At 46.2% G+C, this 144179-nt stretch overlaps 2 protein-coding genes across 7 annotated transcripts; both read left to right on the top strand.

Annotated features, from left to right (window-relative positions):
- The first annotated feature begins 64502 nt into the window (after nucleotides 1–64502).
- Nucleotides 64503–118562, top strand: LOC138675688 (mitochondrial fission factor-like). 6 transcript variants are annotated; one of them, XM_069764123.1, is made up of 8 exons: nucleotides 64503–64573; nucleotides 94484–94701; nucleotides 95223–95395; nucleotides 96442–96530; nucleotides 112414–112572; nucleotides 112734–112796; nucleotides 114386–114470; nucleotides 116258–118562. In XM_069764123.1, the coding sequence occupies exons 2-8, from the start codon at nucleotides 94485–94487 to the stop codon at nucleotides 116387–116389; spliced, it is 918 nt and encodes a 305-aa protein (XP_069620224.1). In that variant the 5' UTR covers nucleotides 64503–64573; nucleotide 94484; the 3' UTR covers nucleotides 116390–118562. The 6 variants fall into 6 exon arrangements, with proteins under 6 accessions (XP_069620224.1, XP_069620222.1, XP_069620227.1 ...); XM_069764121.1 differs by lacking the exon at nucleotides 64503–64573 and adding an exon at nucleotides 87252–87367; XM_069764122.1 differs by lacking the exon at nucleotides 64503–64573 and adding an exon at nucleotides 87301–87371.
- Nucleotides 118563–128611: 10049 nt separating this feature from the next.
- Nucleotides 128612–143396, top strand: LOC138675687 (large ribosomal subunit protein mL44-like). Its single transcript, XM_069764120.1, has 4 exons — nucleotides 128612–129023; nucleotides 134214–134682; nucleotides 134767–134945; nucleotides 143006–143396. The coding sequence occupies exons 1-4, from the start codon at nucleotides 128875–128877 to the stop codon at nucleotides 143175–143177; spliced, it is 969 nt and encodes a 322-aa protein (XP_069620221.1). The 5' UTR covers nucleotides 128612–128874; the 3' UTR covers nucleotides 143178–143396.
- The last annotated feature ends 783 nt before the right edge of the window (nucleotides 143397–144179 follow it).

Here is a 144179-nt window from a genome sequence, read left to right as displayed (position 1 = left end):
CGAAGTCTCCCTAAGCTAGAAGATCGTTGGGTACAGCCGGGACCAGCTGCTTCGAAAGCATCACCAAACCAGGGATTCAAGCTTCAGGAGGCTAATTTGCATATTCCAGGTGCCTTCTGGGAGAAGCGAAGTCTCCCTAAGCTAGAAGATCGTTGGGTACAGCCGGGACCAGCTGCTTCGAAAGCATCACCAAACCAGGGATTCAAGCTTCAGGAGGCTAATTTGCATATTCCAGGTGCCTTCTGGGAGAAGCGAAGTCTCCCTAAGCTAGAAGATCGTTGGGTACAGCCGGGACCAGCTGCTTCGAAAGCATCACCAAACCAGGGATTCAAGCTTCAGGAGGCTAATTTGCATATTCCAGGTGCCTTCTGGGAGAAGCGAAGTCTCCCTAAGCTAGAAGATCGTTGGGTACAGCCGGGACCAGCTGCTTCGAAAGCATCACCAAACCAGGGATTCAAGCTTCAGGAGGCTAATTTGCATATTCCAGGTGCCTTCTGGGAGAAGCGAAGTCTCCCTAAGCTAGAAGATCGTTGGGTACAGCCGGGACCAGCTGCTTCGAAAGCATCACCAAACCAGGGATTCAAGCTTCAGGAGGCTAATTTGCATATTCCAGGTGCCTTCTGGGAGAAGCGAAGTCTCCCTAAGCTAGAAGATCGTTGGGTACAGCCGGGACCAGCTGCTTCGAAAGCATCACCAAACCAGGGATTCAAGCTTCAGGAGGCTAATTTGCATATTCCAGGTGCCTTCTGGGAGAAGCGAAGTCTCCCTAAGCTAGAAGATCGTTGGGTACAGCCGGGACCAGCTGCTTCGAAAGCATCACCAAACCAGGGATTCAAGCTTCAGGAGGCTAATTTGCATATTCCAGGTGCCTTCTGGGAGAAGCGAAGTCTCCCTAAGCTAGAAGATCGTTGGGTACAGCCGGGACCAGCTGCTTCGAAAGCATCACCAAACCAGGGATTCAAGCTTCAGGAGGCTAATTTGCATATTCCAGGTGCCTTCTGGGAGAAGCGAAGTCTCCCTAAGCTAGAAGATCGTTGGGTACAGCCGGGACCAGCTGCTTCGAAAGCATCACCAAACCAGGGATTCAAGCTTCAGGAGGCTAATTTGCATATTCCAGGTGCCTTCTGGGAGAAGCGAAGTCTCCCTAAGCTAGAAGATCGTTGGGTACAGCCGGGACCAGCTGCTTCGAAAGCATCACCAAACCAGGGATTCAAGCTTCAGGAGGCTAATTTGCATATTCCAGGTGCCTTCTGGGAGAAGCGAAGTCTCCCTAAGCTAGAAGATCGTTGGGTACAGCCGGGACCAGCTGCTTCGAAAGCATCACCAAACCAGGGATTCAAGCTTCAGGAGGCTAATTTGCATATTCCAGGTGCCTTCTGGGAGAAGCGAAGTCTCCCTAAGCTAGAAGATCGTTGGGTACAGCCGGGACCAGCTGCTTCGAAAGCATCACCAAACCAGGGATTCAAGCTTCAGGAGGCTAATTTGCATATTCCAGGTGCCTTCTGGGAGAAGCGAAGTCTCCCTAAGCTAGAAGATCGTTGGGTACAGCCGGGACCAGCTGCTTCGAAAGCATCACCAAACCAGGGATTCAAGCTTCAGGAGGCTAATTTGCATATTCCAGGTGCCTTCTGGGAGAAGCGAAGTCTCCCTAAGCTAGAAGATCGTTGGGTACAGCCGGGACCAGCTGCTTCGAAAGCATCACCAAACCAGGGATTCAAGCTTCAGGAGGCTAATTTGCATATTCCAGGTGCCTTCTGGGAGAAGCGAAGTCTCCCTAAGCTAGAAGATCGTTGGGTACAGCCGGGACCAGCTGCTTCGAAAGCATCACCAAACCAGGGATTCAAGCTTCAGGAGGCTAATTTGCATATTCCAGGTGCCTTCTGGGAGAAGCGAAGTCTCCCTAAGCTAGAAGATCGTTGGGTACAGCCGGGACCAGCTGCTTCGAAAGCATCACCAAACCAGGGATTCAAGCTTCAGGAGGCTAATTTGCATATTCCAGGTGCCTTCTGGGAGAAGCGAAGTCTCCCTAAGCTAGAAGATCGTTGGGTACAGCCGGGACCAGCTGCTTCGAAAGCATCACCAAACCAGGGATTCAAGCTTCAGGAGGCTAATTTGCATATTCCAGGTGCCTTCTGGGAGAAGCGAAGTCTCCCTAAGCTAGAAGATCGTTGGGTACAGCCGGGACCAGCTGCTTCGAAAGCATCACCAAACCAGGGATTCAAGCTTCAGGAGGCTAATTTGCATATTCCAGGTGCCTTCTGGGAGAAGCGAAGTCTCCCTAAGCTAGAAGATCGTTGGGTACAGCCGGGACCAGCTGCTTCGAAAGCATCACCAAACCAGGGATTCAAGCTTCAGGAGGCTAATTTGCATATTCCAGGTGCCTTCTGGGAGAAGCGAAGTCTCCCTAAGCTAGAAGATCGTTGGGTACAGCCGGGACCAGCTGCTTCGAAAGCATCACCAAACCAGGGATTCAAGCTTCAGGAGGCTAATTTGCATATTCCAGGTGCCTTCTGGGAGAAGCGAAGTCTCCCTAAGCTAGAAGATCGTTGGGTACAGCCGGGACCAGCTGCTTCGAAAGCATCACCAAACCAGGGATTCAAGCTTCAGGAGGCTAATTTGCATATTCCAGGTGCCTTCTGGGAGAAGCGAAGTCTCCCTAAGCTAGAAGATCGTTGGGTACAGCCGGGACCAGCTGCTTCGAAAGCATCACCAAACCAGGGATTCAAGCTTCAGGAGGCTAATTTGCATATTCCAGGTGCCTTCTGGGAGAAGCGAAGTCTCCCTAAGCTAGAAGATCGTTGGGTACAGCCGGGACCAGCTGCTTCGAAAGCATCACCAAACCAGGGATTCAAGCTTCAGGAGGCTAATTTGCATATTCCAGGTGCCTTCTGGGAGAAGCGAAGTCTCCCTAAGCTAGAAGATCGTTGGGTACAGCCGGGACCAGCTGCTTCGAAAGCATCACCAAACCAGGGATTCAAGCTTCAGGAGGCTAATTTGCATATTCCAGGTGCCTTCTGGGAGAAGCGAAGTCTCCCTAAGCTAGAAGATCGTTGGGTACAGCCGGGACCAGCTGCTTCGAAAGCATCACCAAACCAGGGATTCAAGCTTCAGGAGGCTAATTTGCATATTCCAGGTGCCTTCTGGGAGAAGCGAAGTCTCCCTAAGCTAGAAGATCGTTGGGTACAGCCGGGACCAGCTGCTTCGAAAGCATCACCAAACCAGGGATTCAAGCTTCAGGAGGCTAATTTGCATATTCCAGGTGCCTTCTGGGAGAAGCGAAGTCTCCCTAAGCTAGAAGATCGTTGGGTACAGCCGGGACCAGCTGCTTCGAAAGCATCACCAAACCAGGGATTCAAGCTTCAGGAGGCTAATTTGCATATTCCAGGTGCCTTCTGGGAGAAGCGAAGTCTCCCTAAGCTAGAAGATCGTTGGGTACAGCCGGGACCAGCTGCTTCGAAAGCATCACCAAACCAGGGATTCAAGCTTCAGGAGGCTAATTTGCATATTCCAGGTGCCTTCTGGGAGAAGCGAAGTCTCCCTAAGCTAGAAGATCGTTGGGTACAGCCGGGACCAGCTGCTTCGAAAGCATCACCAAACCGCGCGCCTTACGGCGCGCGAATTTTTGCCTGTAGGACATTATTGCAAGAGAGCTTGGCTGAGTAGATTACACAAGAAGGAAAACACACAGCAAGTCAGCAGGATCTAGGAGCAACATGGCAGATGTGACAACCTACATGGTGAGCTGCAGCATGTGCTACATGTTCACAGATCGACCAGAAGAAGAATCCAATTTCACCTGTCAGAAGTGTAGACTAGTGGCCCTTTTAGAAGAAAAGGTGCGGGGTCTGGAAGAAAGAATAGCAACTTTGAAACTCAAAGAGAATGAAGACTTTCTAGACAGAACAGAAGCATCTCTACTGGTCACAGAAGGTGCAAAAAGTTTCAGAGAACCTCCAAAAGCAGATGAGTGGAAGCATGTGACCAAAAGAAGCAAGAAGACCATGGAGAAATCACCAACCACACAACTGAAGAACCGATATCAAATCTTTGTAGAGGATGAAGATGGCACACCTAAGAATGAAGCAATACCAGCAAGCAAAAAAGAAAAGGGCACACAGCAACAAGTAACAGCAAAAAGTACAGCCAAGAAGCAACGAAGAGTGGTGGTGGTGGGAGACTCACTACTGAGAGGCACCGAAGCAGCCATCTGCAGACCGGACATAACTGCAAGAGAAGTATGCTGCCTTCCAGGTGCGATGATCAAGGATGTGACCGATAGGATACCAAAGCTCTTCAGCTCCAAGGACGTCCACCCATTTCTTCTGATACATGTTGGCACCAATGACACGGCAAGGAAGGACCTACCGACAATCTGCAAGGACTTTGAAGAGTTGGGGAAGAAAGTAAAGGAACTGGATGCACAGGTAGTTTTTTCTTCTATCCTTCCAGTAGACGGGCATGGCACCAGGAGATGGAACAGGATCCTTGATGCAAACAACTGGCTAAGACGATGGTGCAGACAACAAGGATTTGGATTCCTGGACCACGGTGTGAATTACTGGTATGATGGACTCCTCGCCAGAGACGGACTACACCTCAACAAACCTGGGAAACACACATTCGCCAGAAGACTCGCTACACTCATCAGGAGGGCGTTAAACTAGAAGAAGAGGGGACGGGAAGAAAAACATTAGACTCGAACAAAGACGACCCAGGAAAACATACTCAGAAGGGAGGTAAGAACATTTCTAAAACAATCCACAGTGAGGAGATTGGAACAAAACAAAATCCTCTAAACTGCATGCTCGCAAACGCCAGAAGCCTGACAAACAAGATGGAAGAACTAGAAGCAGAAATATCTACAGGTAACTTTGACATAGTGGGAATAACCGAGACATGGTTAGATGAAAGCTATGACTGGGCAGTTAACTTACAGGGTTACAGTCTGTTTAGAAAGGATCGTAAAAATCGGAGAGGAGGAGGGGTTTGTCTCTATGTAAAGTCTTGTCTAAAGTCCACTTTAAGGGAGGATATTAGCGAAGGGAATGAGGATGTCGAGTCCATATGGGTCGAAATTCATGGAGGGAAAAATGGTAACAAAATTCTCATTGGGGTCTGTTACAAACCCCCAAATATAACAGAAACCATGGAAAGTCTACTTCTAAAGCAGATAGATGAAGCTGCAACCCATAATGAGGTCCTGGTTATGGGGGACTTTAACTACCCGGATATTAACTGGGAAACAGAAACCTGTGAAACCCATAAAGGCAACAGGTTTCTGCTAATAACCAAGAAAAATTATCTTTCACAATTGGTGCAGAATCCAACCAGAGGAGCAGCACTTTTAGACCTAATACTATCTAATAGACCTGACAGAATAACAAATCTGCAGGTGGTTGGGCATTTAGGAAATAGCGACCACAATATTGTGCAGTTTCACCTGTCTTTCACTAGGGGGACTTGTCAGGGAGTCACAAAAACATTGAACTTTAGGAAGGCAAAGTTTGAACAGCTTAGAGATGCCCTTAATCTGGTAGACTGGGACAATATCCTCAGAAATGAGAATACAGATAATAAATGGGAAATGTTTAAGAACATCCTAAATAGGCAGTGTAAGCGGTTTATACCTTGTGGGAATAAAAGGACTAGAAATAGGAAAAACCCAATGTGGCTAAACAAAGAAGTAAGACAGGCAATTAACAGTAAAAAGAAAGCATTTGCACTACTAAAGCAGGATGGCACCATTGAAGCTCTAAAAAAACTATAGGGAGAAAAATACTTTATCTAAAAAACTAATTAAAGCTGCCAAAAAGGAAACAGAGAAGCACATTGCTAAGGAGAGTAAAACTAATCCCAAACTGTTCTTCAACTATATCAATAGTAAAAGAATAAAAACTGAAAATGTAGGCCCCTTAAAAAATAGTGAGGAAAGAATGGTTGTAGATGACGAGGAAAAAGCTAACATATTAAACACCTTCTTCTCCACGGTATTCACGGTGGAAAATGAAATGCTAGGTGAAATCCCAAGAAACAATGAAAACCCTATATTAAGGGTCACCAATCTAACCCAAGAAGAGGTGCGAAACCGGCTAAATAAGATTAAAATAGATAAATCTCCGGGTCCGGATGGCATACACCCACGAGTACTAAGAGAACTAAGTAATGTAATAGATAAACCATTATTTCTTATTTTTAGTGACTCTATAGCGACAGGGTCTGTTCCGCAGGACTGGCGCATAGCAAATGTGGTGCCAATATTCAAAAAGGGCTCTAAAAGTGAACCTGGAAATTATAGGCCAGTAAGTCTAACCTCTATTGTTGGTAAAATATTTGAAGGGTTTCTGAGGGATGTTATTCTGGATTATCTCAATGAGAATAACTGTTTAACTCCATATCAGCATGGGTTTATGAGAAATCGCTCCTGTCAAACCAATCTACCGTATATACTCGAGTATAAGCCGACCCGAGTATAAGCCGACCCCCCTAATTTTGCCACAAAAAACTGGGAAAACTTATTGACTCGAGTATAAGCCTAGGGTGGAAATGCAGCATTTACCGGTGAATTTCAAAAATAAAAATAGATCATTATTTCCCCATAGCTGTGCCATATAGTGCTCTGCACCATTCATTATTTCCCCATAGGTGTGAACCATATAGTGCTCTGCACCGTTCATTGTGCCCCCTAGCTGTGCCATATACGGTGCTCTGCACCGTTCATTGTGCCCCCTAGCTGTGCCATATACGGTGCTCTGCACCGTTCACTGTGCCCCATAGATGTGCCATATACGGTGCTCTGCACCGTTCACTGTGCCCCATAGCTGTGCTGTGCCATATACGGTGCTCTGCACCGTTCACTGTGCCCCATAGCTGTGCCATATACGGTGCTCTGCACTGTTCACTGTGCCCCATAGCTGTGCCATATACGGTGCTCTGCACTGTTCACTGTGCCCCATAGCTGTGCTGTGCCATATACGGTGCTCTGCACCGTTCACTGTGCCCCATACATAGCTGTGCTGTGCCATATACGGTGCTCTGCACCGTTCACTGTGCCCCATAGCTGTGCTGTGCCATATACGGTGCTCTGCACCGTTCACTGTGCCCCATAGCTGTGCCATATACGGTGCTCTGCACTGTTCACTGTGCCCCATAGCTGTGCTGTGCCATATACGGTGCTCTGCACCGTTCACTGTGCCCCATAGCTGTGCTGTGCCATATACGGTGCTCTGCACCGTTCACTGTGCCCCATAGCTGTGCTGTGCCATATCCGGTGCTCTGCACCGTTCACTGTGCCCCATAGCTGTGCCATATACGGTGCTCTGCACTGTTCACTGTGCCCCATAGCTGTGCTGTGCCATATACGGTGCTCTGCACCGTTCACTGTGCCCCATAGCTGTGCTGTGCCATATCCGGTGCTCTGCACCGTTCACTGTGCCCCATAGCTGTGCCATATACGGTGCTCTGCACCGTTCACTGTGCCCCATAGCTGTGCTGTGCCATATACGGTGCTCTGCACCGTTCACTGTGCCCCATAGCTGTGCTGTGCCATATACGGTGCTCTGCACCGTTCACTGTGCCCCATAGCTGTGCTGTGCCATATACGGTGCTCTGCACCGTTCACTGTGCCCCATAGCTGTGCCATATACGGTGCTCTGCACTGTTCACTGTGCCCCATAGCTGTGCTGTGCCATATACGGTGCTCTGCACCGTTCACTGTGCCCCATAGCTGTGCTGTGCCATATACGGTGCTCTGCACCGTTCACTGTGCCCCATAGATGTTCCACATAAATTTGTGCCGCCGCTGCCGCAATAAAGAAAAAAAAACACATACTCACCTCCCTTGATTGCAGCTCCCGGCGTCTCGTTCCGGCGCCTCCATCTTCCCGGCGTCTCTGCTCTGACTGATCAGGCAGAGGGCGCCGCGCACACTGTATGCGTCATCGCGCCCTCTGCCTGAACAGTCAGAGAGCAGAGACGCCGGGAAGATGGAGGCGCCGGCCGGGAAGATGGAGCGGCGCCCGGCGGCTGGAACGAGGACAGGTGAATATGCTATACTCACCTAGTCCTGGCGATCCTCGCGCTGTCCCCTCCTGTCTTCGGTGCCGCAGCTTCTTTCTCTATCAGCGGTCACCGGCACCGCTGATTAGAGAAATGAATAAGCGGCTCCGCCCCTATGGGAGGTGGAGCCGCTTATTCATGTCTGTAATGAGCGGTCCCACGTGACCGCTGAAGAGAGGAAGAAACTGCAGCGCCGAAGCCCGTGGGACGGCAGGGACAGCGCGAGGATCGCTGGGACTAGGTAAGTATACCTCAGCGCCCTCACCCCCTCACCCGCCGACCCCACCGCTACCGTGACTCGAGTATAAGCCGAGGGGGGCACTTTCAGCCCAAAAATTTGGGCTGAAAATCTCGGCTTATACTCGAGTATATACGGTAATCAGTTTTTATGAAGAGGTAAGCTATAGACTGGACCACGGTGATTCATTGGACGTGGTATATCTCGATTTTTCCAAAGCGTTTGATACCGTGCCGCACAAGAGGTTGGTACACAAAATGAGAATGCTTGGTCTGGGGGAAAATGTGTGTAAATGGGTTAGTAACTGGCTTAGTGATAGAAAGCAGAGGGTGGTTATAAATGGTATAGTCTCTAACTGGGTCGCTGTGACCAGTGGGGTACCGCAGGGGTCAGTATTGGGACCTGTTCTCTTCAACATATTCATTAATGATCTGGTAGAAGGTTTACACAGTAAAATATTGATATTTGCAGATGATACAAAACTATGTAAAGCAGTTAATACAAGAGAAGATAGTATTCTGCTACAGATGGATCTGGATAAGTTGGAAACTTGGGCTGAAAGGTGGCAGATGAGGTTTAACAATGATAAATGTAAGGTTATACACATGGGAAGAGGGAATCAATATCACCATTACACACTGAACGGGAAACCACTGGGTAAATCTGACAGGGAGAAGGACTTGGGGATCCTAGTTAATGATAAACTTACCTGGAGCAGCCAGTGCCAGGCAGCAGCTGCCAAGGCAAACAGGATCATGGGGTGCATTAAAAGAGGTCTGGATACACATGATGAGAGCATTATACTGCCTCTGTACAAATCCCTAGTTAGACCGCACATGGAGTACTGTGTCCAGTTTTGGGCACCGGTGCTCAGGAAGGATATAATGGAACTAGAGAGAGTACAAAGGAGGGCAACAAAATTAATAAAGGGGATGGGAGAACTACAATACCCAGATAGATTAGCGAAATTAGGATTATTTAGTCTAGAAAAAAGACGACTGAGGGGCGATCTAATAACCATGTATAAGTATATAAGGGGACAATACAAATATCTCGCTGAGGATCTGTTTATACCAAGGAAGGTGACGGGCACAAGGGGGCATTCTTTGCGTCTGGAGGAGAGAAGGTTTTTCCACCAACATAGAAGAGGATTCTTTACTGTTAGGGCAGTGAGAATCTGGAATTGCTTGCCTGAGGAGGTGGTGATGGCGAACTCAGTCGAGGGGTTCAAGAGAGGCCTGGATGTCTTCCTGGAGCAGAACAATATTGTATCATACAATTATTAGGTTCTGTAGAAGGACGTAGATCTGGGTATTTATTATGATGGAATATAGGCTGAACTGGATGGACAAATGTCTTTTTTCGGCCTTACTAACTATGTTACTATGTTACTATATTACCTCCACATCATGACCAGACCACATATTACCAACAATGACTGAATACTACAATACTGATCAGTAATACAAAAAAAACCCACAATACTATCACCATCAGTGCCATTATGCACAGGAGATCTGTAATTAGTAAGCAGTGTCTGTGTACAGGTAATACAGTGATCACTGGTGACATTACACACAGGAGCTCTGTATATAATGTATAGATAATACAGTGATCACTGGTGACATTGTACACAGGACCTCTGTATATAGTATACAGTGTATAGTGTAAGTGTATAGGTAACACTGACTCACCAGTGACGTCTCTAGGTGAAGTCCTTCATCTTTCATCCAGCACAGACCGCCATCACTTTATCCAGCCAGGACTCGTCTCTGCAGGAAATAAAACAGTTATCTCGAGTTCCGCTTGTAGAACACATTACTTAATTTTCCCAACTTCTACATTACACCACATGAAGAAGGCAACATAGTATCACTCTACACAGTAACAGGACCGCCCCCCCCATTTAAAACAGTATACTCAAAAAATAAAATAAATACATCACTGCAATAATAATATCCCTTAATTAGCCCCTATGGTAATATTCGCCATCCTGGCCACCGTGTGTCTCATTTCAGGCTCCAGCCATATGTTCTCTCATCCTGCCCTCATGAGTATCCATTCTACCCCATATGATCTCCCCATCCTGCCCCATCTGTCTCCATCGTATCCATCCTGCCCCATCTGTTTCCAATCCTGCACCATCTCTGTCCAGCACTCTGCCCCATCTCTGTCCAGCACTCTGCCCCATCTCTGTCCAGCACTCTGCCCCATCTCTGTCCAGCACTCTGCCCAGCACTCTGCCCCATCTCTGTCCAGCACTCTGCCCAGCACTCTGCCCCATCTCTGTCCAGCACTCTGCCCCATCTCTGTCCAGCACTCTGCCCCATCTCTGTCCAGCACTCTGCCCCATCTCTGTCCAGCACTCTGCCCCATCTCTGTCCAGCACTCTGCCCCATCTCTGTCCAGCACTCTGCCCCATCTCTGTCCAGCACTCTGCCCCGTGTCCAGCTTTCTGCCCCCCCCCGTGTCCAGCCTTCTGCCCCCCGTGTCCAGCCTTCTGCCCCCCGTGTCCAGCTTTACTGCCCTTCTGTGTCCAGCGGCCTTCTGCCCCCCCCCCCCGTGTCCAGCTTTACTGCCCCCGTGTCCAGCGGCCTTCTGCCCCCTCTGTGTCCAGCTGCCTTCTGCCCCCTCTGTGTCCAGCTGCCTTCTGCCCCATCTGTGTCCAGCTGCCTTCTGCCCCCCTGTGTCCAGCTGCCTTCTGCCCCCTCTGTGTCCAGCTGCCTTCTGCCCCCCTGTGTCCAGCTGCCTTCTGCCCCCTCTGTGTCCAGCTGCCTTCTGCCCCCGTGTCCAGCTTTACTGCCCCCCTGTGTCCAGCTGCCTTCTGCCCCCTCTGTGTCCAGCTGCCTTCTGCCCCATCTGTGTCCAGCTGCCTTCTGCCCCCCTGTGTCCAGCTGCCTTCTGCCCCCTCTGTGTCCAGCTGCCTTCTGCCCCCCTGTGTCCAGCTGCCTTCTGCCCCCTCTGTGTCCAGCTGCCTTCTGCCCCCGTGTCCAGCTTTACTGCCCCCCTGTGTCCAGCTGCCTTCTGCCCCCTCTGTGTCCAGCTGCCTTCTGCCCCCCTGTGTCCAGCTGCCTTCTGCCCCCGTGTCCAGCTGCCTTCTGCCCCCTCTGTGTCCAGCTGCCTTCTGCCCCCTCTGTGTCCAGCTGCCTTCTGCCCCATCTGTGTCCAGCTGCCTTCTGCCCCCTCTGTGTCCAGCTGCCTTCTGCCCCCCTGTGTCCAGCTGCCTTCTGCCCCCTCTGTGTCCAGCTGCCTTCTGCCCCCCTGTGTCCAGCTTTACTGCCCCCCTGTGTCCAGCTGCCTTCTGCCCCCGTGTCCAGCTGCCTTCTGCCCCCGTGTCCAGCTGCCTTCTGCCCCCTCTGTGTCCAGCTTTACTGCCCCCTGTGTCCAGCTGCCTTCTGCCCCCTCTGTGTCCAGCTGCCTTCTGCCCCCCTGTGTCCAGCTGCCTTCTGCCCCCCTGTGTCCAGCTGCCTTCTGCCCCCTCTGTGTCCAGCTGCCTTCTGCCCCCCTGTGTCCAGCTGCCTTCTGCCCCCTCTGTGTCCAGCTGCCTTCTGCCCCGTGTCCAGCTGCCTTCTGCCCCCTCTGTGTCCAGCTGCCTTCTGCCCCCCTGTGTCCAGCTGCCTTCTGCCCCCTCTGTGTCCAGCTGCCTTCTGCCCCCCTGTGTCCAGCTTTACTGCCCCCCTGTGTCCAGCTGCCTTCTGCCCCCGTGTCCAGCTGCCTTCTGCCCCCCTGTGTCCAGCGGCCTTCTGCCCCCTCTGTGTCCAGCGGCCTTCTGCCCCCCTGTGTCCAGCTGCCTTCTGCCCCCCTGTGTCCAGCGGCCTTCTGCCCCCTCTGTGTCCAGCGGCCTTCTGCCCCCTCTGTGTCCAGCCTTCTGCCCAAACCCCCCCCCCCCCCCCCGATTGCCGCTCTCCGCTCTTCGCTCTTAATAGAAAAAAAAAAAAGTTCTACTTACCTGCCGCGCTCCTCTCTCCACGTAGCTGCACTGTGCACTCGCCGGCGACTGACAATGACGTCAGACGCCGGCGACCTGCACGCTGCGGCTGGCGGCTGTTAACTATTGACGTGCGGGCGCGGGCCGATGCGGGCCCCCTCTGCTCACCGGGCCCCTTACGCCAGTCACGGCTGTAATGCCCTGATGGCGGCCCTGGCCATACATGTAAGGCGGATGTTGTGAAGGGGTCAAATATCTGAGGGCGCCTTCCCCACTGTGTCACCTAATTTTCTGTGTGCCCCTTTCTCCACAGCGTCACCTAATTTCCTGAGTGCCCCCGGGCCCTTCCCCACTGTTTCATCTAATTTCATGAGGGCCCCCTTCCCCAGAGGTGAAATGGTGGGAGAGGTGATCCACAATAAATTAGGAGACAGTGGGGAAGGGGGAGGGGACCACAGGAAATTAGAAATTTTCTATGGGGGACCCCCACCTTGTTGTGTCACCTTCAGATTGCAGGGGGGCCTCCCATAACTGTCTCAGTGTCTCAAACTATGCTGCAGGCTGCCTGCAGGCATATTTTACTTACACCTTACTGACTGGCTGCGATCATCCAAAAAAATGTGACGTCCCTCAGCTCCAGGCAGCCTCCAATCATAGTATTGCAGACAGTGCGCGCGCCTGTGTGCCTGACCTGTGGTGTGCTGCTTGGGCAGGAGGACAGATGACCAATCACAGCACAGCTCATTGAGGTGTGCTGTGACCTGTGAGGTCACACAAAGAAAACTAATGCTGATTGGCTGCTCCTGCCTGCATCTGTCAGCCAATCAGCATTAGAATACATCCTTAGTCCAGACTCCAGTCAGACCACAGAGTTTTATTGATGAAGAGGCGGAGTCGAGGGCGGGCAAAGTAACAATAAACAGGTCGGTGATGATGAACAGTGCAGACAGTGTGTCGTGCGGGTGCGTGTGTCCCTCCCCGTCTTCTCCTCTCTGACTCTGAGTCACACAGTCAGCTGTTTCCTCGGAGTGTGCTGGCTGAAGTCAGTGAGGTCGGCACTCGCACTACGCTGCACACGGGCCGCTCTTATCAAGAGCCTCTGAGCACAGACTCGGCGTCGCCGTCGCAGGCCAGTGCGAGATGAGTGTGTGTGATCATTTCAGATGTGAAGGAGCGAGCAGCTGCCGCGCGGCTGCTTGCACAGCACTTCACATTCTTCAGTACAGCATGTGCGCCGACCGCCGGCTATAATAATAAACTGTGCACCGCCGCATGCAGGGCAGGGACAAATGAAGGAGGCAGGGGCTGGGGGATTCTCCGGTGTCCCGGTGCCCCAGTCCGAGCCTGCATACGGGGGAAGGTGGATGGAGAGGTGGCGACCCCTGTGTTTTGGTCGTTCGACCCCCCTCGGGGTCGCGACCCCCAGGTTGAGAACCGCTGCTTTAGAGCATGGGTGAGCCTTAAGAATTCATATTGGCCTATTGGTTCGGCTGTTGTGGAGGGCCGAACCAATAGGCCAATATGAATTCTTATCAATATTAATATCAATATATTTTAGTTATTATATTATTGGTAATTACATTAATATTAACCCCTTCACGACATGCGCCGTACTAGTACTGCGCATGTCTCCCCCTTTGATGTGGGCTCCGGCAGTGATCCCACATCAAAGTCGTGACATGTCAGTTGTTTTGTACAGCTGACATGTGCGCGCAATAGCGGTGGGTGAAATCGCGATTCACCCACTGCTGTTAACCTGTTAAATGCTGCTGTCAAACGCTGACAGCGGCATTTAACTACCGCTTCCAGCCGCAAATGAGCGCATCGCCGACCCCCGTCACATGATCGGGGTTCGGCGATGCGTCAGGATGGTAACCATAGAGGTCCTTGAGACCTCTATGGTTACTGATGCCGGGCTGCTGTGAGCGCCCCGTGTGGTCGGCGCTCATAGCACAAATGCATTTCTGCTGCATAGCAGCGATCTGATGATCACTGCTATGTAGCTGAGCCGATCGAGTTGTGCCAGCTTCTAGCCTCCCATGGAAGCTATTGAAGCATGGCAAAAGTTAAAAAAAAGTATGTTTTTAAAAATATGAAAAGAATAAAAAAAAAATATAAAAGTTTAAATCACCCCCCTTTCGCCCCATCCAAAATAAAAAAAAAAAAAAAAGAAAAATCAAACCTACACATATTTGGTATCGCCGTGTTCAGAATCGCCCGATCTATCAATAAAAAAAGCATTAACCTGATGCTAAACAGCGTAGCGAAAAAAAATTAGAAACGCCAGAATTACGTTGTTTTGGTCGCCATGACATTGCATTAAAATGCAGTAACGGGCAATCAAAAGAACGTATCTGCACAAATCATTAAAATATCATCATTATGATACGGTATCATTAAAAACGTCAGCTCGGCACGCAAAAAATAAGCCCTCACCCGACCCCAGATCACAAAAAATGGAGACGCTACGGGTATCGGAAAACGGCGCTTTTTTTTTTTTTTTTTTTTTTTTTTAGCAAAGTTTTGAATTTTTTTTTCACCACTTAGATAAAAAAATAACCTAGACATGTAATTACCTGGAGAATCATAATATAAGGTCAATCTTACCATTTAGTGAACCTAGCAAAAAAGCCAAACAAAAAACAAGTGTGGGATTGCACTTTTTTTGCAATTTCACCACACTTGGAATTTTTTTCCCATTTTGTGGTACAAGACATGGTAAAACCAATGGTGTCTTTCAAAAGTACAACTCGTCCCGCAAAAAATAAGCCCTCACATGGCCATATTGACGGAAAAATAAAAAAGTTATGGCTCTGGGAAGGAGGGGAGTGAAAAACGAGGCCTGGCGGGCTCGACCAATCAGAGAGGCGGGATTTCCAGGACAGACAGACAGACAGACAGAAAAACCCTTAGACAATTATATATGTAGCATGAGCTCTAAACAGCCTCCCCTGTATGCAGCATGAGCCCCACACAGCGTCCCTATATGCAGCATAACCCCCAGAGCCTCCCCATATACAGCACGAGCCCTAAAAAGCCTCCGTATACACTGCATGAGCCCCACACAGCCTCCCTATATACACTACATGAGCCCCACACAGCCTCAATATAAATGTGAGCAGGTTTCGGGATGCAGTGATGGACAGGAGACAGAGCAAGGGTTAACAATTTTAATGCACACTGGGATAATCCATGCAGGGACGTTAGAGGTTAACTCAGGGGGTTGGGTAGGCAGTTCAAAAATATGGATAAGATGCTAAGGTTAAGAAACAGTGCAAAAAGGTATTAACAGTTCTTGGTGTGTTAACTTATCCTGTCAGATGTTTTCAAGACGTGGTCGTCCCGGAATAGGTGATGGCGCCAACAACGGCTGACGCAGCGCTTATCCAATATGGTCCTGGAAGTAATGTTGATCCGTCTTCTGGTGGCAGCGGTTGGTCTCTGGTACCCAGGGACGCTGCTTCCATTAGGCGATTTGAGCCCTTTGGCTCAGGCGGCAGAAGAGAGGGGGTGGTAGATTCCGTAGTAACTGGATTTGCGCTGCTAGGTTTTTTGTTTTTTTTATAAAACTCCGGGGTCAAGTGCCCGCCCCCCCTCCTCCCTCCCTCCTTCCCGCCCCCCTTCCCCCCGCCCCCCCCCCTCCCTGAAGACGTAATACTCACCTTCCTCCAGCGGTGGCTGCACTGTGTCTCAGCGCCGCCAGCGCGACCTGTCTTCAGCGGTCACATGGTACCGCTCATTTAAGGTCGTGAATATGCGCATATTCATGACCTTTTAGCGCTATCATGTGACCGCTGAAGACAGGAAGGAAGACGCTGCAGAAGAGATGCCAGGAAGTTCTGTTCTGTGCCGCGCGGTGAGAGGTGAGTATGACAGGGAAAAAGGATGGGGAGCCATGCACGCAGGGTGGGAGGATAGGGGAGGCATGCACGCAGGGAAGAAGGATGGGGGAGGCATGCATGCAGGGAAGAAGGATAGGGGAGCCAAGCACACAGGGGAGGATGGGGGAGCAATGAACGCAGGGGAGAAGGATGGGGAGCCGCGAACGCAGGGGAGAAGGATGGGGAGCCGCGAACGCAGGGGAGAAGGATGGGGAGCCGCGAACGCAGGGGAGAAGGATGGGGGAGCCGTGAACGCAGGGGAGAAGGATGGGGGAGCCGTGAACGCAGGGGAGAAGGATGGGGGAGCCGTGAACGCAGGGGAGAAGGATGGGGGAGCCGTGAACGCAGGGGAGAAGGATGGGGGACCCATGCACGCAGGGGAGAAGGATGGGGGAGCTGTGAACGCAGGGGAGAAGGATAGGGGAGCCGTGAGCGCAGGGGAGAAGGATGGGGGAGCCGTGAATGCAGGGGAGAAGGATAGGGGAGCCGTGAACGCAGGGGAGAAGGATGGGGGAGCCATGAATGCAGGGTAGAAGGATGGGGGAGCTGTAACGCAGGGGAGAAGGATGGGGGAGCCGTGAACGCAGGGGAGAAGGATGGGGGAGCCGTGAACGCAGGGGAGAAGGATGGGGGAGCCATGAACGCAGGGGAGAAGGATGGGGGAGTCATGCACGCAGGGTGGGAGGATAGAGGAGCCATGCACGCAGGGGAGAAGGATGAGGGAGCCATGCACACAGGGTGGGAGGATGGAGTATAAATATGGAGTATAAATACTAGGCCCTATAGGGGGGACACAGTGTGAGAAGACAGTGTGAAGAGGGGGCCGGTATAGAAAGGAGAGGTCAGTGTGAAGAGCATGTACCAGAAGAGGGACAGTGTGGGGGTCATATTTTGTGCAGACAATATAGTGAGGGGCAATTTTTTATTGCGGAGCATTATAATGACACTTGTATCTTTAAGGGCGTCTTGTAGAGATTTTCTGCAAAAGAGCGGAAAAGATGGAAGTCTGCAGAGACGGCTGTGGCTGAGGAAACTCATCATGGGGCCTGGACAAGATGAAGAAAAGAAGAACGGCTCCAGAGTCAACACCATCTATAAGGTACCTGGATGTAAATGTTATTTGTGATACTAACTAATTCTCATGTTTTTATTTATGTTAGGAGCTTTAAAGGGGTTGTCCAGGTCTGTAATGAGTCTGCAGTCATTCTTTGTGACTGCAGACTTCTGACTTCTCACAGTGCGAACTGCACGCTGTCAGGATTCTCTTGTGCTGGTGATTTACATACACGCGGTCACGTGCTGACTAGACATGTGTAGCCTCCGTCATTGAAAATGAACTAAGCGAGGCCGGGCACGTCTAGTCAGAATGTGGTCAGAAGTATACAAATCACATGCTTGTGCTGACATGACCGTCCACCGGCAAGGGAGAATCCTTGTAGTGTGCAGTGCATGCGTTGTGAGAATTCAGAAGCTGCGATGTCAGGATTCAGCTCTGCAGGTTCCAGTAGTCGTCACATGGACACTTCACTCATATGCGATTTTCATACTTATGGTCCTGTGACAACGAGCTTCTCTTCTGCTTCTCTCAGTTTTTCACTGAACATTGAGAGCATTAGGGAATTAGGGAGAGGAGCTCGTGGGTACATGACTAAGTGTGCAAATCGCATATGTCCTTGCTGGAGGGGGGGCACCAAAATGAATTCTTGTCCCTGGTGCCAGAAACCCTAGATACACCTCTGCCGGTATGCCACTGCGAGCGTCGATTCCCGGGTCCGGTGGAGGGATGTGTGTGCACAGGCAGTGAGGCAGGGACTGTGGGGGGGGGGGGGCGGGGCGCCATTTTTCCGTTCGCCTCAGGCAGCAGAGAGGCTAGGTTCACCCCTGCTGGTACCTGTAATGTATAAGAATTAGATCTGTCTCTTTAAGAAAGCATGTAAATGTATAATAATAAAAAAAGCGAGGGCGGGAATTGAGAGGAGTTTCAGTTTCAGTTCTGGCCTGAGGAGGAAATCTTATGCTGCTGTATGTTGTGTGCTGGAGGAAGAAGAGGAGAATAAAATACAGTTAAAGCTTACTCTCTCTTAAATTCCTTACACCGTGTGGACATTACAACTGGCGACGAGGATGGGATTGAATCACCTGCTACTGTGAGTACTGACCCCTGCTTTACTGCTTCACACGCCAGCGCCACTGAGAGACTCCATCATGGCTGAATACTTGCACATGTTCCCACAGTTTGATATGACTGATGTCACTAATCTCTCTCATAACTGAAGAAAATGGTTAAATCGATTTGAGAATTTCCTGGAAGCAATAGATATGAGAGGAGAACAGAAAAAAAGCCGTGCTCCTGCATTGTGCTGGCACAGGAGTCTATGACATATACAGCACATTACCAGCAGCGGAGACAGACACGTACAGCAAATGCTCCAAAGCTCTCACTGACTACTTCAACCCTAAACAAAACATCAGATATGAAAGATACAAGTTCAGGATTGCTAAGCAGCTTCCAGAAGAATCCATAGACACCTATGTCACCTGGCTAAAAGAACTAGCACATGGGTGTGCATTTACTGACGTAGATGATGAAATCCTAACTCAAGTAATTGTCACCTGCTCGTCTAATACCATAAGGCGTAAAGCTCTGCAGCAGGATCTCTCTCTGCATGATTTACTCAAGATGGCCCGTGCTATAGAGATAGCAGATCATCAGGCAACTGCAATGGAGAGTGGGGATAATTTACATGTGCATAATCTCAAACATAACAGTGCACAAGGCAAGCAGGCCCCGCAACAGAAGAAATGTTATAGATGTGGACAAGATTTCCCTCACCACATGAACAAATGTCCAGCTATAGGACAAACTTGCAGTAAATGTGGAAAAGGGAACAATTTTGCAGTTGTCTGCAAATCAGCACCCAACAAGTCTCCTCTGCCAATGACAAAGCCTGCAAATATAAAAATGGTAAATCAGGATATAGGAGAAGTGTCTGTGGCTGAGAACTATGTGTTCACGACGTCTGCCACTGGCTCAGTGCAATCTCCATGTATTACACTCACCATCTGCAACACGGATATCACCTTTACAATAGATACAGGAGCTTCGGTGGATATCATAGACAGCAATACTTATGAACAATTGAAAACAAAGCCAGTCTTACAGGAAGTGCATACTAAAATCTTCCCATATGGATCTAAAACACCTCTAGTTACAATGGGACAATTTGATGCTGAACTTAGCTATAAAGAAAATAGGCAGAAAACCACGTTTCACACATTACAAGGATCCGGAGGCTGTCTTCTCAGCTATCACACTGCCTTGAAGCTAGGACTCATCCAGATTGTTCATACCATAACCGACCCTGCGGACCTGGATGTACAAGCCATGGTGAACAGTTTTCCCTCCCTATTTAGTGGATTAGGAAAATTAAAGGACTCTCAAGTGCATCTTCATGTGGATGACAGTGTCCGTCCAGTAGCCCAGGCTCACAGGCGTATTCCATTTCACCTGAGAAAGAAGGTAGAAAAGGAACTCCAATTACTCATGGATGATGATGTCATTGAAACTGTTTCTGGTCCCACTCCGTGGGTCTCTCCACTTGTGGTAGTTCCAAAACCAAAGACTCCAGAGCAGGTAAGACTGTGTGTTGACATGCGCCTGCCCAACACTGCTATTCAAAGGGAAAGACACATCTCACCCACAATTGATGACATTATCAATTTATTAAATGGAGCAACTGTTTTTTCAAAGCTCGACCTCAATAAGGGCTATCATCAATTAGAATTGAGTCCAGAATCCAGATACTTAACAACATTTTCCACCCATGTGGGTCTCAGAAGATACAAAAGATTGACGTTTGGGGTCTGCTCAGCAGCAAAAATTTTTCAAGATACGATAAGGAGCGTCATTCAACATATTCCAAATGCCTTTAATTACAGTGATGACATACTGGTTTTTGGGAAAACTCAAGCTGAACATAATCGTGCTCTATATGCTATCTTTGAATGTCTGCTCTCTGCTGGACTCACTTTAAACAAAGAAAAATGCGAATTTGATAAAAATTCATTGGAGTTCTATGGTCACATTTTCTCGGCGGAAGGAGTACGACCTGATCCCAAGAAAGTGGAATCCATCAGAGCAGCTTCAATTCCACAGGAAGCCAGTGAAGTGCGCTCTTTTCTTGGAATGGCAAGTTACTGTGCTAGATATATTCCAAATTTTTCGACAATCAGCACTCCATTAAGGGAACTTACAAAACAAAATTGCGTTTTTCAATGGTCCCAAGACTGTCAGGCCTCTTTTGAAACAATCAAAAACGAACTCTGCTCAACAACCACTATGGCCTATTTTGATCCAGCTCTTCGAACCGAACTGATTGTGGATGCTAGTCCCGTGGGACTGGGTGCAATTTTAGCACAATACAAGGATGACAATCAAAGTCCCCACATCATTTCCTATGCAAGTAAAAGCTTAACAAGCACTGAAAGAAAGTATTCACAACCTGAAAAAGAAAGCTTGGCAGTCGTCTGGGGATGTGAACACTTTCACTTATTTCTCTATGGCGCTCCCTTCACTATTGTCACAGATCATCAAGCTCTCCTTACAATTTTTGGAAATCCCCGAGCTAAAATGCCAGCACGGATTGAACGATGGGGTCTACGTCTACAGGACTATAATTACAAAATTGTTCACAAACCTGGAAAATACAGCAATCCGGCTGATTATCTCTCAAGACATCCCACGAATGATGATTTACCTGTGCATTCCTCCATTGAAGAATACATCCACTTTGTTGCAGCTCACGCTGTGCCAAAAGCACTTTCTGTTGATCAGTTTGTGAATACAACAACAAGTGACAAGACACTCTGTGCCTTAATACAAATTATCCAAAATAGAAGGTGGCATGAAATTCAAAAGAAAAAATTTCCTGAAGATGGGATTGATCTGAAAGAGTTAAAATTATTTTCAAATGTACGTGAGGAATTATCAGTCACTGAAGATCAACTCATCCTTCGTGGTACCAAACTGGTTGTACCTAAGGCCTTGCGCAACCTAGACATACAGATAGCACACGAAGGTCATCTAGGAATTGTTGGCACAAAAAAGTTACTCAGAGAAAAAGTGTGGTTCCCAAATATGGATAAATTGGTGGAAGAGAAGATTGGACATTGCTCCACTTGTCAATTAATTACTCCATCATCAACTCCAGAGCCATTACAAATGTCTCCGTTACCCACTGCTGTATGGGAGGAAGTGGCAGTCGACATATATGGACCATTACCAAATGGCCAATACATTCTAGTAACAATTGATGAATATTCTAGATACCCTGTAATTTCATTCATCTCTTCAACGTCTGCTAATAGTGTCATACCAGAACTGGACGACATATTCTCTGCATATGGCATTCCAAGAGTGGTCAAAACAGATAATGGACCTCCATTCAATGGACATGTGTTTGCACAGTTTTCTGAATACTTGGGGTTCAGCCACAGAAAAATCACACCTTGCTGGCCGCAAGCCAATGGAATCGTAGAACGTTTCATGCGCACCATGGGGAAACGAATCAAGGCAGCTAGCCTGGAGCACACCCCACTGAAACAGTCACTATACAAATTCCTGCGCAATTACCGCAACACGCCACATTCCACCACTAATGCTGCGCCATCTCATCTAATGTTCAGCATAACTCTTCGTACACGGATCCCTGATGTGACCAGTCATCCCTTACCAAATGACTCTTCAGTGCGATCAACGGATTTCTTTAACAAACAAGCCATGAAACATTATGCAGACAGAAGGCGACGGGCACAGCCATGTGCCATCAAAAGAGGTGATATGGTTGTTGTGCGTCAAAAATCAACCAACAAAACCTCACCTGTATATAGTCCTGCAAAATATAATGTTACTGAGAGAAAAGGCAGTATGGTCACGGCTGAGCGAGACGGACACTCCATCACTCGAAATTCCTCACATTTTAAAATCATACCGCAGAACAATGATAATGAACTCCCACCAGTGGAAGATTTGATACCCGACGGTGGAGAGGACCAACAAGAGGTGACTGATCCGTCAGCACTGGACACCCCCAATGAACCCAGACATTACCCTACACGGGAAAGAAGGGCTCCATCAAGACTTATTGAAGAGATATAGTTTAAAAAAAAAGGGGGAATAAGACAATACAGACATATGGTTTTTCTTGGACATTTTTGTATTGTTACATTGTCAATATTTGTTTTAGGTTAGCATATATATATATAAAAAAAAACAAAACAAAAAAAAAAACGGGATGATGTAATGTATAAGAATTAGATCTGTCTCTTTAAGAAAGCGAGGGCGGGAGTTGAGAGGAGTTTCAGTTTCAGTTCTGGCCTGAGGAGGAAATCTTATGCTGCTGTATGTTGTGTGCTGGAGGAAGAAGAGGAGAATAAAATACAGTTAAAGCTTACTCTCTCTTAAATTCCTTACACAGTGTGGACATTACAGTACCTTCTGCTGAGCCCCTAGTCCATGTACTGATATGGCCGGAGGAGCATGGGCCACGGCACTGTCTGAGGCCGACGGGATCCAGCAGACATACATTGGTGAATTAGGGCAAAGATGACAGTCCTCCACCCGATCTCTCTCTGGCAGCACGCGCGCAGTAATCACTAGCCCGGAACGCCCAATACCGCGCTTTGTGGTCATTAACGGGTACACTGCATGTCCCTCCTCACAGTCTCTGTCAGCAGTGGCGGGGAAGCTCGAACACGGGCCTGCGCTATACTGATACTCAAGGGCCGGAGCACTCACGTCCCCCTGCTGGACGCTGTCTCTTCCTGCTAAGTTTCCGCGCGCGCTGGGTCTGTACACCCTTAGTCACACACCCTGTTTCTGCCTGCAAAGATTATTCTGGTCTCTTAAACTTTCCCCCGGATAACAGAGGAGACAGCCCTAACAGTTCCAAAGCCGGTACAAAAAAGGTACTGGTGGCACGGTCCCTCTTCTTACATATACACTGCATGAGCCCCACACAGCCTCCCTATATACACTGCATGATGCATAACCAGCACCATGTGCCGCATGTCACCCCCATATGTAGCACCATGTGCCGCATGTCACCCCCATATACAGGTCCATGTGCAGCATGTCACCCCCATATGCAGCACCATGTGAAGAATGTCACCCCCATATGCAGCACCATGTGCAGCATGTCACCCCCATATGCAGCACCATGTGCAGCATGTCACCCCCATATGCAGCACCATGTGTAGCATGTTACCCCATATAATAATAATAATTTTATTTATATAGCGTCAACATATTCCGCAGCGCTTTACAAATTATAGAGGGGACTTGTACAGACAATAGACATTACAGCATAACAGAAATCACAGTTCAAAACAGATACCAGGAAGAGTGAGGGCCCTGCTCACAAGCGTACAGACTATGAGGAAAAGGGGAGACACGAGAGGTGGATGGTAACAATTGCTTTAATTATTCGGACCAGCCATAGTGTAAAGCTCAGGTGTTCATGTAATGCTGCATGAACCAGTTAACTGCCTAAGTATGTATATACAACAAACAGGAAACTCAGTAGGAATTAACCGCTGAGCCCAAAGAAGAGAACCAAGAGTTATCAAAAATATAACTTATTTTATTGAAAAAATAAAAGAAAAAAGGTACGGTACATAAAATACAAAAAATACCCAGGGGAGACACAGAGTTAATACCCTAATTCACATTGCTTAAGTATACAAGCAAGAAGAAGCTAAGGGCGAAACGCGCGTCGGGGCAAAAGGGGAGCACAAAATCACCCTACACCATCTAATTTATTGCCTACATACCGGCGATTCACTGCTGCCAGGTAATACCTTCTGATATTTTTTCTTTATATGAGGATTGTCCATGATGTACGCCCTGTCAGGGCACTACTAAATGTTTAAATTCTACTGCATATACTGGGCATATACAGCAATGCCTTGATAGCACTTAGTTACATAGTTACATAGTTACATAGTTATTAAGGTTGAAGGAAGACTTTAAGTCCATCTAGTTCAACCCATAGCCTAACCTAACTTGCCCTAACATGTTGATCCAGAGGAAGGCAAAAAAACCCATGTGGCAAAGAGTAAGCTCCACCTTGGGGAAAAAAATTCCTTCCCGACTCCACATACGGCAATCAGACTAGTTCCCTGGATCAACGCCCTTTCAAGGAATCTAGTGTATATACCCTGTAACATTATACTTTTCCAGAAATGTATCCAGTCCCCTCTTAAATTTAAGTAATGAATCACTCATTACAACATCATACGGCAGAGAGTTCCATAGTCTCACTGCTCTTACAGTAAAGAATCTGCGTCTGTTATTATGCTTAAACCTTTTTTCCTCCAAACGTAGAGGATGCCCCCTTGTCCCTGTTTCAGGTCTATGATTAAAAAGATCATCAGAAAGGTCTTTGTACTGTCCCCTCATATATTTATACATTAACATAAGATCACCCCTTAGTCTTCGTTTTTCCAAACTAAATAGCCCCAAGTGTAATAACCTATCTTGGTATTGCAGATCCCCCAGTCCTCTAATAACCTTTGTCGCTCTTCTCTGCACCCGCTCCAGTTCAGCTATGTCTTTCTTATACACCGGAGACCAGAACTGTGCACAGTATTCTAAGTGTGGTCGAACAAGTGACTTGTATAGAGGTAAAATTATGTTCTCCTCATGAGCATCTATGCCTCTTTTAATGCATTCCATTATTTTATTTGCCTTTGTAGCAGCTGCCTGACACTGGCCACTAAATATGAGTTTGTCATCCACCCATACACCCAGGTCTTTTTCATTGACGGTTTTGCCCAGAGTTTTAGAATTAAGCACATAATTATACATCTTATTACTTCTACCCAAGTGCATGACCTTACATTTATCCCCATTTAAGCTCATTTGCCATTTATCAGCCCAAGCTTCTAGTTTACATAAATCATCCTGTAATATAAAATTGTCCTCCTCTGTATTGATTACCCTGCAGAGTTTAGTGTCATCTGCAAATATTGAAATTCTACTCTGAATGCCCCCTACAAGGTCATTAATAAATATGTTAAAAAGAAGAGGGCCCAATACTGACCCCTGTGGTACCCCACTGCTAACCGCTACCCAGTCCGAGTGTGCTCCATTAATAACCACCCTTTGTTTCCTATCCCTGAGCCAGCTCTCAACCCACTTACACATATTTTCCCCTATCCCCATTATTCTCATTTTATGTATCAACCTTTTGTGTGGCACCGTATCAAAAGCTTTTGAAAAGTCCATATACACTACATCTACTGGGTTCCTTTGGTCCAGTCCGGAACTTACCTCTTCATAGAAACTGATCAAATTAGTCTGACATGAACGGTCCCTAGTAAACCCGTGCTGATACTGGGTCATGAGGTTATTCCTCTTCAGATACTCCAGTATATCATCCCTTCGAATGTCCTCAAGGATTTTACCCACAGTAGAGGTTAAGCTTACTGGCCTATAGTTTCCGAGTTCAGTTTTTGTTCCCTTTTTGAATATTGGCACCACATTTGCTATACGCCAGTCCTGTGGTACAGACCCTGTTATTATGGAGTCTTTAAAGATTAAAAATAATGGTCTATCAATGACTGTACTTAATTCCTGCAGTACTCGAGGGTGTATCCCATCCGGGCCCGGAGATTTGTCAATTTTAGTGATTTTTAGCACTTCCTGCTGGGTTAAGCAGGTGACATTTAATGGGGAATTTTTATCACTAGTCATTTTGTCTGCCATGGGATTTTCTTGTGTAAATACTGATGAAAAAAAGTCATTTAGCATATTGGCTTTTTCCTCATCCTCATCCACCATTTCACCCAGACTATTTTTAAGGGGGCCAACACTATCATTTTTTAGTTTCTTTCTATTTATGTAGTTGAAGAATATTTTGGGATTATTTTTACTCTCTCTGGCAATGAGTCTCTCTGTCTCAATCTTTGCTGCCTTGATTTGCTTTTTACAGAATTTATTTAATTTTTTGTATTTATTTAATGCCTCCTCACTACCTACTTCCTTTAATTCTCTAAATGCTTTATTTTTGTCACTTATTGCGCCCCTTACAGCTCTATTTAGCCATATTGGTTTCCTCCTATTTCTAGTATGTTTATTCCCATACGGTATATACTGTGCACAGGTCCTATCCAGGATGCTAATAAATGTCTCCCATTTTCTTTGTGTATTTTTGTGTCTCAGGATATCGTCCCATTTAATTGCACCAAGATCCTCTCTCATCCGTTGGAAATTTGCTCTCCTGAAGTTTAGTGTCCTTGTAACCCCTCTATTACACATCTTTTTAAAGGATAGATGAAAGCTTATTATTTTGTGATCGCTATTTCCCAAGTAACCCCCAACCCTAATATTTGCTATGCGGTCTGGCCTGTTGGTTAATATTAGGTCTAGCAGTGCCCCCCTTCTTGTTGGGTCCTCAACCAGCTGTGAAAGGTAATTGTCTCTCACAGTTGTCAAAAACCGATTACCTTTGCTGGAACTGCAGGTTTCTGTTCCCCAATCTATTTCAGGGTAGTTGAAGTCCCCCATAATAATGACTTCTCCTTGAGTCGCAGCTTCATCTATTTGCTTTACGAGGATATTTTCCATTGCTTCCATTATTTTTGGAGATTTATAACAAACCCCTATCAGTAATTTATTATTTTTTCCCCCTCCCCTTATCTCCACCCACAGGGATTCTACATGTTCATTAAATTCACCTATATTATCACGCCGGATGGGTTTTAAGGACGATTTTACATATAGACACACCCCTCCCCCTCGCTTATCTGTACGGTCATTTCTGAACAGACTATAGCCCTGCAAGTTAACAGCCCAGTCATGGCTCTCATCCAGCCACGTTTCAGATATCCCCACCATGTCATAATTATGCTCCAACAACATTAGTTCTAATTCGTCCATTTTGTTGGCGAGGCTTCTGGCATTAGTATACATGCACTTGATGTTCCTCTCTGTACCTCTACTCTTTCTAAAATTATTAACTGTTCTAACCCCACCCCCCATGCCACCGCCACCCCCAACTTCCTTATTTGTGCCCAGGTCTCTGTCTGCACTATCTTCCCCTCCTATAAATTGAATACCCTCCCCCCAATCCCTAGTTTAAACAATCCTCCAACCTTCTAGCCATTTTCTCCCCAGCACAGCTGCACCTTCCCCATTGAGGTGCAGTCCATCCCTAGCGTAGAGCCTGTAGCCAACTGAGAAGTCGGCCCAGTTCTGCAGGAACCCAAACCCCTCCTTCCTACACCAATTCTTGAGCCACTTATTAACCTCCCTAATCTCCCGTTGCCTCTCTGGCGTGGCACGTGGTACAGGGAGTATTTCAGAGAATACCACGTTGGAGGACCTTGCTTTCAGCTTGCAGCCTAATTCCCTGAAATCATCTTTAAGGACCTTCCACCTACCTCTAACTTTGTCATTTGTGCCAATGTGCACCATGACCGCTGGGTCCTGACCAGCCCCTCCCAGTAATCTGTCCACCCGATCAGCGATGTGTCGGACTCGAGCGCCAGGTAGGCAGCACACCGTTCGACGATCCCTGTCTTCGTGACAGATTGCCCTATCTGTTCCCCTAATAATTGAGTCCCCCACTACCAGCACCTGTCTGGCCTGCCCTGCTCTCCTATTTCCCTCCTTACTGGAGCAGTCACTCCCCCGGCTTTCAGAGGACATGCCTGGCTGCAGCAGTGCTACCCCTGTACTGGCACCCCCCTCATCTGCCAACTTAGCAAACTTATTGGGGTGTTCCAGATCAGGACTAGCCTCCCTGGCACTCTTCCCTCTACCCCGCTTCCTAACTGTCACCCAGCTTGCTACTTCACCATCCTGCAGCTCCATTCTACCATCCCCCACCTCATCTGTCCCATTGAGCATCTGCTCCGTGAGCAGAAGACTCCTCTCCATATTGTCAATGGATCTCAGTGTTACCAGCTGCACATTTAGAGTCAGAATCTGGGTTTCCAAATGCACAACGTGCTCACATCTCGCACAGCAGTATGCACCCTCGATCGGCTGCTCAAGGACTGCATACATGTGGCAAGATGTGCACTGGATGGCATTAACAATAGTGGAGCACATTTCCTAATGGGGATTGCACCAGACAGAAAAGTTAAATAATAAAAAAATAAATAAATAAATACAAAGTATTAATACAAAAAAGACAGCAATTCAGTAATTCCTCCCCTGGAAACTCCCTGAATCCAAAGTCACTGAATCACAAGTCACACTTACCGCCGTCCACACTTACGCTCTGGTCACACTCAGCTCGCTCACACTCGCTATGCTGAAGATTTATAGATTTTTTTTTCTAGTTCTCCTCAACAGCAATCCACCTTGCTGTTCAAATGCACTTCCAAAAAGCATTACGCTCTTATTGTTGCGTTTTTTGGCATATACCTAAGCTGTCAGGTAATACCTCTTGAGCCTGGTGTTGTATATGAGAATAGTCCATGAAGTACGCCCTGTTCAGGGCACCATTTGAATATTTGCATATTTAATCTCAGTATACAATCCGCATACATGGCAGTGTTATGATAGCACAAGTTAATTTTTAATGGACATCATTCTCTTTTCTACGCCGTGTTTTGTGGCATATACATAAGCAATGTGAATTAGGGTATTAACTCTGTGTCTCCCCTGGGTATTTTTTGTATTTTATGTACCGTACCTTTTTTCTTTTACTTTTTCAATAAAATAAGTTTTATTTTTGATAACTCTTGGTTCTCTTCTTTGGGCTCAGGGGTTAATTCCTACTGAGTTTCCTGTTTGTTGTATATATGTTGTGAAGTTCCAAACCAATTTTGTAGGACATTTGTTGAGTAATTGCAGTATGTAGCAGTATAGACACAGACAGCTATTAACTGCATAAAGTGTATGAGAACATGATGCGAGGAACCCAAATATGATTTTTTTTTTAATGGGCCACACAGGGATAGTTAGGTTAATGCATTGAGGCGGTAGGCCAATCTGAACAAATGAGTTTTTAGGGCACGCTTAAAACTGTGGGGATTGGGGATTAATCGTATTAACCTAGGTATTGCATTCCAAAGAATCGGCGCAGCACGTGTAAAGTCTTGGAGACGGGAGTGGGAGGTTCTGATTATTGAGGATGCTAACCTGAGGTCATTAGCGGAGCGGAGGGCACGGGTAGGGTGGGAGACTGAGACCAGAGAGGAGATGTAGGGTGGTGCTGAGCCATGGAGTGCTTTGTGGATGAGGGTAGTAGTTCTGTACTGGATTCTTGAGTGGATGGGTAACCGGTGTAATGACTGGCACAAGGTAGAGGCATCGGTGTAATGGTTGATGAGGAATATGATCCTGGCTGCAGCATTCAGGACAGATTGGAGCAGGGAGAGTTTGGTAAGAGGGAGGCCGATTAGTAGAGAGTTACAATAGTCCAGACGAGAATGAATAAGTGAAACAGTGAGAGTTTTTGCAGAGTCGAAAGTAAGAAAAGGGCGAATTCTACAAATGTTTTTGAGATGCAGATAAGAAGAGCGAGTCAGTGATCGAATGTGGGGGGTGAATGAGAGCGCGGAATCAAGTATGACCCCAAGGCAGTGGGCATGTTGCTTTGGAGTAATGGTGGAACCGCACACGGAGATGGCAATGTCAGGCAAAGGTAGGTTAATAGAGGGAGAAAACACGAGGAGTTCAGTTTTTGACAGGTTCAGTTTCAGATAGAGGGAGGACATGATGTTAGAGACAGTGGTAAGACAATCACTGGTGTTTACTAAAAAGGTTGGCGTGATAACAGGAGAAGTGTATAATTGGGTGTCGTCAGCATACAGATGGTACTGGAAACCAAATCTACTGAAACCAATCTTGCCTTGTGCAGGCATGTACTACGGAGGACATAGAATGAACTTCAATCCAATATTGCGGCCAGCATGCAGCCAGAGGGTAAGGAAAGGGTGAATCAAACACCCGAAAACTCCGCCCATATGACCGAAAACCGGTCCCGCCAAATTCAGGTGACAGGTTCCCTTTAAATGAAAAAACACAAAAAGAATTGTCCTAAAGCCAAATTGGATATAATCCCACACCAAACATAAAAAAGGGGGTGGACAAAAGTATTGGCACTGTTGGAAAAATCATGTGATGCTTCTCTAATTTGTGTAATTAACAGCACCTGTAACTTACCTGTGGCACCTAACAGGTGTTGGCAATAACTAAATCACACTTGCAGCCAGTTGACATGGATTAAAGTTGACTCAACCTCTGTCCTGTGTCCTTGTGTGTACCACATTGAGCATGGAGAAAAGAAAGAAGACCAAAGAACTGTCTGAGGACTTGAGAAACCAAATTGTGAGGAAGCATGAGCAATCTCAAGGCTACAAGTCTATCTCCAAAGACCTGAATATTCCTGTGTTTACTGTGCGCAGTGTCATCAAGAAGTTTAAAGCCCATATCACTGTGGCTAACCTCCCTAGATGTGGACGGAAAAGAAAAATTGACAAGAGATTTCAGCGCAAGATTGTGCGGATGTTGGATAAAGAACCTCGACTAACATCCAAACAAGTTCAAGCTGCCCTGCAGTCCGAGGGTACAACAGTGTCAACCCGTACTATCCGTTGGCGTCTGAATGAAAAGGGACTGTATGGTAGGAGACCCAGGAAGACCCCACTTCTTACCCCGAGAAATAAAAAAGCCAGGCTGGAGTTTGCCAAAACTTACCTAAAAAAGCCTAAAACATTTTGGAAGAATGTTCTCTGGTCAGATGAGACAAAAGTAGAGCTTTTTGGGCAAAGGCATCAACATAGAGTTTACAGGAGAGGCATTCAAAGGAAAGAACACGGTTCCTACAGTCAAACATGGCGGAGGTTCCCTGATGTTTTGGAGTTGCTTTGCTGCCTCTGGCACTGGACTGCTTGACCGTGTGCATGGCATTATGAAGTCTGAAGACTACTAACAAATTTTGCAGCATAATGTAGGGCCCAGTGTGAGAAAGCTGGGTCTCCCTCAGAGGTCATGGGTCTTCCAGCAGGACAATGACCCAAAACACACTTCAAAAAGCACTAGAAAATGGTTTGAGAGAAAGCACTGGAGACTTATAAGGTGGCCAGCAATGAGTCCAGACATGAATCCCATAGAACACCTGTGGAGAGATCTAAAAATGGCAGTTTGGAGAAGGCACCCTTCAAATATCAGGGACCTGGAGCAGTTTGCCAAAGAAGAATGGTCTAAAATTCCAGCAGAGCATTGTAAGAAACTCATTGATGGTTACCGGATGCGGATGGTCGCAGTTATTTTGGCTAAAGGTTGTGCAACCAAGTATTAGGCTGAGGGTGCCAATACTTTTGTCTGGCCCATTTTTGGAGTTTTGTGTGAAATGATCAATATTTTGCTTTTTGCTTCATTCTCTTTTGTGTTTTTTCATTTAAGACAAATTAAATGAAGATAATAATACCAAAGAATTTGTGATTGCAATCATTTTCAGGAAGAAACTGAGTATTATCTGACAGAATTGCAGGGGTGTCAATACTTTTGGCCACAACTGTACTCACCTCGGTTCCTGTTCCCCGGCGCTCTGCTTCTCTCTCTGCCGTACACAGCTGACGCGATGAAATGATGTCATCGCGTCAGCTATTTCACACGCTGATTGGTGGAGGAAGTGGCCAGAGGCCCCTCCTCCACCAGAGAAGTCAGCACAGATGGAGACAGCGATTGGGTGGATGGGCATGGTGCGGCCCATGGACCTCTGGTTTCCAGTCCCATGGCTTGACCAAACAAGCACTTCTGTGTATGGGAGAGCCGGCTAAGTTGGCTGAACAATCATTCAGCTGACAGCCATCTAATGTTTACGACAACCCTTACACCCATTTTTAAGACCTAGTCCTGTGTTACTTCCGCATCCTGTGCTACCATTTCCAGTACTGGGTATAGAATGATTGCATTTACTGACTCTTGCTGTTGATGCTGTACTCACCATGTCTGGTTTGCTAAATATAACTTCAAAGAAATGCAAATCCTAGGCACAATGTGAAAAGAACAAACAGTCCACACAGTCATCTTTACCAATCGACAATATGGCCTTGATTCATCAAAGCAATTTTTCCAGAATTCTGGTATAAATTGCAACTTGGAATTGCACAAAATATTTGTGATTTTTTTGGCTTTTTCATGGCAAAATGGGCAGAACTGGTCCGGGATGGTGATACAGGATGTTACAGCTTATCTAATTCATGACAAACTGGTGCTTTCTGCTCATCAGAAATCTCATTTCAGTCCTTGAATGGAGTAAGATTTCTGCTGTGGTGAATTGAGACTCCTGCCACTAGCCAGAAGCCCCAGATTCATGAAGAGGCGTTTGAGTTCACCATGTCCCCTCATCAAGATCGTCGAGAAAATCAAAGGTTGTGATTAATTGGGCCTCAGCCTTTCAATTAGAGGAGCTAATCCCTGCTTGATATTTATTTTTTTTAACTCAATCTCCCTAAGGGATTGAAGCCTGCGATCACTAGATTCCTATGAAGGCCAGTCACAGGCATTGCAGTTCACTATCGAGATGTTACGGGCTCCTCTGGTGAGGTGGATTCGCTAAGCCATAGGTTAGGGTTAGCAACTCGGAACGAAAGTGGTGGCACAGGAGACAAGACTTACCAGGTAACACATGGATCCCCAAGGTCCAGGTCAGCAGAATATGCAGGATAGCAGGAAGACATGTGGAATAAAAAACACAAGTAGACTCAAAGCCAGGAGTTTATACATACAGAGGAACTGTAGATGTTTAGTCAGTTCCAGAATGCAGCAAATAAATTTGTGAAACATGAAGTTGTATGCAATCAGCAGGAACAAACACAAAAGAGATTAACAGCCAAACTGAACATTTGCTTATAAAGAAGATAAACTCCGTTACAGCAACGTTTGTAGTGTGAACAACACCTGAGAAGAGTTCAATATGTTTACAGCAGACAAACAGCTAATCAGCAGGTCTGAGCAAGGAAGTTCTTACAGATAATAGGAAAACAAACAGGGATTTGCTGGAGAAAAGATCGCCAGCTGGGTGAAATGCATGGTTAGACAAAGTCCAAAACACATGGTAAGTGAATACAAAACTTACTGAATACTCAGACGAACACAACTGTCTGAGTCGGCCTTACAAAGTCTAGGGTGATGATGTTACAGGAATTTGCCAGGCAGCTTTAGAATCCCAGAGTGGACCACAGCAAAAGGTGGCAGCTGTAGGAGAAGGGAGCAGGGTCCGGCACGGACCCGGGACCTAAGAATTAAAAGCTATTAAAAAGTATACATACACCTTAGGCCTATATGTCGTATAAAACACATTCATGTGACTTGCACAGAATGACAGTGACCTGAACTCCAGTTTCTGAACTATACATTTTTTATAGTGGCTTGGAGTTCATTGTCCTGGCACCATGAAAAGTCTGAGATAATATCATTTAGGACAGTGAGTTCAGAGCACATGACTTTCACACATATTGACTCGATTTCATCAACTGACACATATACATTTTTCTATAAAATTGATGTTCACAAATGTTCCCAATTGTATTTTTCCAAACATTTTTTCTCTAAAGACAACTCCCAGACAGCAGGATTAGATGGAAGTTGTAGTATAAAAGCCAAGAGGAGAGCTACAGGTGGCAGCAGTATGTTCTCTGTATTTTTGCATGGTTCTTGAGCCCTAACATTTAAGCCATGTAGACACAGGACGTCTGGCTGACTCTGATCAGAGACGAACAAGCTTGAAGCCAGGCCAGCTGTTGTGCAATGCTTCATCACAGCCGAAACATTTTTAGATTTTGCACTGATTAATCAAATATGTGACAGTCTGCAACAAGGCAAAATGGTTTATTTTTCACTGCAGTGTTAGAAAGAAAAAAAATCCGCATAGCTAAAATCCCCAAAATACAATGAATTATGTGTGTCTTCCTTTTAGTTATTTTCTGGCATTTCTGTGTATTGTTTTGTGCACATTTATTACAATATAAAGCACGCCTATCGCTTGAAGTGACTTTATGGAATAAGCTGTTATGTGTCTACAAGAGGAATAACACCATTCCTGGCCATTATACGACTTGTATCCTGCATTTTTCATCAGGTTTTTCCTCTGAAAGCTGTCTCTAGCTATATTTGTCTCTGAAGGATTCCAGCTCTTGTGTCTCCATGTAACACATTTTCAGTAGCAGCATGGACGACATTATACAGCAGTACTGGGCAATGAAGCTGTGAATACAACACTACTGTGAGAAAGACACTAGAAGGAAGCAGCTTATTTGTCTCATCCCTTCTCCTCTACCCTCCATAGACCAGTAGGCAGCTGTCATGTAACTGCAAGGCAGTTGCACACAACCTCCACCAGGGGGCGCAGGTAAGGGGAACAAAGTAGACCTCACTGTGTAGCACCACAGTGCAAAGCACGGAGCACCACTAGGAGGCGGCAGAGTAGTCAAACAGGCGGTTAGCAACAAACAGGAAGACGAGGTACCAGAGGTCACAGCAATGCACGTGGTCAGAGACAAGCCAGAAATCGGAACCAGACGGGAGTGCGGGATCCAAACCGTGAGACAGAAGACGTAGTCAGAGTACGAGCCAGAGAGTCAAAGCCAGACGGGAAACACAGAGACAGAAAGCAAGAGGCAGGGTTCAGAATTCAAGCCGAGTCATACACTGTAGGAAGCCACCAAACACACACTAAGTCAGGGATAGGGAACGGGGCAGGCTCAAGTACAGGTAGTCAGAGGCAGAAGCAGGGCCGTATTTGCCACTAGGCACTTGAGGGCACGTGCCTAGGGCGGCGGGATGCGGGGGGGCGCCCTTGAGCTAGGTTTTTTCTTTTTTTTTTTTTTTTTTATAAAACTCCGGGGTCAAGTTCCCTCCCTCCCTGAAGACGTAATACTCACCTTCCTCCAGCGGTGGCTGCAACTGCGTCTCAGCGCCGTCCTGTCTTCAGCGGTCACATGGTACTTGGAGCACTATGGAACGCACGCTCCATCTGCAACAAACTGCCATTTATCCATGACCTCTTCATCACCAACAAACTCTCCTTCCTCGGCCTCACTGAAACCTGGCTCACCCCCTCTGACTCGGCCTCTCCAGCTGCGCTCTCCTATGGCGGATTCCACCTCTCTCACACCCCTCGCCCCAGCAACAAACGCGGTGGAGGAGTTGGCTTGCTCCTGTCCGACACCTGCTCCTTTACTCCAATCCCGCTACCACCCTCCGCTACTCTTCCCTCGTTTGAGGTGCACTCTGTCCGCATCTATACCCCCTCCAACCTCCAGCTGGCTGTCATCTACCGCCCCCCAGAACTAGTTATCTCCACCTTTCTCGACCACTTCACCACCTGGCTACTTCATTTCCTCTCTGTTGACATCCCCACTATCATCATGGGTGATTTCAATGTCCCCATTGACACTTTCACCTCAGCTACCTCTAAACTTTTATCACTGACTGCCTCCTTTGGCCTCACTCAATGGTCCTCTGAGGCCACTCACAAAGATGGCCACACGCTGGACCTCATCTTCACCCGCCTCTGCTCCCTTACTAACCTCACTAACACACCCCTCCCCCTGTCTGACCACAACCTACTGACATTCTCGTCCCTCTCCTCTCCTAGTGTGCAACCCCCACTCCACAAACTCACTCACCCTCGCCGAAATCTCAAACATCTCAACTTACAATCACTCTCTGAGTCCCTTCTCCCTCTCACAGACATAGCTTCCCTTCATGACACAGATGCTGCTGCCACTTTTTATAACACCACAATAACAACAACACTCGATTCGGCCGCCCCACTCATGCATAGTAAAACTCGTACAATTAACAGGCAGCCCTGGCTGACCAGCCTGACCAAAGAATTGAGACGGGCTTCCAGGATTGCTGAGCGGAGATGGAAGCGATCCCACTCTGCCGACCACTTCACTGCATACAAGCAGTCCCTCGCCAGCTTCAAGTCTGCGCTCACTGCCGCAAAACAAACTTACTTCTCATCCCTCATATCCTCCCTGTCCCACAACCCTAAACAGCTTTTCAACACTTTCAATTCTCTACTCCGTCCCCCCGCACCTCCTCCTTCCCTCCTCATTTCTGCTGATGACTTCGCCTCTTTCTTTAAACAGAAGATCGATACGATCAGAGAAAGCTTTGGCCCACAGCGCCCACTGCCCCTCTTAGCTGCTCAACCCTGCTCCTCCAAAACCAGCTTCTCCACCATGACAGAAGATCAGCTCTCCACCCTCCTGTCAAGATCACACCTCACCACCTGCACGCTTGACCCGCTCCCATCCCACCTCATCCCTAACCTTTCCACGGTCTTCATCCCAACCCTAACGCACCTCTTCAACCTCTCACTCACAACAGGTGTCTTTCCCTCATCCTTCAAGCATGCCAAGATCACACCCATCCTCAAAAAGCCCTCCCTCGACCCATCCTCTGTGTCTAGCTATCGCCCGATATCTCTTCTCCCTTATGCCTCCAAATTGCTGGAGCAACACGTCCATCTTGAACTGTCCTCCCACTTCTCCTCCTGCTCCCTCTTTGATCGGTTACAATCAGGCTTCCGTTCCCATCACTCAACTGAAACTGCCCTAACTAAAGTCACCAATGACCTACTAACTGCCAGGAGCAAGCGACACTACTCTGTCCTCCTTCTCCTGGACTTGTCTTCTGCCTTTGACACTGTAGACCACTCCCTTTTGCTACAAATCCTCTCATCCCTTGGCATCACAGACTTGGCCCTTTCCTGGATCTCGTCATATCTGACAGACCGAACATTCAGTGTCTCCCTCCCCCACACCACCTCCTCACTTCGCCCCTTGTCAGTCGGTGTTCCTCAAGGCTCTGTTCTAGGACCCCTACTCTTCTCCATCTACACTTTCGGCCTGGGACAGCTCATAGAATCCCACGGTATGCAGTACCATCTCTACGCTGACGACACGCAGATCTACCTCTCCGGACCTGACCTCTCCTCCTTGCTTACCAAAATCCCGCACTGTCTGTCTGCCATTTCAGCCTTCTTTTCTGCTCGCTTTCTACAACTGAACATGGACAAAACAGAATTCATCATCTTTCCCCCATCTCACTCTACCCCTCCACCAGACCTATCCATCAATGTCAATGGCTGCTCACTATCCCCAGTCCCACACGCCCGGTGCCTCGGGGTGATCCTCGACTCTGCCCTCTCTTTCAAGCCACATATCCAAGCCCTTGCCTCCTCCTGTCGTCTCAAACTCAAAAATATTTCCCGGATCCGTGCTTTCCTTGACCGCAACACTGCAAAAACGCTAGTGCATGCCCTTATCATCTCCCGCCTCGACTACTGCAACCTCCTACTCTCTGGACTCCCCTCTAGCACTCTGGCACCACTCCAATCCATCCTACACTCTGCTGCCCGACTAATCCACCTGTCCCCCCGCTATTCCCCAGCCTCTCCCCTATGTCAAGCCCTTCACTGGCTTCCTATCGCCCAGAGACTCCAGTTCAAAACCCTCACACTGACATACAAAGCCATCCACAACCTGTCTCCTCCATACATCTGTGACATGGTCTCCCGGTACCTACCTACACGCGACCTCCGGTCCTCCCAAGACCTCCTTCTCTACTCCCCTCTCATCTCTTCTTCCCATAACCGCATCCAAGACTTCTCCCGTGCTTCCCCCATACTCTGGAACTCTCTACCCCAACACATCAGACTTGCGCCTACCATAGAAACCTTCAAAAAGAACCTGAAGACTCATCTCTTCCAACAAGCCTACAGCCTGCAGTGATCCTCAACCTACTGAACAGCCGCACAGCCAGCTCTTCCCTCTCCTAGTGTATCCTCACCCACCCCCTGCAGACTGTGAGCCCTCGCGGGCAGGGTCCTCCCTCCTTATGTACTCGTGTGCCTTGTTATCTGCTCATGTTTAATGTATTTGTCTATATTTGCCCCGTATTCACATGTAAAGCGCCATGGAATAAATGGCGCTATAAAAATGTATAATAATAATAATAATAATAAATTAAGGGTGATGAATATGCGCATATTCATCACCCTTAATTAGTGCTACCATGTGACCGCTGAAGACAGGAAGGAAGACGCTGAGATGCCAGGAAGTTCTGTGCTGCGCGCCGGTGAGAGGTAAGTATGACAGGGAAAAAAAGTGGGGTGCCGTGCACACAGGGGAGAAGGATGGGGAGCCGTGCATACAGGGGAGAAGGATGGGGAGCCGTGCATACAGGGGAGAAGGATGGGGAGCCGTGCATACAGGGGAGAAGGATGGGGAGCCGTGCATACAGGGGAGAAGGATGGGGAGCCGTGCACACAGGGGAGAAGGATGGGGAGCCGTGCATACAGGGGAGAAGGATGGGGAGCCGTGCATACAGGGGAGAAGGATGGGGAGCCGTGCATACAGGGGAGAAGGATGGGGAGCCGTGCACACAGGGGAGAAGGATGGGGAGCCGTGCATACAGGGGAGAAGGATGGGGGAGCCATGAACGCAGGGGAGAAGGATGGGGGAGCCATGAACGCAGGGGAGAAGGATGGGGGAGGCATGAACGCAGTGTGGGAGGATGGAGTATAAATATGGAGTATAAATACTGGGCCCTATAAGGGGGACACAGTGTGAGAGGACAGTGAAGAGGGGACCGGTATAGAAAGGAGAGGACAGTGTGAAGAGCATGTACCATAAGAGGGACAGTGTGTGGGTCATACTTTGTGCAGACAATATAGTGAGGGGCAATTTTTTATTTGGGAGCATTATAATGACACTTGTATCTTTAAGGGCGTCATGTGGAGACTTTCTGCAAAAGAGCGGCGAAGATGGAAGTCTGCAGAGATGGCTGTGGATGAGAAAAAACTCATCATGGGATCTGGACAAGATGAAGAAAAGGAGAACGGCTCCAGAGGCGACGTCATCTATCAGGTGCCTGGATGTAAATGTTATTTGTGATGCTAACTCTCATGTTTTTATATATGTTAGGAGATTTAAAGGGACACTGTCACCTGAATTTGGAGGGAACAATTTTCAGCCATAGGGGTGGGGTTTTCGGGTGTTTGATTCACCCTTTCCTTACCCGCTGGCTGCATGCTGGCTGCAATATTGGATTGAAGCTCATTCTCTGTCCTCCGTAGTACATACTGTACCTGCACAATCTGCAATCTTGCCTTGCGCAGGCGTGTACTATGGAGGACAGAGAATGAGCTTCAATCCAATATTGCAGCCAGCATGCAGCCAGCGGGTAAGGAAAGGGTGAATCAAACACCCGAAAACCCCGCCCCTATGGCTGAAAATTGTTCCCTCCAAATTCAGGTGACAGAGTCCCTTTTAAAGGGGATGTCCAGGCTTGTGATGAGTCTGCAGCCATTCTTTGTGACTGCAGACTTCTGAATTCTCACAGTGCACACTGCACGCTGTCAGGATTCTCTCATGCTGGGGATTTACATTAATGCGATCACGTGCTGACTAGACATGCGTGACCTCCGTCAATGAAAATGAACTGAGCGAGGCCGGGCACATCTAGTCGGAATGTGGTCAGAAGTATACAAATCACATACTTGTGCTGACATGACCGTCCACCGGCAAGGGAGAATCCTAAAAGTGTGCAGTACATGCGTTGTGAGAATTCAGAAGCTGCGATGTCAGGATTCAGCTCTGCAAGTTCCAGTAGTCGTCACATGGACACGTCACTCATATGCGATTTTTCAGACTTAGGGTATGTGTCCACGTTCAGGATTGCATCAGGATTTGGTCAGTATTTTACATCAGTATTTGTAGCCAAAACCAGGAGTAGGTGATAAATACAGAAGTGGTGCATATGTTTCTATTATAGTTTTCCTCTAATTGTTCCACTCCTGGTTTTGGCTTACAAATACTGATGAAAAATCCTGACCAAATCCTGATGCAATCCTGAACGTGGACACATACTCTTATGGTCCTGCGACAACGAGCTTCTCTTCTGCTTCTCTTAGTTTTTCACTGAACATTGAGAGCATTAGGGAGAGGAGCTCGTGGGCACATGACTGAGTGTGCAAATCACATATGTCCTTGGCGGAGGGGGGGCACCAAAATGAATTCTTTCCCCGGGTGCCAGAAACCCTAGATACACCTCTGCCGGTATGCTACTGCGAGCGGCGATTACCGGGTCCGGTGGAGGGAGGTCTGTGCACAGGCAGTGAGGCAGGGACTGAGGGTGTGCACAGAGAGGATGGAGACCCGGACACTGCCCGTCCCAGTCTACGCCGTAGCCTAGAGCCCTCATTATCATAGGAATATGTCAGTTAATAAATTGCTTTTCTGAAGCTTTATAGTGTAGTTATAGGTCAGGGAGGGTTGGATAGGGATGAGCTAGCAAGGTGCAGGGACAGGTAGTGATGGCTACTTGCGAACATGTGCGGCAATTGCGGTTTTGCACTTACGATGATACATAAAACACTGCTAGTAGTGTTTTTTCTCATTGCTGCAAGTACCGCATTTGCCGAATGGCGGCAAAACCGCAAGTGCCGCACATGTCTGTAAGTCCCATAGGGAATGAATGAGGCTGAACGCAGTGTTGCCCTAAGTGATCCATTACGCGGCAGATGCGGAAAAACTGTCGGATCTGCTGCAAAAGGCGACTTTCATATCAGCGATTTTTGCCAAAGTCACTGCCGATAGTGTCATACTCACCAAAGGGGGAGGCAGCACTAAAAGTGCCTAGGGCAGCAGAAACTCTAAATACGGCCCTGGGCAGAAGGATCACTAGGGAATAAGAGTCAGCTGCTCAAGCCAGAGACTGGAAATATCACTGACAAATGCTACCAGGAATGGCACCAATAAATAGCCACCCACGAACAAAAGAGAGGCAGGAAGTTAACCCCACCATAACCTGGCCGGGGAAAGAAAAGAAGTAAACCCCGACCTGGATCATAAAAGCAGCTGTATTTTGATTCCTAGGTGAGTTGGCAGTCCTTTTCTTGAGCATAACAGTTTTTCAGAGCGAGTGATGAGTTCAGGAGACAGGAGAAATGGCTCATATGTGGAGAAAAAACATATTGCTTTGATTAGATATATTACAAAGTTTCTTATATTTGCTTGTACTCCTAATTCATGTAATATTTGTTAAAATGACAGTGACCATTCAAGAATTACTCGTCACCTGCATTCTGCATTATATCACAGTGAACAGAGTATGAATGCATTTGTAGTCTGTGACCACAGAGATGCTTACAGTGAACCATACATGGCTGGCATCATACAGTCAGTACCCGATACTTGCTGCCCACAGATTGGTCAGCGTGCATCAGCTTACAGGTTCACTTTAAGACTGTATGAGACCTGTAGACACACAAAAAAACAACATATTGGATTTTTTTAATTGTAATTTTTATTGAAATACATCTTTCAATTTTTGCAGAAAAAGAAAAAAAATTTAGCCATTTAATTTTTTTCATTATCATTTATAGGCTGTCAACCAATCTTATTCTATAATAATACTTTAAAAATCAAAAACAAGTGTAAAAGGGAACCTGTCAGCAGGATTGTGTACAGTAACCTATAGAGAGTGTCAGATCGGCACCGTTATACTGATTAAAATGATACCAGGGGATGAAATCCATCTTGTGGTTGTTGTTTAATCTTTTCAGTTTTGAGTTAATGATATGCTCGTGCTTTGCCGTTGCCTGTGTGGGGTCCTCATGTGGTGCTCTGATTAGGTATTCATCAGTATGGCTTCATGATCATGATTAAAACTAAAGGTACCGTCATGTTAACCCCTTCCCGACCCATGACGCCACGTAGGCGTCATGAAAGTCGGTGCCAATCCGACCCATGACGCCTATGTGGCGTCATGGAAAGATCGCGTCCCTGCAGATCGGGTGAAAGGGTTAACTCCAAGTTCACCCGATCTGCAGAGACAGGGGAAGTGGTAGTTTAGCCCAGGGGGGGTGGCTTCACCCGCCCGTGGCTACGATCGCTCTGATTGGCTGTTGAAAGTGAAACTGCCAATCAGAGCGATTTGTAATATTTCACCTATTAAAACTGGTGAAATATTACAATCCAGCCATGGCCGATGCTGCAATATCATCGGCCATGGCTAGAAACACTGGTCTGCACCCCCCCCGCCACCGATCTCTCCCCCCCCCAGTCCTCTGATCAGTCCTGTACACAGCTCCGCTCCCCTCCGTCCTCCTGTCCGCTCCCCCCGTGCTCTTGTCCGCTCCCCCCGTGCACCAATCCCACCCCCGTGCTCCAATCCACCCCCCCCCTGCACTCCGATCCTCCCCCCCGGTGCTCTAATCCACCCCCCGTGCTCCAATCCACCCCCCGTGCTCCGATCCACCCCCGTGCTCCAATCCACCCCCCCGCGCTCCGATCCATTCCCCCATGCTCCGATCCACCCCCCGTGCTCCCTGTTATAACCTGGTGGTCAGGACAATAATGGACCTGGTGGTTAAGAGCACACGGAGTGACCTGATAGTTACTGATAATAAGGACGAGCTCTGGGACGTGGGAACTCTGCTGACCGCAATCCCTAAACCTATCAAACACACTAGAAATAGCCGTGGATTGCGCCTAACGCTCCCTATGCAACTCGGCACAGCCTAAGAAACTAGCTAGCCCTGAAGATAGAAAAATAAAGCCTACCTTGCCTCAGAGAAATTCCCCAAAGGAAAAGGCAGCCCCCCACATATAATGACTGTGAGTAAAGATGAAAATACAAACACAGAGATGAAATAGATTTAGCAAAGTGAGGCCCGACTTACTGAACAGACCGAGGATAGGAAAGGTTACTTTGCGGTCAGCACAAAAACCTACAAAAAGACCACGCAGAGGGCGCAAAAAGACCCTCCGCACCGACTCACGGTGCGGAGGTGCTCCCTCTGCGTCCCAGAGCTTCCAGCATGCAAGTCAACAAATTAAATAGCAAGCTGAACAGAAAAATAGCAAACCAAAGAAATACAAGCTGGAACTTAGCTTCTGATGGAAGACAGGTCACAAGAACGATCCAGGAGTGAACTAGACCAATACTGGAACATTGACAGGTGGCATAGAGCAAAGATCTAAGTGGAGTTAAATAGAGCAGCAGCTAACAAATTAAGCTCGTCACCTGTGAAACTCAGAAACACCCACCAGAGGAAGTCCATGGACAGAACCAGCCGAAGTACCATTCATGACCACAGGAGGGAGCCCGACAACCGAATTCACAACAGTACCCCCCCTTGAGAAGGGGTCACCGAACCCTCACCAGAGCCCCCAGGCCGACCAGGATGAGCCAAATGAAAGGCACGAACCAGATCGGCAGCATGAACATCAGAGGCAAAAACCCAGGAATTATCTTCCTGACCATAACCCTTCCACTTGACCAGGTACTGGAGTTTCCGTCTCGAAACACGAGAATCCAAAATCTTCTCCACCACATACTCCAACTCCCCCTCAACTAATACCGGGGCAGGAGGATCAACGGATGGAACCACAGGCGCCACGTATCTCCGCAATAACGACCTATGGATCACATTATGGATGGCAAAAGAAGCAGGAAGGGCCAAACGAAATGACACAGGATTGATAACCTCATAAATCTTATACGAACCAATGAAATGAGGTTTAAACTTAGGAGAGGAAACCTTCATAGGAACATAACGAGACGACAACCAAACCAAATCCCCAACACGAAGTCGGGGACCCACACAGCGCCGGCGGTTAGCGAAACGTTGAGCCTTCTCCTGGGACAATGTCAAATTGTCCACCACATGAGTCCAAATCTGCTGCAACCTATCCACCACAGTATCTACACCAGGACAGTCCGAAGACTCAACCTGCCCTGAAGAGAAACGAGGATGGAAACCAGAATTGCAGAAAAACGGCGAAACCAAAGTAGCCGAGCTGGCCCGATTATTAAGGGCGAACTCAGCCAACGGCAAAAAGGACACCCAATCATCCTGATCAGCAGAAACAAAGCATCTCAGATATGTTTCCAAAGTTTGATTAGTTCGTTCGGTTTGGCCATTTGTCTGAGGATGGAAAGCCGAGGAAAAAGACAAATCAATGCCCATCCTAGCACAAAAGGATCGCCAAAACCTTGAAACAAACTGGGAACCTCTGTCAGAAACGATGTTCTCCGGGATACCATGTAAACGAACCACATGCTGGAAAAATAATGGCACCAAATCAGAGGAGGAAGGCAATTTAGACAAAGGTACCAAATGGACCATCTTAGAAAAGCGATCACAAACCACCCAAATGACCGACATCTTTTGAGAGACGGGGAGATCCGAAATAAAATCCATAGAAATATGCGTCCAGGGCCTCTTTGGGACCGGCAAGGGCAAAAGCAACCCACTGGCATGAGAACAGCAGGGCTTAGCCCGAGCACAAGTCCCACAGGACTGCACAAAAGAACGCACATCCCGCGACAAAGACGGCCACCAGAAGGATCTAGCCACCAAATCTCTGGTACCAAAGATTCCAGGATGCCCAGCCAACACTGAACAATGAATCTCAGAAATAACTCTACTAGTCCATCTATCAGGGACAAACAGTTTTTCCGCTGGGCAACGGTCAGGTCTATCAGCCTGAAACTTTTGCAGCACCCGCCGCAAATCAGGGGAGATGGCAGACAAAATTACCCCCTCTTTGAGAATACCCGCCGGATCAGGAACACCCGGAGAGTCAGGCACAAAACTCCTTGACAGGGCATCAGCCTTCACATTCTTAGAGCCCGGAAGGTACGAGACCACAAAATCAAAACGGGAGAAAAATAACAACCATCGAGCCTGTCTCGGATTCAACTGTTTGGCAGACTCAAGATAAGTCAAATTCTTGTGATCTGTCAAGACCACCACGTGATGCTTGGCTCCTTCCAGCCAATGACGCCACTCCTCGAATGCCCACTTCATGGCCAACAATTCACGATTACCAACATCATAGTTACGCTCAGCAGGCGAAAATTTTCTAGAAAAGAAAGCACATGGCTTCATCACCGAGCCATCAGAACTTCTCTGCGACAAAACAGCCCCTGCTCCAATCTCAGAAGCATCAACCTCAACCAGAAACGGAAGCGAAACATCTGGCTGGCACAACACAGGGACAGAAGAAAAACGACGCTTCAACTCCTGAAAAGCCTCTACAGCCGCAGAAGACCAATTGACCACATCAGCACCCTTCTTGGTCAAATCAGTCAATGGTTTAGCAACAGTAGAAAAATTAGCGATGAAGCGCCGATAAAAATTAGCAAAGCCCAGGAACTTTTGCAGGCTCTTCACAGATGTTGGCTGAGTCCAATCGTAAATGGCCTGGACTTTAACAGGGTCCATCTCGATAGTAGAAGGGGAAAAAATGAACCCCAAAAATGAAACCTTCTGAACTCCAAAGAGACACTTTGACCCCTTCACAAACAAGGAATTCGCACGAAGGACCTGGAACACCATTCTGACCTGCTTCACATGAGACTCCCAATCATCCGAAAAGACCAAAATATCATCCAAATACACAATCAGGAATTTATCCAGGTACTCTCGGAAGATGTCATGCATAAAGGACTGAAATACTGATGGAGCATTGGAAAGCCCGGATGGCATAACCAGGTACTCAAAATGGCCCTCGGGCGTATTAAATGCTGTTTTCCATTCATCGCCTTGTTTAATACGCACAAGATTATACGCCCCTCAAAGATCTATCTTGGTGAACCAACTAGCCCCTTTAATACGAGCAAACAAATCAGACAGCAACGGCAAAGGATACTGAAATTTGACAGTAATTTTATTAAGAAGGCGGTAATCAATACAAGGTCTCAAAGAACCATCCTTCTTGGCCACAAAAAAGAACCCTGCTCCTAACGGTGATGACGACGGGCGAATATGGCCTTTCTCCAAGGATTCCTTTATATAACTCCGCATAGCGGCGTGTTCTGGCACAGATAAATTGAACAATCGGCCCATAGGAAACTTACTACCAGGAATCAAATTAATTGCACAATCGCAATCCCTATGAGGAGGTAGGGCACTGGCTTTGGGCTCATCAAATACATCCCGATAATCCGACAAAAACTCTGGAACTTCAGAAGGAGTGGAAGACGAAATAGACAAAAATGGAACATCACCATGTACCCCCTGGCAACCCCAGCTGGACACAGACATAGATTTCCAGTCCAATACTGGATTATGAACCTGTAGCCATGGCAACCCCAAAACGACCACATCATGCAGATTATGCAACACCAGAAAGCGGATATCCTCCTGATGTGCAGGAGCCATGCACATAGTCAATTGGGTCCAATACTGAGGCTTATTCTTGGCCAAAGGCGTAGCATCAATTCCTCTCAATGGAATAGGATACTGCAAGGGTTCCAAGAAAAAACCACAGCGCCTAGCATACTCCAAGTCCATCAAATTCAGGGCAGCGCCTGAATCCACAAATGCCATAACAGAATAGGATGACAAAGAGCAAATCAGAGTAACAGACAATAGAAATTTAGACTGTACCGTACCAATGGTGGCAGACCTAGCGAACCGCTTAGTGCGCTTAGGACAATCGGAGATAGCATGAGTGGAATCACCACAGTAAAAACATAGCCCATTCCGACGTCTGTGTTCTTGCCGTTCAGCTCTGGTCAAAGTCCTATCACATTGCATAGGCTCAGGCCCATGCTCAGATAGTACCGCCAAATGGTGCACAGCTTTACGCTCACGCAAGCGTCGATCGATCTGAATGGCCAAGGACATAGACTCATTCAGACCAGCAGGCATGGGAAACCCCACCATGACATCCTTAAGGGCTTCAGAGAGACCCTTTCTGAAGATTGCTGCCAGGGCACATTAATTCCACTGAGTGAGCACAGACCACTTTCTAAACTTCTGACAATATATCTCCGCTTCATCCTGACCCTGACACAGAGCCAGCAAGATTTTCTCTGCCTGATCCACTGAATTAGGTTCGTCATAAAGCAATCCAAGCACCAGGAAAAACGCATCAACATCACGCAATGCCGGATCTCCTGGCGCAAGGGAAAATGCCCAGTCTTGAGGGTCACCACGTAACAAAGAAATAATGATCTTTACTTGTTGAACAGGGTCACCTGAGGAGCTAGGTTTCAAGGCAAGAAACAATTTACAATTATTTTTGAAATTCAAGAACTTAGATCTATCACCAAAAAACAAATCAGGAATTGGAATCCTAGGCTCTGACATCGGATTCTGAACCACAAAATCTTGAATGTTTTGTATCCTTGTAGTGAGATTATCCATCCAAGAGGACAGACCTTGAATGTCCATGTTTACACCAGTGTCCTGAACCACCCAGAGGTAAAGGGGAAAATAGAGACAAAACACACTGCAAAGAAAAAAAAATGGTCTCAGAACTTCTCTTATCCCTCTATTGAGATGCATTAGTACTTTGGGCCACCTGTACTGTTATGACCTGGTGGTCAGGACAATAATGGACCTGGTGGTTAAGGGCACACGGAGTGACCTGATAGTTACTGATAATAAGGACGAGCTCTGGGACGTGGGAACTCTGCTGACCGCAATCCCTAAACCTATCAAACACACTAGAAATAGCCGTGGATTGCGCCTAACGCTCCCTATGCAACTCGGCACAGCCTAAGAAACTAGCTAGCCCTGAAGATAGAAAAATAAAGCCTACCTTGCCTCAGAGAAATTCCCCAAAGGAAAAGGCAGCCCCCCACATATAATGACTGTGAGTAAAGATGAAAATACAAACACAGAGATGAAATAGATTTAGCAAAGTGAGGCCCGACTTACTGAACAGACCGAGGATAGGAAAGGTTACTTTGCGGTCAGCACAAAAACCTACAAAAAGACCACGCAGAGGGCGCAAAAAGACCCTCCGCACTGACTCACGGTGCGGATGCGCTCCCTCTGCATCCCAGAGCTTCCAGCAAGCAAGACAACAAATTAAATAGCAAGCTGGACAGAAAAATAGCAAACCAAAGAAATACAAGCTGGAACTTAGCTTCTGATGGGAAGACAGGTCACAAGAACGATCCAGGAGTGAACAGACCAATACTGGAACATTGACAGGTGGCATGGAGCAAAGATCTAAGTGGAGTTAAATAGAGCAGCAGCTAACGAATTAACCTCGTCACCTGTGAAACTCAGAAACACCCACCAGAGGAAGTCCATGGACAGAACCAGCCGAAGTACCATTCATGACCACAGGAGGGAGCCCGACAACCGAATTCACAACAGCTCCCCCCCCATCATACTTACCGAGCCTCCCGGGGTCCGTCCGTCTTCTCCATGGGCGCCGCCATCTTCCAAAATGGCGGGCGCATGCGCAGTGCGCCCGCCGAATCTGCCGGCCGGCAGATTCGTTTCAAGTGCATTTTGATCACTGTGATAAAACCTATCACAGTGATCAAAATAAAAAAATACTAAATGACCCCCCCCCCCTTTGTCACCCCCATAGGTAGGGACAATAATAAAATAAAGACATTTTTTTTTTCTTCCACTAAGGTTGGGGTAAGAACTAGGGTTAGGGTTAGGGTATGTGCACACGTATTCTGGTCCTCTGTGGATTTTTCCGCAGCGGATTTGATAAATCCGCAGTGCTAAACCGCTGCGCATTTATAGCGGATTTACTGCGGTTTTTCTGCGCATTTCGCTGTGGTTTTACAACTGCAGTTTACTATTGGAGCAGTTGTAAAACCGCTGCAGAATCCGCAGAAAGAAGTGACAAGCTGCGTAATGTAAACCCCTGCGTTTCCGTGCAGTTTTTCCGCAGCATGTGTACAGCGATTTTTGTTTCCCATAGGTTTACATTGAACTGTAAACTCATGGGAAACTGCTGCGGATCCGCAGCGTTTTCCGCAGTGTGTGCACATACCTTTAGAATTAGGCTATGTGCACACTGTGCGGATTTGGCTGCGGATCCGCAGCGGATTGGCCGCTGCGGATTCGCAGCAGTGTTCCATCAGGTTTACAGTACCAAGTAAACCTATGGAAAACCAAATCCGCTGTGCCCATGGTGCGGAAACGCTGCGTTGTATTTTTCGCAGCATGTCAATTCTTTGTGCGGATTCCGCAGTGTTGTACACCTGTTCCTCAATAGGAATCCGCAGGTGAAATCCGCACAAAAAACACTGGAAATCCGCGGTAAATCCGCAGGTAAAATGCAGTGCCTTTTACCCACAGATTTTTCAAAAATGGTGCTGAAAAATCTCACACGAATCCGCAACGTGGGCACATAGCCTTAGGGTTAGGGTTGGGGTTAGGGTTGTGGTTAGGGGTGTGTTGGGGTTAGGGTTGTGATTAGGGTTATGGCTACAGTTGGAATTAGAGTTAGGGGTTTGTTGGGGTTAGTGTTGGAGGTAGAATTGAGGGGTTTCCACTGTTTAGGCACATCAGGGGTCTCCAAACGCAACATGGCGCCACCATTGATTCCAGCCAATCTTCTATTCAAAAAGTCAAATGGTGCTCCCTCCCTTCCGAGCCCCGACGTGCGCCCAAACAGTGGTTTACCCCTACATATGGGGTACCAGCATACTCAGGACAAACAGTGCAACAATTATTGGGGTCCAATTTCTCCAGTTACCCTTGTGAAAATAAAAAATTGCTTGCTAAAACATCATTTTTGAGGAATGAAAAATGATTTTTTATTTTCACGGCTCTGCGTTGTAAACGTCTGTGAAGCACTTGGGGGTTCAAAGTGCTCACCACATATCTAGATAAGTTCCTTGGGGGGTCTTGTTTCCAAAATGGGGTCACTTGTGGGGAGTTTCTACTGTTTAGGCACATCAGGGGCTCTGCAAACGCAACGTGATGCCCGCAGAGCATTCCATCAAAGTCTGCATTTCAAAACATCACTACTTCCCTTCCAAACCCCGACGTGTGCCCAAACAGTGGTTTACCCCCACATATGGGGTATCAGCGTACTCAGGAGAAACTGGACAACAACTTTTGGGGTCAAATTTCTCCTGTTACTCTTGGGAAAATAAAAAATTGCGGGCCAAAAAATCATTTTTGAGAAAATAATTTTTTTTTTTTCATGGCTCTGCGTTATAAACTTCTGTGAAGCACTTGGGGGTTCAATGTGCTCATGACATATCTAGATTAGTTCCTTTTGGGGTCTAGTTTCTAAAATGGGGTCAATTGTGGGGGGTTTCTACTGTTTAGGCACACAGGGGCTCTCCAAACGCAACATGTTGTCCGCTAATGGAGCTAATTTTCCATTTAAAAAGCCAAATGGCGTGCCTTCCCTTCCGAGCCCTGCCGTGCGCCCAAACAGTGGTTTACCCCCACATATCAGCGTACTCAGGACAAACTGGACAACAACATTTGGGGTCCAATTTCTCCTATTACCCTTGGCAAAATAGGAAATTCCAGGCTAAAATATAATTTTTTAGGAAAGAAAAATTATTTTTTATTTTCATGGCTCTGCGTTATAAACTTCTGTGAAGCACCTGGGGGTTTAAAGTGCTCAATATGCATCTAGATAAGTTCCTTGGGGGTCTAGTTTCCAAAATGGGGTCACTTGTGGGGAGCTCCAATGTTTAGGCACACAGGGGCTCTCAAAACGCGACATGGTGTCCGCTAACAATGGAGATAATTTTTCATTCAAAAAGTCAAATGGCGCTCCTTCCCTTCCGAGGCTTACCATGTGCCCAAACAGTGGTTTACCCCCACATGTGAGGTATCGGTGTACTCAGGAGAAATTGCCCAACAAATTTTTAGATCCATTTTATCCTGTTGCCCATGAGAAAATGAAAAAATTGAGGCTTTTTCATTTTTACGGATCAATTTGTGAAGCACCTGAGGGTTTAAAGTGCTCACTATGCATCTAGATAAGTTCCTTGGGGCGTCTAGTTTTCAAAATGGGGTCACTTGTGGGGGAGCTCCAATTTTTAGGTGCACGGGGGCTCTCCAAACGCGACATGGTGTCCGCTAAAGAGTGGAGCCAATTTTTCATTCAAAAAGTCAAATGGCGCTCCTTCCCTTCCAAGCCCTGCCATGCGCCCAAACAGTGGTTTACCCCTACATATGAGGTATCAGCCTGCTCAGGACAAACTGGACAGCAACTTTCAAGGTTCAGTTTCTCCTTTTACCATTGGGAAAATAAAAAAATTGTTGCTGAAAGATCATTTTTGTGACTAAAAAGTTAAATGTTCATTTTTTCCTTCCATGTTGCTTCTGCTGCTGTGAAGCACCTGAAGGGTTAATAAACTTCTTGAATGTGGTTTTGTGCACCTTAAGGGGTGCAGTTTTTAGAATGGTGTCACTTTTGGGTATTTTCAGCCATATAGACCCCTCAAACTGACTTCAAATGTGAGGTGGTCCCTAAAAAAAATGGTTTTGTAAATTTCGTTGTAAAAATGAGAAATCGCTGGTCAAATTTTAACCCTTATAACTTCCTAGCAAAAAAAAATTTTGTTTCCAAAATTGTGCTGATGTAAAGTAGACATGTGGGAAATGTTATTTATTAACTATTTTGTGTCACATAACTCTGGTTTAACAGAATAAAAATTCAAAATGTGAAAATTGCGAAATTTTCAAAATTTTCGCCAAATTTCCATTTTTATCACAAATAAACGCAGAATTTATTGACCTAAATTTACCACTAACATGAAGCCCAAAATGTCACGAAAAAACAATCTCAGAACCGCTAGGATCCGTTGAAGCGTTCCTGAGTTATTACCTCATAAAGGGACACTGGTCAGAATTGCAAAAAACGGCCAGGTCATTAAGGTCAAAATAGGCTGGGTCATGAAGGGGTTAAGCGACGCTGCAGCGATAAAGGCAACGATGCCGATCGCTGCAGCATCGCTGTTTCGTCGCTGTGTGGTCGCTGGAGAGCTGTCACACAGACAGCTCTCCAGCGACCAACGATGCCGAAGTCCCCTGGTAACCAGGGTAAACATCGGGTTACTAAGCACAGGGCCGCGCTTAGTAACCCGATGTTTACCCTGGTTACCAGTGTAAATGTAAAAAAAAACAAATTGTACATACTTACATTCCGGTGTCTGTCCCCTCGCCGTCAGCTTCCTGCAGTGTCAGCGCCGGACGGCCGTAAAGCAGAGCGGTGACGTCACCGTTGCGCTTTACGGCCGGCTGGCCGGCGCTCACAGTCAGTGCGGGAAGCTGACTGCGAGGGGACAGACACCGGAATGTAAGTATGTAGTGTTTGGTTTTTTTTTACACTTACAATGGTAACCAGGGTAAATATCGGGTTACTAAGCGCGGCCCTGCGCTTAGTAACCCGATGTTTACCCTGGTTACTAGTGAAGACATCGCTGGATTGGTGTCACACACGCCGATTCAGCGATGTCTGCGGGAGATCCAGCGTCGAAATAAAGTTCTGGCCTTTCTGCTCCGACCAACAATGTCACAGCAGGATCCAGATCGCTGCTGCGTGTCAAACACAACGATATCACTATCCAGGATGCTGCAACGTCACGGATCGCTAGCGATATCGTTGTTAAGTTGTTCAGTGTGAAGGTACCTTTAGGCTGAAAAGCGTCGATCTTCCTCACTGGTGTGCCAGTGCCTGACATCATGTTTTTGTACATATATTTTTTAAGGTTGGTGATTTAAATAAAGATATATTTTTTTAGCCACCTCCGCTTCCAGCTGGATATTTTTTTCTCTTCCTTATTTTTATATTGCCCACACTTGTTACTTGCCACAGGTGAGTTTGAACGAACATCACATGCTTGAAACAAAGTTGTTTACCCACAATTTTGGAAAGGTGCCAACAATTATGTCTGGCCCATTTTCCTCATTTTTTGTATTGTTCCAATATACACAAAAGAAATAAACACGTGTATAACAAAATGAGTAATTGCAATAATTTTGGGGGAGAAATACTTTATTTTCTGGAACAATTTCAAGGGTTCCAATACTTTCGACCATGACTGTATTTCTTGGCCCAGTCCTGAATTTTCACGTTCTGTGTTTTGTTCAGTGGTGGTCGGGTTTCAGTTTTCATGTCTCTGAGCACTGAACACTTTGTACTTCTGGCCACACTAGAGCGGTTGCAGATCTGGAATATGGCAGCACTGGAGGATAATGGCTTCCTGATTGCTTCACAATTGATTCTTCTCAAATTTTTGGCAGATAATGTGCGTCTTTTTTTCCTCAACACATTTTTTTGCAACCCCGTTGACTATTTGCAACAATTTTTGACTTTTCAGAATCAGTTATCTTTTTTTTTGTTCCAAATTGCTGGACAAAAACAAGCTGCTTAATAATTCTGCACACCCCCACCTTGATAAAGGGCGTTGTATCCTTAGGCCTCACCCTCCTCATTATACAAATACACATCACCTGATCTGCTACATCCAATATGTAATCAAGTTTATACGGTTTGGAGTTGGAAAATCTACATAAAATACTCACTTACCTAAGTGTGCACACAGCGTGCAATAGCTGCAGCCAGAAGTGAAAAGATATATCAACCTACAAATGACCAGACAAAATATCTTGTGACCCAAATGAGCTGCTTAATATTGAATTGTTATAAATTGCAACAGAGTGTTTTATAATAAGTGATTTTATTCATGCACCTGTCTACAAAAATCATTTCGCTGAGCTCTAATTTAGTGCTAATTATGGTCCTACAGACACATTTTGCCTTGCTGAATATGTAAACCACAATATGACCTAACATGCCCCTGCTTGTAAGCACAAGACCAGGCTTGTCATTACTGCTGCACTATTACTACTCAGCAGTGCAGAAACATCATCCACCATATTGCTTCTTATAAAGAGTTTATAATACATACTCGGAGTGACACATTTCCCAAGTTTTATAACAAGCAGTAAATAAATGTAGTTAACTATGAAATAGAGAAGAAGAATAAAATAAGTTCTGGCAGAAAAACCACAATGAATACAAATGAAGAGAAATGCACATTGTCAAAGCGGTGGCTCTCCAGGAGCTCGGAGCAAGTAGCAATGCAAGTTTTGTTGGCCAATATGATATGTGGAATGACAAATGAAGCAAAAAACATTTCTGTGTTAGGATCCAAACTTGTTCTGAAAAGATAAAAGAGAACATAGAAGTAAATTCAGACATGAGCAGTGAGGATTAGTAACACAGATATAATGTTGGAAATATATTTTTACTCATTTCCCTTACCTTGTGTAAAGATGGAGAAACAATTCTTCAGTTGAAGACAAAGGCAGATCTTAACCCCTTAGTGACAGAGCCGATTTGCAGCTTAATGACCGGGCCGATTTTTCCAATTCTGACACTGTCCCTTTATGAAGTTATAACTCTAGAACGCTTTAACGGATCCCACTGATTCGGACACTGTTTTTTTCGTGACATATTGTACTTCATGTTACTGGTAAAAAAATATTTCGATATGACTTGCATTTATTTATGAAAGAAAAAGGAAATATGATGAAAATTCTTTTAATTTCACACTTTTCAAACTTTTTACCGTATATACTCGAATATAAGCTGAGAATTTCAGCCCATTTTCTTTAGGCTGAAATTGCCCCTCTGGGCTTATACTCGAGTCATTCCCAGGGGTCGGTGGAGGGGGGGGAGGGGAGCAGCAGCTGTCTAATAATTATCACCTGCTCCTAGCACGGTCCCTGGTACTCCGGGTGCCGACAGCTTCTTCCTGTATTGAGCGGTCACATGGTACCGCTCATTACAGTAATGAATATGTACCCGACTCCACTCCCATAGGGTGGAGCCGCATATTCATTACTGTAATGAGCGTTACCATGTGACCGTTTCAATACAGGAAGAAGCTGTCAGCGCCCGGAGAACCAGGGACCTGCAGGGACCGCACCAGGAGCAGGTGAGTTTAACGGGGGCATATTCACCTGTCCCACCGTCGGCGCCGCTCTGTCTTCCGCGTCCTTTGCAGTGACGCTCAGGTCAGAGGGCGCAATGACGCGATTAGTGTGTTAGGTGTCGAGTTCCCGCCTCTGCAGAGGGGGAATCTCGAACCATCTCTGCTGCAGTCTCCCATTCTTCTCCAGCCGCAGTGGAGTCTGCTCAGTGGAGACGTCATTCCCAGCGTCTTGCTCAGTCTCACTCTGTGCATAGGATTACTGCTGCTTTGCCTGCTTCTGCCATTGAAGCCAGTGCTGGGCAGCGGCGAGCAGACGCTTTTGGGATCTAAGTCCTGCTTTTTCCCTTCTGAGCATGCCCAGGGTGAGATCTCCCATTGGAGATCGAGGGTCACATGCTCAGATGCTGCAGCGGTTCCCATTGGTCCTTTATTGGAAGGTCCTGAACGAGCTGCAGCTTTAAAAGCTGCGCATGACCGCACGGCCATGCGCTAGTGTACATTTGTAAATGTGTGTGTGTTGTGAGTGAAAGTCGTTCATTAAAATCCCCTCACTATTGGATGACTGTTCGCGGAAGGTGGGTGATTGCTATCTAGCGCCCGACTTAGCTACCAGCAAGTTACACACCTTATAGTACAGCGTCTAATTGCTGTGACCGCCAGTGCGGCGCCGTGCGCTTCCACAGCGCTTTCCTGACCCAAGCCTGGGTGGTTAGTGGCGTCCGCCAGTGCGGCACCGCATGCACTCTCGTGCATCTTTTATTATTACTTTGGTTACGCTGACACCCCATTAGCAGTGTCGAGCGCAAGTAGTCTAGTCGGACTCGGATCCCAAGTCTTGGGACTGAGCTTGGTGACTCCTTGCTTGCGCTCTTGTGTGCGGTACCGCGGCCCTGTGACTTAACAGGGTTCGCTTCCTTCACACAGGGTGAAGTTAACCCGTGTGTGTATTCACATTGTACCGCCATATAGTCCGTCATTACTTGGCAGCAGGTTCCATCTCTGCACGGTGGACCCCGGGCTGCGAACGCACCTTAATCTATCTTATTATTTGGTGCGTTCCGCTAGCCCTAACATTACACTAGCGCCAGGGTCTGGCTAATAATGATGGACATACAGGTCCTTCTCAAAAAATTAGCATATAGTGTTAAATTTCATTATTTACCATAATGTAATGATTACAATTAAACTTTCATATATTATAGATTCATTATCCACCAACTGAAATTTGTCAGGTCTTTTATTGTTTTAATACTGATGATTTTGGCATACAACTCCTGATAACCCAAAAAACCTGTCTCAATAAATTAGCATATTTCACCCATCCAATCAAATAAAAGTGTTTTTTAATAACAAACAAAAAAAACAACAAATAATAATGTTCAGTTATGCACTCAATACTTGGTCGGGAATCCTTTGGCAGAAATTACTGCTTCAATGCGGCGTGGCATGGAGGCAATCAGCCTGTGACACTGCTGAGATGTTATGGAGGCCCAGGATGCTTCAATAGCGGCCTTAAGCTCATCCAGAGTGTTGGGTCTTGCGTCTCTCAACTTTCTCTTCACAATATCCCACAGATTCTCTATGGGGTTCAGGTCAGGAGAGTTGGCAGGCCAATTGAGCACAGTAATACCATGGTCAGTAAACCATTTACCAGTGGTTTTGGCACTGTGAGCAGGTGCCAGGTCGTGCTGAAAAATGAAATCTTCATCTCCATAAAGCATTTCAGCCGATGGAAGCATGAAGTGCTCCAAAATCTCCTGATAGCTAGCTGCATTGACCCTGCCCTTGATGAAACACAGTGGACCAACACCAGCAGCTGACATGGCACCCCACACCATCACTGACTGTGGGTACTTGACACTGGACTTCAGGCATTTTGGCATTTCCTTCTCCCCAGTCTTCCTCCAGACTCTGGCACCTTGATTTCCGAATGACATGCAAAATTTGCTTTCATCAGAAAAAAGTACTTGGGACCACTTAGCAACAGTCCAGTGCTGCTTCTCTGTAGCTCAAAAGTGGCTTTACCTGGGGAATGCGGCACCTGTAGCCCATTTCCTGCACACGCCTGTGCACGGTGGCTCTGGATGTTTCCACACCAGACTCAGTCCACTGCTTCCTCAGGTTCCCCAAGGTCTGGAATCGGTCCTTCTCCACAATCTTCCTCAGGGTCCGGTCTCCTCTTCTCGTTGTACAGCGTTTTCTGCCACATTGTTTCCTTCCAACAGACTTACCATTGAGGTGCCTTGATACAGCACTCTGGGAACAGCCTATTTGTTGAGAAATTTCTTTCTGGGTCTTACCCTCTTGCTTGAGGGTGTCAATGATGGCCTTCTTGACATCTGTCAGGTCGCTAGTCTTACCCATGATGGGGGTTTTGAGTAATAAACCAGGCAGGGAGTTTATAAAAGCCTCAGGTATCTTTTGCATGTGTTTAGAGTTAATTAGTTGATTCAGAAGATTAGGGTAATAGGTCGTTTAGAGAACCTTTTCTTGATATGCTAATTTATTGAGACAGGTTTTTTGGGTTATCAGGAGTTGTATGCCAAAATCATCAGTATTAAAACAATAAAAGACCTGACAAATTTCAGTTGGTGGATAATGAATCTATAATATATGAAAGTTTAATTGTAATCATTACATTATGGTAAATAATGAAATTTAACACTATATGCTAATTTTTTGAGAAGGACCTGTACAGCAATCCTTGTGGTATATCCAGCAGTTGGAGGGTAGGTTGGCGGCTCTCGAGAGCTCAACCTCAGCTGTGGATGTTACCGCAGTTGCTGTACAGGCAACATTAGCCCTATCATTACACTAGCACCAGGGTCTGGCTAGTAATGACGGACATACAGCAATCCTTGCGGTATATCCAGCAGCTGGAGGGTAGGTGGCGGCTCTCGAGAGCTCAACCTCAGCTGTGGATGTTACCGCAGTTGCTGTACAGGCTGCTAGTGTGGCTGCAGCAACCTTGTCCACTGCCACCCCTGTTCCGACATTATCTCGCCTCCCGCTGCCAGAAAAATTTTCTGGAGATAGCAAATCTTGTAGGGGATTCGTGAGTCAGTGCTCTATACACCTCGAGCTCCTGGCTGCACGTTTTCCCACAGAGCGGGCTAAGGTGGGATTTATTGTCTCTCTCTTGTCGGACAGGGAGTTGGAATGGGCTACGCCACTGTGGGAGCGTGGCGATCATGTGGTGCAGAGTGCTCCGCTGTTTCTGAGCACTCTGAAACAGGTCTTTTTAGGACCTCAAGTCACCCATGATACTGCGCTCCAACTGCTGGCATTAACTCAGGGTGAGTGCTTGGTCAGCCATTTTGCCGTCCACTTCCATACTTTAGCTTCTGAGCTGGAGTGGTCGGATAAAGCCCTTATCCCCATATTTTGGAAGGGGCTGGCTGATCACGTGAAGGACGCTCTGGCCACTAGGGAGATTCCTGCCACACTGGAGGAGTTAATAACTATCTCTACTTGTATTGACCTCCGTTTTAACGAGCGGAGGTTAGAACGAGCCCAGTGTAGGCAGAGGTTTCGGCTGGCTCCTACCTTCGCCAAACCTCTGGAATCTCCGGTCCTGGTTCCTGAGTCACATGAGGCCATGGAAGTGTCACGAGCGGGATCTAAGTCCCGGACCACTTGTGCACTCAAGGTCTGTCATGTTTGCCAGCAGTCAGGACATCTTGCCACCAGATGTCCCCAGCGGTCGAGGAAACGTCAGCGTCTAGTGGTAGTGGGTGGAGGTACACTAGACACGGCGATGTTTGCCTCCAAATTGTCCTTTAAGGGGACAATTATTATAGGCTCATTCTCCCACTCGGTAGAGCTCTGCGTGGATTCTGGGGCGGAGGGCAATTTTATGTCTTCTGCCTTCGCCCAATGTCACGCAATACCCCTGGTTATGCTAGCTCAACCAGTAACGGTACGAGTGGTGAATGGGTCGACACTGCCCTCACAGATTACACACCAGACCATCCCTTTTACTCTGTCCATGTCGCCATCCCATCAGGAGATTATATCTCTGCTCGTCATTCCTGAGGGAATTGATGAGGTCCGGTTGGGAATACCTTGACTACGGTACCACTCTCCTCATATCGAGTGGTCCTCAGGCAGAATTCTGGGATGGGGTGAATCTTGTGGGGGTAGGTGTCAGAGGGAGTGCGTTCAGGTTGCTACTACAGAGGTACCCGCAGATCTTTCCTCTCTCCCCAAGCAATGCTGGTCTTAACGCAGACGTGTTCTCCAAAAAGGCAGCGGAGACCTTTCTGCCCCATCGCCCCTATGACTGTCCTATTGAGCTCGTGCCTGGTGCTGAGCCTCCCCGGGGTCGAGTCTATCCGTTATCTCTCCCGGAGACAGATGCAATGTCACAGTACATCCAGGAAAATCTTGCAAGAGGATTCATTAGGAAGTCAGTGTCACCTGCTGGGGCAGGGTTCTTCTTCGTGCAGAAGAAGAATGGGGAATTGCGTCCATGCATAGACTATAGGGGTCTTAACGCCATCACCGTTAAGAATAAGTATCCTTTGCCCTTGATATCTGAGCTCTTCAGTAGGCTTCGGGGAACAAGGGTATTTACTAAATTAGATCTGCGGGGTGCTTACAACCTGATTCGCATCCGTGAGGGGGGCGAATGGAAGACGGCTTTTAACACCAGGGATGGGCACTATGAACATCTGGTGATGTCCTTCGGGCTCTGTAATGCCCCAGCCGTCTTCCAAGACTTTGTGAATGACATCTTCCGGGATATGCTCTCCACCTCTCATAGTCTATCTGGATGATATTCTCATCTACTCTCCAGATATTGACTCCCACCGGAGAGATGTTTGCAAAGTCTTCGACCTCCTACGGGCAAACTCCCTCTATGCCAAGTTGGAGAAGTGTATGTTCGAGCAGGAGTCCTTATCTTTCCTGGGCTATATAATCTCCGCCCAGGGATTGCCTATGGATCCTGCCAAACTACAGGCTGTGATGGACTGGCAGGAACCCCATTGACTTAAAGCGGTGCAGCGCTTTATGGGATTCATTAACTACTATCGTCAGTTCATCCCACACTTCTCAACTTTGGTAGCTCCCTTGGTTGCCCTCACCAAGAAGGGAGAAAATCCCAAGTTGTGGTCAGAGGAGGTCTCCAAGGCCTTTCTCTCGATTAAGTCACACTTCGCTAGCGCTCCCATCCTACATCGCCTCGATGTAGATATGCCATTTGTCATGGAGGTCGATGCCTCTTCCGTTGGTGCTGGAGCAGTCCTTTTCCCAAAGGATGCTCAAGGTCGGAAGCATCCTTGCTTCTTCTTCTCCAAGACCTTCACACCAGCGGAGAGGAATTATTCCATCGGGGACAGGGAGTTGCTAGCCATGAAGTTAGCTTTTTCAGAGTGGAGACACCTCTTGGAGGGAGCTCGCTTTCCCTTCCAAGTGTTCACTGACCAAAAGAACTTGGTGTACCTGCAGACAGCCCAGCGGTTAAATTCTCACCAGGCCAGATGGTCCTTGTTCTTCTCCCGGTTTCATTTCACCCCCCATTTTCTTTCTGGGCAGAAGAATATTCGGGCCAACGCTCTCTCTTGCTCCGTTGTGTCATCTGTAGAGGAGGAAGAGGAGCCTTGGCTTATTGTCCCCACCGAGAGCTTGAGAACTGTGACCCCGGTTTCGCTAGAGTCTGTGCCTCTGGGCAAGACTTTTGTACCATCCAGTTTGCGACCGGAGGTTCTCTCTTGGGCACACTCATCCAGGGTGGGTGGACATTTTGGTTCCAAAAGGACATCTGAGTTACTGGCGAGGACATACTGGTGGCCGCATATGGCTTGTGATGTCACAGAATATGTTCGGGCGTGTGTCTCTTGCGCCAAGAACAAGTCCCCTCGGCAACGGCCAGCTGGTTTGCTTTACCCTCTGCCGGTGGCGGACAGGCCCTGGGAGATGGTCGGGATGGACTTTGTAGTGGGCTTACCCAAGTCTCGTAACTGCACCATTATCTGGGTGATCACCGACCATTTTTCCAAAATGGTGCACTTGGTGCCTCTTCCATGGCTACCTTCTGCACGGGCTCTGGCTGTGTTGTTCGTCAAACACATCTTTCACCTACACGGTATGCCAGACAAAATTGTTAGTGACCAGGGTCCCCAGTTTGCGTCTCGATTCTGGAGAGAGCTTTGTCGTCCACTCAATATTGAGTTGAATCTCTCTTCGGCATACCATCCCGAGACGAATTGGTTGGTAGAGAGGGCCAACCAGACCTTGGTCACATATTTACAATATTTTGTCTCTGCGAGGCAGGATGACTGGGCATCCTTGCTACCGTGGGCAGAGTTTGCGCTTAACAACGCCATAGCCGACTCCACCGGTCAGACTCCATTCCTCCTAAATTACAGCCAGCATCCGCGTGTCCCTGTGCCCATGCCTGTGTCTTCCGCCGATTCCAGGGTGGCAGACTAGGCTGTGGAGGCACGGGACATTTGGGACCGCACTCAGGATGCCATTCGGGCCTCCAAGGAGAGAATGAGGTCCTCCGCCGATGCTCATCGGCGCCCCGCTCCGACCTTTGCTCCTGGCGACTTAGTATGGCTCTCCGCCCGTAACATCAGGCTGCGTGTTGAGTCCACTAAGTTTGCACCTCGCTACTTGGGTCCCTTCAAGGTCCTCGAACAGGTTAACCCTGTGGTCTACCCTCTGGCCCTTCCTCCACGCTTGGGTATCACCGACACCTTTCATGTGTCCCTCTTGAAACCCGTATACATGTCCCGGTTTTCCGAGTCATCTGCCGGGACATCGGGTTCGTCTACGGATGATTACCAGGTGAACGCTATTTTGGGGTGCATGGTGGTACGTGGCAAAAAATTCTATTTGGTGGATTGGAAGGGTTATGGCCCAGAGGACAGGTCCTGGGAGCCTGCTGAACACATTCAAGCTCCACAGCTCATTGCTGCCTTTGAGCGTAGCGAGGTCCAAGGAGGGGGGGCCCTAGGGGAGGGGGTAATGTTAGGTGTCGAGTTTCCACCTCTGCACAGGGGGAATCTCGAACCATCTCTGGTGCGGTCTCCCATTCTTCTCCAGCAGCAGTGGAGTCTGCTCAACGGAGACGTCGTTCCCAGCGTCTTGCTCAGTCTCACTCTCTGCATAGGATTACTGCTGCTTTGCCTGCTTCTGCCATTGAAGCCAGTGCTGGGCAGCGGCGAGCAGACGCTTTTGGGATCTAAGTCCTGCTTTTTCCCTTCTGAGCATGCCCAGGGTGAGATCTCCCATTGGAGATCGAGGGTCTCATGCTCAGATGCTGCAGCGGTTCCCATTGGTCCTTTATTGGAAGGTCCTGAACGAGCTGCAGCTTTATAAGCTGCGCATGACCGCACGGCCATGTGCTAGTGTACATTTGTAAACGTGTGTGTGTTGTGAGTGAAAGTCGTTCATTAAAATCCCCTCCCTATTGGATGACTGTTCGCGGAAGGTGGGTGATTGCTATCTAGCGCCCGACTTAGCTACCAGCACGTTACACACCTTACAGTACAGCGTCTAATTGCTGTGACCGCCAGTGCGGCGCCGTGCGCTTCCACAGCGCTTTCCTGACCCAAGCCTGGGTGGTTAGTGGCGTCCGCCAGTGCAGCACAGCATGCACTCTCGTGCATCTTTTATTATTACTTTGGTTACGCTGACACCCCATTAGCGGTGTCGAGCGCAAGTAGTCTAGTCGGACTCGGATCCCAAGTCTTGGGACTGAGCTTGGTGACTCCTTGCTTGTGCTCTTGTGTGCGGTACCACTGCCCTGTGACTTAACAGGGTTCACTTCCTTCACACAGGGTGCAGTTAACCCGTGTGTGTATTCACATTGTACCGCCATATAGTCCGTCATTACTTGGCAGCAGGTTACATCTCTGCACGGTGGACCCCGGGCTGCGAACGCACCTTAATCTATCTTATTATTTGGTGCGTTCCGCTAGCCCTTACATTGTGTGCGCGCCGCCCTCTGCCTGAACAGTCAGTGTAGAGGACGCAGAAGACACAGTGGCGCTCGGCGGTGGAACGTGGGACAGGTGACTATAGCAAGTGCTGGGGGCCTGAGCGACGAGAGGGGAGCATCTGATTATTTTTTTTTATCGCAGCAACAGGATAAGGGCACATATCTCTATGGAGCATCTTATGGGGCCATGTGCAGCGTTATATGGAGCAAATATTTCTATGGCGCATCTTATGGGGCCATGTGCAGCGTTATATGGAGCAAATATCTCTATGGAGCATCTTAAGGGGCCATGTGCAGCGTTATATGGGGCAAATATTTCTATAGAGCATCTTATGGGGCCATGTGAGCATTATATGGGGGCAAATATCTCTATGGAGCATCTTATGGGGCCATAATCAGCATTTGTGCAGCATTGTATATGTGTGTATGGAGCATCTTATGGGGTCATAATCAACATTTGTGCAGCATTATATGGGGCATTTTTTAATATGGAGCATCAGCATGTTGCAGTTTATTATGGGGCCCATCATAAACTGTATTGGGCATTGTATGGGGCGTATTTTGTATGGCGCATTATATGGGGCCAATCATGAACTGTATGGAGCATTATATGGGGCTCCTGATTCAATATAGATATTCAAAAACACTTAACCTACTGATGTCTCAATTAATTTTACTTTTATTGGTATCGATTTTCATTTTTGACATTTACCGGTAGCTGCTGCATTTTTCTCCCTAGGCTTATACTCAAGTCATTAAGTTTTCTCAGTTTTTTGTGGCAAAATTAGGTGTCTCGGCTTATACTCGGGTTGGCTTGTACTCGAGTATATACGGGTAATTTTTATGTCCTTAAAGGGAACCTGTCACCCCCAAAATCGAGGGTGAGCTAAGCCCACCAGCATCAGGGGCTTAGCTTCAACATTCTGGAATGCTGTAGATAAGCCCCCGATGTATCCTAAAAGATAAGAAAAAGAGGCTAGATTATACTCATCCAGGGGCGGTCCCGGTCCGGCGCCTCCCATCTTCATCAGATGACGACCTCTTCTGGTCTTCACGCTGCGGCTCCGGCGCAGGCGCACTTTGTCTGCCCTGTTGAGGGCAGAGCAAAGTACTGCAGTGCGCAAGTGTCGGGAAAGGTCACAGAGGCCCAGCGCCTGCGCACTGCAGTACTTTGCTCTGCCCTCAACAGGGCAGACAAAGTACGCCTGCGCCGGAGCCGCAGCGTGAAGACCAGAAGAGGACGTCATCCTATGAAGATGGGAGGCCCCCGGACCAGACCGCGACGCCCACCGGATCAGACCGCCCGCCCAGGTGAGTATAATATAACCTCTTTTTCTCAACCCTCATTCCTCTTGGTATCTATTTTTAACTGTGATTTTTGTTATGCTGTAATGTCTATTGTCTGTACAAGTCCCCTCTATAATTTGTAAAGCGCTGCGGAATTTGTTGGCGCTATATAAATAAAATATTATTATTATCTTTCAGGATACGTCGGGGGCTTATCTACAGCATTACAGAATGCTGCAGATAAGCCCCTGATGCCGGTGGGCTTAGCTCACCCTCGATTTTGGGGGTGACAGGTTCCCTTTAAATCAGAGAGTTATGTCGCACAAAATAGTCAATAAATAACAGTTCCCACATGTCTACTTTATATCAGCACAATTTTGGAAACAATATAATTTTTTTTTGCTAGGAAATTCTAATTGTACTTTTATATTTGCAGCCATAACGTCAGCGGACGCAGCTCTCTCTCACATTCAGTCGCTGTCCCCCCAGCCAGGTTCTGTAACGCACGGTGAGTGACTATCGGTTCACTAGAGGGAAGTCAATAGCGTGCATGGCAGAATTATTTTGGCTGCACTGTGAACAGAAAGCAGCATGCAGCTCATTACATGGACCTGACCATTGCTTTACACTTTAAACACTAGGTGGCGCCATATCATGTAAGAAAATGTAACTATGGATCTATTTTTTCATCCAAGAGAATCCGGTGGATTATGCAAATGACACTGATCACTGTGTGATCCGATTCCCCCCGATGTGAAGATGGAGAAAAAATGTCTCCATCTTCTCCATTCTGTTAGTCGGCTGAAGTCACACTTCACTGAGATGACATTTGAGTGCAGTCCGCTGTGCCCACCTTCTTGACCTGCACCGCTGAGTGCGATCCGAATATCAGATCAAATTCGGGCATGCAGCGAAAAAAATCAGCCATGTGCACAGCCCCATAGACTAATACTGGTCCGAGTGCGGTCCAATGTTTTGTCGGATCGTACTCAAAGTGAAAATACGGTGAAGTGCACGAGCCCTAAAGGGAACCTATTCCTAGACTTATGTCGCCAGAACCGCGGGCAGCATAAATCAGAGCCTGCTGATGTAATCACAACCAGGTATGTTTTACCTAGTTTGAAGATCCCACGTGTGTCCAGTTGTGGCCAAAAGTGTAAGACTGACACAAATTTTGGCTTTCACCCAGTTTGTTATTTTACCGCTTTTAGGTCTTACCGATTGCTCTGGGCCCCCTAATGCACAGAGCAGCCGCAGGTCTCCCACCCGATCATGACCGCTCCATGGAAACACAGGAGAGCTGCGGCCGGTCTGTGCAGTAGAGGTCTGTGCTCGGACTGATGGGCACAAACGTCTCAATGAACCTTTACTGCAATGTTTCTATAGTTACTGAGGTACAATTGCAAGGATTTCATACGTTTTTATACTTTTGACAAATACATCAAGTTATACAAAGACTGAATATTTTCCGGGTGGGTCAATACTGAGTCTTTCTATAAACCTGACGTATTATTCTGTAAGACTTCCGCTCTTCGTCCTGGCAGCTGGATATCCGCTTCTGGGCCAGATCCTGGCTGATGGCAGCACATTGTTGTATTATCAGGGTTAGTAGTTGATCACAACTTCTGTGTTCTTGTTTGTCCACCTGCTTTTAAGGATTGACAACAGGTTCTCAATGGGATTGAGATCTGGGGACTTTTTCTTGCAATGAATCCAAAGTTTCACTGTTCACTGAGCCACTTAGGCTGGTTTCACATTTGCGGTTGTGTCCGCAGCGTTTGTGCCGCAATTTTCTGCATGTGTCGTGTATTCCTATCTTTAACATTGGGGACGCATGTGTCTGCGATCGGCTGCGTTTTGCTACGTTTGACGACGCATGCGTTGTTTCGTCGTCTGCGGTTTGGCGTGATAAATGCTACATGTAGTCATTTAGGAGGCGTCAATTTGCCGCCTAGAAACGTATGCGGTTGTTAGCAGCATGAATGTGGAAAAAAAACGCATTGCTGTCTATGTGAACGCATGCGTTCGCAAGCACATACGTTTGCTTGCGTTTGTGAACGCATGCGTTGCACCACAGGAAAACATGTCTAGACACTGATTACCCACCCCCCACTCACACTTGGACATTTGCAGATCACTACCCAGCAGACAGACAAGCAGAGCAGACGCAGGCAAGAACCTTAGAGCAAACAAGACAAGATATGAACAATGTGAGCATATCCTAGCCAATGTCTTTATTTTCTATTTTCTGTCTCTATATGTCCTAATTTCTGCCATTTTTTTCTTTCTGCATGCATCAGAATGTCATCTTCTTCTGAGGAGGAGCAACGTCCTGGGCCTGCACAAGCCGAACATGTCAGTAAAGTGAGTACTCCCCTCCTCAGATTGGTATTTACTGTCACATCTACACATATGACAATTTTGTTTTTTCCTTTTTTTTAGAGCACTTCTTCCACTGCGGCAGAGGCTGAGCAGGAGCAGCGGGGTCACAGTGGGTGGCAAGGCGGCAGCATGTATGTATATGTGGCTGACTGTTTATTGTATCCTCACTTTACTATTCTTGAATATTCATTTCTTTACTTTCCTCTTTCTTTACTTTTTTCTTTTTGACTCCTTTCTTTTCTTGAGTTTCAATATTCATGCCAGTTTTCTGTCTCTGTTTTCTTTCTTTTCCTTATGTTAATGTCTCCAACATTAATGTCTTTATTATTTAGGTTCCAGAACAGGATGAGAACCTCATTGACAATGACATCCTTATCTCCCTGGTCTATCAGAGAGTCCCGTTGTACAGTGTGATGCAGCAGTGACCTTGTCCGTGATCACACAACTGTGTGTGATGACAGAAACTCTCAGGAGTGTGATCCCGGCCAAAAGTCCATTGTCTAACCATTTTTTTTTGTTTTTTCAACAGTTCTCAAAGTCAAAACACGTTGCCGTTCGATGAAGGATCGCTTCAACAAGGACCTTCGTCAAGAGAGCCGAGTTCCTAGTGGTTCTGGAGCAAGGATCCGAAAATATAAATACCAAGGCATTCTGGCATTTTTGAGACCGGTCCTTGCCCAGAGAACGTAAGTATTTTTTTGGTGTATTAGGTTGTGTTGTATTGCCTTAATCTGTATGTTTCTATTTCACAGGAGTTGGCGCTTAACTTTTGTAAATGTTTGGTATTAATTTTTTTTTCTTCTTTTTTCAAAGCACATAGAGCAGCACTCTTGACCCTGGTTCTGGAGTGGTCCTTCATCAGACAGCCACGGACCCGTCCCAGCCATCCAGCAGCGCTGCAGCAAGGAGGCCTGCCACACAGACTGGAGACCAGGAAGCTGGTCCATCAGGTGTTCCCCTGTCCCAGTCCTCTGCCCTTTTTTTTGGGCTCTTCCCGGCAGCGGGCCTCGGACAGGTCACTCATGCCCGAGTTTTTGCACTTGAGCTCGGTTTTTCATGATGGACTCAAGGCAAAGGGTGACCGACTGGATACTGCCATTAGCCATATGAATACACGTATCCAGGAAGTTACCAAAAGCCTTGACCAAGTAAAAGCTGACCTCCAGAGGCCAGCACATAATTTTTTCAATCAAATTGAACAGGGCATGTCAGAACACCTTACTCCTGATCTCCAGCTTAGTGTCATGCAGGCCTGCAATGCTGCTTACGTGCATGCTATGCAGCAGATTGGGTATTTTCAGCAGATAGTGGCGGCATATCCACCTGTGCCTACACTGTCACGCTTGACGTCAACGCCGAGCTCTGCTGCATACCACTGCACGGCCACCTCCATTCCAAACACTGCCGGACACCACTACAGCACCACCACCATGCCGAGTGCTTGGACCTCCTCCTCTGCCACCAGCATGCAGCAGCAGCAGCAACAGCAGCACCCGGACCCTGGAATGGCTTTCTCTGCCACCACCATGCAGCAGCAGATGGACCCTGGCGTGGCCTTCCACACCACCACCATGCAGCAGCAGCAGCAGCCGGACCCTGACATGGCTTTCCCCACCACCACCATGCAGCAGCAGCCGGGCCCTGGCATGGCCTTTCCCACCACCACAACCATGCAGCAGCAGCGGCACACGGACCCTGACAGTTCAGCCACCATGACCAGGCTGCAAGAAATGAGCACACCGAGGCTCCCCAGACTGCAGTGTCGATCGCAAAAAGGGAAAAAAATAAAAAGCAGCGGACTATCTTGATTCCTCCCACTCACCTCCCAATGTGTCTGTTATGTCAGGCTTGTCTCAACCTTCCAATGTCTCTGTCCTCTCATGCGTCAAGCACCATCCCTGAACTGCCAGACCCCAGTACTTTAATTGCCCCTTCTCCTGCCACCCCTGCGTCATCCACAGTTAGCCAGGCCTCACAGCTTCACCACCAACCACCCCCCCTTCTGGCACTCTACCCCAACCAGGCGCAGTTAAATTTGTTTGTGGTTCAAAAATAAATAATAATGTTTTTTGCCCCCAATAATGTTTGGTTAATTGTGTATTTCGCCGCCGGCAACACACACCGTGCGCCTAATAAAACAATATGCCGCACACTTTTATTTTTTTTGCCAACTCATAACTCCAGTAGTTATTAAGTAGAACACTGCACCTTTGTGTGTTTAGTATAGAGCTATGAGGTGATAAAAAAAAAAATTACTTGTATTTTCTCCATAATCTCTTAAGTATGATTAATCTGTGTCATACACTGAAGAGAAAATGGCGGACATACAAAGCAGAACTATACTGAACAGGTCATGTTTAAAAAAAAAAAAATTATTTATGACACCTGAGTACAGAACTGCTTGTATAACCTCCATTTTCTCTTCTGTGTACGTAATCCATTTCACACAAAGTGAAGGGACGATGGAGGTCATACAAGGCATATCTATAGTCACCTGGACATGTGTCAGAAATAGTGAATTCATGAGGCTGTTATTTGTGCATCGTGAATTCATTATTTTTGACACGTGACTTGATGAGTATAGATCTGTTTTATATTAAACCTCCATCGTCTCTTCAGTCTGCGTCCAATAGATACTGCTGCAGAATCAGGACGCAATGACATCAACTACCTTATCACTAGCAACCTAAGTGGTTTTTAGAGGAAATACATAGGAGACACGGTCAAGCTATCAAAACACATAGTTTATTAACAACAAATATTAGTAACAGTTAAAACATAACTGGTACAGACCCAAACCCAACATGAAATTTTACACAATATTGTCTTGTTATGCCACATGTCCAATATCAGAATAAAAAACGGCAGCAAATTGGTCCCACATGTGGCCAACTTCAACAGTTAACCGCAGCGGGTGATGCTGGTAATCTGGCAATGGGTTTGCAACTGGTTCATCCAGTTCAATGTTGAGTCGCTCCTTAGCCATTATGTAATTGTGGAGAACCCCACAGGCTTTGACCACCTCATCGACTGTGTCCATTTTTAGATTAATGGCTGTTGCAAGAATGCGCCATTTTGAGACTAGAATCTCAAAGGTACACTCTACTGTTCTTCTGTCCCTGGTCAGTCTGTAGTTATAGATCCTTTTAGTGTGGTTCAAGTCCCGATTGGAATATGGCTTCACACATCTGAAAGGCCTCATCCCCAACCATAACAGATGGCATCAGTGGGCCTTGAGTGTTGGGGAGAAGTCGTGGCAGTGGAAAATTAAAATTTTTGCCAGACACACGTTGGCCCATATCAGAGTCCTTGAAAGTCTGGGAGTCGTTGCCACGGCCAAAAGCTCTTCCTAGACTAAAATTCTCTCTCTCTGTGGAGGGGTATTGGACCTGCTGTAATAAAACACCTGTGGCTAGGAGGCGGAGTGCACGATCAGAAGGCTAAAGAATACATTTCAAAAACCTGACCGGCACATCCAAACATAGACTAAGTGTGAACAGGTGCTGAACCTAGAGTCGCCAACTCGTATATAGTTAAGTAAATAAGGCAGCACACTGCAGCGCTAGAACATGCAAACTTGAAATATGAAATTTGAACTGCATTACTGCACTAGAAATATGAGAAATGAGAGCGTTTAGCGCATAAGAATGGCCAATTTTATGTGTACCTGGTAGCCCCTTTACGGCATCTCTCTTATACCATATACCTTATATTCTCAGCGAGGTAAGGCAAGTTTAGGACCTGGTATAAGAGAGATGCCGTAAAGAAGCTACCAGGTACACATAAAATTGGCCATTCTTATGCGCTAAACGCTCTCATTTTTCATATTTCTAGTGCAGTAATGCAGTTCAAATTTTGTATTTCAAGTTTGCATGTTCTAGCGCTGCAGTGTGCTGCCTTATTTACTTAACTATATACGAGTTGGCGACTCTAGGTTCAGCACCTGTTCACACTGAGTCTGTGTTTGGATGTGCCGGTCAGGTTTTTGAAATGTATTCTCTAGCCTTCTGATCGTGCACTCCGCCTCCTAGCCACAGGTGTTTTAATTACAGCAGGTCCATTACCCCTCCACAGAGAGAGAGAATTTTAGTCTAGGAAGAGGTTTCACATGTACCCATTCAGATGGAGACGTTTATTCTCAGCGAGGTAAGGCAAGTGTAGGACCTGGTATAAGAGAGATGCCGTAAAGGGGCTACCAGGTACACATAAAATTTGCCATTTTTATGCGCTAAACACTCTCATTTTTCATATTTCTAGTGCAGCAATGCAGCTCAAATTTCGTATTTCAAGTTTGCATGTTTTAGCGCTGCAGTGTGCTGCCTTATTTACTTAACTATATACGAGTTGGCGACTCTAGGTTCAGCACCTGTTCACACTGAGCCTGTGTTTGGATGTGCCGGTCAGGTTCTTGAAATGTATTCTCTAGCCTTCTGATCGTGCACTCCGCCTCCTAGCCACAGGTGTTTTATTACAGCAGGTCCAATACCCCTCCACAGAGAGAGAGAATTTTAGTCTAGGAAGAGGTTTCAGTGGTTCTACGTCCCACCAAAGACATTGTATGCAAGGAGTCTGAATGGTCTTCCATATTTGCATAGGTTTCCTTCCACACTCCAAAGATATACTGATAATGAACTTAGATTGTGAGCCCCAATGGGGACAGTGATGAGAATGTCTATAAAGTGATGTGCAATATAATAGCGCTTTATAAGCAAGTAAAAATAAATTCACATTCATGGCAGTGTTATTAGGGAAACTTGTGCATGGGCGTACTCCCTTGGATGATCTCAGGATCTTTCAGGGAGCTCCTATTGGCCGATTTGCAACCACATCACCACCTACATCAGAGGAAAGCTGAACCTTAATGTCAGGGCTGATGTCACCATCCTGTGCACCTGGGCAAGTGCCAGGGCCCTGAGCAAGCAGAGGAGTCCAATCGCCATTGGGGACACCGGCACGCTATGGGGCATGTGAGTCGGGGCAACCTGGTGCAGCGCCTGCAAGAGAGCCCCCCAGCTTGCCAAGAGCCTCGGCACTTGTAATACTTAACTCTCCCTGTTTTTGCACAGCTCCGGTGTGACGTCTCAGGGCAGAGGGCGTGGTGACATCACAAGTGTGCGTCCTCTGCTCTGAACAGTCACAGTGCAGAGACGGAAGATGGTGACGTTAAGGAGGCCAAACCTGTGGCCAGCAAAGAGAGGTGCATATTTAATTTCTTTTTTTTTATGCATGAAGAAATATATAGGCCCCATACTGTACGGTGCCCATTCTGTATGCAGCAATACATGGGGCCCATAATACTGTATGGAGCATTATATGGGGCCCATACTGTACAGAGTTTTATATGGTGCTCATTCTGTATGTAGCAATACACGGGGCCCATTATACTGTATGGAGCATTATATGGGGCCCATACTGTATGGTTTTATATGGGGCCCATACTGTATGGAGCAATACCATGGGGCCCATTATACTGTATGCAGCATTATATGGGGCCTATCATACTGCATGGAGCATTATATGGGGCCCATTATACTGTATGGAGCTATATATGGGGCCCATTATATTGTATGCAGCATTATATGGGGCCCATTATACTGTATGGAGCAATACATGGGGCCCATTATATTGTATGGAGCTATATATGGGGCCCATTATATTGTATGCAGCATTATATGGGGCCGATTATACTGTATGGAGCAATACATGGGGCCTATCATACTGTATGGAGCAATATATGGGGCCCAGTGTACTGTATGGAGGACTACATAGGAGAAAATTGACTTCTGTAAAGGGTACACTGCTGAAGACAGTTTCTACTGGTAGGGAACATTTATCATTATCCCATTTACCTCTCATACTGCAGGTACGGAAACCTTAAAACCTGTGGATTCTCCATCACCTGAATTCTCTTCTGATGTATTGTAGAATTTACAATAGATATCTCTCATGTAATGAAAGAAGTGAAATCTTTGGCATTGTACTATACCTATATTTCTCTGCCATATCTGTGCATCATGAATCGTGGTATGTGTTTAAGGCGCCCACTGAGACTCTTTTGCCCAGGGCCCACGAAAACCTGGAGCCGGCCCTGCTTCATGTGACCATAAATCAACTGAGAGAAGCTCAGTAAAAGAGCTACAAATTCTCCCTCATAGTGAGCTTACTGATGGGTTCTTAGTTTATTCATTCTGCTGCCAGCAATAAACAGCAGCATAGTTGGCAAACGATGCCAATTGCAAACATAATTTTTAGCTCAAAATATATGCATTTAAATAAAAAGAAAACATTGTCCCCAAGGTATCCATATCTTTTAACACTTATCATTGGACTCACAGGTTCTCCAATTTTAAGTCTTAGGGTAAGATGTGGGCTCAGGAGCTGATCATATCAAAGAATGTTAGAGTTGGAAGAGACCTCCAGGGTCATCGTGTCCAACCCCCTGCTCAATGCAGGATTCAGATGTCTGTCCAGCCTCTGTCTAAAGACTTCCATTGAAGAAGAACTCGCCACTTCTTGCGGCAGCCTATTCCACTCATTCATCACCCTCACTGTCAAAAAGTTTTTTCTAATATCTAATCTGTATTTTCTCCCTTTTAGTTTCATTCCATTGCTTCTCGTGTTTCCATGTGCAATGAGAATAAGGATGATTCCTCTACACTGTGACATCCCTTCAGATATTTGTAGAATGCTATTAAGTCTCCTCTTTGCCTTCTTTTTGGCAAGCTAAACATTCCCAAATCCTTTATTCATTCCTCCTAGGACATACTTTGTCGTCCGCTCACCATCCTGGTAGCTCTTCCCTGAACTTGCTTCAGTTTTTAAATGTTTCTTTTTTTTTAAATGTGGTGCCCAGAACTGGACACAGTATTCCAGAGGAGGCCTGACCATGGAGGAGTAGAGCAGGATACATTTTTCACATGATCTAGACTCTATGCTTCTCTTAATACATCCTAGAACTGTGTTTGCCTTTTTTTTGCTGCTGCCCCACACTGTTGTCTCATGTGCAGTCTGTGATTTATTAGTATACGCAAGCCTTTTTCACATGTGCTGTTGCTTAGTTCTATTCCTCCCATTCTGTAGATGTAATTTTCGTTTTTCTTGCCCAGATGTAGAATCTTGCATTTTTCCCTGTTAAATACCATTCTATTAGTCACTGTCAAATATTCAAGCTTATCTAGATACTTCTGAATCCTTTCTCTAGTCTTAGCTATCCCTCCTAGCATTGCATCGCTTCCAAATTTGACTGGTTTATCTTCAGTGCCCTGGTCTAGATCATTTACAAAAATGTTGAACAACACTGGGGGCAGGGCAGAGCCTTGTGGTACCCCACTTGAAACACTTTTCCAGTTGGATGTGTGTTGTGAATTCTGTTGTTAAGCTCCCTCCTGTGGTCATGAATGGTACTTCGGCTGGTTCTGTCCATGGGCTTCCTCTGGTGGTTGTGAGTGGGGCTGTGGCTTCTGAGGTTCCTTCCACAGGTGACGAGGTTAATTCGTTAGCTGGCTGCTCTATTTAACTCCACCTAGATCATTGCTCCATGCCACCTGTCAATGTTCCAGTATTGGTCTAGTTCGCTCCTGGATCGTTCTTGTGACCTGTCTTCCCAGCAGAAGCTAAGTTCCTGCTTGTTTTTCTCTGTTTGCTATTTTTTCTGTCCAGCTTGCTATTTTGATTTTTGTCTTGCTTGCTGGAAGCTCTGGGACGCAGAGGGAGCGCCTCCACACCGTGAGTCGGTGCGGAGGGTCTTTTTGCGCCCTCTGCGTGGTCTTTTTGTAGTTTTTTGTGCTGACCGCAAAGTTACCTTTCCTATCCTCTGTCTGTTCAGTAAGTCGGGCCTCACTTTGCTAAATCTATTTCATCTCTGTGTTTGTAATTTTCATCTTAACTCACAGTCATTATATGTGGGGAGCTGCCTGTTCCTTTGGGGAATTTCTCTGAGGCAAGGTAGGCTTTATTTTTCTATCTTTAGGGCTAGCTAGTTCCTTAGGCTGTGACGAGTTGCATAGGGAGCGTTAGGAGCAATCCACGGCTATTTCTAGTGTGTGTGATAGCATTAGGGATTGCGGTCAGCAGAGTTCCCACGTCTCAGAGCTTGTCCTGTATTATTAGTAACTATCAGGTCATTCCGTGTGCTCTTAACCACCAGGTCCATTATTGTCCTCACCACCAGGTTATAACAGATGTGCAACCATTTATTATCACACTTTGAGAAGATCACTGAGCCAGTTATGAATCCACCTAAATGTAACCTTGTCAATCCCATACTTGGTCATTTTTTTCAATAAGGATAACATGAGAAACTTTATCAAATGCTTTACTGAAGTTGAGATCTACTGTATGTACCGCCTTTCCCTGATCCACCCAGTCAGTGATTCCATTATAGAAGGAAATTAGATTAGTCTGACATAAGTTGTTTGCTACAAACCCATGCTGGCTCTGGTTAATTACTGCATTCTTAGCCAAATACTTACATACATGCTGTTTAATAATTTGTTCAAATATCAGTAAGGCTCACTTGGTGCCTGTAATTTTCTGGCTCCATCTTCTTTCCTTTTCTTGAAGATAAGGACAACGTTTGCCCTTCTCCAATCTTCTGGGACTTATCCTTTTCTCCAGGATTCTTCAAAGATTCTGGTTAGTGGTTCTGCCATTTTCTCTGCTAACTCTTTCTGTACACTAGCATGTAACTAATCCGGTCCAGGAGATTTAAATTCATTTAAATTAGCTAAGTGTTCCCTCACCATCTCTCTGTTTATAGATAGTGTGTAGTCTTTTTTTCCTTTGATGGGACCGTGAAGATCAGTTGAGGCTTCAATTACTTTCCTAGAGAACACATGCAAAACAGGAATTAAAAAGTTCGGTCTTCTCAACATCATTTTTAACCATTTCACTTATTTCATCCTATAAAAATCCTACAGCATCTTTGACTTTGCTTTTGACATACCCCCAAATCCTTTTTTAATGCTTTTGGTCTCCCTTGGAAGCCTCACTTCATTACTGGCTTTAGCTCTTCTAATGGTTGCTCTGCAATCCTTGCAAACAGCATTTTATTCTTCTTTAGATATGCTACCTTTCTTTATTCCTTTTGTGTTTAAGTTCTGTTTTCATCCATCCTGGTCTCTTTAAATGTTTTTAATTCTTCCTACTTTTCAGAATTTTTACCAAATACATAGTGAGAATTTCATTCACCAAAATCTCCCATCTTTCTTGGACATTTCTGTCCTTTAGAACATTGAGCCATTGGACCTTTACTACCCTCTTTCTGAGTACATTAAAATATGCTTTTCTGAAGTCCAACCTTAAAGTTTGAGTCCTCACTGGTCTTCCTCCTCTTGTATTTCACAATTTGCATAGGGAGCGTTAGGAGCAATCCACAGCTATTTCTAGTGTGTGTGATAGGATTAGGGATTGCGGTCAGCAGAGTTCCCACGTCTCAGAGCTTGTCCTGTATTATTAGTAACTATCAGGTCATTCCGTGTGCCCTTAACCACCAGGTCCATTATTGTCCTCACCACCAGGTTATAACAGTACAGGTGGCCAAAAGTATTAAAGCATCTCAATAGAGGGATAAGAGAAGTTCTGAGACCATTTTTTTTCTTTGCAGTGTGTTTTGTCTCTCTTTTCCCCTTTACCTCTGGGTGGTTCAGGATACAGGTGTAGATATGGACATTCAAGATCTGTTCTCTTGTATGGATAATCTCACTGCAAGGGTTCAAAACATTCAAGATTTTGTGGTTCAGAATCCGATGTCAGAGCCTAGGATTCCAATTCCTGATTTGTTTTTTGGGGATAGATCTAAGTTTCTGAATTTTCAAAAATAATTGTAAATTGTTTCTTGCTTTGAAACCTCGCTCCGCAGGTGACCCTGTTCAACAAGTGAAAATCATTATTTCTTTGTTACGTGGCGACCCTCAAGACTGGGCATTTTCCCTTGCGCCAGGAGATCCGGCATTGCTGGCTCTGTGTCAGGGTCAGGAGGTAGAGATATATTGTCAGAAGTTTAGGAAGTGGTCTGTACTCACTCAGTGGAATGAATGTGCGCTGGCAGCAATTTTCAGAAAGGGTCTCTCTGAAGCCCTTAAGGATGTCATGGTGGGATTTCCAATGCCTGCTGGTCTGAATGAGTCTATGTCTTTGGCCATTCAGATCGATCGACGCTTGCGTGAGCGTAAAGTTGTGCACCATTTGGCGGTATTATCTGAGCATAGACCTGAGCCTATGCAATGTGATAGGACTTTGACAAGAGCTGAACAGCAAGAACACAGATGGGCTGTGTTTTTACTGTGGTGATTCCACTCATGCTATCTCCGATTGTCCTAAGCGCACTAAGCGTTTCGCTAGGTCTGCTACCATTGGTACGGTACAGTCGAAATTTCTTTTGTCCGTTACTCTGATTTGCTCTTTGTCATCCTATTATGTTATGGCATTTGTGGATTCAGGCGCTGCCCTGAATTTGATGGACTTGGAGTTTGCTAGGCGCTGTGGTTTTTTTCTTGGAGCCCTTGCAGTATCCTATTCCATTGAGAGGAATTGATGCTACGCCTTTGGCCAAGAATAAGCCCCAGTACTGGACCCAATTGACCATGTGCATGGCTCCTGCACATCAGGAGGATATTCGCTTTTTGGTGTTGCATAATCTGCATGATGTGGTCGTTTTGGGGTTGCCTTGGCTACAGGTCCATAATCCAGTATTGGATTGGAAATCTATGTCTGTGTCCAGCTGGGGTTGTCAGGGGGTACATGGTGATGTTCCATTTTTGTCTATTTCGTCATCCACCCCTTCTGAAGTCCCGGAGTTTTTGTCGGATTACCGGGATGTATTTGATGAGCCCAAATCCAGTGCCCTACCTCCTCATAGGGATTGCGATTGTGCTATCAATTTGATTCCTGGTAAGTTTCCTAAGGGCCGACTGTTCAATTTATCTGTGCCAGAACACGCCGCTATGCGGAGTTATATAAAGGAGTCCTTGGAGAAGGGTCATATTCGCCCGTCGTCGTCACCATTGGGAGCAGGGTTCTTTTTTGTGGCCAAGAAGGATGGTTCTTTGAGACCTTGTATTGATTACCGCCTTCTTAATAAGATCACAGTCAAATTTCAGTACCCTTTGCCGCTGCTGTCTGATTTATTTGCTCGGATTAAGGGGGCTAGTTGGTTCACCAAGATAGATCTTCGTGGTGTGTATAGTCTTGTGCGTATTAAACAGGGCGATGAATGGAAAACAGCATTTAATACGCCCGAGGGCCATTTTGAGTACCTGGTTATGCCATTCGGGCTTTCCAATGCTCCATCAGTATTTCAGTCCTTTATGCATGACATCTTCCGAGAGTACCTGGATAAATTCCTGATTGTATATTTGGATGATATTTTGGTCTTCTCGGATGATTGGGAGTCTCACGTGAAGCAGGTCAGAATGGTGTTCCAGGTCCTTCGTGCTAATTCTTTGTTTGTGAAGGGGTCTAAGTGTCTCTTTGGAGTTCAGAAGGTTTCATTTTTGGGTTTCATTTTTTCCCCTTCTACTATCGAGATGCACCCTGTTAAAGTCCAGGCCATTTATGATTGGACTCAGCCGACATCTGTGAAGAGTCTGCAAAAGTTCCTGGGCTTTGCTAATTTTTATCGTCGCTTCATCAGTAATTTTTCTAGTGTTGCTAAACCGTTGACTGATTTGACCAAGAAGGGTGCTGATGTGGTCAATTGGTCTTCTGCAGCTGTGGAAGCTTTTCAGGAGTTGAAGCGTCGTTTTTCTTCTGCCCCTGTGTCTTCCTCCTCTTGTATTTCACAATTTGACTCTAGCAAGATCATTGCCTCATAAATTCACAGACACCTTTACTTCCTTAACCATTAATTCCCTGTTGGTAAGAATTAGGTCCAAGACTGCAGATCCTCTTGTTCTCTCTTTTACCTTTTGAAAGATAAAGTTGTCAACAAGAGAAGATAAAAATTTTCTGGACCCATTACTTTTGCCTAAGAGAGATTTCCAACGAATATCTGGATAGTTAAAATCTCCCTTGATCACTATGTCATATTTTTTTGAGAACAGAGACATCTGATGTAAAAAGAGTTCATCCATATCTTCAGTCTGTCCAGGTGGCCAATAGTAAACACCTACAATAGTCCTTTCTGTTCTGCTCTACTTGAATTCTTACCCAAACAGTCTCTACAGAGCTACCAGTCTCTGAAGCTTGGATCTCTGTGAACTTATACGTTTTCCTAACATATAATGCAACACCTCCTCCCTTCTTGTTAACCCTGTTTCTAATAAATAAGTTGTAGCCTTCAAGGTTTGGATTTCAATCATGTGTGTATCCTACCTGTCAGATTCTGAGCTCCACTCACTGCTGCTAACCCCAAAATACCGCGGTCAATTTTGGTCTAGGGGTCACACAATTCCAAGCGCCTATTGCCCCCCTGCTATACGGTATCGAGGCTGAGTTCCTATGGAAGCCAGGAGCCTGTTTGACATTATGGTGTTATTGCAAAGACCAATCTGGGGCTGGGCTTTATAGGAGACTGACATTTTTACCAATTTTTACTAATATAGTGCAGTATTGGAGTATTTAGCATAAGTGATCAAGTGACCACAGGTTCAACTCCACTAAGGGAAATAAAAAATAAAGCATGAAAAAAATATTTGAAAAATATTAAAACGACCATAGAATACCAATCAACCCCCTTTTCCCTTGTTAACAATAAATAAAAAATAAACATGCTTTGTATCACTGTGTCTGTAAAAGTCTGATCTATCAAATCTAAACTATTTCAGATGACCAGTAAATGATGTAATGAAAAAAAAAAAATCTAAATATCAGAAATTTAATTTTTCGATTGCTGCCAAAAGTGCAAAAACAAGCAAACAAAAAGTCGAAACTACCCTCAAAATGGTATCAATAAAAATGTCAGTTCACCAAAGTAAAAAACAAAGCCCTCACTCAGCTCAATCGACAGAAAAAATACAGCAGTTATGGGTCTCAATAACTGGAAACACAAGCACTTTTTTTGGCAACTTTCTAGTTTGTTTTTCACTACTTACCGTAAATAAAAAAAACTATATAAGTTTGATATCGCCGTCATCATAATGACTTGGAGACTGATGTCGTGAGGTCATTTGTCTCACACAATGAAAACCAATGTAATAAAAATCAAACCTAGAAAACAGCTCTGGAACTGTTTTTTTTGTATTTCATCAAACATGAATTTTTTTTATGTTTTTTTAGTAAGTTATATGGCAAAATGAATGGTGTCATTCAAAACTGCAACTTGTGCCACAAAATACAAGCCCGCATACGTGTTGTCCATAGTAAAATAAAAAGTTGCAGCTCTGAGAATAAGGAGTGCTCTTAACATGTTAAATCCCGCTATCAATCTCTGGCTTTAACATGTGTCGGCAGGGGGTGCGACGGTCTACAGTCCGTCATGGGCACCAATGGGTTGTCATGACAGCTGGGGGTCTGCTGATGACCCTAGCACCTGTCATTACGATCATCCTGTGAAAGCCATCTCAGGGCTGATGCACGGTTATGTATAGCACAAGCGATCATAAGATCATAGCTTCAAGTATAACAAATACAGTAAAAAATGAAAAAAGTTTTTAAAAATATAAAAAAAAAAAAGTTCAAATGCACCCTATGCCTCATTAAAAATAAAAAATAATTAAAACAAAATAAAAAATTTGGTATCACTGCATTTGTAAAGGTCCAACCTATCAAAATATAAAGTAAATGAATCCAGTCGGTAAACGGAGTAATGAGAAAAGAAATCAAAAACGCCCAAATTCCTTTTTTGGGTAGCTGCAGCATTGCAATAAAATGCAATAAGTGGAGATCAAAACATCGTATCAACCCCAAAATGGTACAGTAAAAACCATCAGCTCAAGCAGCCAAAAATAATTCCTTGCACAGTCCCATAGCCCGAAAAAAGAAAACATTACGTGTTCTACAAAAATGGCAACAGGAGCGAAATTTTTTTTTTTACGCATTTCCAATTATTTTTCACTATTTAACCCCTTTACCCCCAAGGGTGGTTTGCACGTTAATGACCGGGCCAATTTTTACAATTCTGACTACTGTCCCTTTATGAGGTTATAACTTTGGAACGCTTCAACGGATCCCAGTGATTCTGACATTGTTTTCTCGTGACATATTGTACTTCATGACAATGGTAAAAATTCTTTGATAGTACCTGCGTTTATTTGTGAAAAAAACGGAAATTTGGTGAAAATTATGAAAATTTCGCAATTTTCCAACTTTGAATTTTTATGCAATTAAATCACAGAGATATGTCACACAAAATACTTAATAAGTAACATTTCCCACATGTCTACTTTACATCAGCACAATTTTGGAACCAAAATTTTTTTTTGTTAGGGAGTTATAAGGGTTAAAAGTTGACCAGCAATTTCTCATTTCTACAACACCATTTTTTTTTAGGGACCACATCTCATTTGAAGTCATTTTGAGGGGTCTATATGATAGAAAATACCCAAGTGTGACACCATTCTAAAAACTACACCCCTCAAGGTGCTCAAAACCATATTCAAGAAGTTTATTAACCCTTCTGGTGCTTCACAGGAATTTTTTGAATGTTTAAATAAAAATGAACATTTAACTTTTTTCACAAAAAATTTAATTCAGCTCCAATTTGTTTTATTTTACCAAGGGTAACAGGAGAAAATGGACCCCAAACATTGTTGTACAATTTGTCCTGAGTACGCCAATACCCCACATGTGGGGGTAAACCACTGTTTGGGCGCATGGCAGAGCTCGGAAGCGAAGGAGCGCCATTTGACTTTTCAATGCAAAATTGACTGGAATTGAGATGGGACGCCATGTTTCGTTTGGAGAGCCCCTGATGTGCCTAAACATTGAAACCCCCACAAGTGACACCATTTTGGAAAGTAGACCCCCTAAGGAACTTATCTAGAGGTGTGGTGAGCACTTTGACCCACCAAGTGCTTCACAGAAGTTTATAATGTAGAACCGTAAAAATAAAAAATCATATTTTTTCACAAAAATTATCTTTTCGCCCCCAATTTTTTATTTTCCCAAGGGTAAGAGAAGAAATTGGACCCTAAAAGTTGTTGTACAATTTGTCCTGAGTACGCTGATAGCTCATATGTGGGGGTAAACCACTGTTTGGGCGGATGGGAGAGCTCGGAAGGGAAGGAGCGCCGTTTGACTTTTCAATGCAAAATTGACAGGAATTGAGATGGGACGCCATGTTGCGTTTGAAGAGCCACTGATGTGCCTAAACATTGAAACCCCCACAAGTGACACCATTTTGGAAAGTAGACCCCCTAAGGAACTTATCTAGATGTGTGGTGAGCACTTTGACCCACCAAGTGATTCACAGAAGTTTATAATGCAGAGCCGTAAAAATAAAACAAAATTTTTTTCCCACAAAAATTATTTTTTTAGCCCCCAGTTTTGTATTTTCCCGAGGGTAACATGAGAAATTGGACCCCACAATTTGTTGTCCAATTTGTCCTGAGTGCGATGATACACCATATGTGGGGGGAACCACTGTTTGGGCACATGGGAGGGCTCGGAAGGGAAGGAGTGCCATTTGAATGCAGACTTAGATGGAATGGTCTGCAGGTGTCACATTGCGTTTGCAGAGCCCCTAATGTACCTAAACAGTAGAAACCCCCCACAAGTGACACCATTTTGGAAAGTAGACCCCCTTAGGAACTTATCTAGATGTGTGCTGAGCGCTTTGACCCACCAAGGGCTTCACAGAAGTTTATAATGGAGAGCCGTAAAAATAAAACAAAAATTTTTTCCCAAAAAAATTATTTTTTAGCCCCCAGTTTTGTATTTTCCCGAGGGTAACATGAGAAATTGGACCCCACAATTTGTTGTCCAATTTGTCCTGAGTGCGCTGATACCCCATATGTGGGGGGGAACCACTGTTTGGGCGCATGGGAGGGCTCGGAAGGGAAGGAGCTCCATTTGGAATGAGGACTTAGATGGAATGGTCTGCAGGTGTCACATTGCATTTGCAGAGCCCCTAATGTACCTAAACAGTAGAAACCTCCCACAAGTGACACCATTTTGGAAACTAGACCCCCTAAGGAACTTATCTAGATGTGTTGTGATAGCTTTGAACCCCCAAGTGTTTCACTACAGTTTGTAACGCAGAGCCGTGAAAATTAAAAAAAAAATCTTTCCCCCCAAAATTATTTTTTAGTCCCCAGTTTTGTATTTTCCCGAGGGTAAGAGGAGAAATTCGACCCCAAAAGTTGTTGTCCAATTTGTCCTGAGTACGCTGATACCCCGTATGTTGGGGGGAACCACCGTTTGAGCGCATGGCAGAGCTCGGAAGGGAAGGAGCACCATTTCGAATGCAGACTTAGATGGAATGGTCTGCAGGCGTCACATTGCGTTTGCAGAACCCCTAATGTACCTAAACAGTAGAAACTCCCCACAAGTGACCCCATATTGGAAACTAGACCCCCCAGGGAACTAATCTAGATGTGTTGTGAGAACTTTGAACCCCCAAGTGTTTCACTACAGTTTATAACGCAGAGCCGTGAAAATAAAAAATCTTTTTTTTTCCCACAATTATTTTTTAGCCCCCAGTTTTGTATTTTCCCAAGGGTAACAGGAGAAATTGGACCCCAAAAGTTGTTGTCCTATTTGTCCTGAGTACGCTGATACCCCATATGTTGGGGTAAACCCGTTAGGGCACACGGGAGAGCTCGGAAGGGAAGAAGCACTGTTTTACTTTTTCAACGCAGAATTGGCTGGAATTGAGATCGGACGCCATGTCGCGTTTGGAGAGCCCCTGATGTGCCTAAACAGTGGAAACCCCACAATTATAACTGAAACCCTAATCCAAACACACCCCTAACCCTAATCCCAACAGTAACCCTAACCACACCTCTAACCCTGACACACCCCTAATCCCAACCCTATTCCCAACTGTAAATGTAATCTAAACCCTAACTGTAACTTTACCCCCAACCCGAACCCTAACTTTAGCCCCAACCCAAACTTTAGCCCTAACCCTAGCCCTAACCCTAGCCCTAACCCTAATGGGAAAATGGAAATAAATACATTTTTTTAATTTTTCCCTAACTAAGGGGGTGATGAAGGGGGGTTGATTTACTTTTATAGCGGGTTATTTAGCGGATTTTTATGATTGGCAGCCGTCACACACTGAAAGACGGTTTTTATTGCAAAAAATATTTTTTGCATTACCACATTTTGAGAGCTATAATTTTTCCATATTTTGGTCCACAGAGTCATGTGAGGTCTTCTTTTTTGCTGGACGAGTTGACGTTTTTATTGGTAACATTTTCGGGCACGTGACATTTTTTGATCGCTTTTTATTCCGATTTTTGTGAGGCAGAATGACCAAAAACCAGCTATTCATGAATTTCTTTTGGGGGAGGCGTTTATACCGTTCCGCGTTTGGTAAAATTGATAAAGCAGTTTTATTCTTCGGGTCAGTACGATTACAGCGACACCTCATTTATATCATTTTTTTATGTTTTGGCGCTTTTATACGATAAAAACTATTTTATAGAAAAAATAATTATTTTTGCATCGCTTTATTCTCAGGACTATAACTTTGTTATTTTTTTGCTGATGATGCTGTATGGCGGCTCGTTTTTTGCGGGACAAGATGATGTTTTCAGCGGTACCATGGTTATTTATATCTGTCTTTTTGATCGCGTATTATTCCACTTTTTGTTCGGCGGTATGATAATAAAGCGTTGTTTTTTGCCTCGTTTTTTTTTTTTTTTCTTACGGTGTTTACTGAAGGGGTTAACTAGTGGGCCAGTTTTATAGGTCGGGCCGTTACGGATGCGGCGATACTAAATATGTGTACTTTTATTGTTTTGTTTTTTTTATTTAGATAAAGAAATGTATTTATGGGAATAATTTTTTTTTTTTTTTTCATTCTCTGTCCTCCATAGTACACGCCTGCGCAAGGGAAGATTGCATTGCGTAGGCGTGTACTACGGAGGACATAGAATGAACTTCAATCCAATATTGCAGCCAGCATGCAGCCAGCGGGTAAGGAAAGGGTGAATCAAAAACCCCAAAACCCCGCCTCCATGGCTGAAGATTGTTCCCTCCAAATTCAGGTGACAGTGTCCCTTTAACTCCTTAAAAACATCAGTAACTTATTAAAATCTGTGAAAATGGGCTGTTTGCCCACTTAGATGTCAATTCTGATGCCCAGAACCCATTTGGGCCAGGCTGAAGGGACCTGCGTTTGATGTGAGGCATCACTATCTATGTATTCTTAGTGTGAGATCAGTGGCCCAAAGTCATTTAATCCCTTAAAAACACCATTTACTTATTCAAATGGCAAAATCGATTGCCCAATTTGATGCCAGTTCTGATGCCCAAAAAGCATTTGGGCCAAGCTGGAGAGACCTGGTTTTGATGTGGGGTGCCCTGCTCTAAATGTCTGCACTGTGAAATCAGTGGCTGAAAGTCATTTAACTCTTTGATTAACGCCCTTCGGTGCCCACTTTGAGCCCATTTTTGTGCCAGTTTTATAATTTTTGTAGCTGTTTTTAAGTGTATTTACATCAGGGCACCTCACTGCATTGTATGTTATTATTGTGATGCTTTTGTTTTTCGTTAAATCTATAAAAACAGAAAAGAAAAAATTTCTGAATAAGAAACTGACAAATAAGAAACCAACTTCAGCCTCGTAAAAACAACCATTATTTATCCCGGTAACTGGGGTATAGAAAAGAATAAATGGGGGAAATAATCATACAGTCCTGAAATAATACTAATAAGAACCACAACAATAAACGAGCCCCTCACAGCTCCACCGACAGGAGCAGAAAGAATTATTGGGCTCAAGAACAGATTTCGTGCTCCGGTCTTTTTTTATTCTCTAAAATCAGAGAGTTTAAAGAAATTAGAATTCGGTTTTACTGTCCATAAAAAAGAAAAGAGTCGCTGTGAAGCGGGGTCTCACCCCAATATCTGCACCCCGCACTCCAATATCTGCACCTCTGCACACCAGTATCTGCACCCCTCACCCCAATATCTGCACCCCCCGCAACCTATATCTGCATTCCGCATCTGCACCCCGCACCCTATATCTGCACCTCAATATCGGCATCGCGCACCCTGGATATGCACCCCGCACCCTATATCTGCACCCCGCACCCCAATATCTGCACCTCTGCACACCAGTATCTGCACCCCTCACCCCAATATCTGCACCCCCCGCAACCTATATCTGCACCCCCCGCAACCTATATCTGCACCCCGCATCTGCACCCCAATATCTGCACCCCGCACCCTATATCTGCACCTCAATATCGGCATCGCGCACCCTGGATATGCACCCCGCACCCTATATCTGCACCCCGCACCCCAATATCTGCACCCTATATTTGCACTCCCAAACCCCGTATCTGCACCCCCTCTCCGCAATATCTGCACCCCGCACCCTATATCTGCACCCCAATATCTGCACCCCACACCCAATATCTGCACCCCGCACCCCATATCTGCACCCTATATTTGCACTCCCAAACCCCGTATCTGCACCCCCTCTCCGCAATATCTGCACCCTATATCTGCACCCCGCACCCCAATATCTGCACCCCGCACCCCAATATCTGCACCCCACACCCAATATCTGCACCCCGCACCCTATATCTGCACCCCGCACCCCAATATCTGCACCCCGCACCCCAATATCTGCACCCCACACCCAATATCTGCACCCCGCACCCCATATCTGCACCCTATATTTGCACTCCCAAACCCCGTATCTGCACCCCCTCTCCGCAATATCTGCACCCCGCACCCTATATCTGCACCCCGCACCCCAATATCTGCACCCCACACCCAATATCTGCACCCCGCACCCTATATCTGCACCCCGCACCCCAATATCTGCACCCCGCACCCCAATATCTGCACCCCACACCCAATATCTGCACCCCGCACCCCATATCTGCACCCTATATTTGCACTCCCAAACCCCCGTATCTGCACCCCCTCTCCGCAATATCTGCACCCCGCACCCTATATCTGCACCCCGCACCCCAATATCTGCACCCCACACCCAATATCTGCACCCCGCACCCCAATATCTGCACCCCGCACCCCATATCTGCACCCTGCACCCTATATTTGCACTCCCAAACCCCGTATCTGCACCCCCGCTCCGCAATATCTGCACCCCGCACCCTATATCTGCACCCCGCACCCCAATATTTGCACCCATATTTGCACCTCAATATCTGCACCCCAATATGTGCACCTCCGCACCCCAATATTTGCACCCCCGCACCCTATATCTGCACCCCAATATCTGCACCCCGCAGACTATATGTGCACCCCAATATCTGCACCCCCGCACCCTATATCTGCACCCCAATATGTGCACCTCCGCACCCCAATATTTGCACCCCCGCACCCTATATCTGCACCCCAATATCTCCACCCCGCACCCCAGAATATTATAAAGGTTTTCATAAGTCACCGTGACTTCTAGAAATAGAGGCGTCGCGTGCTACCTCTCAGCAACCAATGAGCACTCAGCTTTCGCTTTTTAAATGGCAATATCCAAATAGAAGGTGCGCGGTGATTGGTTACTATGGACTTGAGGTTCTTACCGCACATGAAGCCGCATAAAATGGCCCAAACGGTCCTATATCGCCATCTAGTGGCCACTCACTGCTGTTAGCACTTGGTAATTAGCGGTCTCCATAGCGCGTTTTTTTTTACCATCTTTTTCTACCATCAATAACTTTATTGACTGCGTACAGTACAGAGCAGCGGTGCAGTGAGCTGTCGTTCTGTCATGACATCACTCACTCGTCCTCTCTTTGTTTTCTCTTTCCGCCGCCGTCACATGGGCTGCTCATTTCCGGGATACGGCGGCTGAGGAGGGTCATCTCCTGGAGGCAGCGCTGCTGTAGGGCGAGATCCAGTGAGTACGTTGTGTTGTATGTGTGCCCGCCCGCGGGTAGGTGCCGGCTGGGGCTGCTGGGACAGGACATTGTCAGACGCTGACAGGGACATGTCTACAATGATGGGGCAGCCCGGGCCATGGCGGCTGAGGAGGCAGAGTCTGCTCTGTGTGCTCTTCCTGGTCCCACTGAATCCGCCATACAATTGTGTCACCTGTCACTGTCATAAACCTTCCTCCATCCCTACTGATCTGTCACAGCAGGACATGGTGCAGTCCACCGCCTCCTGGGAGTAACTATAGTCTCTGCCCTCGCACAGCACGTCCCTTGCGCCACACATCCCTCGCGCCGCACGCCCCTCAGGCCGCACGCCCCTCACACCGCACGCCCCTCACATCTCACGCCCCTCACATCTCACGCCCCTCACATCTCACGCCCCTCACATCTCACGCCCCTCACATCTCACGCCCCTCACATCTCACGCCCCGCATCCCCCTCACGCCGCACGCCCCTCGCGCCGCACGCCCCTCACACCGCACGCCCCTCACATCTCACGCCCCTCACATCTCACGCCCCTCACATCTCACGCCCCTCACATCTCACGCCCCTCACATCTCACGCCCCTCACATCTCACGCCCCTCACATCTCACGCCCCTCACATCTCACGCCCCTCACATCTCACGCCTCACATCTCACGCCCCTCACACCTCACGCCCCTCACACCTCACGCCCCTCACACCTCACGCCCCTCACACCTCACGCCCCTCACATCTCACGCCCCTCACATCTCACGCCCCTCACATCTCACGCCCCTCACATCTCACGCCCCTCACATCTCACGCCCCGCACGCCCCTCACGCCGCACGCCCCTCACGCCGCACGCCCCTCACACCGCACATCCCTCACATCTCACGCCCCTCACATCTCACGCCCCTCACATCTCACGCCCCTCACATCTCACGCCCCTCACATCTCACGCCCCGCACGCCCCTCACGCCGCACGCCCCTCACACCGCACATCCCTCACATCTCACGCTGCACGCCCCTCACATCTCACGCCCCTCACATCTCACGCCCCTCACATCTCACACCCCTCACATCTCACGCCGCACGCCCCTCACGCCGCACGCCCCTCACACCGCACATCCCTCACATCTCACGCCCCTGACATCTCACGCCCCTGACATCTCACGCCCCTGACATCTCACGCCCCTGACATCTCACGCCCCTGACATCTCACGCCCCTGACATCTCACGCCCCTGACATCTCACGCCCCTGACATCTCACGCCCCTGACATCTCACGCCCCTGACATCTCACGCCCCTGACATCTCACGCCCCTGACATCTCACGCCCCTGACATCTCACGCCCCTCACATCTCACGCCCCTCACATCTCACGCCCCTCACATCTCACGCCCCTCACATCTCACGCCCCGCACGCCCCTCACACCGCACATCCCTCACATCCCTCACATCTCACGCTGCACGCCCCTCACATCTCACGCCCCTCACATCTCACGCCCCTCACATCTCACACCGCACGCCCCTTACACCGCACGCCCTTACACCGCACGCCCTTACACCGCACATCCCTCACACCGCACATCCCTCACACCGCACATCCCTCACATCTCACACCGCACGCCCCTCACACCGCACATCCCTCACATTTCACGCCCCTCACACCGCACATCCCTCACATCTCAAGCCCCTCACATCTCAAGCCCCTCACATCTCACACCGCACGCCCCTTACACCGCACGCCCTTACACCGCACATCCCTCACACCGCACATCCCTCACATCTCACACCGCACGCCCCTCACACCGCACATCCCTCACATTTCACGCCCCTCACACCGCACATCCATCAGATCTCACGCCCCTCACACCGCACATCCCTCACATTTCACACCGCACATCCCTCACGCCCCTCACACCGCACGTCCCTCACATCGCACGCGCCGCACCCCAGGTCCCTCGCACGCCCCACACCGCACGTCCCAGCCCGGCCACCTCCAAACCATACATATTTCCAGAATCCACATTTTCCTCAGCCCCAAATCTACAATATTTGTGCACCATCTGCCACCTCGATTACTGCAGAACCCTTATGTCACCTCCTAATGAATGCTCTTACTCCTCTCCATTCAGTCTTGAAAGGGATACTCCGGTCTTCTGATAAGTCTGCAGTCACACACTGCCCACAGATGTGAGCGTTCTCGGGTCTGCTGTCGCTCAGTAGCACGTGTTCAGCAGCAGCATGGAGGACATTACACAGCTGTACAGAGCAGTGTAGCTGTGAATCCATCACTACAGGTAGCAACAAGGCCTTTTTTCCTCCTCTATCCAAAGGTTTAAAGAGCTAAATTCATGTTATGAAATTAGATTGATTCACTGCTCCCCTTGTCACTTCTCTGCCAATCTTTTCGCTTGCCTCCAATGGCCAGCAAATCTAGACTGAATCACTAATGATGACATAGAAGGCCGACTGTAACCGGTCTCCTCTGTACATCTCCAAACTAATCCTCTGATACACACACACCCATACACACAGATAACACACATACTCTTCGGTCCTCACAAGATTTCCTCTTCTCCACCCTTTCATGTGTTCTCCTCACACCGTCATCTCCAATACTTCCCCCGAGCATCTCCCATCCTCTGGAGTTCAATGCCTCAACGAGTCCGATTGTCTCCCACGTTTAAATCCTTCAGACGTAACCTGAAAACTCATCTCTATAACAAAGCGTACTGCCTGCAATACCCCCACTGCCACCTCACCAGGGCTAAGGAGTCAGGATCAGTGTCCACTTTGGTGGAGTTGGTATAAAATGTACCCACTCTTAAAATATGTAATAAATTGGGTACAGTGGTACAATACAGGATGTGCTGGACATTTTTTTTCATAAGAATTTGGGAAAGTTTTGAAATGTCCTATAAATGTCTGTTCTGTTCCTAATCTAAGGATCTCTGCTTTTAGCTGAGATGAATCTGTGCTGCACTTTATGTACATGATCAGCAGTGACCAGTGCTGGGGAGTCGGAATCCGGGATATACAGTTAGGGCCAGAAATATTTGGACAGTGACACAAGTTTTGTTATTTTAGCTGTTTACAAAAACATGTTCAGAAATACAATTATATATGTAATATGGGCTGAAAGTGCACACTCCCAGCTGCAATATGATAGTTTCCACATCCAAATCGGAGAAAGGGTTTAGGAATCATAGCTCTGTAATGCATAGCGTCCTCTTTTTCAAGGGACCAAAAGTAATTGGACAATGGACTCTAAGGGCTGCAATTAACTCTGAAGGCGTCTCCCTCGTTAACTTGTAATCAATGAAGTAGTTAAAAGGTCAGGGGTGGATTCCAGGTGTGTGGTTTTGCATTTGGAAGCTGTTGCTGTGAGCAGACAACATGCGGTCAAAGGAACTCTCAATTGAGGTGAAGCAGAACATCCTGAGGCTGAAAAAAAAGAAAAAATCCATCAGAGAGATAGCAGACATGCTTGGAGTAGCAAAATCAACAGTTGGGTACATTCTGAGAAAAAAGGAATTGACTGGTGAGCTTGGGAACTCAAAAAGGCCTGGGCGTCCACGGATGACAACAGTGGTGGATGATCGCCGCATACTTAATTTGGTGAAGAAGAACCCGTTCACAACATCAACTGAAGTCCAGAACACTCTCAGTGAAGTAGGTGTATCTGTCTCTAAGTCAACAGTAAAGAGAAGACTCCATGACAGTAAATACAAAGGGTTCACATCTAGATGCAAACCATTCCTCAATACCAAAAATAGACAGGCCAGAGTTAAATTTGTAGAAAAACACCTCAAGAAGCCAGCTCAGTTCCGGAAAAGTATTCTATGGACAGATGAGACAAAGATCAACCTGTACCAGAATGATGGGAAGAAAAAAGTTTGGAGAAGAAAGGGAACGGCACATGATCCAAGGCACACCACATCCTCTGTAAAACATGGTGGAGGCAACGTGATGGCATGGGCATGCATGGCTTTCAATGGCACTGGGTCACTTGTGTTTATTGATGACATAAGAGCAGACAAGAGCAGCCGGATGAATTCTGAAGTGTACCGGGATATACTTTCAGCCCAGATTCAGCCAAATGCTGCAAAGTTGATTGGACGGCGCTTCATAGTACAGATGGACAATGACCCCAAGCATACAGCCAAAGCTACCCAGGAGTTCATGAGTGCCAAAAAGTGGCACATTCTGCAATGGCCAAGTCAATCTCCAGATCTAAACCCAATTGAGCATGCATTTCACTTGCTCAAATCCAGACTTAAGACGGAAAGACCCACAAACAAGCAAGACCTGAAGGCTGCGGCTGTAAAGGCCTGGCAAAGCATTAAGAAGGAGGAAACCCAGCGTTTGGTGATGTCCATGGGTTCCAGACTTAAGGCAGTGATTGCCTCCAACGGATTTGCAACAAAATATTGAAAATAAAAATATTTTGTTTGGGTTATGTTTATTTGTCCAATTACTTTTGACCTCCTAAAATGTGGAGTGTTTGTAAAGAAATGTGTACAATTCCTACATTTTCTATCAGATATTTCTGTTCAACCCTTCAAATTAAACGTTACAATCTGCACTTGAATTCTGTTGTAGAGGTTTCATTTCAAATCCAATGTGGTGGCATGCAGAGCCCAACTCGCGAAAATTGTGTCACTGTCCAAATATTTCTGGCCCTAACTGTAGGAGTCGTCGTCAGTTGGAAGTTTGGCTTACTGACTCCACAGTCCTGCGCTTCACTACCAACAGACCTGCCGCAACCCCCCAACCTACTGCCTCATTGCCCTAGTTTACCGGATAACATTTACACTACCATGAGCACGGTGTCACCGGTTACTGATGACTAGTGATGAGCGAATATACTCGTTGCTCGGGTTTTCCAGAGCACGCTCGGGTGGTCTCTGAGTATTTGTGACTGCTCGGGGATTACGTTTTCATCACCTCAGTAGCATGATTTGCGGCTACTAGACAGCTTGAACACATGTGGGGATTCATTAGCAACCAGGCAACCCCCACATGTACTCAGGCTGGCTAGTAGTTGTAAATCATTCAGCTGCCGCGATGAAAACTAAATCTCCGAGCACTAACAAATACTCGGAGGACCCCCGAGCGTGCTCGAGAAATCTCGAGTAACGAGTACACTCGCTCATCACTACTGATGACCCTTACTTTTATGATCTCACTACAGGTACCAAATGTGCCCATTTATTTTTACTTCAGGAGTCTCTAATTTTTGGAAAACGTCTTGTTTTTACATCCCACCTAACACTTTGATCACTCATAGGCTGACTGATACAAGTACCTATTATAATCTATGGTGCTATTCACATGTCTGTGTTTCTTCACAGACTGTGTAACCGTGCAAAACTCAGACACGTAGATTTGTGTTCTGCTATCACTGATGACAACGGCCGATACAAGATTATGGGTCTGTGAAAAACACATACAGCACACAGATGGCTTCAGTGTACATGTGCTGTCCGCATTCACCATTGTAAAGTATAGGAGAAGCTTTGTATTGTATTTATTTATCTATACATGAAAAACACTGATGGTAAAAATGGACACACGGACCAAACACTGATGACTCACTGATCCAAAACACTGATGAGTCTACCACTATTTTTTCAGATATTCGGTTAAGCACGGACCTGTGAAATAGGCCTTAGACTGCGATGTTCAGACTAGTGGCGACTGTAGGGACCCAAACTTATGTATGCCTGTCTGTCCTGAGGCCATGAATGTCAGACATGTGAATCCAGCCTTACTCATCGATTGCCCTTCCTCCTTTATGCACCTACACAGATAACTGTCAGTCACTTAAGGCACTCATCCCACCAGTGGATGTGTATGGGGCCTCCTGACTCTATAACCAACCAGTGATGTCAGGAGGCATCAGGATCGAGCAGCCTGGATACTTTTTCTTCTCCTTGGGGATAATCCGCTGCTAGAGCTGTCCCCTTACAGAACACGTGCATTCTCCGCTGAGCCAAGTGTGCATGTCTATAGGTTGATCAGGTGAAGAGCAGAGCTGTCAGTCAGGTGTCACTCAGCCAATAGCTGTCCCTATATCTGCACCCCAATATCTGCACCCTGAACCCCGTATCTGCACTCCTGCTCAGCAATATCTGCACCCCCCGCACCCTATATCTGCACCCCCCGCACCCTATATCTGCACCCCCCGCACCCTATATCTGCACCCTATATCTGCATCTCTGCACCCCGCACCCTATAGCTGCACCCCCGCACCCTATAGCTGCACCCCCGCACCCTATAGCTGCACTCCCGCACCCTATAGCTGCACCCCCGCACCCTATAGCTGCACCCCCGCACCCTATAGCTGCACCCCGCACCCTATAGCTGCACCCCCGCACCCTATAGCTGCACCCCCGCACCCTATATCTGCACCCCCCGCACCCTATATCTGCACCCCCCGCACCCTATATCTGCACCCTATATCTGCATCTCTGCACCCCGCACCCTATAGCTGCACCCCCCGCACCCTATAGCTGCACTCCCCGCACCCTATAGCTGCACCCCCGCACCCTATAGCTGCACCCCCGCACCCTATAGCTGCACCCCCGCACCCTATAGCTGCACCCCCCGCACCCTATATCTGCATCCCCCCGCACCCTATATCTGCATCCCCCCGCACCCTATATCTGCATCCCCCCGCACCCTATATCTGCATCCCCCGCACCCTATATCTGCATCCCCCCGCACCCTATATCTGCATCCCCCCGCACCCCATATCTGCATCCCCCCCGCACCCCATATCTGCATCCCCCCGCACCCCATATCTGCACCCTATATCTGCATCTCTGCACCCCGCACCCTATAGCTGCACCCCCCGCACCCTTTAGCTGCACCCCCCGCACCCTATAGCTGCACCCCCCGCACCCTATAGCTGCACCCCCCGCACCCTATAGCTGCACCCCCGCACCCTATAGCTGCACCCCAGCACCCCAATATCTGCACCCCCGCACCCTATATCTATAGGTTGATCAGGTGAAGAGCAGAGCTGTCAGTCAGGTGTCACTCAGCCAATAGCTGTCCCATGTGCTTTTGGCTGTAAAATAAAATTCTACCATCAATCTACTTTTCAGGATGAACGGTGCAGGATTCTCCCCTCCGGCAGCTGAGATGGCGGAGATAAGTCGTATGCAGTATGACATGGAGTATACAGAGGGCATCAGCCAGAGAATGAGGGTCCCGGAGAAGCTCAAAGTCGCTCCAAGCAACTCAGAAGCTGCTCCTAAACCCCCCCTTGACATTCCCATGCCTGGCGCCATTATGCAGGTTCCGGAGAGAATTGTGGTGGCAGGTGAGTGGATTTTCTGCAACATCTCTGCACTTTTTTGGAGTGCCTAAGGGTATGTGCACACGTTGCGGATTCTCTGCGGATCCGCAGCGTTTTTTGCCGTGCAGAAACGCTGCAGATCCGCAATTGATTTACAGTACAATGTAAATCAATGAGAAAAAAAAATGTTGTGCACACTTTGTGGAAAATCCGCTGCGGAAACGCTGCGGTTTAAAAGAAGTAGCATGTCACTTCTTTTTTGTGAATCTGCAGCGTTTTTGTACTCATTCCATTATAGAAAACTGCAGGGGTAAAAACCGCAGCAAATCCGCAAGAAAACCTCAGCAAAAACGCACAAAAAATGCTGCGGAACCGCACAAACGCGACAAATCCGCAGGTGCGTTTTCTGCCAGGAGAGGCAGAATCCGCACCAGAAATTCCTAAGCCTAATCCGCAACGTGTGCACATAGCCTAAAAGTGTTTTGGGATGTTTTTGTTTAGGGTCTTCTTAAATTCTCTTATTTTTTTTCCTTAATATTTGAAAGGTCACAATGAGGAAGCCACTTTCTCAAGGCCTGCAGATCTGGACCTCATTCAGACGACCCCTTTCGAGCCTTTAGCACTGAAGACTCCGCCTCGGGTACTGACGCTCAGTGAGAGGCCACTAGACTTCCTGGATTTGGAAAGGCCCACACCAGTCACTCCCCAGAATGATGAGGCAAGTCCTAACATCATGAGTGGCAGTCAGCTGCTAGGTGTAGGCATGGTCCAAAATTCAGGTCGACAACAGTGGGCATCGCTCAGGAAAAGGAGTGGTGGCGGTGCTGAGGTAGACTCTGTATGGAATTTCTATGTCCCCCCCTGGTTTTTTTTTTCCCTACATATTCTATAATAAACACATCTTGTACTAGGCTTATAAAACGTCAGTTCAAGTGTCATCAAAGACGTGTGTGCTATTCACCAATAGACAGATTAGTCGTTCATCTTCCATATTATTTGCTTACACGTAGAGATGAGCACACGAGTTTGCCGAGAGTGCACGGGTATGCACCTTGTATCACGGGTGGTCGAGTGAGATGTTTGCGTTCACATCTGCTGGACAGGCACAAAACAGACGGAGATTGCCTGACAAACACGGGTAATCCCTGCATGTTTTATGGCTGACAGCTGCGAAACATGCGTCAGGGATGCGAACATCTCACTCGAGCACCCGCGCTACTCTGTGCAGACCCGGGCACCCTAGGCAAACATGAATAACAAGCACTTGCGCTCATCACTACTTACAAGCTCTTTCATAGCGAGCACGATGTTATCTCCTGACCAGCTTCAGTTCCACTGCGCTTCCCATGCTGCGGGGACCAGCTGCCTCACATCACACATTTCGGGCCAACATTGCCATAATGCTGCTGACCTGAACCGTCAATCAACCCTTTGCGTCTGCAATCAGGAATCTAAAAAAAAAAGAAAATGGCACCAACCCCTTAAGTTTAATATAGTGCTGCCTATTTGCAGTTTGGATGTCAAAAATAACTGGGAACCTAAAGAATAAACTGAGAACTAGCACCTGCATCGCACAAGGGTGTCATGTGTATAACTGTATTGTGGGATGATGACAGCTCCTATTGTGTGTACATCTGAGCTGCAGACACGGGAGGGTCTCTGATTACAGGACAGGTCTGTGCCATGTGTTCTATGTAAAATACAAGAACAATGCATGTTTTATCACATCCTTAATCCATGAACACATGTGAATTCTTTGCCTAGGTGCGCAGTATGGGACGACAGAAGAGGGAGCGCTCGGTTAGTGAGACCACACTACGGCACAATGGGCAGCTGGTCAGAAATGACTCCATGTAAGTCCGACTTTACAGTCTGCCTCATTGCAGGAGTGAAAATGATTCCAGGATCAAACAGATGTAAATTATCTTGTTGCTATAAAGAGTTTTCTATCTTTTTTTTTTTCTCCAAAACATTGGTAGTAAATTTCAGCTTTATTGAGTATTTCTTTTTTTCGATGAATAGCGCCACTTTTGTTCATGTCCTGTTCCTGGTATTGCAGGTTAGCCCAGTTACACTTGGATATGATCTGTGCTGTTTCTGGAGGGGAATAAATCAGACCATTATATAGTCGTATATCACATATCGGCGAAGCTTCATGTTCTACTTGGTCGAGTATAAAAACAATTTATAGGCTTTTGTTTTTCTAGACCTGCTGGCAGCCTTTGTGGGGACAGATTGATTTGTTGCTTTCCATCTAATACACACACTACATTTTAGATAACGTAAATTCTGTCTCTGGCTTATCATTTAATAACATCTACACAGGGAACATTCTGCAAAGCTTCCTCTCCACAGCGGGAATACAGAACTGGTCACTTGTGGTTAGTTAGTCAAAAATGTGATCTCCAGGAGCCGGGCGAGAGGGTTGGTTCTTCTCAATCATATGGGCATTTATATGGATATGGCACATTCTCATATTAAGTTAATAGTAGACAAGGATGGCATAATTTTTTGATGACCATTAATAATGACATGCTTTCTCTAGAAAACAGAGTTTAATTCTAATTCAAAGCAAAAAAGATTTACATTTCCCATGTCCATTCACGAGCTCATTCAGACGTCCATTTTATCTGTGTTTTTACAGATGGAATTCGCATTTATGATAGTCTACCGGGCTGCTCACATGTTTGATAGATATTTCTGTGTCTTTATATGATTTTTTAAAATATATTTTCTCTGACGCCCATGACGGCACCACGGAGAGAGGGGATCCGTCCACCAAGGACAAGAAACCTACAGATAAAAAGGCGGTACTTCTCTCCCGCATCAGTTGGTTTCCTGTCCTTGATGGGAGACGTACAGAAGTCCTTACCTACAGAGGACGAACGTCGTGGGAGTCCGGGGCCAATCAGTCCGATTCAGGCAGCCGGGGTCCCCCTGCCTCGGCTGGTGTGGTGACCCGGGGCGCCACTGCTGGGGCTAGTGGGCCTCTAGGGTGCGCGAGGAGATAAGGTAAGAAGCAGCAGCATCCATGGGGTTCCCTCTGTGGATGGGGATTCAGCGCATTGCTTTCCCCAAGCGTCAGTCTGCAGGCTGAAAGCCCCGAGGGGATCCGGTGACCAGCGTACATGTGCAGTGATGCGTTATCTGTCTGCACGTGCGCGGGATCAGTACTCGATTTCGCGCTGTGCATGATGGAGATAAGCCACTGCGCATGCACGGGATTAGACGCGCGATCTCGCGAGAGCAGGCAGCGTTTACTGCGCATGCGCGGGCGGGAATCACCGCTATTAAAGGGGAAGCATAACTTAGGTCATCGCTTCTCATGGAGCTTAACCAGTGTTCCCCTGACATGAGCGACCTGGAACAGGCATCACCCCTATCTAGATCATCACCGCCGTCGAAGCGGCAAAAGCGATTGCCGCAGAAAGGACACCAGGATGTTACCGGTAAAGGACGCTCGGGATCACTACATAGCAAGGAGTCCAGTACAGTGTCCGGCACAAGGGATAAGCTGATGACAGACGCAGATCATCCACAACCGGTATTTATGGGTCCATAAGGTGGTAAGTGATCTCCGTGAAAGTCAGTGATAGTAATTATATATATTTGTCTCTTCTTGCTCTAGGGGAAGAAAAGCTTAGGCAAATCTTAGCATAGAGTATGCGCCCTTTGTAGAGGGGATCTTCCTTCTACTTGGGAGAAGAGGCTTTGTAGCGCCTGTATACAACAGACAGTGTCCGAAGGGCTTCCCGGGTTCGCAGCAGAGCTCAAAACCCTGATAAAAAATCAGGTGGAAGATACTTTTAAATCCCTAAAGGGGGAGAAAAAGCGAAGAAAGACCAGGCACAGATCCCCATCTCCTTAGTCCAGTGATATGGATAGTGAAGATGTGGACTCGGATACATCAAATTCTTCCTCCTCCTCATCTTCTTCTTCCTCTGGGGGTTGTAGCTGTTTTCCTCTAGAAGAGACGGACAGCCTCGTTAAAGCAGTTAGGAGCACTATGGGGCTAGCGGACCGTCACCCAAAAAGATCAGGACATTATGTTTGGGGGTTTCGAGCAAAAAAAGAGGAGAGCCTTTCCTCTTAACGAGAGAATATTAGCATTGATTAAAAAGGAGTGGAAAAAGCCTATAAGAAAAGCGTTACTAACGCCAAAAAGAAAATACCCATTTGATGACGAATCTTGCTCCTTCTGGGAAAAAGCCCCTAAACTAGATGTTGCCATCGCTAAGGCATCGAAAAAATATGCCCATGTCGAGGACATGGGGGTCCTGAAAGATCCCATGGACAAAAAGGCAGCTGCTTTCCTCAAAAGTTCATGGGAAGCAGCTGGGGGAGGGCTAAAACCGGCGGTTGCTGCCGCATGTACATCCCGTTCCCTAATGGTCTGGTTAGACCAATTAAAAATCCAGCTTAAAAACAAGTCGTCTCGGGACTCAATATTAAACACCGTACCGGTAATGCGAGGAGCTGCTGCTTTCTTAGCAGATGCCTCCGCTGATTCAATCAGACTAGCTGCTAGCTCAGCAACTTTTTCTAACGCAGCCAGGCGAGCCCTTTGGCTGAAATGTTGGCCAGGGGATCTCCAAACAAAATCTAAATTGTGTAACATCCCCTGTGAAGGAGAATTCTTATTCATACCCACTTTAGACAACATCTTAGAGAAGGCAGGGGATAAACAGAAATCATTCCCCTCCCTTGGTTTTCCTTCCTGCAGGAGGCCCTTTCGGAGCAAGAGGTTCTTACGGAGGAAGCCGGGGAAAAAACAATATACAGTTAAGTCCATATATATTTGGACAGAGACAACATTTTTCTAATTTTGGTTATAGACATTACCACAATGAATTTTAAATAAAACAATTCAGATGGAGTTGAAGTTCAGACTTTCAGCTTTCATTTGAAGGTATCCACATTAAAATTGGATTAAGGGTTTAGGAGTTTCAGCTCCTTAACATGTGCCACCCTGTTTAAAAAGGGACCAAAAGTAGTTGGACAATTGACTTCAAGGCTATTTTATGGACAGGTGTGGACAATCCCTTTATGTCATTCTCAATTAAGCAGATAAAAGGCCTGGAGTTGATTTGAGGTGTGGTACTTGCATTTGGAAGGTTTTGCTGTGAAATAAACATGCGGTCAAAGGAGCTCTCCATGCAGGTGAAACAAGCCATCCTTAAGCTGCGAAAACAGAAAAAACCCATCCGAGAAATTGCTACAATCGGAGGGGCAAAATCTACAGTTTGGTACATCCTGAGAAAGAAAGAAAGCACTGGGGAACTCATCAATGCAAAAAGACCTGGGCGCCCACGGAAGACAACAGTGGTGGATGATCGCAGAATAATCTCCATGGTGAAGAGAAACCCCTTCACAACAGCCAACCAAGTGACCAACACTCTCCAGGAGGTAGGCGTATCAATATCCAAATCTACCATAAAGAGAAGACTGCATGAAAGTAAATACAGAGGGTTCACTGCACGGTGCAAGCCACTCATAAGCATCAAGAATAAAAAGGTTAGACTGGACTTTGCTAAAAAACATCTAAAAAAGCCAGCACAGTTCTGGAAGAACATTCTTTGGACAGATGTAACCAAGATCAACCTCTACCAGAATGATGGAAAGAGAAAAGTATGGCGAAGGCGTGGTACAGCTCATGATCCAAAGCATACCACATCATCTGTAAAACACAGTGGAGGCAGTGTGATGGCTTGGGCATGCATGGCTGCCAGTGGCACTGGGTCACTAGTGTTTATTGATGATGTGACACAGGACAGAAGCAGCCAAATTAATTCTGAGGTATTCAGAGCCATACTGTGTGCTCAGATCCAGCCAAATGCAGCCAAACTGATTGGTCCTCGTTTCATACTACAGAGGGACAATGACCCAAAACATAAAGCCAAAGCAACCCAGGAGTTTATTAAAGCAAAGTGGAATATTCTTGAATGGCCAAGTCAGTCACCTGATCTCATCCCAATTGAGCAGCATTTCACTTGTTACAGACTAAATTTCAGACAGAAAGGCCCACAAACAAACAGCAACTGAAAACCACCGCAGCGAAGGCCTGGCAGAGCATCAAAAAGGAGCAAACACAGCGTCTGGTGATGTCCATGAGTTCAAGTCTTCAGGCAGTCATTGCCAACAAAGGCTTTTCAACCAAGTACTAGAAATGAACATTTTATTTAAAATTATTTGATTTGTCCAATTACTTTTAGTCCCTTTAAAAACAGGGTGGCACATGTTAAGGAGCTGAAACTCCTAAACCCTTCATCCAATTTTGATGTGGATACCCTCAATTGAAAGCTGAAAGTCTGAACTTCAACTGGATCTGAATTGTTTTGTTTAAAATTCATTGTGGTAATGTCTATAACCAAAATTAGAAAAATGTTGTCTCTGTCCAAATATATATGGACTTAACTGTAAGTGGGAAGATAAGAGAAACAAGAACAAAGGATTTATGTTCAATAAGAGCCCCACTGACAACAAAAAGCCCACCCAATGAATGTTTGCCCCAGGTGAGGGGAAGACTCCCTTTTTCTCTCGGCCTGGGAGAAAATTACCAGCAGTCCATGGATTTTGAACATAATAAAATCAGGACTAAAGTTAAGATTTCACAAACTTCCTCGGTCTTCGGGGGAAGAGCAACTAGAATTAGAAAAAGAAATTATGGAGCTAGTAGGCAAGGGGGTTCTCCTGGAAGTCCCCCACAAGAAAGAGGGAAAGGATATTACTCCCCTCTGTTCCTGAGGAAAAAGCCGGATGGGTCCTACAGAACAATTATAAACTTGAAAAGCCTAAACAAATACCTGAAAGTTCAGTCGTTCAAAATGGAAACAATAAAAATATCAATAAAAATGCTGTTTCCACTTTGTTTTATGGCAGTCCTGGATCTGAAGGACGCTTATTATCACGTCCCTATCCACAACGACCACCAAAAATTCCTCAGGATAGCAGTCCTCATCAGGAGGGTGACATGTCATTTTCAATTCTCAGCTCTTCCCTTCGGGCTAGCCTTAGCTCTGCGAATCTTCACCAAAATAGTTGCAGAGGTGATGGCCCACCTGAGGGAACAAGATACCTTGGTAGTGCCATACCTCGACGACTTCCTGGTAATCGGCAATTCTCCTCAACATTGCGAAAGTCAGCTAGAAAGAATCATGAGCTCATTAAAAAGCCTGGTCTGGTTAATAAACTTAACAAAATCCAGACTGTTGCCATGCCAAATTCAGGAGTATCTGGGTCTTACTTTGGACTCTGTAAGGCAGGAATGCCGCCTTCCATCAGAAAAAGTGCAAAAGATGGTGGGCCTGGTATCCAGAATAGGGGATTCCCCCTCCATAACTCTCCGCCAAGCTATGTCCCTCTTGGATCCATGATGGCTTGCATCCCTGCAGTCCAATGGGCTCCGCTTCATTCCAGGGACCTTCAATGGCAAATTTTGTCAGAAGAAGTCTCTCTAGAAGGAAATTTAGAAGGTTCAGTTTATCTCCAAACACCATGAAAATTGAAAAAAACGGCGCACAGCCATAAATGTAATATCTAAACAGGGGGTGCAAGCAGCAGAATAATAGACAAGAGAAGGGAAGAAAAAAGACACTGCTACAAAATTGCACACCACCCAATACGTATATATACAAAACGAAAACACTTTATTGGCATAACAATAAAAACAATTAAAATCACTACGCCATTATGGGCCACCTGGATACATGATATAACAACATATACAAACAAATATAACGCCTGTCAATATATCAATAGAATACAAACAAGTATAAGATGATACCATCCTGCCTAATGGCTCATGGGGTATCTAAAGGCATATGTACAGCAAGATGACATATCTAGACCCAAGAAAAGGAGGGTAGGCTAAATGGCCACAAGGTTACCCATATAGTGGTAGCAAGAGAATCCCCATACCTCCATATAGAGCAGACCTGGGCAAGATGTGGCCCGCCTGATAATTTTAAGCGGCCCGCCAGCTAGCTGTCACTTCTGACAGCCGCCCCCGGCACCGCTCGGCCAGCCGCTTCTGAGGAGGATCGCTGGTGGCTGGAGTGAAAGCCAGGTTGATTACCTGTTTATCGGTGGCGGCGGCGGCCATCTTCCCGAGGCCGCGCGTGCGCAGATGGAGTGCTCTGCTTCACGGGGCTTCAGGAAAATGGCCGAGGGAGGCCGCACGTGTGTAGATGGAGATCGCGGCGGCCATTTTCCTGAAGCAGAGTTTGCAGATTTAGATCTCGGCTTCAGGAAAATGGCCGCCGCGATCTCCATCTGCGCACGCGCGGCCTCCCGCGGCCATTTTCCTTAAGCCCCGTGAAGAAGAGCACTCCATCTGCGCACGTGCGGCCTCCGGAAGATGGCCGCCGCCACCGATATTTAACCCGGCTCTGCTGCTCACATTGCATTCCGGGCCGCTGCGTCACCTCACCGGTGGAAGTGACCCTGCGCACGCCATACCGCACCTCTGCCGCCGCCACACCACTGCTGCAACCCCCCCATGGACACCAGGCCGTGGCGTCGCCCGCCTAAGCAGAAAGGGACCCTGCTCAGGTGCACGCCACACCGCATCACCCCACCTCTGCCGACACCATGTTTCCTGTGACCCTGCTCTGCCACCGCCAGCCCTCAGGTAAGAATCTTACCGTAAGATACTGTAAATTCAAACAATAAGATGGACCCCCATCTTATAAAAAATGTTTTTTTTTCTGCAATTTTCACCCCAAATTTGGGGTGCGCCTTATGGTCCGGTGCGTCTTATAGTCCGAAAAATACGGTAATTATATTAGTTCGGCCCTCTAAAACAGGGGTGGGCAATTAATTTTGCCATGGGGCCGCATGAGAAAGTGGGATGGTTTTAGAGGGCCGAACTAATATAATTGGTGGGTTTCCAGGTTCATTAGAGCAGCCGGGAGATCAAGACCTCTTCCCGTACGAAACACCCCTCAGTGGGATTTAAATTTAGTCCTTAAAGTTCTGACTAAACCTCCATTTGAACCCTTGGCGGATGTACCATTAAAAATGTTATCCCTCAAAACATCTCTGCTGGTCGCTCTCACCTCTGTACGTAGAGTTAGTGACATACAAGCTCTATCTGCTACCCCACCTTTCACTCAATTCCTGGATGATAGGGTTGTTCTTAAAACATAGCCAGCCTACCTCCCAAAAGTAGCATCCCGATTCCATAGGACACGAGATATCTCTCCCCTCCTTTTGCCCTAACCACAAAAACAAGGAAGAAGAGTCCCTACATACATTGGATGTGAGGAGATGCCTGATGCATTACATAGAAGCCACCAGAGAGAATAGGGAGGATGGGTCTCTTTTTGTGTGCTTTCAGGGTCCCTGAAAGGGGAAGAAAGCCTACAAGGGCACTCTGGCAAGATGGATCACAGACGCCATCAGCTTGTCATACTCATCAAGTGGGGTACCCGTCCTGGGAAATGTCAAAGCACACTCAATGAGGGCGGTAGCAGCCTCCTGGGCGGAGAAGGCCGGAGCTTCAATTGATCAGATATGTAGAGCTGCTACCTGGTCTTCACCGTCTCCATTCTATAAGCACTATAGATTGGACCTTATTTCCTCTTCGGTAAAAGGGTTCTGGAAGCTGTGGTCCCTCCCTAAATGTACAATCTCTGCAATTCTCTCCATGGTGCCGTCATGAGCGTCAGAGAAAAATATAGTTCTTACCGATAACGGTATTTTTCTGAGCCCATGACGGCACCCGTACATTCCCTCCCTTCACATATGAGTGTGCACATTAATAAAATGTCTAGGGTAAATACCTAAATAATAGCAGGCGGTATCTCGATTAAGACTTCAAGTAATGATAAACTTAGATTCTATTCTTTAAGCTCCCATCATGCTCTAGTAAACAACTGATGCGGGAGAGAGGTACCCCCTTTTTATCTGTAGGTTTCCTGTGATTGGTAGGCGGATCCCCTCTCTCTGTGGTGCCGTCATGGGCTCAGAGAAATACCGTTATCGGTAAGAACTATATTTTTTTGTCACAAAATTGTAGAGTTGTCCAATTTTAATCTGATCATTGGATCAATATCACCAATATAAGTATGGGTCAGTGAAAAAAAACACCGCACTTGGATGGCATCTGTGTGGTGTAGGGTTTTTCTCCATCGTCTCATTGGGGGACACAGGACTGTGGGTGTATGCTACTGCCGCCAGGAGGCTGACACTAAGTAGGTATAAAAAAAAAAAAGTTAGCTCCTCCTCCATAGTATACACCTTGCCACTGGCCCTGACAGCTCCAGTTTATGCTTAGTGTCCGTAGGAGGCACATCTCTGGGTTTTCCCAGATGCTTTTTTTCTCTTTCTCTGAAGATAAGACAGGGGCGACGGACCCTTTTGAAGGGGTCCGATCTCCCCAAACCAACAACGGGCGAGCACGTGGAGTGTCGCCTCCACGTATCCTCTCCCGCGACGTGGGATTTTTTTGCCGGACTAAGAACCTGACCACCCTGAGGTAACGGAACCCTAGGTTGTACAGGCATTCATTCCTTGTCCGTGCACCCTCCACTTCATCACCAATGCACGGCTACGGTGTTTAAAGGAGGCAGACGGTCCCTCTCCTCGCCTTCTGAAGGGTGTAAGGAGTTAGGGTGCCTGCACCGTCTTTTTTTATATATGTATATATATTTATATGTGGATTTTTTTGGTCTAACCTCATCCGCTGTCAGAGGGCTGCACAGGGGGCTCCTGCTTCATCGCGCGTTCTGCTGGTACTGCACAGGTGGCGACTATTATCCGGCGCTGTGCTGGTTTCCAGCGTTATTCCCCACAAGCAAACTTCAGCAGGGGCATGGGCGGAAGTCCCGCCCATTTTTTCGGCGGTTTCCTGTTCTCTAGGCAGCCTGAGGCATTATGGATCTTGTAGTCTGAGCATGGGCGGAAGTCCCGCCCCTTTTTCGGCGGCTTCCGGTTTTCTGTACGGCCTGTGGCATTATGGGTGTTGTAGTCTGGGGGAAGTCCCGCCTCCATCGGCGGCGGTTTACTTCCGGTTTCGAGCACCCAGCTTTCCCGGGAGAGCAGGGGAAGGAGTGAAATCTAGTTCCCTGCTTCGGCCTAAACCGGGTCCATGTGCGGTAACTCCTCCCACTTTTCCAGCATCCGCCCTGTAATTTAGTATATATGTGTGATTTGCACAGGAAACATGGTTCAGTGTTTGAGAGCATACGGGGACACAGGACTGGGGTAAGTGCTACTTCCCTCAGCCTGACAACAGTATTTGTTCTAGACCTAGTAGCTCATAAGGAGATACGGAGCATAGCGGCTTTAGAGCATCATGTCTAGAAACCCTAAGACTCACTCGGTTCTGTATTCCTCATGCATTACCTGTCGGTCTGCTTTTCCGCATGCGCAAAGTAACCATCTCTGTGAGGCTTGTGATTCCGAGCGCATGCAGGAGCCCCCGTCTGCTACCCTGCCTGTTACCCCGCCGGCTATCCTGCCGGGTGTGCCTGTACCTGGGTCGGCAGTGTCTCCCCCTGAGTGGGTCATATCATTAACGCAGTCTATGGCGTTTCTAACAAAGGCGGTTGAGTCCCTTCAAGCCCCTGTCAGGGACATTCATCCGCCTGTTTTGGAAAGATCCTCCGATTTTCAGGATCCTCCGGCCTGCAGGGGCCGTACTCCCTCTAGGCAGACACAGGGGAAACGATCCCACACAGCGTCTCCCGGTCCGTCAGGTGCATCAGCATCTTTGAATCCCGTCTCTCGATCTCCCTCTCCTGCGGAATTGAGTGAACACGGTTCGGACTATGACTCAGAGGGGTCTTTTGATTTAGAAGCTCCTGGTTATCAGGAATCTGACAGTCTCATTGAGGCCGTTAACCAGACTTTGGGAGTAGAGGATGTGGCCACCTTACCTTCTGGTCATAAGGTGTCCTTTAAGAAATTCAAGCAACCTCATAGGGTGTTTTCTACTTATCCTGAGTTTGAGGATCTAGTCCAACGTCACATGGAGCGACCAGATAAGCGTTTCTTAGGCCAGAAGGCCCTAGGTGCAAGGTATCCTTTCGCTCCAGAGCTTTGTAAAAAGTGGGCAGAATCCCCTTCAGTGGATCCTCCCGTGTCCCGTTTGGCCTCTAGTACGTTGCTGTCTCTTCCTAATGGGTCGTCTATTAAGGATCCGACTGATCGGCTCCTAGAGAGTCTAGCTCGGTCTCTGTTTGAGGCTTCAGGGTCAGCCCTCGCACCGTCTTTTGCGGCCACATGGGTTGCCAAAGCTATGATAGCTTGGTCAGAGTCCGTAACTAAGGCTCTTCAGGATAAGGGGTTTCCTGTAGAGGTGATAAAGATGTCAAATCAGATATCTTTAGCAGGAAATTATCTGATTAATGCATCCTTGGATGCGGCAAATTGTTCAGCATTGGCTGCGGCAAATGCTATTGCTATCAGAAGGGCCCTATGGCTAAGAAATTGGCGGGCGGACTCTACTTCAAAAAAGTCCCTTACATCCCTCCCTTATCAAGGTGTCCGTCTTTTTGGCGAAAAACTGGATCAGCTTATATCTGATACCACGGGAGGTAAAAGTAATTTCCTTCCTCAACAAAAGGTTAAGCAACCTTTTCGTCGCCAATTTCAAGCAAGATTTAAATCCTTTTGTAACTCCCGGTGGTCTGCGGCACCAAGCGCAGGTCCCCCAAGTCGGCCTGTCCAAGACAGGGAGCACCAGGTCTCCTATAGGGCCAATCCATTGGCAAGAATGCGGTATCAACCATCAAGATCTAGGGGATCTAGATATCCTCGATCTTCGGCTAAATGACTGGAGGCAGCCTCTCGTCGCTTTCAACAGGGTAGACGGTCGCCTACTACTGTTCCATCAGTCCTGGCTGTCAGTTGTTCAAGACAGATGGGTAAGAGACCTGGTGGTTTCAGGGTACAAAATAGAGTTTTCCTATCTCCCTCCAGGCCGGTTTTTTCCATCCAGTCTTCCCAGTTCAAAAACCCGTCTAAGAGCTTTATTCAGAGCAGTCGAGTCTCTTCAGTCCAACGGGGTCATTGTCCCTGTTCCAAAGGAAGAAAGGTTCAAAGGGTTTTATTCAAATCTGTTTACGGTTCCCAAAAAGAATGGGACCGTGAGACCCATTCTGGACCTAAAGTGTCTAAACAAATTCATCAGCACTCGTCGCTTCCGTATGGAATCTCTCCGCTCGGTCATTGCGGCTATGGAAAGGGGAGAATTCCTGGCTTCCATAGATATTCAAGACGCCTATCTGCACGTTCCTATATTTCCTCCTCATCAAAAATTTCTACGGTTTTCCATAGGCGAGCGACACTTCCAATTCACTGCATTACCTTTCGGGCTCGCCACTGCTCCCAGGGTGTTCACGAAGGTGATGGCAACAGTGGTGTCAATCCTGCACTCTCGAGGCATAGTCATTCTGCCTTACTTAGACGATCTCTTAGTCAAAGGACCAACTTTTCAGGCATGCAGGGACAACGTCAACATCTCTTTGGACACCCTAGCTCGTCTAGGGTGGCTGGTCAATTTAAAGAAGTCATCTCTAGTACCATCTCGGAAGATCTCTTTTTTAGGGATGATCTTCGACACCTCTCGGGGGCTAACTATTTTACCCCAGGACAAGGTGCTTTGTCTCCGGCAGGAGGTAAAAATTCTTCGGCAGCCGAGTTTCCATTCAATCCGGTTCTGCATGAAGGTCTTGGGCAGGATGGTAGCAGCTATAGAAGCGGTTCCATTCGCCCAATTCCATCTTCGTACACTCCAACAGGCACTTCTGTCAGCCTGGGACAGGAGTCCTTTGTCTCGCAACCTCAGGTGTCGTCTGTCTCCTGGGGTCAGGCAATCCCTGATATGGTGGATGAGGAGTTCATCCCTACTTCAGGGGAAAGCCTTTCCTCCAGTTCATTGGCTGGTAGTCACTACGGACGCCAGCCTTCTCGGTTGGGGAGCAGTGTTTCTCCAGCACACGGCTCAGGGTCGTTGGTCCCCAAGGGAATCAACCCTTCCAATCAATCTGTTGGAGATAAGGGCAATTTGGCTGGCCTTGCAGCACTTTCACCATCTTCTGGCGGGTCGCCCGGTGCGGATCCAATCGGACAATGCCACGGCCGTGGCCTACGTAAATCATCAGGGGGGCACTCGCAGCAGATCAGCCATGCGCGAGGTAGGACAAGTCCTCCAATGGACCGAGGACAATCACTCTGTGATCTCGGCAGTTTACATCCCGGGCAAGGAGAACTGGGCAGCGGACTTTCTGAGCCAACAGGGTCTTGCGCCCGGGGAATGGTCTCTTCACCCCCGATGTTTTTCGGCAGATATGTCTATGCTGGGGAATCCCGGACGTGGATCTAATGGCCACCGGGTCGAATACCAAAGTACCCAGGTTCGTTGCACGGTTTCGAGATCCAGGAGCAATTGCCGTAGACGCACTAGTCCTATCTTGGAACCAATTTCGTCTTCCATATCTGTTTCCCCCTCTGGCGCTGCTTCCAAAGGTCGTCAGGAAGATCAAGTTAGAGGGAGTTCCGGCAATTCTAGTCGCCCCAGATTGGCCTCGGAGGTCATGGTACTCAGACCTAGTTCAGCTGATCGTCGGGGTTCCTTGGCAGCTACCAATGCAGCCAGATCTTCTGTCGCAGGGGCCGATATTCCACCAGAACTTAGAGGCCCTGCGTTTGACGGCTTGGCCGTTGAATCTTGGATTCTGACCCAGGCCGTTTTTTCTCAGAAAGTAGCCTCAACTATGGTTAATGCTCGAAAGACAGCTTCAGCACGCATTTACCACCACACCTGGAAAGTCTTTCTCTCATGGTGCAGGAAGAAGGGTCTTCCTCCTCTTCGGTTTTCCATTCCTAATGTCTTAGCTTTTCTCCAATCTGGTCTAGACTCAGGTCTCGCTCCAAGTACCCTTAGGAGGCAAATATCCGCCTTATCGGTTCTTTTCCAGCGCAAGATCGCTACCAATCTGCAAGTAAAAACTTTTTTGCAGGGAGTCTCTCATATAGTCCCTCCTTACAAAGCTCCGATAGAAGCTTGGGACCTTAATTTGGTCTTGAGTGCTCTTCAGGAACCTCCATTTGAACCCCTCCAAGATGTTCCTTTAAGGTACCTTTCTTGGAAGGTTTTGTTTCTGGTAGCTATAACATCCATTAGGCGGGTATCGGAATTAGCGGCCTCGTCCTGTCAGGCGCCGTTTCTACAATTTCATCAGGATAAGGTGGTGCTGAGACCAGCACCGTCCTTTCTGCCAAAAGTAGTCTCCTCATTCCACATTAATGAGGACATTGTCTTGCCTTCTTTTTGTCCTGCGCCTACACACCGGGTGGAAAAAGCTCTCCATACTCTAGATTTGGTGAGAGCTCTGAGAAGATACGTTTCCCGGACCGCTTCTTTTCGAAAGACGGATGTTGTGTTCGTTCTTCCTGCGGGTCATAAAAAGGGACTCGCAGCCTCTAGATCGACCTTAGCCAGATGGATAAGAACCACTATTCAGGAGGCCTACCGTATCAAGGGTGCAGCCATCCCGGCTGGGATCAGGGCACACTCTACTCGGGCGGCAGGGGCTTCCTGGGCGCTTCGGCACCAAGCTTCAGCAGAGCAGGTTTGCAAAGCGGCCACTTGGTCCAGCCTGCACACTTTCTCTAAACATTATAATATCCACACTCAGGCCTCTGCTGATGCAAGTTTGGGAAGGAAAATTCTTCAGGCTGCGGTATCACACCTATAGGCGGTAAGTGCCTAGGGGTTTTCTTCCAGTGAGTCTTCTTCCCACCCTGGGACTGCTTTGGGACATCCCACAGTCCTGTGTCCCCCAATGAGACGATGGAGAAACAGGGATTTTTGTGTTACTCACCGTAAAATCCTTTTCTCCGAGTCGTTCATTGGGGGACACAGCTCCCTCCCTATTCATTTTATTTGTCTATGGGGTTGTTCAGACTGTAGTATTATTCTAGACATGTTGTCTTTGCTCTAATGCTGTTTTGTTTTCTCTATCTCCTACTGCTTGTGCACCAAACTGGAGCTGTCAGGGCCAGTGGCAAGGTGTATACTATGGAGGAGGAGCTAACTTTTTTTTTTTATATACCTACTTAGTGTCAGCCTCCTGGCGGCAGTAGCATACACCCACAGTCCTGTGTCCCCCAATGAACGACTCGGAGAAAAGGATTTTACGGTGAGTAACACAAAAATCCCTGTTTTTTTCTTTTAGTGATGAGTGATGGTGCTCGGATGAGGTGTTATCTGAGCATGATCGGGTGCTAACAGTGTCTTCAGCGTGCTCAAAAAATAAGTTTGAGTCCCCGCGGCCGCAGGTCTCGCACTGTTAGGCAGCCACAACACATGCAGGGATTGCCTAACAAACAGGACATCTCAACATGTGTTGTATCAGTTGAACAGCTGCGAGACAAGCAGCTGTGGGGATTCTAACACTTTTGCTGAAGACACTGGGTTAGCACCTGAGCATGCTCAGATAACACCTCATCCCAGCACGTTCACTCATCATTAGTTTTTTTTCATTGACTGATGGAAGGCTTACGTTTTTGGCCCAAATACTAATCTAAAATTAAGTCCGCATTGAGCTGGAGTAAGGTGAATAAAAGTTTCTAACTTCTAGTCAGATGTGTTAAATCCATCCCTCAGTGTGCACCACTGTGATAAATCTGGCACATCTTCAGCCTGCCTGGTCAATGCCTCGCCCAATTTTTCTCTGTAGGACCCTCTTTTGCATAGTTCGCATTGTTGTTGTTTTGGCTCTCCAATTCATGACTCCGTAATGTTTTGCTTTGGGCTTGTCTGACTTAAAGGGGTTTCTACTATTAGGACAACCCATTCATAAATACTGCATTTCCCCTATACTCACCTCCCTTACCGGTGCCATTTCAGCGATGTGTGCGCCCCCTGAGGCTCGCAGTGACTGCAGGGTTCATGTGCCCTAACAATGAGGGGCTGCTATTGAGGGCCTGTGCTCTCACTGCCTTTGCCGAACCTTGGACATCCGGGGAGGTCCTTAGCGGCCGTTCATTGCTTGTCGTGGAGACTCTGCAGCGCTGGAAGGCATCGGTGCGGGAGGGGAGTATGAGGCGCTTTTGCTTTACAAGGGGGAATATAATATTCAAAAAGGGGGTTGTCCAAATAGTGGCCACTCTTTCAAAGTGGTAGTAGTAAGACTGTTCGTTTCAGAATAGATCCACCTTTACAGCCAATGTAATTTTCATTCTAATGTTTTTAAAATAAAGAATTACAAATAAATACAAGTCTCCTATAGTTTTGTGTCTATAGCTCCTAGGGTTGTAGTCTATCATGGAGACACATAGGAGTTTTAGGCTCGAAACCATAATAGATTTTTTTTTAACAAAAAGTGCATAAAGTTTCCATTTTAGATGAAATGGAATGATATAACAAACTGCTTGTGTCCATGGCCTTTCTGTAGTGACTATTGATGCCTGAGGGTGGGCTGTTCACTCTCTGCCCTTGTCTTGTGTTTGCCATCTGTAAGTGTCTATCTGCCCGTCTTCTCATATATCTGATTTATTTTCTCAGACTTTTGTGGCTTTTTGCTGTGTTCCTCATCATTTTCCTTTCTCTCTTCTGAGTAGATCCCTGTGTGGTGTGTAGACCTCCTCCTCATCTCTCGCTTTGCCTCTTCCATTGCTGTGCTCTCCCTAATGTCCATATCAGCAGTCGTATGTATCCGCCTTTCTCTGTCACACGCGCACACGGTCTGACTTCTGTGTTTCTCTTTGCTGCTCTCCTCCGGTCAGCCCGACTCCACCTGCCCCCACAGGCCGCCCGAACCCTGCTCCCTTGCTCCCCGCAGATGGAGCAGATCTTTTCTCTGCCCGTGGCATTCTGTCGCTCATCCAGACCTCCACCCGCAGGGCTTATCAGCAGGTCCTCGATGTGCTGGATGAAAACCGCAGGTGAATGTCTCCCCTGTCCCCTGTCCAACCCCTGCAATGCATCCAGATAATTCTCCTCCGTTGTGCACATTTGTGGCTCCAATCCTTCTAGTTATTGAGTGATTCCTGTCCTTCTTGTCTTCACGTCCCCTTCTGTCCTTGTTTTCTTCCTAATGCTCCAGGCCAGTCTTGCGTGGAGGGTCTTCAGCCTCTGCTCCTGCTCCTCCTCATCATGATAATGCAAGGTAATCAGTACAATTTGCCGGTGCGCCGCATATCCATCACTGTTTATCGCAATGGGAGCTGCAAATTCTGCTTGTTCAGGGCTGGGTCAGTGGCATGTTTGTTTGATTGGAGCAACTTTTATTGGACTTTTTCATGAGCAACATAGATATTGTGACACCATTTGCAAGGGTGTTGGTGCCTGCACTTGTGTGAGCGCAGTATGGGGAATCAGTAAAGGGTCAGCTGATATTGGGTATGATGGCAATGTGCACCGCCATAGTAGGTAGTATTTAAAGTCAACAAAAGGTCATAATCCTCATCAAACTATGGTTCCTGTGGCATATCAAATACATTGCAAAAAATGCATACCGTTGTACTATAGCCATGGTGAATATCCCAAGCAGATAAACTATCCATCTGACCCAGTCCTTAATGTCCAGCGACCCTATAATTCACTGGTATGATCTGATTATTTATTTTAATGCAAAAGCTTTGAATTCGGATAATAATCCTCCATAAACCTGCTGCTTCAATTTGGCTGGAATTAATTTTTTTCCCCTCATTTCTGCATGTGACATCATTCTTTCTGATTACTTCTGTGAATTTTGCTACCAAACATCCCGTCGCACCTTCAATATAGAGTATAAAATTGTGGAAAAACAATCTCTCCAAACATCAGTGTAGTCCATAGATAAAGTTAGGAAGCAAAACAGGTATCATTCAGCTACACAGAGGCCCTTCTCACATGGCGGTTAGTCAGATGGCTGTAACACGGATGATGATCACATCTCAAAGCTCGGACAGGCTGGCGGCTCTCCCAACCTGAGTGTGACAGCTACATAGAAATACATGTGCCGCACTCTGTTCAGGAGAGCTGCCAGCCAGTGCGAGTGTTGACATGTGATCGTCATCCGTGTTATACAGCCGTGTGACTGCACCCTATAAGAACTTGTGACCTACACGTTATAGAGGTGTCTGTCACCCATGGGCGATAATGATGCATAACACGTGTCAGGAGTTCTTCATAAGGAATGCCAATATAGGGGATTGGTGCCACCGTTGGGCATTGGTCACACACAGGTATATCATACATAGGTTAGCTGCACATTATACATTTTTATTTACAGGACTTGAAGGATAAAAAAGTGTAGTCCACTAACACAAAGGTGTTTGGTTTTTTTTTTCCTTTTTTTGGGGTACTTGTAAGATAAAGGTAAAAAGGATGCTCTTTTGGCCTCTTGTCTAGTAGAGCCCTATAACTATGTGCTCAAAATGAAAAGGTGACGTGAACAGCCCCAAATGTGTAGTAATGTCACCCCAAAATAATAAGGTCTTTGCATTCACAGTAGTTTATGCATTGTATTGTAGGAGTATAGGGGGGCATGGTGCCACAGCTTGGTACCCCAGGAGCTGGTGAGTTACAGCTCGCGTTATAAGCCTGAGAATAAAAGCATTCAAGCAGAATGTGGGATTCTGAGATGGAAAGGGACGTGAATAGGCACATGCAGCGATTCACTAGTCATGGCACGAAGCCGCGATCACAGGTGCTGCTTTGGCGCCAGCTTTGCCCCTTTATTCAGTGCCGCTTGTATACATTGCTCTTCTGTAGGTACGCAGTTTCATCGCTGGATGCCACCATGGAGGGGACACCAGACGACCTGTCACTAGTGGATGCAGCGTCACTTAGAAGACAGGTCAGTCATTGTGACGTATGGGTCTGTTTGTTTCATGACTCTTCTCAAGTGGAGAGATTCTACATTAAAATCTGAGTGGCAGACAGGGAGGGGTCTAGGGAAGAAGGAATAGGGAGCAGTTTCATCATTTTGATGTCATTTAGGTTCCCGTTTCACCCATGTAGTAAGACTGGAAGAAGTTACTTTACTAAGACATGTCCTGGTTTTCAGAGCTGGTTTTGATCCTGTTTAGTGAGTTTATTACCAGTCCCTGTGCTCCGTCCTTCTGCGTCTGCTCGTACCTCTGCTCTCGCTGCTTGGATTCAGAGTACGGAATTGGGGCCTATAAAACTATATGGCTATAAAATGTCCTTTTTTTAAAAATAATTAATTAGCCATTATTCCCAACAGAGTAGTTAGCCATCAATGCTGTATATCACAGGGCAGAGCAGGGTGGTTGCAAACTTTACCGGGTGAGGGTAAAGCAATTTCGTTGTATATTTAGACCATTGTAAAGCTCAGGGATAACTTCCATTTATTCCATATATAACAATGCTTTCATGGCTTTAAAGAGACTTTGTCACCAGGTTTTAGCTGCCTTATTTTAGAGCAAATTAAGGCTACTTTCACACTTCCATTTATTTATATGCGACACAATGCGTCGTTTTGGGGAAAAAAACGCATCCTGCAAATTTGCCCGCAGGATACGTTTTTTTCCCATAAACTTGTATTGCCGACGGATCGCGATGTATGGACACACGTTGCGTCCGTCGTGCACTGGATGCGTCGGGTTTTGGCGGTCCGTCGTCTCGGCATCTGTACGTCGCATCCAGTTTTCCACATGCCCGGCAGGAAATGTCTCTCTGACTCTTTCCTGCCCGGCAACGTAGATGGAAATGTGAAAGCAAACACTTCTGTCGGTACGTCGCACCGACGCTTCGTTATGGGCGACTATCGATGGAAGTGTGAAAGAAGCCTAAGAGAGATGTTCTTTTGCAGAAACCTTTTCCCAATTGGCCTTAAAAAAGAACCAAAGTGTTCTTTACTTTACCCTGCCTAGGGCTAGTGCTGTGCCATTCATTGCTGCTTCCCCAGTCTGTTACTTGCCTGCAGCGGTGATTTCATGTCGACAGTGCTGCAGCCGATCACAATCATCTCATCTATATTGGCAAAGTTGCTCAACTCTGTGATTGGCTGCAGCGCTGTCGAAATGTCGCCACTGCACAAAGCAATAAGACTGTGGCAGAGATCATCGCTGGATCTGGGGAAGGTAAGTAAAGCACTGCATTAAAAAAAACAAACAAAAAAAACAACGAACTATGTGCTAGGGCAAAAGTTTACTGAAAGTATACAAGCTCTTTAAATAGGGACCGAGAGCCTGATTCCTGTGTCAGTTACAGGGCTTCTTGCTGTCATTTTGATAAATCATTGCTCAACCACTGGAGCTATTTCGCTCAATGATGAGTTCCTGCTTTGCAGTCTTCCCTATTCATGAGCAATGGCTACCCCCAAAACCCACCATTGATGAGCAGCTTTCTGCCTATGCACAGTGTAAGCAGTGATTCAGAGTTTCTACACAGCTTGTGAGAACAAGAAGGAAAAAAGTATCAAAATGAAAGCAAAAGGCTCAGTAATTGTTATACCGCTGGAATCGGGGCCCCTGTTTTATAGTACCCTCAGAATGGGAAGCATAAACCTAGTGTGAAGGATGATGTGCAAGTCCGCCAATTACTGATTGAATGAACTGGGCAATTAATGGGCTACTGTCAAATCAATACGATGTTACCAGGTTATCTCTAAATTCACAGATAATCAAGCTGAACAGACGCCTTCTCCTCCTGGAAGAGGAGAACAAGGAGAGGGTCAAGAGGGAAATGGTCATGTACTCCATCACTGTGGCCTTCTGGCTCCTCAACAGCTGGTTCTGGTTCAGACGTTAAGACCTTGCCACTTTTACTGCAAGAGATTGCACCGAGATCATACAGAGACCCACCGAACCTCACAACTACCCAGACAGCAGTGGGAGAGACCAGCGCACAGCACAAATCATCAGCCCAACATGGGAAGCCTCCATCCCTTCCCTCCAGCTGTGACGCAGAGACTGGGCTCGTGTAAAAAATCTTTTTTTCCCACCATCCGTATTATGCTGGGGTGAAGTCTGTGTCGTCTCTCAAAGCCTTCTTTATACATACAGCATGCAAGAATCATTCCTGACATATACGACTTGTGGACTTCTATAGGGTTCTGTTCTAAGCTGTGGGACAGGGATGAGATGGTTAGGAGATATCACTATAGCACAGAGGGGGTCATGTGAAACCAAAAAAATGAAAAGGCAATCGCAAAGAATCTCCACCATAAAGGAAAATGGCTCATAGCCCAATCGAGCCACAGTCCGGTTTATAGATCTGTCCTAGATGTGACAGAGTTTATCGGTATTTTGGGGTTCCCCAGAAGGGCAGAGTCTCATTATTAATGCCTGTGCCTCATGCCATTTTGTGCATTGTTGTAGTCATTGAAAGGATCGTCTGTGTACATTGGGATATGCCGAGGACATGAAGACAAATGTAGCTAGATCTAGGCCAGATTTACATGAAAAGTGTTTTTTTGTTGTTGTTTTTATTATTATATGTATCTGTATTTTTTTTTCTTTCAAAGTGCAGGTGTAAAGAAAGCACGTACATTTGTCTTCATTTTTGGTTACATTTAATTTGGTTACCTTAAACTGCCCCTTGCTGGTATAGCTCGTCAGTACAGGATTTGTCGATTATCCATCTCTCCTTTTTGAAAGCGTTGACAGGGACTGTTCAGATCTAAGAAAATATGGAAGTTCACATTGGCAAGATTGAAGATCAGAGTTTGGAAGCTCTTCTGTAAAATGAAAAAGGTCATTATTTAAAAAAAAATGCAGGAATAGCTAACATTGTTTTTTTTTCTTCAATCAATGTAAGCTAGTATTGCTGGTGTTGCATGAGACATGATGACTGAGGCAATTGATTGACTGCAGTGGTCACGTGCCAGTATGACACTAAGGTAAAGTCAGGACCTATTCCACTACAAAGGCTTGCCTCTATCACTCCTATTGGATTTTCTTAATATATATCCACTGAAAACCTGTGCATAAACCAATGGCTTTGCCTTCTTTGCATGTGCTAAATAGGAATTCTTAACATTTTCTTAAAAGAAATCCTTCATTGTGGCTATAATGATCTCGCACAATGTCAGGTAGTACTAAATGTATTATTTATTTCTTATACATTTAAGGGGGTTATCTAAGATTTAAAAGATAATATATTCAGAGCATGTAAAAATATAATAAAGAGCAGTCAGACGACCTTATAAATTGGACCAAGATTGGAACGCAGTCCCTGGACTGGCTGGTGGCTTTCCTTGCCCAGGCTGGGCAGCTTCATGTATGTCTCAGTCCAGTTTATTTGACCGTCTGACTGCTCCCTTAAAAATCAAATTTCCTCTCCTGTTAAATCCCCTTTGTTTCCAGCTCTCCTGCTCCAGTCCCTGATTGTTTCCCCGTAGCAGTGGTGTCACGTACACCCCTATGATGGCCACAAGCCACTCCTACTAGCCGCAGTGGTCTCACCGGGTACACCGCCATCACTGCAGTAAAGTAGAGCGATCTCCGGAGCACGGGTGCTCAGATTTAACAGGTGAGTAATTTGTACATTCTTATGACATCACATTCCTTGCTCTTACACATTTCTTTTAAATCCTGATCAAACCCATTCAATCTTCTTGTCATGGATACAGGAGACGGTATGGGGTGGGACATAGGGACACAAAAAGAAAAACTTAAATTAACCAGTTTATATTTTAATATGTATTTCGTAGAACTTGCGTGATCTGATCTTAGTGTATGTAGAATGTGTGTTAAATCCTGACTCAAAAGTTGAAAATTGGATATAAAAGGATCCTCTGTAAATGGGAAGTCAGGGTGGGGGAGCACTGGGGTTTTGAAGGTTTTTGTGTCGGGAATTATTTTATAGCATTTTCTTGTTTTGTGTGGTTTGCCTCTTTTTATTATGTTTTTATGTCCTGCTTGTCACTTCTACAATAACTATGATGTAACTGTACAGAATAAAAATAAAGTTATAACAGAAAGTTTTCTTTGTCATTGCTGAGAGTCAGACAAACATTGCTTTAGTTTTGGGAACATGTATTTATTGACCTCCGCCTCTCTGGAAGCCGAGGAGGCACAATACGATCACTTCTCTGGATTACGGAGGTCATCACCCCATCGTATCTGATTCTTGGCTTTCGTTCAGTGAAGCATCTGAAAAATCGTTCAGATTATCATACAGAAAAAAAAGGAAATAAATGTAGGTGACAATATGGATGAAAGTGAGCCATGTGTCAGAATTGTTTACATCCATATGAAAACTGTATAGCATCCGTTCTTATACATCAGCAATATATAAAATTTACAAATACAGTGCTAATTGCAATATTTTTTACAAAATTATTTTCCTTCACATGGACGTGTGTGTAATAAAAAAAACAAAAAAAAACCTCTGTCATCTGAACAGCCCTACTGAATTAGGCCGGCCTCACACTAGCGAGTTTTTCGGACGTATGACGGTATGAGCGCATAAAATACATCCGTAAAACACGCATTACACATGGCCCAATTATTCTCTATGCCCCTGCTCCTATCTGCCGTATTTTACTGATCCGTATTATACGGCGTTCTACGGCCGTAGAAAATCGCAGCATGCTGCGTTTGTCACCGTATTGCGCCAAAAAATCGCCAGTGAAAGTCTATGGAAGCCAGAAAAATACGGATTACACACGGACCAGCAGTGTGACTTGCGAGAAATACGCAGCGCTATTAGAGAGAAAAGCCGGCAATTCAGCGCGGTGTACAGTAAAATCACACTGACAGGTTAGAATAGAATAGGTAGAATAAATGTGTACACATAGAATAGGTATATATATGTCAGTAGAAAATAAATCAGAAAATAGTCAGTAGAAATATAAATATTTCATACAGCGCTAGATAGCTTAAAAGCCGGTAATTCAATTGCCGGCTTTGCTATCTCCTTCCTAAACCCGACTTATGAGACATGGTTTACATACAGTAAACCATGTCATATCCCCATTTTTTTTTTGCATATTCCACACTACTAATGTTAGCAGTGTGTATGTGCAAAATTTGGGCGCTCTAGCTATTATATTAAAGGGTTAAATGGCGGAAAACATTGGTGTGGGCTCCTGCGCAATTTTCTCCGCCAGAGTAGTAAAGCCAGTGACTGAGGGCAGATATTAATAGCCTGGAGAGGGTCCATGGTTATTGGCCCCCCCCCCCCCCCTGGCTAAAAACATCTGCCCCCAGCCACCCCAGAAAAGGCACATCTGGAAGATGCGCCTATTCTGGCACTTGGCCACTCTCTTCCCATTCCCGTGTAGCGGTGGGATATGGGGTAATGAAGGGTTAATGCCACCTTGCTATTGTAAGGTGACATTAAGCCAGATTAATAATGGAGAGGCGTCAATTATGACACCTATCCATTATTAATCCAATAGTATGAAATGGGTAAAAAAAAACACACTACTAACATTAGTAATGTGGAATGTGCAAAAAAAAATGGGGATATGAGATGGTTTACTGTATGTAAACCATGTCACAAATCATGTCGGGTTTGGGAAGGAGATAGTTTAAAAGCCGGCAATTGAATTGCCGGCTTTACTATCTCGCGCTGGATGAAATATTGATAAATATATATATATATATATATGTGTGTTTTTATTATTTTTTGAGCACATGGATCCCTTGTATATCCGTATGTCGGTTTTGCAAGCCTGCGAGAAAATCTTGCAGTACGGATTACATACGGAGGATGCCATGCGCAAAATACGCTGACACACCCTGCCTACGGAGGAGATATGGATCACTATTTTGGGTACTTTTCAGCGTATTACGGCCGTAAATTACGGACCGTATTTTTATACGCTGAGTGTGACGCCGGCCTTATATTGGTCCATGTATGGTCCGACTCTTACCATGGACCACACACGTACATATAATCTCATCCGAATGAGTCCTTAGAGGGATTGTCCATTTCAATTTCTCCCCTGGCTGCAGTTTTGTTTTTTTAATTATTTATCAAACAGTCTGTATTCGCGTTTCCTGGATCCCCCCAGAAACTCTTCTGTTCCCAGTTTCTGGCTTTATCTGTGGTGCTGCTGTCGATTACCCAGCAGCCAATCCATGAGCTCAGGGACGCTGGACGGTGCGTTCTGTCTACGTGGGACCACCCTAGAAGAGCCGCGGAGGTCACTGGTGGCCGCGTTGCGAGGGGGACAGCAGTGCCGCAGCCAACGGGCCGGGAAAGATTCGGAATGTGATCCGGGAGGGGAGTACCGTGCGGTTTGTCTTTTTTATAGTAAACTGCAGCTAGCGGAGAAATGGAATTGATTTTCGACAACAAGGTTTCGTACACATTAACCCATTACCTACTCGTGTAAATGCACTACTAGCGCCAATGTGATCCCGCTCGCCTCTTTCCATTTCACTTCTCGTACAAAGAAACTGGTCTTGGAAGTTCCCACAACTCAGTGGTGAGTAAGGCCAGAGACAGCTCCTCCATCTAGGAACCAGCGGGTGTCACTGGACCCTGAGCAGCCGGGGTGTGGGGACCTCAGTACTGGTCCACATCATGTAATGGGACCCTGTCAGCACAAGATGACTGCTCAGTCCAAGCACAGGCGCCCGGTGCACCAGGGAGGGGCCAATTCTATATATGCACCTGCTTGTTTCCATGACAGCATCTTTGATTGACAGCTCTGGCTTCATAGCCCTAGTGACAAACTAGTGAGCGGGGAGGTGTATAACTGATCAGCCCCATCACTGGGGGCGGCTGCAGGGCACTGTTGGGATGTCGTCCGTCAGGTCCGGCACAATGTCATAGTTTCCACGAGGCTGAAGTTGGTTTCTTATTCGTTCAGTTTCTTATTCGGAGCTGAAGTTGGTTTCTTATTCGGCATTTTTTTCTTTTCTGTTTTTTTGTAGGTTTAACAACTTAAAATAAGTATCACAATAATAAAAGACAATGCAGCGAGGAGCCCTGATGTGAATACACTTAAAAACGGCTACAAAAACAATAAAACTGGCACAAAAATGGGCATCAAAGTGGGCACCAAAGAGTGCTGAAGAAAGGGTTAACTGCCTTTAGGCCACTGATCTCACACTAGACAGAAAAAGACCAAATTGAAATATTTAACAGATTTCTCTACCATGCTCACAACCCTAGTGGGGGAGCCTCACAGAGAGAGCCACAATTATAGACTGGACACTCCACAATACAGAAATAACCATGAAGAATCGGAGTTAATGTCCATAAATATTTATCAAATTTTTATTAGTGATCAACCACAAAATACTAATATTGGTACATAAAGTTTAAACACTACATATAAACATAAAACAACAGTAAGAGGGATGGTGGTAGCAAAAAGATGGAAAGACACTGCGTGGATATACCCAATGCCAAAAAATCCTTTCCTAAAGTGCTTAGTGCAAATCAAACCTGGGCTAGGATCAAGGCACTATAAGGTGTCCGAAATAAATCATAACGATTGTTTTTTCAAATACGCTGAGCCATGCGCAAAGGCTCAGGGGGCCTCTAGTAAGAATATATTCATACATACAAATGCGCCCAGATAAACCTTACCCAGATGCTGGCAGTTAGGATGCTCCACGCAGTGGCCCCAACGCGCGTTTCGCGTCAGCTTCGTCAGGGGGCAGACTGACGCGAAACGCGCGTTGGGGCCACTGCGTGGAGCATCCTAACTGCCAGCATCTGGTAAGGTTTATCTGGGCGCATTTGTATGTATGAATATATTCTTACTAGAGGCCCCCTGAGCCTTTGCGCATGGCTCAGCGTATTTGAAAAAACAATCGTTATGATTTATTTCGGACACCTTATAGTGCCTTGATCCTAGCCCAGGTTTGATTTGCACTAAGCACTTTAGGAAAGGATTTTTTGGCATTGGGTATATCCACGCAGTGTCTTTCCATCTTTTTGCTACCACCATCCCTCTTACTGTTGTTTTATGTTTATATGTAGTGTTTAAACTTTATGTACCAATATTAGTATTTTGTGGTTGATAACTAATAAAAATTTGATAAATATTTATGGACATTAACTCCGATTCTTCATGGTTATTTCACTGATCTCACACTGCAGACATATAGAACAGGGCGCCCCACATCCAAACCAGTTATTTCCAGCCTGGCCCAAATGGGTTCTGGGCATCAGAACTGGCATCAAAGTGGGCAGACAGTCAATTTTTGCCATTTGAATAAGTAACTGATGTTTTTAAGGGGTTAAATGCCTTTGGGCCACTGATCTGATGCACAAAATACACAGACAGTGATGCCCTGTATCAAATCCATGTCCCTCCAGACTGGCCCAAATGGGTTCTGGGCACCAGAACTGACATTAAAGTGGGCAAACAGCCCATTTTCTCAGATTTGAATAAGTAACTGATGTTTTTAAGGGGTTAAATGCCTTTGGGCCACTGATCTGACACTTAAAATACATAGATAGTGATGCCCTGCAAGCAACCCAGGTCCCTCCAGCCTGGCCCAAATGGGTTCTGGGAACCAGAACTGGCATCAAAGTGGGCAAACAGCCCATTTTCTCAGATTTGAATAAGTAACTGATGTTTTTAAGGGGTTAAATGCCTTTGGGCCACTGATCTGACACTTAAAATACACAGATAGTAATCCCATGCATCAAACCAAGGTCACTCCAGCCTGGCCCAAATGGGTTCTGGGCACCAGAACTGGCATCAAAGTGGGCAAACAGCCCATTTTCACACATTTGAATAAGTAACTGATGATTTTAAGGGGATAAATGCCTTTGGGCCACTGATCTGACACTTAAAATACACAGATAGTGATGCCATGCATCACACCAAGGTCCCTCCAGCCTGGCCCAAATGGGTTCTGGGCACCATAACTGGCATTAAAGTGGGCAAACAGCCCATTTTCACACATTTGAATAAGTAACTGATGTTTTTAAGGGGTTAAATGCCTTTGGGCCACTGATCTGACACTTAAAATATACAGATAGTGATGCCCTGTATCAAATGCAGGTTCCTCCAGCCTGGCCCAAATGGGTTCTGGACACCAGAACTGGCATTAAAGAAGGCAAACAGCCCATTTTCACACATTTGAATAAGTAATTGATGTTTTTAAGGGGTTAAATGCCTTTGGGCCACTGATCTGACACTTAAAATACACAGATAGTGATGCCCTGCAAGCAACCCAGGTCCCTCCAGCCTGGCCCAAATGGGTTCTGGGCACCAGAACTGGCATTAAAGAGGGCAAACAGCCCATTTTCACTGATTCGAATAAGTAACTTATGTTTTTAAGGGGTTAAATGCCTTTGGGCCACTGATACCACAGTGCAAACATATAAAACAGGGAACCCCACATCAAAAACAGGTCTCTTCAGCCTGACCCAAATGGGTTCTGGGCATCAGAACTAGCATCAAAGTGGGCAAACGGCCCTTTTTCACAGATTTGAATAACTAACTGATGTTTTGAAGGGGTTAAATGCCTTTGAGCCACTGATACCACAATGCATATGTCAGGAAATAGGAAGAAGTCCTGATTACTTCAATTACACATACAGCGCTCTGAGCTGCAATTTCCTCTGCTTGCCAGCACAAGGCTGGAATTCTAAGCCACTCTTTCTCCCTCCTCCCACTATACAGCCATCATGTAAGATGAGCCTGCCAGCTTCATTGAAAAATTTATATGGCCCTGTGCTGCTGTCATGATAATGCCCAAAAATGTCATACTGTGAATGTAGTTTCAGAAGGACATGGCGAACTACACACACACAATCACAATTCAGCTGCGACCCCTTGCTCTCCTGCCCCCTCAGCTTCACTCCTACCCGAAACAAAGCCTATGATAGAGACTGGGCAACCTGATACTAATTGTGGGCAGGGTGTGGCTTTAAACTGCAGGTGACCAATCCGGCAAAGCCACCCGTTGTCCCTCCCCTCTCACTCAGGAATGCCTTTGTCTGAGACCTTGGAATAATATAACGAACTATCCGATCAGTGCATATCATTAACCAGCCCTTTAGTGATGTCACGAGCTCAGAAGTATAAATCACTATAGTCTTAGACCAGCCTTCAGTCTTGGCCGGGAAGCGATCTAACACAGCTTGGCAAAGCTGTTCCATGCATCTGGATGTATTTATCCTCTTAACCCCTTAATGACCGCCAATACGTCTTTTAACTGACCTGAGATATAAGAGAATAGCCTCCCCATACAGGTGACAATCCAGCATCTGTCGGCTGTACACTATAGCTGACAACTTGCTGTATCAGCCACGATCAGTGTTGGCACCGTACATATCTGTTTAACCCCTTAGATGCTGCTGTCAATAGTGACTACATCATTATAAATGGTTAACAGAGTGTGGGGGCTCCCTCTTTATCCCAATTGGTGCCCTCAGACCATGATTTTGTGGTCCTGATGTTTGCGATGGCAATTCACGACCAAATAGCGGCCTTAGAGTCTGTCGGCTGTTGTAACCTGTTCAGAAGTTACCGGCATTTAGGTGGTAAAAATGCACATTTTCATTTCTGTCATACCACTTTGCATTAACTCCTGTAGAGCACCTGAAGGGTTAATAAACTACCTGACAGCAGTTTTCAATATGTCAGGAGGTGCTATTTTTAAAATGGTATCACGTTTGGGGGTTTCCCAATATATGAGACCCCTAAAGTCAATTCATACATGGATAGTTCCCTAAAAAAATAAATGTTGTAAATTTCCTTGAAAAAATGAAAAATTGCTGCTACATTTTTAAACCTCTTAAAATGCTAACAAAATAAAATAACATTTTACAAATGGTGCTGATGTAAAGCAGTTATGTGGGAAATATTATTTATTAATGGTTTGCTGTGGTATGACTATCTGTATTAAAGGGATAATCATTCAAACTTTGAAAATTGCTAATTTTTTAACATTTTTCTCAAATTTTTGATATTTTCTATAAATAAACACAAAACATATTGACCTAAATTTACCGTTATCATAAAGAATAATGTGTCACGAAAAAACAATCTCAAAATCACTGGGATTTGTTGAAGCGTTGCAGAGTTATTACCATATAAAGTGGCACTGGTCAGATTTCAAAAATTTGGCTCCGTCACTAAGGGGTTAAGCCACAGGCCAGCCAAGATGATACCATGACATAACCTGTAAGTTTTCTTTTCAACGTTAATCCTATTTTATTTTGTAATCTGTAATGTACCGTATTTTCCGGCGTATAAGACGACTTTTTAACCCCTGCAAATCATCTCAAAAGTCGGGAGTCATCTTATACGCCGGGTACGGCATGTGCAGGGAGCGGTCCTGTATGGTTCCCAGGATCTAAAGGAGAGGAGACTCTCTTTCAGGCCCTGGGATCCATATTCATGTAAAAAAAAAAAGGGATATACTTACCCTCCGACGACCCGCGGCTCTCAGCCGTGCAAGCGGCGGCGTCCGATCCTAAGGATGCATTGAACTAAGGACCTTTGATGACGTTGCGGTCGTGTGACCGTGACGTCACAGAAGGTCCTTCGCTCAATGCATCCTTAGGATCGGAGGCCGGCCCTTGCTCCGATGAGAGCCGCGGGCCGTCAAAGGGTAAGTATATCCCATTTTTTTTATTCTTTTTTTTACATGAATATGGATCCCAGGGCCTGAAAGAGAGTCTCCTCTCCTTTAGATCCTGGGAACCATACAGGACCGCTCCCTGCACATGCCGTACCCGGCGTATAAGACGACTACCGACTTTTGAGATGATTGGCAGGGGTTAAAAAGTCGTCTTATACGCCGGAAAATACGGTACATTACAGATTACAAAATAAAATAGGATTAACGTTGAAAAGAGAACTTACAGGTTATGTCATGGTATCATCTTGGCTGGCCTGTGGTTTAGGAGGATAAATACATCCAGATGCATGGAACAGCTTTGCCAAGCTGTGTTAGATCGCTTCCCGGCCAAGACTGAAGGCTGGTCTAAGACTATAGTGATTTATACTTCTGAGCTCGTGACATCACTAAAGGGCTGGTTAATGATATGCACTGATCGGATAGTTCGTTATATTATTCCAAGGTCTCAGACAAAGGCATTCCTGAGTGAGAGGGGAGGGACAACGGGTGGCTTTGCAGGATTGGTCACCTGCAGTTTAAAGCCACACCCTGCCCACCATTAGTATCAGGTTGCCCAGTCTCTATCATAGGCTTTGTTTCGGGTAGGAGTGAAGCTGAGGGGGGGCAGGAGAGCAAGGGGTCGCAGCTGAATTGTGAGTGTGTGTCGTTCGCCATGTCCTTCTGAAACTACATTCACAATATGACATTTTTGGGCATTATCGTGACAGCAGCACAGGGCCATATAAATTCTTCAATGAAGCTGGCAGGCTCATCTTACATGATGGCTGTATAGTGGGAGGAGGGAGAAAGAGTGGCTTAGAATTCCAGCCTTGTGCTGGCAAGCAGAGGAAATTGCAGCTCAGAGCGCTGTATGTGTAATTGAAGTAATCAGGACTACTTCTTATTTCCTGACATATGCATTGTGGTATCAGTGGCTCAAAGGCATTTAACCCCTTCAAAACATCAGTTAGTTATTCAAATCTGTGAAAAAGGGCCGTTTGCCCACTTTGATGCTAGATCTGGTGCCCAGAACCCATGTGGGCCAGGCTGAAGGGACTTGTTTTTGATATGAGGCTCCATGTTCTGTATGTATGCACTGTGGTATCTGTGGACCAAAGGCATTTAACCCCTTAAAAACATAAGTTACTTATTCGAATCAGTGAAAATGGGCTGTTTGCCCACATTGATGCCAGTGCTGATGCCCAGAACCCATTTGGACCAGGCTGAAGAGAACTGTTGTTAATGTGGGGCTCCCTGTTCTATATGTTTGCACTGTGGTATCTGTGGACCAAAGGCATTTAACCCCTTAAAAACATCAGTTACTTAATCAAATCTGTGAAAATGGGCTGTTTGCCCACTTTGATGCCAGTTCTGGTGCCCAGAACCCATGTGGGCCAGGCTGGAGGGACCTGGGTTTGATGCAGGGCATCACTTTCTGTGTATTTTAATTGTCAGATCAGTGGCCCAAAGGCATTTAACCCTTTAAAAACATCAGTTACTTATTCAAATCTGTGAAAATGGGCTGTTTGCCCACTTTCATGCCAGTTCTGATGCCCAGAACCCATTTGGGCCAGGCTGAAGGGACCTGGGTTTGATGCAGGGCATCACTTTTTGTGTATTTTAAGTGTCAGATCAGTGGCCTAAATGGATTTAACCCCTCAAAATCATCAGTTACTTATTCAAATCTGTGAAAATGGGCTATTTGCCCACCTTGATGCCAGTTCTGGTGCCCAGAACCCATGTGGGCCAGGCTGGAGGGACCTGGGTTTGATGCAGGGCATCACTTTCTGTGTATTTTAATTGTCAGATCAGTGGCCCAAAGGCATTTAACCCTTTAAAAACATCAGTTACTTAATCAAATCTGTGAAAATGGGCTGTTTGCCCACTTTCATGCCAGTTCTGATGCCCAGAACCCATTTGGGCCAGGCTGAAGGGACCTGGGTTTGATGCAGGGCATCACTTTTTGTGTATTTTAAGTGTCAGATCAGTGGCCTAAATGGATTTAACCCCTCAAAATCATCAGTTACTTATTCAAATCTGTGAAAATGGGCTATTTGCCCACCTTGATGCCAGTTCTGGTGCCCAGAACCCATTTGGGCCAGGCTGGAAATAACTGGTTTGGATGTGGGGCGCCCTGTTCTATATGTATGCACTGTGAGATCAGTGGCCCAAAGGCATTTAACCCTTTATTCAGCGCTTTTTCGTGCCCACTTTGATGCCCATTTTTGTGCCAGTTTTATTGTTTTTGTAGCCGTTTTTAAGTGTATTCACATTAGGACACCTCACTGCATTGTATGTTATTATTGTGATGATTATTTTTTGTTGTTAAACCTATAAAAAACAGAAAAGAAAAAAATGCCGAATAAGAAACCGACGAATAAGAAACCAACTTCAGCCTCGTATAGTTTCCATGGTTCCCCTGGGTTTTCTTTAGTTGCACGCTCCGTTATTCCTATATCTGCAATCTTTCTTCACATAATACGTACACCCTGCCAGACATGGAGTGGTGCTGGATTACATGTAACACTCCGTGAGATGACCGGAGGCTGCACACCGTATACCTCCGTGGGGCAATAATCAGTGTGACGTGTCTCCCACCAGTGACAGCGACAAAGAACTGCGCGGAACTGTAGTACTCGGCACCATGTTCACAGGGGAAGTGTGTAACCGTTGCACCGCTCACCCTTCCTGAACATCACAAGGTCCCGTGTGCAGGAGCGCGGCCAGTAGGAACCGGCCTGCATCATGTCCTTGTTACTGCTGGGCCTCCGCTCTGTGGCGGCGACCGGGCTCCGTTGTCCGCCGGTGCGGGGGAAAAAGCGCTGGTTGTGGCCGTATCTCAAATATCTAAAGAAGAAGGCGGAGCTGGAGGGTCCTCCACCGCCGGTGCCAAGGTGAGCAACCCCCGCACTGCATCCCTGCAAATCCCCCCCCCCGCACTGCAGCTCCATCCCTGCAACCCCCGCACTGCATCCCTGCAAATCCCCCCCCCCGCACTGCAGCTCCATCCCTGCAACCCCCGCACTGCATCCCTGCAAATCCCCCCCCCCCCGCACTGCAGCTCCATCCCTGCAACCCCCGCACTGCATCCCTGCAAATCCCCCCCCCCCCCGCACTGCAGCTCCATCCCTGCAACCCCCGCACTGCAACCCCATCACTGTACCTGTCTTGTGATCTGCTGTCAGTCGCTGAGCTGTGCCTGTCTTGTGATCTGCTGTCAGTCGCTGAGCTGTGCCTGTCTTGTGATCTGCTGTCAGTCGCTGAGCTGTGCCTGCCTTGTGATCTGCTGTCAGTCGCTGAGCTGTGCCTGTCTTGTGATCTGCTGTCAGTCGCTGAGCTGTGCCTGTCTTGTGATCTGCTGTCAGTCGCTGAGCTGTGCCTGTCTTGTGATCTGCTGTCAGTCGCTGAGCTGTGCCTGTCTTGTGATCTGCTGTCAGTCGCTGAGCTGTGCCTGTCTTGTGATCTGCTGTCAGTCGCTGAGCTGTGCCTGTCTTGTGATCTGCTGTCAGTCGCTGAGCTGTGCCTGTCTTGTGATCTGCTGTCAGTCGCTGAGCTGTGCCTGTCTTGTGATCTGCTGTCAGTCGCTGAGCTGTGCCTGTCTTGTGATCTGCTGTCAGTCGCTGAGCTGTGCCTGTCTTGTGATCTGCTGTCAGTCGCTGAGCTGTGCCAGTCTTGTGATCTGCTGTCAGTCGCTGAGCTGTGCCTGTCTTGTGATCTGCTGTCAGTCGCTGAGCTGTGCCTGTCTTGTGATCTGCTGTCAGTCGCTGAGCTGTGCCTGTCTTGTGATCTGCTGTCAGTCGCTGAGCTGTGCCTGTCTTGTGATCTGCTGTCAGTCGCTGAGCTGTGCCTGTCTTGTGATCTGCTGTCAGTCGCTGAGCTGTGCCTGTCTTGTGATCTGCTGTCAGTCGCTGAGCTGTGCCTGTCTTGTGATCTGCTGTCAGTCGCTGAGCTGTGCCTGTCTTGTGATCTGCTGTCAGTCGCTGAGCTGTGCCTGTCTTGTGATCTGCTGTCAGTCGCTGAGCTGTGCCTGTCTTGTGATCTGCTGTCAGTCGCTGAGCTGTGCCTGTCTTGTGATCTGCTGTCAGTCGCTGAGCTGTGCCTGTCTTGTGATCTGCTGTCAGTCGCTGAGCTGTGCCTGTCTTGTGATCTGCTGTCAGTCGCTGAGCTGTGCCTGTCTTGTGATCTGCTGTCAGTCGCTGAGCTGTGCCTGTCTTGTGATCTGCTGTCAGTCGCTGAGTTGTGCCTGTCTTGTGATCTGCTGTCAGTCGCTGAGCTGTGCCTGTCTTGTGATCTGCTGTCAGTCGCTGAGCTGTGCCTGTCTTGTGATCTGCTGTCAGTCGCTGAGCTGTGCCTGTCTTGTGATCTGCTGTCAGTCGCTGAGCTGTGCCTGTCCTGTGACCGCCTGTCAGTTTGTTGAGTAATTCTTGCATGTGTTGCAGAGACATGCAGCTGCTGGGACTTGAACATATGATTCAAGCACGCTAAAGACACTGGGTTAGCACACAAGCATTCTCAGTTAACACCTCATCCGAGCGTATTCACTCATCACTAACAGACATCCATCATCAGAAGATATTTTATTGTTTACGTTTTCTACGTATATTAACCCCTTATGCCCGAGGGTGGTTTGCATGTTAATGACCGGGCCATTTTTTACAATTCTGACCACTGTCCCTGTATGAGGTTATAACTCTGGAACGCTTCAACGGATCCCAGTGATTCCGACAATAAATAAATAAAAATGAACATTTAACTTTTTTTCACAAAAAAATTACTTCAGCTCCAATTTCTTTTATTTTACCAAGGGTAACAGGAGAAAATGGACCCCAAAAGTTGTTTTGCAATTTGTCCTGAGTACACAGATACCCCATATGTGGGGGTAAACCGCTGTTTGGGCGCATGGGAGAGCTCGGAAGGGAAGGAGCGCCGTTTGACTTTTCAATGCAAAATTGACAGGAATTGAGATGGGACGCCATGTTGCGTTTGGAGAGCCACTGATGTGCCAAAACATTGAAACCCCCCACAAGTGGCACCATTTTGGAAAGTAGACCCCCTAAGGAACTTATCTAGATGTGTGGTGAGCACTTTGACCCACCAAGTGCTTCACAGAAGTTTATAATGCAGAACCGTAAAAATAAAAATTCATATTTTTTCACAAAAATTATCTTTTCGCCCCCAATTTTTTATTTTCCCAAGGGTAAGAGAAGAAATTGGACCCCAAAATTTGTTGTCCAATTTGTCCTCAGTACGCTGATACCATATGTCGGGGGGAACCACCGTTTGGGCGCATGGGAGGGCTCGGAAGGGAAGGAGCGCCATTTGGAATGCAGACTTACATGGAATGGTCTGCAGGCGTCACATTGCGTTTGCAGAGCCCCTAATGTACCTAAACAGTAGAAATCCCCCACAAGTGACACCATTTTGGAAACTAGACCCCCCCAAGGAACTTATCTAGATGTGTTGTGAGAACTTTGAGCCCCCAAGTGTTTCACTACAGTTTATAACGCAGAGCCGTGAAAATAAAAAAAAAATTTTTTTCCCCCACAAAAATTATTTTTTAGCCCACAGTTTGGTATTTTCCCAAGGGTAACAGGAGAAATTGGGCCCCAAAAGTTGTTGTCCTATTTGTCCTGAGTACGCTGATACCCCATATGTTGGGGTAAACCCCTGTTTGGGCACACGGGAGAGCTCGGAAGGGAAGGAGCACTGTTTTACTTTTTTCAACGCAGAATTGGTTGAAATTGAGATCGGACGCCATGTTGCGTTTGGAGAGCCCCTGATGTGCCTAAACAGTGGAAACCCCCAATTCTAACTGAAACCCTAATCCAAACACACCCCTAAGCTATTCATGAATTTCTTTTGGGGGAGGCGTTTATACCGTTCCGCGTTTGGTAAAATGGATAAAGCAGTTTTATTCTTCGGGTCAATACGATTACAGCGACACCTCATTTATATCATTTTTTTATGTTTTGGCGCTTTTATACAATAAAAACTATTTTATAGAAAAAATAATTATTTTTGCATCGCTTTATTTTCAGGACTATAACTTTTTTATTTTTTTGCTGATGATGCTGTGTGGCGGCTCGTTTTTTGCAGGACAAGATGACGTTTTCAGCGGTACCATGGTTATTTATATCTGTCTTTTTGATCGCGTGTTATTCCACTTTTTGTTCGGCGGTATGATAATAAAGCGTTGTTTTTTGCCTCGTTTTTTATTTTTTATCTTACGGTGTTTACCGAAGGGGTTAACTAATGGGCCATTTTTATAGGTCGGGCCATTACGGACGCGGCGATACTAAATATGTGTACTTTTATTGTTTTTTGGGAATAATATATATATATATATATATATTTTTTCATTATTTAGGAAATTTTTTTTTTTTTTTACACATTTGGAAAAAATTTTTTTTACTTTTATACTTTGTCCCGGGAGGGACATCACAGATCGTTGATCTGACAGATTGCACAGCACTCTGTCAGATCAGCGATCTGAGTTAGAACACTGCAGGCTTACCAAGCGCCTGCTCTGAGCAGGCACTTGGTAAGCCACCTCCCTCCCTGCAGGACCCGGATGCCGCGGCCATCTTGGATCCAGGCCTGCTACAGGGAGATCACATCGCGTTGCTGCGGGGGTCTCAGGGAAGCCCGCAGGGAGCCCCCTCCCTGCGCGATGCTTCCCTGTACCGCCGGCACACCGCGATCATGTTTGATCGCGGTGTGCCGGGGGTTAATGTGCCGGGGGCGGTCCGTGACCGCTCCCGGCACATAGTGCTGGATGTCAGCTGCGATAGGCAGCTGACACCTGTCCGCGATTGGCCGCGCTCCCCCCGTGAGCGCGGCCGATCGCGTATGACGTACTATCCCGTCGGTGGTCATACGGGCCCACCCCACCTCGACGGGATAGTACGTCTAATGTCAGAAAGGGGTTAATACATCTGGTGCTGTTCCTCTTTTGGCTGTAAATGCCTGGACAGTCTGGCTTATATCAGTTTGTCAGCCATTTTAAGCAATTGATTATAGTATATATATTAGCTGTGGATATATGAGTATACATGAGTGTGTATATATAATTATATAGGAGTATATATGCAAGTGAGATCTATATGAAATATATGATAGAAATATATATCACAATCAGAGAAAAAGTATAATAGAAACACGTCACCATTTCTTGTATTTATCACCCACTCCTGGTTTTGGCTTATCTGTTATTGTAATCCTGTATGTGAAAATATTGTGAAGAACAGGAAATGTGAACCAAGTATAGAGCTGAGTGACCAGTGTGAATTTCTCAACCTACAGACTCTAATGTACTTGTCTTGTTGCTCAGTTGTGCAGCGGGGCCTCTCACTTCTCTTTCTGCTCTGGATAGAGCCCCTGTTTGTGCTCTCCTCTAAAGGCAGTAGTACACACCGTTGTACAAAATCTTCAGTTTATTGGCAATTTCTCACATGGAATAGCCTTCATTTCAAAGAACAAGAATAGACTGTCGAGTTTCACATGAAAGTTATTTTTTTCTGGCCATTTTGAGAGTTTAATGAAACCAACAAATGTAATGCTCCAGATTCTCAACTAGCTCAAAGGAAGGTCAGGTTTATAGGTTCTCTAATCAGCCAAACTGTTTTCAGCTGTGCTAACATACTTGCACAAGGGTTTTCAAAGGTATTCTAACCATCCTTTAGCCTTCTTACACAGTTAGCAAACACAAAGTACCATAAGAACACTGGAGTGATGGTTGTTGGAAATGGGCCTCTTTACACCTATGAAGATATTGCATTACAAACCAGACGTTTGCAGCTAAAATAGTCATTTACCACATTAACAATGTATAGAGTGTATTTCTGAATCATTTAATGTTAGCGTCATTGGAATAAACTGTGCTTTTCTTTCAAAAGCAAGGACATTTCTAAGTGACCCTAAACTTTGGAACGGTAGTGTATGTTTTATTTAAATGTGGTTTTTCCTGTTATCTTCTGATCACACATTGCATTTAAGCTGTACTTTTGCAGGAGAAGGTGACTGGACAGAGATGAATGTCTCCACCACAATGATGTTCTCTGACATTATTTTGTTTACCTCCGCAGGTCGCAGCAACCAAACTTTGATTACCACGCAGAGATTGTAGCGTTCTCCAAGCGTCTGCATGAGAACTTCTCCATTCAGCTCCTAAAGACGGCATTTGTGAGTCCTTCCTACCTGGTGCAGGAGGAGGGCCGGCGGAGGGAGCTGGGTTTGGACAGTGAAACTGCCGCTTTAAATCTACAAGACAACCAGACTCTGGCAGCAGTGGGCTCAGACTTCACTGTGTCCTATCTCACCAGTGCTTTCCAGCAGGCCTTTCCCAGCCTGCCCAGAGCTGGCCTGGAGGCCTTAGTGGACTACCTCACCAGCCAGGAGGTTATGTGTCATGTGGCCCAAAATCTTTGTGTAGAAGACCTGGCGTTGAGCTCTGAGTGCCCCTTGTCCCCTGAAACCTTAGAGAAAACCTTCTCAGCAGTGATCGGAGCTCTGCTGGAAAGTTCTGGCCCTGACACCACAGGCCGCTTTCTCCAGGTAAATCTATGGTCCTTGCGATATTCAGTCCGGTCCGGAATTCTGAATTCATTATAACAAAGTTTTTTTTCCTCCATCTTCTAGGATTTCTTAATTACTCAGATGATCGGGAAGGATTTATTTGATATGTGGCCTGTAATGGACCCAATGTCGTTACTTGTTGAGCAATTATCCCAACGAAATATTCCTCTCCCTGAGCCCAGGATCACAAGACAGTCTGGGGCCACTACCGTGCTACCTGTGTACTTTGTGGGACTTTACTGGTAAGCACTATGGGCCGATTCATCAGAGCTTTTACTCCAGAATTGGGCCGTACAAAGCTTTAATAAGTCACAAAATTTGCTGTGATATTTTGTGACTTTTGGCCATTTTTGCACAGCTGTGACGAAGTGAGCATAGCTGGACCAGGATGGGGCATGGTAAGCCCCGCTCGTCTGATTCATGACTATGACTTTATGCTGCAAATCCTACTCCAGACACTGACTGGAGTAAGATTAATGGCGAGGCGCCTGCCTCTTGTCAGACACGCCTGATTCATCAATAGGAAGCTGCCTCTAAGGCTATGTGCACACGTTCAGGATTTCTTGCAGAAATTTCCTGTGCAAAACCGGACATTTTCTGCAAGAAATCCGCATGCGTCTTTACCGCGTTTTGGTGCGTTTTTTTTGCAGATTTTTCCTGAGCTTCCCAATGCATTAAATAGCGGGAAAAACGCAAAAAATCCACAAAATGAATGAACATGCTGCGTTTTTTACCGTGATGCGTTTTTTCCGCGGGAAAAAATGCATCATGTGCACAAAAATTGCGGAATGCATTCTAAATGATGGAATGCATAATGTATGCGTTTTTATAGCGAAAAATCCGCAACGTGTGCACACAGCCCCTCTTCAACCCCAGCATTGTTCTCCTCGGTCTTGATGAGGTACGGTTAGTTTGTTCTTTGTTCTGCTTAAAATCATTTTACTCCTTCATAAAGCGAAGCTAAATCTTATATCTTTGCCATCACTTTATAATTGTGGGGTCCAACCTCTGGGATCCCCACTAATCAGGATACAATACTCGTGGAACCCTTTCTAGTTTTTCCCCCGATGGCATGGAGACCGGGAAGCTCCGTGCAGAGGAATATGGAGAGCTCCTGATCATAAAGTGATGGATTCTCTTCTCGATATGCCACTACTTTTTTAGATGAATAATTAAATAAAATATACAAGCCATATTGTTTGGAATTCCGTGCCTAATTTGGACATTTGTGTAAAAAATAAATAAATCATCAAATGAGAAACGTTGGCTCCAACCTCCATTATATAAAAAAAAAAAAAAAAGTTTTGCTGTTATTGAGAAGGGTATTTTATATTAGAGTTCAGATTACATCATGGTGAAGGTGACAGACTTAGTGAAGACCCCCAAGGGGAAACTTGTGTGATCTTCTCAAATTAATTTTGTGTTCCTTCTTCCTAAGATCCTAAAATACTTGTGTACAACTTAGGAGGAAATATAATCAAAATTGGTTTTGAAGGTTATTATATTGTTTATTATCCCCTAAAAGGCACTGGAAAAAACTAACTGTGCGAATAGTCCTCATTAGCAGTTTTTCACTATTTTGTGTCTATAACTTATATCAAGACATACAGTAGGGAAAACAAGCATTTGATAAACTGCCGATTTTGCTAGTTTTTCAACCTACAAAGAATGGAGAGGTCGGTAATTTTTATAGTAAATATAGTTCAACTGTGAGAGACAGAATCTAAAACTAAAAACAGAAAATCACACTGTATGATTTTTACATAATTAAATTGCATTTTATTGCATGAAATAAGTATCTGATCACCTATCAACCAACAAGAATTCTAGCGCTCACAAACCCATTAGTTTTTCTTTAAGAAGTCCTCCTACTCTGCACTCATTACTTGTATTAATTGCACCTGTTTGATCTCGTTACCTGTATAAAAGACACCTGTCCACACACTCAATCAATAACACTTCATCCTCTCCACCATGGCCAAGACGAAAGAGCTGTCTAAGGACACCAGGGACAAGATTGTAGACAAGCACAAGACTGGGATGGGCTACAGTACAATAGGCAAGCAACTTGGTGAGAAGACAACTGTTAGGCTAGGGTCACATTGCGTTAGTGCAATCCGTTTAGCGCTAGCGGATTGCGCTAACGCAATGTTTTATATGGGGCTGCGGTCGGGGTCGCGGTAACGTCCCCGCTCTCGCAGATCGCCGATCTGCGAGAGCGGGGAACGGACCGCGGGCGCGCCTCGGACGCTGCAAGCAGCGTCCGCGGCGCGCCAGGAATCTCCGGCGCGTCGCTAGCGCGTGCCGATCATGGCACGCGCTAGTGTAGCGCATTAGCGTGAATGGGCGCGTTAACGGACGCGTTGCACGGCGTTAATTTCGCCGTGCAACGCTGTCCGTTTAACGCGGTCCCATAACGCAATGGGAACCCAGCCTAAGTGCAGTTATTAGAAAATGTAAAAAACACAAGATGACTGTCAATCTTTCTTGGTCTGGGGCTCCATGCAAGATCTCATCTCGTGGGATAAGAATGATTCTGAGATAGGTCAGGAATCGGCTCAGAGCTACATGAAGGATCTGGTCAGGAAACAGAGAAGCACATTGCTAAGGAGAGTAAAACTAATCCCAAACTGTTCTTCAACTATATCAATAGTAAAAGAATAAAAACTGAAAATGTAGGCCCCTTAAAAAATAGTGAGGAAAGAATGGTTGTAGATGACGAGGAAAAAGCTAACATATTAAACACCTTCTTCTCCACGGTATTCACGGTGGAAAATGAAATGCTAGGTGAAATCCCAAGAAACAATGAAAACCCTATATTAAGGGTCACCAATCTAACCCAAGAAGAGGTGCGAAACCGGCTAAATAAGATTAAAATAGATAAATCTCTGGGTCCGGATGGCATACACCCACGAGTACTAAGAGAACTAAGTAAAGTAATAGATAAACCATTATTTCTTATTTTTAGTGACTCTATAGCGACAGGGTCTGTTCCGCAGGACTGGCGCATAGCAAATGTGGTGCCAATATTCAAAAAGGGCTCTAAAAGTGAACCTGGAAATTATAGGCCAGTAAGTAACATAGTAACATAGTAACATAGTTAGGCCGAAAAAAGACATTTGTCCATCCAGTTCAGCCTATATTCCATCATAATAAATCCCCAGATCTACGTCCTTCTACAGATCCTAATAATTGTATGATACAATATTGTTCTGCTCCAGGAAGACATCCAGGCCTCTCTTGAACCCCTCGACTGAGTTCGCCATCACCACCTCCTCAGGCAAGCAATTCCAGATTCTCACTGCCCTAACAGTAAAGAATCCTCTTCTATGTTGGTGGAAAAACCTTCTCTCCTCCAGACGCAAAGAATGCCCCCTTGTGCCCGTCACCTTCCTTGGTATAAACAGATCCTCAGCGAGATATTTGTATTGTCCCCTTATATACTTATACATGGTTATTAGATCGCCCCTCAGTCGTCTTTTTTCTAGACTAAATAATCCTAATTTCGCTAATCTATCTGGGTATTGTAGTTCTCCCATCCCCTTTATTAATTTTGTTGCCCTCCTTTGTACTCTCTCTAGTTCCATTATATCCTTCCTGAGCACCGGTGCCCAAAACTGGACACAGTACTCCATGTGCGGTCTAACTAGGGATTTGTACAGAGGCAGTATAATGCTCTCATCATGTGTATCCAGACCTCTTTTAATGCACCCCATGATCCTGTTTGCCTTGGCAGCTGCTGCCTGGCACTGGCTGCTCCAGGTAAGTTTATCATTAACTAGGATCCCCAAGTCCTTCTCCCTGTCAGATTTACCCAGTGGTTTCCCATTCAGTGTGTAATGGTGACATTGATTCCTTCTTCCCATGTGTATAACCTTACATTTATCATTGTTAAACCTCATCTGCCACCTTTCAGCCCAAGTTTCCAACTTATCCAGATCCATCTGTAGCAGAATACTATCTTCTCTTGTATTAACTGCTTTACATAGTTTTGTATCATCTGCAAATATCGATATTTTACTGTGTAAACCTTCTACCAGATCATTAATGAATATGTTGAAGAGAACAGGTCCCAATACTGACCCCTGCGGTACCCCACTGGTCACAGCGACCCAGTTAGAGACTATACCATTTATAACCACCCTCTGCTTTCTATCAATAAGCCAGTTACTAACCCATTTACACACATTTTCCCCCAGACCAAGCATTCTCATTTTGTGTACCAACCTCTTGTGCGGCACGGTATCAAACGCTTTGGAAAAATCGAGATATACCACGTCCAATGACTCACCGTGGTCCAGTCTATAGCTTACCTCTTCATAAAAACTGATTAGATTGGTTTGACAGGAGCGATTTCTCATAAACCCATGCTGATATGGAGTTAAACAGTTATTCTCATTGAGATAATCCAGAATAACATCCCTCAGAAACCCTTCAAATATTTTACCAACAATAGAGGTTAGACTTACTGGCCTATAATTTCCAGGTTCACTTTTAGAGCCCTTTTTGAATATTGGCACCACATTTGCTATGCGCCAGTCCTGCGGAACAGACCCTGTCGCTATAGAGTCACTAAAAATAAGAAATAATGGTTTATCTATTACATTACTTAGTTCTCTTAGTACTCGTGGGTGTATGCCATCCGGACCCGGAGATTTATCTATTTTAATCTTATTTAGCCGGTTTCGCACCTCTTCTTGGGTTAGATTGGTGACCCTTAATATAGGGTTTTCATTGTTTCTTGGGATTTCACCTAGCATTTCATTTTCCACCGTGAATACCGTGGAGAAGAAGGTGTTTAATATGTTAGCTTTTTCCTCGTCATCTACAACCATTCTTTCCTCACTATTTTTTAAGGGGCCTACATTTTCAGTTTTTATTCTTTTACTATTGATATAGTTGAAGAACAGTTTGGGATTAGTTTTACTCTCCTTAGCAATGTGCTTCTCTGTTTCCTTTTTGGCAGCTTTAATTAGTTTTTTAGATAAAGTATTTTTCTCCCTATAGTTTTTTAGAGCTTCAATGGTGCCATCCTGCTTTAGTAGTGCAAATGCTTTCTTTTTACTGTTAATTGCCTGTCTTACTTCTTTGTTTAGCCACATTGGGTTTTTCCTATTTCTAGTCCTTTTATTCCCACAAGGTATAAACCGCTTACACTGCCTATTTAGGATGTTCTTAAACATTTCCCATTTATTATCTGTATTCTCATTTCTGAGGATATTGTCCCAGTCTACCAGATTAAGGGCATCTCTAAGCTGTTCAAACTTTGCCTTCCTAAAGTTCAATGTTTTTGTGACTCCCTGACAAGTCCCCCTAGTGAAAGACAGGTGAAACTGCACAATATTGTGGTCGCTATTTCCTAAATGCCCAACCACCTGCAGATTTGTTATTCTGTCAGGTCTATTAGATGGTATTAGGTCTAAAAGTGCTGCTCCTCTGGTTGGATTCTGCACCAATTGTGAAAGATAATTTTTCTTGGTTATTAGCAGAAACCTGTTGCCTTTATGGGTTTCACAGGTTTCTGTTTCCCAGTTAATATCCGGGTAGTTAAAGTCCCCCATAACCAGGACCTCATTATGGGTTGCAGCTTCATCTATCTGCTTTAGAAGTAGACTTTCCATGCTTTCTGTTATATTTGGGGGTTTGTAACAGACCCCAATGAGAATTTTGTTACCATTTTTCCCTCCATGAATTTCAACCCATATTCTAACCTCTATTGTTGGTAAAATATTTGAAGGGTTTCTGAGGGATGTTATTCTGGATTATCTCAATGAGAATAACTGTTTAACTCCATATCAGCATGGGTTTATGAGAAATCGCTCCTGTCAAACCAATCTAATCAGTTTTTATGAAGAGGTAAGCTATAGACTGGACCACGGTGAGTCATTGGACGTGGTATATCTCGATTTTTCCAAAGCGTTTGATACCGTGCCGCACAAGAGGTTGGTACACAAAATGAGAATGCTTGGTCTGGGGGAAAATGTGTGTAAATGGGTTAGTAACTGGCTTAGTGATAGAAAGCAGAGGGTGGTTATAAATGGTATAGTCTCTAACTGGGTCGCTGTGACCAGTGGGGTACCGCAGGGGTCAGTATTGGGACCTGTTCTCTTCAACATATTCATTAATGATCTGGTAGAAGGTTTACACAGTAAAATATCGATATTTGCAGATGATACAAAACTATGTAAAGCAGTTAATACAAGAGAAGATAGTATTCTGCTACAGATGGATCTGGATAAGTTGGAAACTTGGGCTGAAAGGTGGCAGATGAGGTTTAACAATGATAAATGTAAGATTATACACATGGGAAGAGGGAATCAATATCACCATTACACACTGAACGGGAAACCACTGGGTAAATCTGACAGGGAGAAGGACTTGGGGATCCTAGTTAATGATAAACTTACCTGGAGCAGCCAGTGCCAGGCAGCAGCTGCCAAGGCAAACAGGATCATGGGGTGCATTAAAAGAGGTCTGGATACACATGATGAGAGCATTATACTGCCTCTGTACAAATCCCTAGTTAGACCGCACATGGAGTACTGTGTCCAGTTTTGGGCACCGGTGCTCAGGAAGGATATAATGGAACTAGAGAGAGTACAAAGGAGGGCAACAAAATTAATAAAGGGGATGGGAGAACTACAATACCCAGATAGATTAGCGAAATTAGGATTATTTAGTCTAGAAAAAAGACGACTGAGGGGCGATCTAATAACCATGTATAAGTATATAAGGGGACAATACAAATATCTCGCTGAGGATCTGTTTATACCAAGGAAGGTGACGGGCACAAGGGGGCATTCTTTGCGTCTGGAGGAGAGAAGGTTTTTCCACCAACATAGAAGAGGATTCTTTACTGTTAGGGCAGTGAGAATCTGGAATTGCTTGCCTGAGGAGGTGGTGATGGCGAACTCAGTCGAGGGGTTCAAGAGAGGCCTGGATGTCTTCCTGGAGCAGAACAATATTGTATCATACAATTATTAGGTTCTGTAGAAGGACGTAGATCTGGGTATTTATTATGATGGAATATAGGCTGAACTGGATGGACAAATGTCTTTTTTCGGCCTTACTAACTATGTTACTATGTTACTATGTCAATGACCTGAAGAGAATTGGAAACAGTCTCAGACATTACTGTTAGTAACAAAGTATGCGTCATGGATTAAACGTCTGCAGGGCACACAAGGTCCCCTTGCTCATTACCAGATGTTCAAGCCCGTCTGAAGTTTGCCAATGACCATCTGGATGATCCAGAAGGAGGCATGGGAGATGGTCATGTGGTTAGATGAGACCAAAATAGAACTTTCTGGTATCAACTCCTCTCGCCGTGTGTGGAGGAAGAAGGATGAGTACAACCCCAAGGACACCGTCCCAACCGTGAAGCATGGTGGGAGAAACATCATACTTTACGGGTACTTTTCTGCAAAGGGGACTGGATGACTGCACTGTATTGAAGGGAAGATGGATGGGGTCATGTATTGTGTCAAATTTTGGCCAACAACCAACTTCCCTTAGTAAGAGCATTGAAGATGGGTCGTGGTTGGGTCTTCCAGCATGACAATGACCAGAAACACAGCCAGGGCAACTAAGGGATGGGTTTGTACGAAGGATTTCAAGGTGCTGGAGTAGCCTAGCTGTCTCCAGACCTGAACCCAGTAGAAAATCTTTGGAGGGAGCTGAATCTCAATGTTGCCCAGCGACAGCTCCGAAACCTGAAAGATCTGGAGAAGATCTGTATGGAGGAGTGGGCCAAAATCCCTGCTGCAGTGTGTGAAAACTTGGTCAAGAACTACAGGAAACATCTGACCTCTGTAATTGCAAACAAAATTTTTAAACCAGATACTAAGTTCTGTTGTATATTGTATCAAATACTTAATTGATTTGCATTTTATTGCATGAAATATGTAAAAATCATACAATGTGATTTTCTGGTTTTCATTTTTAGATTGTCTCTCACAGTTGAAGTGTACTTTGTATGTGGGAAAACTTGCAAAATTGGCAGTATATTGAATACTCATTTTCCCCACTGTACCTCTCTTCATGGTTCCAGGCTACAAAAACTCCATAATCTGATCCTGCCGTCATACTATTCTGCCGGTCCCTGGGTTGTTGCTAAAATAATTTTAGTAGTTTTTTTTTTTTTTTTTTATTTATCCCCGTTTACATTGTTATTTCCGCAAACTTTGAAAAACTGTTTTCAGACACAAAATGTGATTGCAAATATTAGTAATCACAAAACACAGCGTGCCCTAATACATCTCATATGTAAGACACTAAAACTGTATTTTCTTGTTTCCAACAGTGATAAGAAGCTGATTGCCGAAGGTCCGGGTGAGACGGTCATTGCTGCAGAGGAGGAGGTGGCCCGCGTGGCCCTGAGAAAGATGTTTGGATTTGCAGAAAACCGGCGTCCTTGGGATTATTCCTCACACAGACAGGACATCAGTGATAAGAAGGCTGTACATGCATCATGACTCTTCAGTGTATACACGCACTATGTGAACGGACTTTACACATGATTGTTATATTGGAGATAGAAGGAGCAGATGTTTTCCACAAATATGTTGTCCTCCCCCCCAAATATGCAGACAGTGGGACACCATGGTGACTACACTGACATCTCCTGCAGGATGTTTGCTGAGTTTTTGTATTCATAATGTCAGAAAAAATGAATAAAGCATTAATTATATCTGCATCTTGTTTGACTATAACATACATTGAACTTTCATTTTAATTCTATGATCAGACAATCTGCCTTAAGGTTTTGTTATGTGGAATCCTTTCTGTCTTCTCTAGTGTCATCTATCCCTCCTAGCTTTGCATTGTCTGCAAATTTGATCAGTTTACCTTCAGTTCACTTATCTATATCATTTATAAAAATGTTGAACAACAAGACAGAGCCTTGTGGTACCCCTCTTGAAACACTCTTCCAATTTGATGTGCAACCATTTATTACCACTTTTTGAGTACGATCACTAAGCCAGTTATGAATCCACCTAACCATAGGCTTGTCAGTCCCATAATTCTTTTCAATGAGGACAGTATGAGGTGCTTCATCAAATTCTTTGCTGAAGTCGAGATCTACTGTATCTACCGCCTTTCTCTGATCCACCCAGTCAGTTATATCATCCTAGAAGGAAATTAGATTTGTCTGACATGACTTGTTTGCTACAAACCCATGCTGGCTCTGGTTAATTACTGTATTCTTATCCAAGTACTTGCATACATGTTGTTTAAGAATTTGTTCATAGATCTTTCCTGGTATACAAGTAAGGCTCACTGACCTGTAGATAAAAAGTACCTCTCCCTGGCATCGGATGGTTTCCTGTCCCTGACTGGGAACTTTCAGTTCGGCGTACCTGAAGATGGAAGATCAGGATGAAGATAGTACAGGCCCGGCCAGTCCGGTTCAGGCAGTGGGGAGGCCACACTGCGGCTAGTACGGTGTCCTGAAGCCGCCTCTGCTGGGACCGATG

This window comes from Ranitomeya imitator, chromosome 4 (assembly GCF_032444005.1).
Source record: "Ranitomeya imitator isolate aRanImi1 chromosome 4, aRanImi1.pri, whole genome shotgun sequence".
NCBI lineage: Eukaryota > Metazoa > Chordata > Amphibia > Anura > Dendrobatidae > Ranitomeya > Ranitomeya imitator.
This window is presented reverse-complemented; position numbering and strand designations above follow the sequence as displayed.

Coding starts and splice junctions, on each gene's coding strand:
- LOC138675688 (XM_069764123.1), top strand. CDS start 94,485: ATGAACGGTGCAGGATTCTCCCCTCCGGCAGCTGAGATGGCGGAGATA. Junction 96,531..112,413: donor CTGGTCAGAAATGACTCCAT/GTAAGTCCGACT, acceptor TCCTCCGGTCAG/CCCGACTCCACCTGCCCCCA. Junction 112,797..114,385: donor CCTCATCATGATAATGCAAG/GTAATCAGTACA, acceptor GCTCTTCTGTAG/GTACGCAGTTTCATCGCTGG.
- LOC138675687 (XM_069764120.1), top strand. CDS start 128,875: ATGTCCTTGTTACTGCTGGGCCTCCGCTCTGTGGCGGCGACCGGGCTC. Junction 129,024..134,213: donor CCTCCACCGCCGGTGCCAAG/GTGAGCAACCCC, acceptor TTACCTCCGCAG/GTCGCAGCAACCAAACTTTG. Junction 134,946..143,005: donor TACTTTGTGGGACTTTACTG/GTAAGCACTATG, acceptor TGTTTCCAACAG/TGATAAGAAGCTGATTGCCG.